The 144179-nt window shown below is 41.0% G+C and overlaps 2 protein-coding genes across 6 annotated transcripts; both read right to left on the bottom strand.

Moving 5' to 3' along the window:
- Nucleotides 1-60017: 60017 nt before the first annotated feature.
- ATE1 (arginyltransferase 1) lies at nucleotides 60018-125167 on the bottom strand. Of its 5 annotated transcripts, none has more exons than XM_054277025.1 (12): nucleotides 125088-125167; nucleotides 123879-123942; nucleotides 123466-123528; nucleotides 122866-122969; nucleotides 121838-122110; nucleotides 119177-119406; nucleotides 117387-117515; nucleotides 106791-106823; nucleotides 101279-101460; nucleotides 98372-98471; nucleotides 74156-74276; nucleotides 60018-60801 (listed from the first exon to the last, which is right to left on the bottom strand). In XM_054277025.1, the coding sequence occupies exons 2-12, from the start codon at nucleotides 123938-123940 to the stop codon at nucleotides 60623-60625; spliced, it is 1476 nt and encodes a 491-aa protein (XP_054133000.1). In that variant the 5' UTR covers nucleotides 123941-123942; nucleotides 125088-125167; the 3' UTR covers nucleotides 60018-60622. The 5 variants fall into 5 exon arrangements, with proteins under 5 accessions (XP_054133000.1, XP_054133002.1, XP_054132998.1 ...); XM_054277027.1 differs by lacking the exon at nucleotides 117387-117515 and adding an exon at nucleotides 116354-116482; XM_054277023.1 differs by lacking the exon at nucleotides 125088-125167 and adding an exon at nucleotides 124801-124906.
- Nucleotides 125168-126034: 867 nt separating this feature from the next.
- Nucleotides 126035-135310, bottom strand: NSMCE4A (NSE4 homolog A, SMC5-SMC6 complex component). Its single transcript, XM_054277028.1, has 11 exons — nucleotides 134836-135310; nucleotides 133624-133704; nucleotides 132949-133079; nucleotides 131803-131951; nucleotides 130770-130869; nucleotides 129445-129535; nucleotides 128858-128952; nucleotides 128018-128066; nucleotides 127261-127352; nucleotides 126629-126720; nucleotides 126035-126129 (listed from the first exon to the last, which is right to left on the bottom strand). The coding sequence occupies exons 1-10, from the start codon at nucleotides 135035-135037 to the stop codon at nucleotides 126637-126639; spliced, it is 1074 nt and encodes a 357-aa protein (XP_054133003.1). The 5' UTR covers nucleotides 135038-135310; the 3' UTR covers nucleotides 126035-126129; nucleotides 126629-126636.
- Nucleotides 135311-144179: the final 8869 nt, after the last annotated feature.

Genomic DNA, 144179 nt, shown 5'->3' with positions numbered 1-144179 from the left:
TTAAATTAGGGAAAAAAAGGAAAGAAAATGAAAGCCCACACATTCAAGTCTTAGAGGTCTAAGGGGAGAAACTCCCTAGATCCAAATTCAACCTCACACATCACCGAGGGTTTTCTCCATGAAAGACAATGGGAATCAACAATTCTTCACTGTTATTCCAACTCTCCCATCCAAAAATTTCTCCTGCCCATGCTAGATATGATTAAATGCTTGTCTAAGATTTCTTTTTATTTTTTAAATTTTCTGTTCTTTGAAGTTCTTCCAAAGCTAAGTGTCTAAACCCAACCTTTGGCAGCTAAAATATTTACCTGGTTTCCAAAGTGTTTATGGTTCTCTTTCCAGGCATCTTCAAACTTTTTTTTAGGGTACCAAGGAGCAAATCATAGGAACCCTCTTCTGAAAATATTTTTTTTCAAAGACAGGCAAAATTGCTCTGTAGATTTTTCAGTGTCTTAGGGAAAAGTCATTTCATACAAAAGCAACCCCATTCTAAAATAAAAGCTACTGCTAAAAGAGAGGCTTCCATGAGTAGTTGTCACCAGGTATTACTTCAAGAGGCTGCTAAACTGAAAAATTGAGATAACAATTAATTATTTTAATGCAAATAGATCCAATAATTATCAATGAAAATGTGAAACAGGTGGGCTACCAAGTTCTTTTGCAGGAAAACGTGTATGGGAAGGGGGAGCTGCAGTTCCTGGCCCATCAAAGGATAGTTTTACTGGGTGTTTATCAAACAAGGAAACCTCATTTTGGTTAAGCTAGAGAAGGGGGCAAATTAAGTGCTTTTGTCTGTCAATTTTTCATCTTCCTCTGCATTATGAACAGCTGAATATTCTAGAAAATACTTCTTCAGGCAGTAAGGTTAAGTAGTTGAGAAAAAAAATCTTATTTTGACTGCTGCTTTGTCAATGTCTTGTAATGGCATTTGAGTATCAACACTCCCCTTGGATTGTTATGCCTTGTAGCCATGTAACCTTTCTGCTGCTCCTCTCATTTTGTGTGTCTTAAGGAAAATATTCCAAACAAATATTTGTTGTTTTCATTACAGTGTTGCAAGATATATTTAAACAGGAAATATGATGTGTTTTGAGCAGGGTATTACACTGGGATCCTGGACATTCAATGATTTCTGCCCTTCTCCATTGGCTTTCCTGGGAAAGGCACTTAATTTGTCTGTGTCCAAGCTCTCCAGCTATGAAATGAGAATAATAGATGCTTCCTGTCTCCCACCCTTTATCCAGTTCATCTATTTAGATGGTAAGCTCCTCATCTCTGACCATGTTTTTATGCATGGCTTAGAACAATAGGGCACTGATCTCAGCTGGAACCTCCAGGCGCTTCCATAATGCAAATATTGAATACTAAATAATCAAAATAAAAGAAAATCCTCCATTTATTATGTATTCCCTTATAAAGAATTTGTCACACACTGTCCTGGTAGAGCATCCCTGGCTCTTGGGGAGCAGTGTAATTTCTAAAAGAGTGGAAAGCAGCATCCATTGGAGAAGATCTTTTAGCAGTGAGCTCCTTTAAAGCAGACTGCAGAGAAACTCTGTGAATAAACTTCTGAGTGTTGAGCAGGGCACAGCAAAACAGAGCCAGACTTGTAAAAACGAGAAGACAAAGGCTGCAAAGAAAATTTCCCCCTCTGTTACAGAACTTGGGTATATTTTGCTTGTTGGCCCAAGCACTTCTCATTTCTGTTTCCAGCTGATCAATACTGGTTTGTTTTACTGGAGCCCTGTGTCTCGCTGGACCAGCTGTGGCTGTGGCAGCTTCCCCTGCAGTGTTACATCAGATCAGATTCCTCTCTGGTGACACCGCAGGGTTCAGCAGAGGTGCTCCAACTTCCAGGCACAGCCTGGGAGCGGGAGGTGTGAAGTCAGCCTCACACCAGGGCTCGTGTTACAGCTTAAACCCTGGAAGGAGCAGGAAAGTGGAAGGCAGGAACCCACAGTGTGGGCACTCTATTCTTTCTGGGCAGGACCCAGCTGTCCCACAGCACCAAATCCCAACAGATCCCTCCTGCTTCCCAAACCCTCTGCTGCAGTGCCAAGCTCTGTGTTTCCAGTTCTCTCTCCCACAGGCCCAGGTGCAGACACAACCAGGCACAATCACTCTGTAGCAGTTAAAAATATAAAATAAAAGTAATTCTCCTACTTTCCACCTTGGGTAATAAAGCACTAAATGCCTACAACTATTTCCCTGCCTCATTCTTCTTAACCCTCAAACATCTTTCAAGTCAGCATTCTTCAGGCAGTTAATATCCTTTCTCCTCTCCCCATCCTTTGCACATAATTTCCCTTCCCTATCTCCTACCATAGTTTTCACAGGAATTTGCTTCTTCCTTTCTGTGTCTCTCTCAGTGAAAGCCATGCCTTTTATCAGCTCCAGTCCCCACTGGATGGCCTCCTCCTCCACTTTGCCAGGTGATTGTGGTACCCACAATTTCTCTGGATTACCTTGGAGAGCAGCCAGTGATCTGCCCAAGAAAGTCTCCACATAAACAGAGATGCATCAAGGTTTAACAGCCCTCATTTGTTAACTCTGTAACCAGGTTCACAAGCTGCAGTCCCCAAAAATGGGATGGCAAGGTGATGGTCAGGCAGATAAAGTCCAAAGACAATTTGATTCAGGCATGGGGAGTTTCATAAAGCAAAGTCACAGAAAGGTTTCCCACACTCAGACCCAAAGTGTTCTTTTCCCTGCTCCCACAGACCCAGAAACACCCTTTTCTCCTTCATTCTTTTCTGTTTTAAATAAAGGGTTGCAGGGAAGCTTGCTTTGCATGAAATCCAGACTTGCATTACTGAATATTCATATGCATATGAATGAATATTCATGTATGTATAAACACACAGCCATATTTCAGGGCTTGAAGAGAAGGCCTGCTTTTGATTTAGATAGCCAAGCTGAGGTCAGATTCCATTTCTTAAAGGACAGCAAAGGTCGTGTTTGTGACTGCTGGATGAGAAAAACCCAAAACCCCTCGTGCTGCTCTCCTGATGCCAACTGAGCAGAGATCCTGCTGGAGACTCCCAGGGCTGCTGAACTCAGTGGGTCAGGAAATGTTTTGCACTGTGGGTACAAGTAAAGCGGCCAGAAACTTGATTACAGGGGAGACTTAGTTAAATATTCACTGGGATTCATTATGTGAAAACCACTAGAAAGGAACAAGTTTCTACAGGAAGGGTAGGGCTGTTTTATTCTTGCTTCTGCTGTGAAATGCTCCTGGTGGCTGCCGAGCCCAGCTGCTGTCCTCTAGTGGGAGGAATACAGCAGGTCCGTGAGGATGTGCAGCAGTGCTTTTGCTGGTTTTTAATCCTGGTCCTCCTTTAATTTCCCAAGGAGACCCTTTTAGACCCAGCCCTGTCCCACAGGTGTCCCCCATGGGGGTTTCATGACAAATAGCCTCTCCCTACCTTCCCCAGCTGGATGGGTCACAAAATTTTGCAGGTCCTTTGAAAAGGGGTCGTGATGTTGGTTGGTGACAAATGATAAATCTCAAAAATCTCTTCTAAGAAAAAGATTTTACACAGGGCTCCAAATTTTTACTGGAATATTCATCCTCCTTACCTGCAAATTAGAGCAGCAACACATCTGAAAGCAACAAATTCAATTTTGGCCACAAAGGACAAGAAAAGGGTAGTAAGGAGTGAGGAACTGGAGAAACACTGATCCCAGATTTATAGAAAGCATTAGCTCTAAAAAGAGTTTTTCATGGCATGCAAAGGGTGAAATCCTGTGTTGGCCAGCAATGTAGCTCTGCCTTAAAAACATACAAGGCAATTTCTCTCCTGTAAATTTTATTCCCTGAAGCCTTACATTCAGCAATCTACTTTCTGAGGGAAAAAAAAAAAAAAGAAAGAAAATATAGGCATCAGCAGTCCCGCCCTGCTCCACATGTAGCAACAAGCTCCTGGTTAATTCTAGAAAACAGAGAAACTGAAACATTTTAAACAGAAACTGCTGTGATCACCAGAGTACAACCAAGGGGGGTGGGGGGTGGGGGGGGGGAGGAACACGCAGTGAAAAATTGAGCTAAAAGCAAAGGAGCTGCATTTGTAATTGTATTCAACAGGAAAAACATCATTTATAGATAAGAAATAATGCAGGTTTAACCCTGTCTCTGCAAACAAACAGGCAGGAGCAACTACAAGCAATGGGTCTCTTTCCACGCCACAGGGGTGCCCAGGGGTCAAGAGAAGGGACAAAAAGGAAAAGAAGCTGAAGGAGGAAAAGAAGGTGCTCATATGGTATTCTCACTAAAACTGTCGTGGAGCCAAGACGTGATGGGGAAATACAAGGTTTCTTTGGGGGAATACAAGGTTTCTTTTCTTTCTTCATTCCTGCCTTGAATACCCCGGGTTCTGTTGGTTTAAGGGGTAAGGAGCAGATCAGGAGTGTTTTCCAGAGGCATGTGAAAAATGGGGTTTACCCCCACTTTCCTCAGGGAGCAACTGGCAAAACACCCCAGAGGAAAATCACGCTATGAGCCCATGTGCTTAGAGACAGCCAGCTGCTTTGTGCTCCAGGAAAATCTCTCTGGTCACTGGATATGTTAAATGCTGGGTTTGGTACTGAGACTTCCTTTTCTTGGATGCTGAGAAGATCACCAAACTGGCCCAGCAGAAAAAACCTTGTAATGCCCTTGCATCCAAAACTGTGGCAAATTTGCCACCCATTTGGAGCTCTTCTGTTACTAGAGAGAATGGTGGGAGAAGGGAATTAACTTCACCAGAGGGAAAATCTCTCCCAAAATCCTCATATCCATGTTAGAATCATGGAATGGTTTGAGTTGAAAGAACGTTTAAAGGTCAGCTAATCCAACTTCCCCTGCCATGGGCACCTTCCACTGTCCCAGGTTGCTCCAAACCCTGTCCAGCCTGGCCTTGGACACTTCAGGGATGGGGCAGCCACAGCTTCTGTGAGTGCTGGGTCATGTCCAGTTTTTCTCCCCCTTTCCACAGAGCTCCAGCTGCAGAATGGGACAAGTCTGATGCTGGAGGAGAGGCAGGAGCCTCCAGGCACTGCAGACCCCACTCCTGGGGGGCTGTGCTGCCTCTCCCTGTGGGATCTGTGGGCTGGGAGCTGAATCTCATCACCAGAGCAGTGAGGAGAAGCAGTGCACAGCTGTTTGCATGATACATATCTTGGGAATAAATAAACCTCATCTCCAGCACTGCTGCTTTCTAAACATCTATAGAGACGTGCATTCACTCCAAACATTCAGAAAATAAACAGAAAGGGAGCTGCTCAGTAAAGCCTCCTCCAGCCAAAACACAGTCCTGCAAAAGTGTCATCTCTCAACAGAATCCAAAATCTCATCAGACCCTGAAATTTGTCTTTTTAAGAAATGCTCTGTCTCCATTTTCTGGTGCAGAGACACCTCAGAGGCTCTAGGCTTAGGTTTCCTAAGCCTGATGAATGTTTTTCCACAAATACTGGGAGGCAGAAGGAGGTAAAGAATAGTTAAATGCAACACAATTGAAAATTAGCTCAAAATGCCTCAAGCTGCAATTCAGATGGATTACAAGATAACCTCAGTAGTTTCAAGAATGTAACAAGAACAGCCCTAAATCAACATAAATACTTGCTCAACCATTTTCATCTCAGGATTAATGTCAGATTTTTTTTTTTTTATTATTTTTTTTGCTTTTCTCTTGTGGCATTAAAACCATTTTCCAGCTTTTATTTTTTGGCAAAGCATTTGTAGTTACTGGGAAAGGGGGATGAGAATGGTGATGAGCAGGGGCAGTGGGGTCTGTACCTCCTCTGGAGAGTGGGAATGGAGCTGGGCAGGTGAGGTCTGGTGCTGGTGGGTGCGCCTGGGGCATTTGCTGGGGTTTGCAGGGGAGACAGGCAGATGCCTCCTGCCAAACCCTCTTTGTTTTTACCTGCTGTGTTTTGTCACAAGGCAGCTGTGACCATTTTCACTGCTTTCTTGAAGGTTTTTGTTTAAGTCCTGGTAGGCCATGCCCACACTACATTACCACTCAGCAGCACTGACAGCCTCAGAAGCCCTTTATTCTGGGGTAACTTCTGGAGATTTCTTTATATCAGAGAAAAAAAGTCCCCAGACAGCCACCTGTGGCCTCTGGGATAAATTTGTGCTTTATGGTCGCCTGCAAGCTGGCCTGGAGACACACCCTTGCTTGCTGGAGTACAGATAAGCTTCCAAGGACTTCAAAGGGATTGCTGAAGCAGACTGCAGTGGATTTCTGCAGAAATGTAATGCACAGCATGTGTCTGAGGGGATGGAGAAGAGCTGGGGTGGTTTAGATTAGATAGCACTGTTTGGCTTTCGAGGGACTTGAGGAAGTGAAAGACACGTAATTGTCTTTTAGAGTGTAATATTTGACTTCAGTTCACCCCACATTGCAGAAGAGCCTGTAGATAAGCAGCAGAAATTATTTCCTTGTGTGGACTGGGTACCACTTCCATATGACAAATCTCCCTTTGAGCAGTTTTCCATCCAGGATGTCATTGTGCTGGGGTAAGGCTCAGTTATATACCTGTCCAGTCCTAGAAATTCATAATTGAATTTATTACTGCTACAGAGCACCCCAGGGCCACATCTTCTTTTATTCTTTCTAGAATTACAGAGTTCTAAAGTATTTGGGTTGGAAGGGACATTAAAAATAATTTCATTCCACTAGACCAGGTTGCTCCAACCCCAATCAACCTGGCCTTTAACACTTTCAGGGATGGGGCAGCTTCTCTGGGCTACCTGTGCCAGTGTTTCACACACTCATTGTAAAAAAAATTCCTTATATCAACCTTTTTTTAGTTTGAAACCACCCTCCCCTTGTCTGATCACAACCAGCCCTGCTAAAAAGCTCATCCCCACCCATTCTGGGCCATTGCTCATTGCCTCATCTACTGCAAGTTTTCTGATGCTCTTTATTTTTATTCATTGTTTGGTTCCAGCTCTGCTCTGTGAATACACATGGACAGGATTTTGCATATTTGTCTGGAGAATGTAGTCTGCTCTCAATGTTTTTTCTTTCTATTTAAAGTCAATAATATCTTTCAAGAGTTAAACAGTAGGATGAGTTTCTTCCCCTGAAGGAAGGTACACCCAAATAACTAATAGCCAACCTTTACTGAGCTCCTCCTTAGGTGAATATTCCCTATTTGATATCAAGATTTATTTTCCTTGAAGAAATGTGCCAGACCGTGCCAACAACGTGAAAAATCACTGTGAATTTTTCAGCAGGAACATTTGCTCTGGAGTGAATATGAGGTTGAAGAGCAGAGCCAGAGTCAAGGCTGGGACTGAAGATTAACTGTTTGTTCCATTAAATAATTTACTGGCCAAACACAAAGCAGTGTAAAGTGTGTGTGTCTCAGGCCAAGAAAGAAACATCTGCCCAGCAAAATTTACCTGCATGTAGTCCTCAATTGCAGGCTTTGAAATTCCTTGTATAAATCTCATCTCCTCGCCTATCCAGAGGGTTTTATTCCCACTCTCCCGGTGAGCTGCAATCTCCAAATGCCACCCTGTGCATCTCTGCTGATGAAAGCCACAAAGGCAGAAGAAAATAAGAACTTTCACAGCTGCCAGCTCACAACCCACCAGAGCTTTTCAGGTCTGTGCCTCATCACCAATAAAGAGAACCTCTGTTAGAAAGATTTTTCTGTCTATTTTCAGTAAACATAGGGAGATAAACATATGCAGTTTTCCCCAAAACACTCTCCAGCAAAGTACTGGTTTTGCTTCAAAAAGTAAAATTCTTGCTGGTAAATAAATTTGTTTCTCCAAAGTGAGCAACTTTCTAAATGAAAGCATGAATTTTTCTGTTCATTTCAATAACTACTGGGCAGTAAGGTTGAAAAAGCAATAATTTGTGAAGCTGTGTTGTACACAATGAAGAATAATTTAGCACTGGCAAAAGGATGGATCCTGGCTTTAGCATGCTGACAAATGAAAGAATAATTTTCCAGTATTTTATCCCTTGGACATTGCCTGCTTTTCACATGAGGTAAATTGCTATTTCAGTTCTCCTCTAACCCTGTTTTGCTCACAGGTTAAAAAATAACAACATTTATTAGGATGAGCTCCTAAAGCACAAGAGAGGGAATCTGACTGATGTAATTTTGGGGACATGGTCTGAGGGTTCATCAAACCTACTGCTGAATAAATCTAAGTGTAAAATCATGGCCAATACTGGAGTCACTGCATCTATGTCCCCAAAAAACTCTTTCTTGTTTACCTACTAACTCCAGAGTATTAAGAGAAGACTCATTATTCACAGACAACATAATTAAGTTTGGCATTCCCTGTAGACATTCATTCACCACTATCACAGAGACAGAGAAAAGTCAAGCAGACCTCACATACAAGCCTTTATCTTCATTTTCCTTCAAGGTCCTTGTACAGAAACAGCTGAAATGAGCACAAGGGTTCATCTAGATCATGAGCACTGGATTAATTTAGTTGATTTATACAGTGCTGGATGAATTTGTAGGGTGCTCTTGGGTTGGAGGGGTGATTTCTATGGGATTGTATCAAAGGTCCTCTTCTTGTTTGCCTTTTTTCCCCCTTCTCATCACAAGCCTGTTGCTGACTGTTCAGCACTGCTGTGGTGAGAGCCTTGGCAACTCCTGCCAGCCCAGGTGTTTGAAACTTTTCCATGCCCATACCCTCCCCAGCTCATCTGCAAAGGGTCAGGAGCCACTTGGGCAGGTAGCAGTGGTTTGGATGCCACTGCAGTTCAGCCCCAGCTCCTCCACAAGAGGCCAGGAGGAGGAGGAGGAGGAGAAATCCTGCTCCAGCCAGGGAGGTCTGTGCCCTGCCCACCATAGGGGCTTTTGTAAAATTCCCCTCTATGCTGAGGAAAGAGAAGAAAAATATACTTAGCAACTCCAAAAGTCACTACCACCACTGTATTTTGCATTCCTTAAATATCTAAGCACACAAGGATTGTTTTTGCAGGAAAATGAGTAGAAAGAGGGCTGCTGTGCAGTTCATTGCTTGGCCTGGGGTATTTCCTGGTGAATTATCCCTTAGCACTGGTGTTCCATCAGGCAAGCAGTAACCCATTCCCCAGGACAAGAAAACAGATCAGAAGGCTTTCTAAAGGTGAGACAATTCCCTTTAAGCCAAGTCATATTTAATGTCAGGGAGAAGTTATTGGAGGAATAGATACAGAAGTAAAAGCACATCACAGAAAAATTCAGAAAATGCCATTTGTTCTCACTTTTCCCCCACTTCTTGATGCAGGAAAGATTGAGTTAAGACTTAAAGCATGAAGGTAAGCAATGCTTTAGTACAGTGTTTAAAACATTTTATTTCACCCAAGTGGAGACTTGCAGCATCTCGTCTGAACTCCTGCATTGCCTGGGTCAGGTACTTGCTACCAGAACCTCCAGCTTTAAGACCATAACTTCTGGTTGAACCAGATTGTTTAGAAAAAAAAAATAACCCCATCTTAATTTAAGTTTTCAAAGAGAGAATTCGTCATATCCCTAGGCAAATTGTTTCAGATATTAAATTCTCCTGTGGCCAAGAATGCACACCTTATTACTGGTCTGAATTCTTCAGCTTCAGCTTTCAGCCACAAAACCTCATTATAATTTTGCTTCATTAAAGAGCCCTTTCCCCACACCAGAATCCTTTGGCACTAATGGTTTGTCACACAGAGAAGCATGGGGTGATGCACATACTGTCAGGGAGAGACTGCATGCAGTAGCCAGAAAACTGCAAATTTGCTACATTTACAGGAATTTCTTGAGTAATCTAAATCAATGCCAGTTATCCAGTCTTTTATTTAGGCCATTTAAACATTTGAAAAAAAATAAAACATGGTCAGTTGTGCTTTCAGCCTGCACCGACAGCAGGGACAGCACTGCATCAAACAGCATTAAAATTAGATATTTATGGAAAGGTTTAGGTATCAATATTTTTCACCCAGAGGATGGTTGAGCACTGGAACAGGAGCAGTGGTCAGAGCACCAAGCCTGACAGAGCTCAGGAAGTGTTTGGACAATATTCCTGGCCACAGGATGGGATAGCTGGGATGTCCTGCACAGGGCCAGGAGCTGGATTTGTTGGTCCTGATGGATCCCTTCCAACTCAGCACACTCTGTGACTTCATGAAATGACAATACCAACACAAACCTGAAGCACCATGGCTGTGCTGTCCCCACAACCCCAATGTACAAAAAGCCCTGAACTGAGGAGTCACAAACCAGCAGGAGCACGCACCACCAGTGGGCCGCTCCTGTGCCTGTCTGCACCTCACAGCTCAGGGAATTTCTGTTGTGTTTGGCACAGAAGATTTGAAAGCAAACAATGCAGCACCTGATTGTTATTTTCCACTGGCCTTTGGGAGGCTCCAGAAGGAGCAGTGGGGTGAGGCCAAGCTGTGCCGGGAGTGCCGCCATGGCTGCGGCGTGTTGCAGCTTGACGGCTCTGGCGCGTGGGCCCTGCTCCTCCTCATGGGCTGGCTGGCAGCTCCAAGCCATGGCAGAGCACAAAGTTAACTCCATGGCTGCCTCCTGGAGTACCACACAGGCTGGAAGGAGGATCTGCACCACAATGGTGCCGCTGCCTCACGCCTTCCTCTGGTGAGGGCCCTCAGCGGGCTGTGGTGTGCTGATGGTCACTTCACTGGGTGAAGGAGGACACAGGTGAAAGAGCAAAACCCTTGAGAACAGCATGGGGTCTGGTGTTCCACATGGTGTTTGTTCCACATGAACGTGTTTGGAGGCAATGGTTTCTGCTGTGGTCAGTGGTGGAAGGATGAGATGACCTGCACCACAATGGTGCCACTGCCTTGCTCCTTCCTTTGCTGAGGCCCAAACAGGCCTCAGCGGGCTATGGTGAGCTGATGGTCACTTCACTGGGTGGAGGACACAGGAGAAAGAGCAAAGCCCCTGGGAACAGCATGGGCTCTGGTTTTCCACATGGTGGTTGTTCCACACAAATGTGTTTGGAAGTGATGATTTCTGCTGTGGTCAGTGGTGGTGGCATTGCAGCTGCCATCGGCGTTCCCAGAGGAAGATCTGCTCCGAAGCAGGGCCGCCTCCTCAGTGCTGAGGCCACATCTTCAAGGAATTAAACTGCACTGGCAAACAGCAGCTGTGTGACAACACACCCAATCTATATCTTCACAGATGGTTCAGTCAATGAGGCACTGGGGGCTCTTGGTGATAAACATCCCATTACCTATGATTCTTATAAACCCAGCATTTTTGTAGAAGGCACAATTCATTTTTTCACTCAACTTATTATTAAGATGTGTTTTGGCTCAGAGACAACCCCAGCTTCAAGAGTCCTGCTGGTTTTGTTTTTTTTTTTGGGTTTTTTTTTCATTTTACAAAGGCATGTAATGACAAGACAGAATGGCTTCAAATTGACAGAGGGCAGGTTTAAATGAGATATTAGGAAGAAATTATTTACTGCGAGGTTGGTGAAACCTTGGCACAGGGTGCCCAGAGAAGCTGTGGCTGCCCCATCCCTGTGAGTTCCAGACCAAGCTGGACAGGGCTTGGAGTAACCTGGGACAGTGGAAATGTCCCTTCCCAGGGCAGAAGGTAGAACGGGATGAGCTTCCAACCCAAATCATTCTGTGGTTCTATTACAAGTACCTTTTAAAGAAATGTGCTTTTTGGTCTTCACCCAGCTTTTGAGCAGAGCAAGGGGCAGAGCCCAGCATTTCCAGCAGAAAGCCAGAAGGGAATTCTTAGAGAAACTGGAAGTGTCATCTCAAACTGACAGGACATCAAGATAGAGAGAGTGGAACAGGAGAGTTCCCAGACACTGAGTGTTGGGTTATTAGATAATTAGCTTAATAGTAATATTAAGTATTAGATCAATATTAGACATTTTCATTAATATTCTTGGCACAGGAAATAGGAGCATGTTGAATTTTGATGATAGCATAAGACTAGCAAGGACTGCCAAACACGGGAAGATGGGAATGTCTGTTCAGGGAGAATGGGATCAGATCAGACAAGAATAAAAAGAAAGACTGAATTCACTGGTGCAATGAATGGAGTTGTGCTGCTCAGGATTAACAGTGACAGTTATGCCAAACTTTACCAGCTGGCAATGACAAGAAAACATAGAACACATGGAAGTTAGAAAGTTTTGAGCTATTGAGAGAGATTCTGGAGTAAATTTCTAGATAGTAGTGAGGGTAAAGTCCTTCCTAACCTTAGGCTGACATTTAATAACACAAGGTTATGATGAGCTGATGATGGGGTTCAGCATCTCAGGTATGAGCAGGAACTTCAAATTGAAGCTGCTTATGTCTGCTCTACACATCAGTGGGTGCTTTGCTAATTAAACCCTTTTTGTGATTACTATCTCCACCTCCATTTACATTTTTTAGGGTCACCACTATAATCAAGCTGAACACCATGTCTCCATATATACATTTCTTTACAAAATATTCATTCAGAAATGTTCAAAGCAGGCCTGGCTCCAGACTGAGGCCTTTTCTTACCTGACAGCAGAGATCTTGCTCACCCTCAGCAAGTGACTGAGGAAACATTTGTCTACAAACAGGTAATTTGGGGTGATGATAGCCTTTGTGTATACAAAACACTGCTGCATTAAACACATCACACACTTCACAGGGAAAAGGCAAAGTACATCAGGTCAGCAGCTTCTGAAGTTTCTGCAGCACAGCTGGATGAAAGTAAGAGCCACCCTTAACAAGGGGGGTGATACTGAGCCAACCAAAGAACACTAAGAGTAGAGCTGGGGTGTAGGTAAAGACAGGAATATGCTCAATTCTAAGCAATTTGCGCTCAGTACATGAAGGCTCTATTTCTCCTCTGAGCAGTAAGATGTTTCCAGCAAAACCTGGGTTAGAAATAGAGATATTTGCAATGCTTTTATTACCATTATAGTTCATCCAAGATGATGTGTCTGGTTTGAAAGTTGCAAAAAAACATATTCTTGTTAAAAATGCTGCCAAGAGGCTAAATGAAAACAGCCCACTGCTGAATCCCATGTTTGCAGCATTACCAGTGGGTTTTTTCAAGGGTGTTTATATAGACAAAGTTTCATTTAACAAGGCAAAAGCCGGAGCTCTCACATACTCCATTATTTCTCTGCAGGTCCTTCTCACCAGGGTTAAGTCTTTACACTACTTCCAAGCAAAGCAGCCAAGAAAAAGAAGAAACAAACGCTACTACTACTGAGCACAGAGGCCTCCTTTGCAAGAAATGTGATTTATGGAATGAAGTTCCTGGCATGTCTGCCGCCGGCTGTCACAACGTGTGCCTAAAATCCAGGGCTGAAATATGATCCCCGCTCCTTCCAAGATGCATTGTGGCTTCTAGCAAGTTCTTCTGGAAGCACAGGCAGCTCTTTGCTCAGGAGCTGGGCTCCTCCTGTATGTTGTCTCTCCGAGAGCTCTTTGGCGGTGAGGACCCTCCTAATTCCCTACGAAGCTGGTGTTGGTGAGCCCTGCTTTGCTGAAAGTTCTGGAAACTGTTCCATGTAGTTTGGAGAACTGATGCACTTGGAGACACACAGAGCAAAGCTCATCCTGGTATCCAGAAGAGGTCTGTGTTTGTCCTGGCTTTAGCTCTCCCAATTGTGTATCACAGAAACCCAATCTCTGTGAGCTGAACCATGGTGGAGACCTCTTTCCTCATGGTCACAAAATGGCAAGGAAGCAACAGCAGCTTGGGAGCTGTCTGGCCTTTGCTGGCCCTGTTGAGGTTGAAGGTATTTTCATTTTCTTTCTTTGGGTTTTCCTTTTCTTCTACATGAAAGAAATGCCTTTCCACCATTAAGCCTTTCCTCAGCTGTGTTTCAAACCCAGAAAATATTTTACCTCTAGCAAATTTTACCCCCTCATCATTTTTCTGCTGTCTTCAAACCAGTGAGACAGCAGCATTTTTACCACCATGATCTGCCTCCACTTGCAGCAAGAGAAACCCCTCCACTGTAAGACCCTTTTTTGCCAGCCTTTTCCCAGCCCTTGCTCAGGTGATCCCATGGGAGACATCCCTCTCTGGGACTGGAACTGCTGAGAGTGGAGGTCACCAGCTCCTGCTGGACTTCATTAGTGAAAACACACCGTGGTTTTGGATAAAACCCGTGATTTTGGATAAAACTCAGCGTATCAGTTACACTCAGTTACACAGAGGAGTTACTAATGTTCATTATCTGCTGATGAACAGGTATTTTTTAAGAGTGGGAGCAAACAAACCCACAAAACTTTCTGCAAAACAAAAGAGCCAACAGAACGAGTCAAACCAAGCCTGCCTGACCGTTGACTCTGTGCTTGCTTCAGCAGGTTTGGCTCTGGCCCCACTCGAGCCACACAGTTTTGAAATCCATGCGTTTCTTCGTTCTCATCTTTCAGCTTTGCAGTAGACATTTTTTTCCCCCCACAAACGTCTCTGAGGCCGTGTGGGATGTGGTCCAGCTCCCATTAAGGTCAGTGGGAGTGCTGCCACTGCCTCCCTGTGGGTCTCAGCCCTATCCCATTGTATTACATTTCTAACTGCAATTGGATACAGATTATTTCAATTTTTTTCCTCTCCTAGTGCCCACAATGGGCAAAGTATTTTCCAAACAGAAAAGGTCCCACTGCATGTCTCTAAATCTCTAGAGGTACTGGAAAAATTCTTCTAATTAAATACATTTGACATGTGAGATCATAACTGTTCTCTAATAATTTCTTTTAAAGACTTCTCTCTCATGGAACTTTTCTTAACTCTACAATAGCAGGGATTAAATCCTGATTCTGCTGAAGTTCATGGGAGTTTTTCCTATTAGCTTTGTTGGAACTATATTGTCTTGCTTCATCTCCATCTTTAACACTACTGTGCCACTGCTGAAAATGTTCTGACAGGAACCATTACAGAAATGTCTAGTTTGGGTGACTGGGTTAATCATCAAAAAAAAAAGAAAAAAAATCAAGTTTTCCCCAGAGAACAAAACAATAAATAGTAGGATGTTAGTTACACTGTCTGATGTGAAGTGTTAAGGAAAACATTGACTACCAGGTGCCAACCTTGACCTTTATATGAAGATTTGGAGATAGAAAGTTTAAAGACACCATGGATATCCCAAAGTAGGGGTTTCATGAAGGAAACAAATTTATTGAAGAATTCACTCTCTTCTCCATACAAGCTGACCAGGGGGCAGTTTGGAACTGTTTGGGACTCAGTCTAGTTAGGAAGATTCAAGTGATACCTGCTAGCAACCAGGAAAAAAACTGACAGCGACTAATTTGGGGAAAGGTATGGATTTGTTGTTATTCTGCACGCATTGCAGTGCCACAGATGAATCTCCTCACACAGCAGTGCTGCTTTGTCACCAATCAGCTCCTCCTCATCTGGAGTTTTTACAGACTGACAGAGCCTGCTCTGCTTGCAAGGGCTGACCCTAAAATCAGGTTGTGATTGATGGCAGGTCCCTGCTGCCAGAGCAGCCTCTCCAAGTCACCAATGGCACGCTGGCCTCAAGTTTACACATGGGCTCACTCAGTATTTACTGAGGTCAAGCAGGCTGCTTGCAAGCTGTATTTACCAGAAAAATATCCATGTTTGGGTGGCATGAACCCAAAGGAGGAACTCTGAAACTGCTTCCTGCTGCTGCTGCTGGAAAAGGGCAGAGCCTGGATGCCTCCTGCTCGGACACATCTTGTGGGAAGGAGCCCTAGCAGGGTTCCAGCAGAGCCACCGTGAAGGTGTGTGGGAGAGGCTGCTTCTGCACACTGATTTCTGGTCACACTCACTGCCATTTATATCATCTTGTAGATTAATTAATTGCTGTGGCAAAATGAGGAACAAAAAGGTTTGGGCATACTTAGAGAGACATAAAGAATGCCATTAATTAAAAGAGATGCCTGGAGCTTGCTCAGCAATATCTAAAGTGATGAACATGACTGGGGATCAGTCTCTTCTCCCAAGTAACAAACAACAGGACAAGAAGAAATGGCCTCAAGTTGTACCAGAGGAGTTCAGATATCAGGAAAAGTTTATTCTCTAAAGGATGGTCAAGCATTGGCACAGGCTGCCTAGGGCAGTGGTGGAGTCATCATCCCTGGAAGATTTAAACATCTGGATGTGGCACTTGAGGAAATGGGTTAGTGGTGGGTGAGCATTGGCCATGCTCAGCTAATGTCAGGCTCACTGGAGGCTTTTTCCAATCTTAATGATGCTTTCATTCTGGGATTATCTGATGATGATACTGATGGCAAGCCATCAGCCAAATCAGACATCTCCAGGGAATCTGAGAGGGAGAAACACAGTTTGTCTATTTCTTTAACATTTTTAAGCCTGGAGAACAGTACTTTGAACACCCACAGTGGTTTTATCTGTAGCTCTCAGGACAAATGCCATTGTTCTTGACCTGAAAAGCAAACCTGGAGCCTGAACTCAGCAGAGCTTTTGTTGTGCATAGTTATTGAACACACATGTAAGTCCCATTGAAACTAATAACCTCAAAGATATACTCAATTTATTTGTTCAATAGGGATCAGGGATGTACTTGAAATATTTCCAGAATTTGAGGAACTAAGCTAAAAATCACAGATCTGTCTTCTGTTCTCATGACTAACACACTCATTAAGAAAATTCTTCACTTTTTCTGTATCATCTTTTTATTATAAAGGCTCCCCACAACAGCTGTAGACAAAATTCCTCTCCTGTTTAAGGGCACATAATCCTCAGCATGGGCAATATAAACAGGTTCAGCCACATAAAACAAATATGGATTTTGCTGGTACTTTCTCCATATCTAAGAAAACCTACACTAGTTTTTGTTTTGTTTTGTTTTTTCTTCTTTTAAATATCAAAAACATTTGGCTGCATAAGCAGCCAAGAGTGGTTATATATTTTGTAAGTATATTAAAAGTCAGAATAGTTGCTCATGAACATACTGAATGGATTTTACTTGTTTCTCATAAGGGAGCCCAGGCTGGCATTGCTTTAGACATTTTAGTGCAGAAGAAATGTCAAGCATGCACTCATCCCCTGACTGAAGTTCAAATCAAACAAACCAGGCTAGACAAGCTAATAACAAGCTTTGTTCACTCCAGAATGGCAGCTATGGAAATATGCCTCATTTTATATATTATTACATGCTCAAGCTGAAGAGGCCACTGAAAAATCAACCAGTATTGTTTTTCTTCTTTAAATGACCAGTTCCAAGCTACTTATCTAACCAAGAATAATAATGAAAAAAAAAAATCATGTTGTACTTTCAGCATGGATATCTTCATAATTCAGTTATCCTTCTCATAACTTATGATTCATGTATGTAGACTTTTTTTACTATTAGAACCTGGGAACATGTATGGAAACCAACATTACCAAATCTTGAAAGTCAATTAGAGCCACTTTTGGGGGGTTAATTTATAAAGGCAATATGACATGCCTTGTTTGCAACTCTAGTGTCAAAATAAAGAGCAAGAACAATTTATAGCTTGCTTCTTATATAAAAATTAACATTTAAACTTGAATTATTTCACAGCTATATTTCAGAGATGGTCTGAAGATGAGAGAACACTGAGAATGCTGCTGCTCAGTCGTCAGGGTTTGCAATTTCCCTTTCCAGGAAGCAAAAGCCCCTTTTCAGCTGGTGTCTGACAGCTTTGCAGGGTTCCTGACTGAAGATGGGAGGAAGGCACATTCCCATCCATGTACATCCTCTGCTCTACATGAAATAAACTGGAAACAGCTCTGGCATGGCTGGAGAAGCCTCCAGAACTGCTCTCACAAAACCAGCAACCCAGTGCCTTGAAGAAGTACATACATCAACCTCTTTTCTTCTAAATTCCTACGCCTACCTTCCAAATATTTACCCTAGCAAACATTGCCCAGCCTATGGATTCCAGCTGCAATCAGCATCCTGCCTCCCTTTGCCTGGATGGTTTGGAGGCCTTTCCAAAAGCCCCTGGATGCCCAAAACATCAGACCTGCTTTCCTCCACAACAGCTTCTTATCACAGCAACACAAAAGGTCACAGCAACAAGCCTGCAGCCTCTCTCAGCAAAGGGAATAAACGTGCAAACAAAGCCATTAGCAGTTTCCAAAATAAAGCCCTTTTCTCAGTCACCAGGAGCACAGAGTGCCACATATGCACTGCACAGAAATGCCTGCTCACGTGGCAGCTGAGCAGCTGTGGGGAGCTGGGAGCCAAAGCAAAGCTCACCCTCTGACCGCAGAAATGCCGCCCTAATTAATTATTTTGATTCTCTGTGCTTAAAAGCATTAAAGATAAGCACAGGGAGATCAAGAGGAGGGCTTTCACCTGCCAGCCCACTTTGTTGCCCTCTCCAGTTAATACCCAAGCACAACAGGTGTCACTTTAAAAAAATGGAAAAATTTAAATAGCTGTCCTGGAGGACATACACAGAAATTACCAGGGAGCCATCTGTGCCACAAAACTTTCAGCAGAAACACAGCAGCCAGACAAAAAGAAAATCGACAGCAATAAAAGCAAATATTCCGAGGTAAGAAATGGCAAAAATGTTTGGGTCAGCACTAATAAAGATTTTTCCTGGTTATTATTTTCCTTATCAGCCTGGCAGGGACAATTTACCCTTCTTACACTCCCCCAGTGCTCCAGGGCAGGAGACCCTCTCTCCCCTCTGGCATCCCTGTGGAACTCACTCTGGCTGCCCAGGAACGTCTCATTTATCTGTCCTCTGTCCCAAAGTTTGTTTTCCTGCTGCTATGGTTCTCCCGTTGCTGGAATAAACACGAGCTGGAGTCTCCTGCATGACTCAGGCTCCATTTGCTTTGGTGGGAACTCCTTGGCACATCTGGGACACTCAAACCAGGTCCTCCAAAACTCCAATCTTCTCAAACCTGGCCTCGAAATTTCCCATGGATTTTGCAGCATGAAACCAAACCTCACCATCCTCATTGTCTCCCACTTAATTTCTTACCTTCAGATTACAGGGCTCATGAAGCAGAAAACACATCTTCTGGTTAAAAAAGCTTCTGCTATCTTCTGGTCAGAAGCAAACAAATAAAGCCATATAAGGCTCAGTTTGAAACGAGCATTCAAACAGCTGAGGGGGAATTAAATAATTGATAGTGGCAGGTATTAATGGGGCAAACAAATTTAGAGGCTGCAATTATACCCAGGTTGTAGTTGTTTGAAATGTTAACTGTTTGATGAGACTTAACACCCAGCTAATGAGCTTTTAAAAGTAATTCCCACATGCAGCCACCTTCCTTTGCTCACAGAAGGGAAGCAGGGTGTCTGGCAATTGCCACGGCCATCAATCCAGGGCTAGCAGCTAATCCTGTTTTATTACCATCATTAGCCAAATACACGGAGCATCCACAGAGCAGCTGCCTGCTCTTTCTCTCTTCCTCTCCCTGCTCTGCAGTGTCTGCATCCTCACACACGGGATAATGCTGTCAGTCCACCCAGGTTGCTTTCTCCAGGTGCTGTTTTCCACCCTGTTATCCATCCCACAGGAAAGGTGTTGAGGTTACACAGCTGGGTGTCTGCCTCCTGTTCCTCACAAACACCTCCTCCACCTGGAGCTCCAGGAGGGGCTTCCCCACAGCTTATTTAGCTCTGAAAACTGAAATGCTTTTCCTGAAATGCCTGGATGTGGCAACTCTTCCCCAAAAACTGTTTATCCAGCAACTCCGACCTGGGCTCGCTCAGCCATCCTCACTACTGTCCTTACACTTTGCCCTCCCCCAAATTCTCTGTGATTCCATTAAACTTGCACTAAAAGGGTCTAAAATCAAAAAGTGCTTATAAAAATAAAATCCTTACAAAGTTTAAAATACAAAAGACTAACAGAACCAAGAAGAGAGCAGGTACAGAGTCTACACTCAGGGGGAGTCCGTGGGGATTTGGAACACCTGAGAGGTGAAAATGTGCAAAGATCTAGGCCAGGAAGCAAAACTGGGGAGAGTAATCCATGAACATTCAGTTTAGGTTATTTCAGGGGGAGGTGAGGTGAATAAATGAAAACCATCCTTAGAGCCTTGCATGAAATAGTTTGCAGGTTTTATTTATTCAACTTTAGCTGGTCCTTGGACTTTTTTTTCCAAAAGGCATTTGTCCATTCATTAAAAAGGTGGCTAAAGAATATTCTTTGGTACTGGAGTTATGCTACCTGCATGGCAAGGAGCAGGCAGGCTTCCTTCCAGCCTGCAGCAAGAAACAAAGACCCAGCTCACACCTGCATCTCATGCCAAAGAAAGTAAACAAATGCACTGTGAGTTATGGGACCTTCATTCTCTCAGCTGCCTTTGCTTGTTTGCTTGCCCAGCTCCATTTCTTCATGGCAATGGGCCATTTACAGAAAAAAAAAAAATCTTTATCTGCTATTTACACTCAGATTTTGGTTTTACAAAGTATATCACAGAGAGCACAAACCAACACCTTCAAGCCCAGGTGCCTACTGCTGGGTTTCTCATTGTGTGCTCTGGAGAGCTATCCAATTCCTCAGAGTGTAAATCCTCATCAGACCGTTTATTATACAGGTGTGAGTTACCTTTCCTCCATTCTGCATGCTTTAGGCCAGGCATTCAGTTTTTGATACTTTCAAAGCCTGCCCAAGATGAGTCACCCTGCAAATTTCTGGGTGTATTGATCCCAGTTAACTGCCCAGGGATCAAATACATCCAGAAATTTTCTGGCTGTATTGTGCTGGTGCTGGTGTGGCAGGAATTCCACCATGCTGGTGCTGCCTGACAGCCAGCAATATCAGTAGATGAAAGGAGCAGAGTGGTCTTCCACCAGACTGCAGGGGACAGAAAAAGGGAGCAGAAAATGCCATAAAATAACCTTATCACCATCATATTCTAACATGGCTGGCTAAAAGCACTTTTTTCCTGCATTCTTCACCCAGCATCAAATGACAGAACCAATAATGTTATCATGTGCCAGCCTGCATAAGCCAAGCCTTGCTAATCTCTCCTCACTGATTCTCTCTGCACAGTCCCAAAGGGCTGAATTGTCCCTTTGTCACCTCAGGCACAGTCACCAGCCCTGGTACAACCCCACTCCCCCTCTCCAGAGCCCCCATTGTCCCTGGTTGTTTACTGTAGGTGCATTTGCTGTGGGACAGCTGGTGGCTTGTGGCACTGGGCATTGTCCTGCTGCCCAGCAGGGCACCAAACAAAGCTCAGCAGTGTCTGTGTGCACCACCAGCTCGATGGGGAGGGACAAGAGAAAGGAGGCTGCTGAAGCCGTGGTTTATCTTGCATTTCCTTCATGATATCATAACCTTGGAGAGGAAGGAGCTGTGTCAGTGTAAGAAATGCAGCTGCCTGCATCCTGCACTCCCCCAGCCACAAGAGATAAAGGGATGTTCAGCCAGCCAGCAGTACTGGGCTCTGTTTGCAATATGTATTTATTATATATATTCTCATATCACACAGTGTAATGCAGTGATCCCAGGCCAAAAGCCTAATTCAAAACAACCAGAAGGTGGGGGGCTCAAATTAAAAGAGAGTGGTGGGAAGAGTTTTCAGGCACTCAGCAGTGGCCTTGGTGCTGGTTGAACCCCAGTTTCCCCATGAGGGTCTGTGATAAGGGACCAAGCACTTTGGAAATGTCCTACCAAGCTTTCCTGCTTGGTGGAAAGGTTTTCTGCAGTGTTTATTCTCCATTATGTAGAGAGGAGGAGACCAAGAGGCAAGGAAAGCCAGAGTATTTGGGGTTGTCAGGAATGGGAGAAAGCAAAAGCAAATTAATAAACTGCTTTACTTTTAGATATATAAGACAACTTTACAGACAGAAAGCCACAGGCACAGCCCTGAGAAGCAGCAAAAGAAAACTTCCCATTACCAGAGCAGGAGAAAGATAATATTAGGCAGAAAGGAAGAAACTGATAGATGAAAAGGTTGAAGAACTGGGTCGTCTCATCAGTAAGGCAAATCCATACCTTTAGTTAACTGCATTTATGCAGTCTGTAGCAGTTTGTAATTATGTTTTGTAATTGTTTTATTCCTGACAGGTGGCATGATTGAAAAGCACGTAAGAGTGGCTGAGTCAGATCCATCCCACATCCCACAGGAGCAGCAGTGGATTCCTGGTCCTCCCAGCTCCTACCAACTGCCTGGGAGCTTTCTCAGCAGCTTTTTTCACCTGAGTCATTGCATTTCACAACAAGTGATGATGAATCCAGCCTTCATTCATTTTCTTAGTTAATTTAAAAAAATAATTTCTATTTCTGCCCTTTGCAATATCCTGTGGAAGTGAGTCCCACCAGTAATTTTGTGGTAGGCAAAAATAATTTTTTCCTTTACTTGCCTCATGTGCTGCTTGATCTTTGTACTACTTATGTTTGTTTTTATTGTAACAGTCAATAACTGTGCTCTAATTGCATTTGCCTTATGGGCCTGATCAGGTTTTCCTCTCTCCTCCGGATCAGTAGGAGGACTGTTCAGCAAACAGCTTTGGAAAGAGGATATTTCCTCAAGGAGCAGGCAGCAAGGAAGAGGGCAGAAAAAAGAGACATTAAGAGCAACATAACGGAAAGAGCAAGACTCTGGGAACTGAAAAGGTGTGAGGCACGGCTTGGGGTTGAGTGATTGATGGGAGGTCTTAAAGCAAAGCCCAGAATGTGATGAGTTTCATTTTCATAAAAAACACTGCAGTCATTATGTGTGGCCAGGAGGCTGCAAGGCACTAAATATTGCTGATGTTTAAGAGCTTCTCTTTAAGAGTTCAGGCCTTAAAATATCACGTGTGGGCAGCAGCAAGCAGTTATTTGTGGTGAGTGGTTACCAATGGACAGAGAGCCCAGCTCATTGCAACTTTATTTTCTTCCTTTGTACTGCTCTTCCCCAAAATGTGCCAAATAAAACACGTCCTCCCTAACAGACCCGCTATTATTTTATGGTCTCACCATGCTGGGTTAGAAATTGCAGTGTCATGAAAACATCCTTTAAATAAATAATAAAACAGGATATTCCTAAGACAGGGTCTTGCATATTGAAGGAGCCTGCACAGCCTCACAAAACCCCCACCACAGCCACTGCTGGGGGAGGTAACAGCCCTCAGCAACGTTGCTCAGTGGTTCAGGCCAGCAAATGTGGAATAAATATTACATGGTCTTTAACAAGGCATTTTCCAACCTAAATGATTCTGTGAAATACAAATTCCTCTCCCTTTCCAAGCTCTGCTTTCATCTGCAATAAAGAGCTTTTCCCTGTGAACACCCCAGCACCCCATGAGAACACACAATGTGCCTTCTGCACCATGGTTTGCTTATCACCCTGGGTGTGCTTTTGTAGAAGGAAAATTTCTGCCCCACAGGTTTTACAATCTGAATTGCAACGAGGCAAGGTAATGAAAGCAAAAGGATGGAAAGAAGAAAATGAATCTCAAGACATAGAAATACAAATGTGATCATGTCAAATGAACACACGATGCAGGTTCCAGAGTGAAGGGGAAGATGGAGAGGAGAACCAGAAGGATACCAAGACGGAGTCATGAGAAGAGATTTACAGAATTTTTCCAGAGGAGGAAAAAGACTTTGTTTCCTGACTCATTTGAATGTATCAGACAAAAAACAAAAAAAAAAAAAAAACCACCAAAACCAAACCCAACAAAAAACCCCCAAACAAACAAACAAACCAAAAAAAGCAAACTCAATGCCCAGTTATATAAAAAAAATTCTAAATTTTTAGACTGGGCACAGCATTAATCGTGATCTAGACTGAGAACTGCTGCTGAGAGCACAGCCCCAGAGCAAAATCCATCTCCCCTCTTGTGCCTGACTGTAGGTGATGCTTTCCTGGCATGGGTTGGCTTCTCTGGGGAAGAATCCTGCCCCCAGCCATGGCTGGTGTGTTGGGGCATTGGGATCACCCCCAGATAATATTAATTTCCAGCTGGTAATCAGTCAGATCACCAGGATCAGTCCCACAGGACAGGGGAGAGCACAGCCAAAGCCTGATGAAGCATCAGTTTCTTCTGTGCAGAGATTTCATTTATTTTTTAATAAGACAGCACCTGTGAGAGTCACGTACTTCAAAGTAAGTCAAATCCTTTTGCTCCATTGCACTTCATCCTGTGAGTTAAATCCATCATTCTGTGACTGAAGTAGATCTGATATGATGAGATCCAGCAGTAAACACAAATATCAGTGACTTCTTCAAGGTCCCAGCAAAATCCCAGCAAAAATATACCTTCTCCTTCCATACTTATTACATACACTTAGGAAAGAAATGAAAAAAAAAATTTATTTTTTCATTTTACTTCTCTGATTTTTCTTTGAGATGTGCAGTGACATTTCAGGTAAGGCAGCAGACCAGAGCACCATTTTCCCCATCATTATGCATAGAACAGGGGCTGCAGTTTTAAAATTTATTTGTTTCTTTACCAGTGACAACAAGAGCAAGCAGACCATGCCATAAAGCTCCTCCATGTCTTCTTCCAAATTCTGCTGCAGCACAAATGCCAGTAAAAACAACAATTTTCTGCTGGGCTGTGTGGAGCAATATTCCCCTGGAAGCAGTGTTGAGGCTCTGGCTGCCCACAGGCACAGCCCCAAGCCATGGATGCTGCATACAAAATTTTCCTGAAGTTTGGATTTGGAAAATAAAAATATATTTTAAAGAATCCTCACTAAATGAAGTCTCATTTTTGGAAGTGTGTGGATTTGGGGGTTTTGTGTAGTGATAATAACCACAATAAGAGTAATAATAATTTCATTTGGAGCAGCGTATCAGAGCAGTTAATTTAGGAAAGCAGCTTGTGATAAATGGGAAAGCTCCAGGGAGCACTTGGAGACCCCAAAGGAATGACCAGGAGATAAGGAGCACAGGAATCTGCTCACCCAGGATGAGCGCAGAGGACCCAAAGCCTTTTAATGCTCTGCCCATATTCAGTGGTGGGAAAAGCTGAACACATCCAGACCTTTAATTACCTAACTGTTCTCTTGGATTAGGCAGAGGTGGTGTTGGTGCTGCAGCAGATGGGATCTGCAGATCCCAGCTCACATCTGATTACAGGCTCAAATCTGTGGGTGCAAAATTAAAGGCTGAATTCCAACCAACTTTTAAAAGTTGCCTTTCAAGTGGTGAAACCAGAGCCTCCACCCATTCCCCAGCTGCCTGTGATTTATCTGGGCTGAAAGCTTGCCCAGCATCATTGGCAGGTAAAGAGGCCCTCAAGCCTGGTATTCGGGGCTAGAGAGAGTTAAGGGTACTTTTCCATGTAAAGTGGGTTTGGGAAAGGAATGCCTTGAATTTTGATGATATTGGCCTGGTTCTCAGCTCCAGGGCCGTAATGCAAAGCAGCACTACTGCATTCCACTAGCTGTGCTGAGGAGCAAGGATTAACCACAAGTGAGCAGTGAAGGCAAGTGATTAAACAGCAGGGCTGCCCTGCCTGTCCCTCCCCAGCGAGGGTGAACAATGATGCAGCAAATAACAGGAAGGTTGCAACAGTCAGGCAGAAGCTGAAAGGTTTTTTTTTTTTTAAAAAATGATGAAATCACTTTTTCTTCCTGGCTTGGGAGACTCAGACAAAAACTGTTTCCTTCACATTGGATGAGCTCTGCAGGGTTGTGTCCATAGCAGGTATTTTCAGTGCTGAACTCCTGTTAACCTGCCTTTCCAAAACTGGGCCAGGACAACACCCACCTATCCTAATCCTAATTCTGAGCTCCTTGCAGTGAGGAGCAGAAATCAGGATGGCTTTGGACAACATCCTGGGAAGGCTGGGCACAGCTGAGGGTTGGCAGAGGAGACAGCTTCTGGGCAGAAAGTTGTGAGGAGCTTTGCTCAGTGCTGTGCAGAGCTCAGTCTTTCCATTCAGAGATCCAGGCCTGAATGCAGTGCCCAAATCCTCCCTCACCCTGCAGAGAGCCACATGCTTGTTTTCTTGGGAGGGGATAGCACCAGAGGCTCTGGAATGGCAGTGGTTCCTTAGCTCAGATATTGTCTCATGGCAGGGCTGGAGGAAGGTAGAAGCTCTCTCTAACCAACTCCAAGGCCACATCCAGGTTTTAAAACATAAGTGAGACCTAGAGGGAAGCCTGCCCCAGTCCCACATAATATTCTTGTGACTCTCAGCAGCTCTGCTGCTGCTCTCCCCTCCTCAGCTGGCACTCACCAGTGCTGTCAGCTTGTTCACCATGTAAGGGGAAACCAAACTAGATCAAACTATTCATTCTGCCAAAAGGAGAGGAAACATCTCCCATCCCTTTGCCAGCAGCCAGCCATGCAGCTCAGCCAGACTTCTCCCACCAGCAGCCTCCAGTGCAGCAAATCCAGCTCTGCCTCAGCCCTGTAATTCCATGGGAATGGGGCTGCTCCCTGTGTGCTCTCCCAAGGAGATTGGGAGCACCTGGCAGAGTGCCTGCAGCCATGTAGGGGACAAAGTCCTGTGCAAGGCCTGCTCCATTGCTGAGGACTGTCTGAGATGCTGCTGAAAATCCCAAGGTAGTATTTGGCTCCACAGACTTGAAAAAGAGCAATGAAATCTGGGTGCCATAGAGCCAGCACAGTCAAAAAATGCCTCATGTTTGGGGAGCAAAGGACTGGCCCCGTCACTGCCCTCCCTGTGGAGAGATTCACCTGCTCACTCCATAAATGCTTTCCAACCCTCTGACATCACCAATGAAGTCCTCAAGTATTCATAGAACCAGAGTAGTTTGTACTGGAAGGAAATTAAAGTTCCCACACAGTTCCAGACCCCTGCCATGAGCAGTCACCTTTGTCTCCAAGTGACAAACACCAGCAGACGAGACTTTTCCCTTTTCTCTTTCTCCTGTTGACATCACCACTTCAGATAAAGGTCTTTTGGGAACTAGCTTCTTTTTAGAATTTAACCCTGATGACTCTTCAATCCTCAGGAGCTTGAGATAGTCCCTGGAAAGCCTCACCCTCAAATCCTGCATTTTGATAATATTATTCTCTTACATCCATGCTCCTTCAGTTTTCTAGGTAGACTCTTGACAGTAGGCTGGGAATGCATCATCAGAGCTGGAGAGGAGAAGGTGATGACTGAGGCTGTGGGGAGAGAACCACGTCAGGACAGGAATCAGGAATTGGGAGGAGGAGTGGTCCCTCTGAGTCACTGCTTCCCCTGGCAGGATGGATTTATCCCAAATCAGGCCCCAAAGACAACGCTGCAGCCTCTCCTCCTTCTGTGCCCAAGCCCTGTGCCACATCCATCACCTTTGCTTGTAGCCCAAAGGGAAGGAGGTGTCCTGGTGGCCACACTGGGGTGGCACTGGGCTGGCCCATGGCTGATGATTTCACTGGCCATATCCTCGATAGCCATTATGATTTGGATGACAATTCTCATTTCAAACCCCTAATTTTAATTACATTTAATGACAAGCTTCTTCTTCCTCCCTGGTTACTCACGGTGAACCGAAGAGCCAAATTTCAAAATTAACTCTGGTTTCCAAATTGCCTTTCACACTTGCTGTTAATACCATTAGTACTTCACGTTATTCCCATAGATACATGACCAGGCAAACATACACAGTCCCTGCCCTGCAGAAATTTTGGTAGAACTTGAGATGTGACAGGGAACAAGCCCTGACAGCGCGGGGGCTGGAGTGAATGAGGTAATGAGTCTGCAGGCACGTGCACAGCACCGTGCTGCCTTTCTGCTGGGAGATTAAACCATTTATTTCTTTGTTGTTGTTGTCATTTATTTAATTATTAAGCTCAGAAAAATTTCTATCAGTCCTCGCGGGGTCTGGAACCACGGTTTTGATTCAGGTCTATTGCTTGTGTCTAAACTAAAAATGGAAAGCAGATGGTGGGTTATTGGATGGCTGCAGCAGAAGCTGACAATCTGCTCTGTCCCTGCGTCGGCAGGGGAGTGAGTGCTGCAATATGTGGAATCCATCCCTAGCTGTGTGTCACAGGTGTTGATCCAGTGTCTCTGCACAGAAAGGAAGCAGCCAGACGTATGTCCTCCAGCCAGACTGGCTCTGAAGGTTACTTACAAAGGAAAAGAAGATAAAAGGGTTCAGTTCGTGTCCATCCTGAATCTTCACCAAACCTAAAACCCCTCTGTGCAGCCAGAATCAAAACCTGCTCTGTCTGCAGGAAATGGAAGCCGAGGTATTTAACATTTAAAAACTCAATAAATTAGAGTATTATCAAATCCTCTGTTTTGCTGTAACTGTGTTATCAACAGAGCCAAGGAGAAGGCTGGTGATAAAAGACATTGGCTGAATGAAGAAACCAGTCTTTCAAGGAGCAGCAAATAAATCAGGTTAACACCCAGGGAAGGGCAGTATTGGACAATGCTTGTGAGAGGAGGTGGATACAGCTCAGGTGTGCTTCTGCAGTGAAGGACAAGGAGAGGCTGAGCTATGAGGTTTTTTTTTTTTTACATGGATATGCAGTATCTCCCTAAACAGCTTAGGGAACAAAATATAGTGCCAAAATTATTTGTGAAATCATCCAGGCCACAGAAAATCAATATTTTACACTTTTGTTAAATACATGTTGTATCCACGACTCACCTTGGCAGCATTCATGCCTTGGGCTCCCTTTCAGACCAAACACTCTTTTTGAAATCTCCATATCCCAAGTTCTCATGGTGAGAATTTCACAAGTGCTTGGGATGTGACATAAATCCCTGGGAAACCTTCCCCAGCCAGGCAGGGGCATTTCCTGGGCCAAGCAGAAGCCGCTGCACACTCTCAGGGTGATGCTGCCCATTTGGGCTTATTTTGCTGAAACCTTTGGAACAAGGGAAAGGAATTGTGATGCTGGTGAGGATCTGGTAAGACCAAAGTTCAAAATTTATCTGTGCCCCATTGAGACACTGCACAAGACATTTAATTCTGCTTTTCAGGTCCTCTCTGTAAAGGAGGAGCAGTGGGATTCTTTCTCTCAAATGGAGGGAGATGCAACAGCCAGGCACTAATGGGGACAATGATTGCTACAGAGAAGTGCTTTAAGTTGAGGTCCTTTAAAATTTTCTTACCAAATGAAGGCTGTGATATACTTAAGGCTTGAGGAAATTTAATGTAATATCTTCTAGAACTGCCTGTAGAGAGGGGTAGGACAGTTTCTCACCCATTGCTCTCATCAGGGTAGTGCCTGCACCATGGATGCTGCAGAGCAGCAAAAGCTGCACATCCCTGTTCTCTGCAGAGTGGAATTAAAAGACATTTCCTGCACTTCAGGAATCGTGAACTTCAGCAGGCACTCCCTGCACTCTCAGCCTGCTGAATACCTGCCAGAGAAAGAAGCCTATCATTTCTGTAACAGCATGCATCTTTTGTTTGCCATGGTATTTTACAGGGGGAGCATTGAATCTGCTTTAGTAAAAAATTAACATGTGGAGATTCTCAGTTTTGAAAGAGCAGGTGATGTGTTTGGCAAAGGACAGATCCATGACAAAGAATTTAATAAAAGAGGGAGAGAGGATAGCTCATGGGACCATTACTCTAAACTTCCAACTGCAGTGTGAAATGGTGCTTACCAATAGCAAATGGTGGAGTACTGCTCAATGTTAATATCCTCTGCATCACACCATTGTCCTCCTATTTACATATATATTAAAATGACCACCACTTCCCTGTTTGTGCTTTCTGGCTGGAAACGTTCTGGGGAAACAAGATTATTAATGGAAAATTCATAAAACCAAGAAATCACATGGAAATATAGGAGGGCATTTTTAAAACGTGAATTCCTGACTCACGAGCATTCCCATTTCCTCAGGAATTCTGCTCCCAAGGGTGACCAGTGTTGGGTGTTCACACAAATACACAATGTATCCATAGATCCATTGCCTGGCAGCACACAGGAGCCTGCAGGGAAGGGGGGTTTGAAAGTGTAAGATTGCTGTAATAAATAAACAGCCAGCCTATCTTAAGGATTTATCTTCCTTTATATATTCTTGCAAAAGTTATGATATATTTAATTTGCCTGTGGATAACACACATGGCAACTGAAAAGTTCAGTTTTGAATTTCATTTTGTACTTGCTCTGGACATGTAAGTACCTTGGCCTTTGTAGCCACAGATTGTCTGGGACAACCCAAGAATCAGATCAGCCTCTTCCATCCCAAGTACAGACTGCAATACAAAAAGAAGTAATTTTATCACTCCTTTTGCAGCTTCTTTCTGCTTTCAAAGGTTAGACTGGAGCAAACCTTGTGTATTTAGGAGCCTTGAAAGCACCCAGGACATGCAATAAAGATTGTTTATAAACCAAATTCATCCTGGCATCTCCTACAAGTCAGGAGATTTTCTTGGTGGACCCCTTTGGCTCCAGGTGCTGCAGCCACTGCCAGGTGCTGAAATGTGTCAAACCCACTCACTCTCATCCATCTCCCATGTACTCTTCCAACAGGACACTGGTCCAGTGGGCACCCTCCAAAGAAGCTGCTCATTGTCAGGGGAACCACAGCAGAATCGCACTCTTGCTGTCTGAAGGACAGCTGAAAGCAGAGAAGTCAAGGTCAAGACTTTCCTTATCAAAGGAAAAGGTGAGAATGACATTTTCTCTCTCCCCTTTAACTGGTTTAAGGCTGGAACAAATTAACTTGGGCTACAAAATTGTTCCTAAGCCTTGGAGACCATCGGGAAGGAGAAGGAACATGTTCTGTCATCTGAAAAACCAAATGAAGTGAAATGCTAAAACCACAAGATTTGTTTACTACAGGAAGCACTTACATTTCCAGACCTGAGAGCAGTTTCTTCACAGCCCTGATTAAAATTACTCATCAAATCATTACACAGATTCAACTTCATTTCATACCATGAGCAATTATGCAGCTTGGGTGGAGTGGAAAATATCCAGCGTGTTATTAGTTGTGTTCAGCAGAGGCATGTGGTAAAATGTCTCCATTTTCCTGTCTCAGAGCTGTGTGCCAATGCAGACTTTTACCAAGAAAAGCAAAGGTGAGCGGGGATGAATAGGAGCTGGAAAAGCTCAGACTTTAAAACAGCAACACAGGAATGAACAGCACTGAAACAAAGAGTTTTTCAAGGACAACTTTTGCTCCTTGTTCCTCCTATAAACCCATTTCAGAACCAAACAGATAGAGAAAATAAGTTGTGTGGTGCATGATATGAATAGTTTCTTACAGAACAAACAGGTCTTTCTTCACAAATTCTCTTGGATGTTAGAGACAGGGTTTAGGTAAACCCTCCTGTCCTCAGCTGCTGCCCATGCCATGATGTGACAACCCCATTTGAAAGAAAAATCATGCATTTTGACTTTCAATAAGCTATTTATGTGTCCTCCTCTAGCAAAGTAACAAGATTAGGTTCCTTACTTTTAGTGGTGCTAAAGAAAGCTTGACAGGCAGCTCATTTAGGAAAGAGAAACACAGAAAACAGATCCAGTGCAAACTCAGGCATGGCCGGGACCTGACTGATCTGGTGCTGCTTGTTTTAGTAGCACAGCTTGGGCTAGGGCGCTGTTTTTCAAGTAACTATTGAAACGAGGCACTATTTTTCTAATCCAAGTGGATTAACATTTCACCTAAGGCATAAAGGCTTATTGTCAAAAATCCATCACAAAATTACACCAATTATAAATGAGAAATGCACTTGGAGAAAATGAACTTATTTTAGGCAGGAGGGGGAATATTTACTAGGGCACCACAGCTGAAAAAACCTCATGCTGACAAAGCATGTTAAAGATTTCATGTAGAACTCTTATCATAGCCAGCTCGTGTTTGCACAGCCTTTCAGTCAAATGGGTTTCACTAAAGGATATTTGAACAAGAAAAGAACCCTTGAATCAGGCAGACACCACAGATGAAAGCCTCACAATTTTGACAAAGCTCACACACACAAGCTTAAAACAAAAGCATGAAACTCCTCCAGCTTTATAGCCAACTTTATTCCTTTCATAGCACTGGCTTTCAAATACTTTGTGAAAAAAATGTTGTCATAACAATAAAGCGTGAATAGGCAAATCCATGTATTCCCAGTTGTTGTCCCAAGCAAACAAGAAAAACATTTCACACTTCACGATTAATACAATGTCCCTTTGTCCCAACACATGAAAGAGCTATTTAAAACAAATAAATAAAGAGATAGCTACATTTTCATGGAAGTCTGGATTTTTTTTTTTTAATATTCAATGTATTTTCACATTTTGTTTTGCAATTGAATCCTTTCCACCAGCTCCAAACACACAATACCACCAGAAAATGCCAGAGGAGCTATAGAAGAGCAATATGTTGTGTCCTGCAGTTGCCTGTCATCAACTGAGAATATATTAAGGTAATTAAAAACCCTGCTAGGAAACCCTGGGGCCTCTGCCCTCGAGTGGTGAAGACTGGTGCCAATGCATTGGCAGAATAAAACCCAGAATTTGCCCCAGGATGTCAATCTGTAAATAGTTATTGATATATGGCTTTATTGACAAACTGGTTCAGACAGGAACAGCTTCAGTCTCTTCCAGCTGGGCATTCCTGGGGTACCCACCAGCACAGCACCACCCTAAGCAGCACTTTAAAAACTAACTTATGGCTTCAGCTGGGAGTTTGGAAGACCAAGGGTGACTGACAGCCCTGAAATCCTTCCATCATTTCATGCTGTGAACACCTGAAATGCCACTTTCTGTGCATGGAGTGCTGCTGGTGGTGAATTCCCTGGAAAAGCTCAGCTCCTCTGCCCAGGAAGAGCTGAAAACCCATCAGGCAGAAGTTTGGGAAGCTGACGGTCCCAGTGCCAGCGAGGACAGACAGAACCTGGCTGGTTGCACAGGTGTTAGGCTTTTCTTCTTTTCACAGATATTTAAATACAAGTTTTAGTGTTCAGTTAATAAATACACACTGTTCTTTTGTTGTTACTCTGCAGCTAAGCCAAACATTGGAAGGTGGATTAAAATAAAGGGATTCTGCATTTTTCTCCTACCTCTCCCTTTCTTTTGTGTCTTTGCAAAGCAAATAGCATTTTATAGAGTCACAGTGTAGCTCACCTGGGTCACAACCAGAGCAGCCAGCTCTGTGCACAGAACACAGCTCAATGCAGGATGTGTGCATTTCTCTGAATGCTGTCTTGTTTCCTGATTTTTAACATTTTAAGTATTCAGGTTTTCTTCCTAAGCTCACTCAGAATTTTGAAATAAAGGTGATCCATGAGTACTGAGGAAACCTGTTTGATTTACTACTCATTGTTCTCATTACCTGCCCCTGTGGTCCTTACTTATATGCTCTACTTTCATGCTTTATGCTGCTCAAAGTAGCCAAAAATTACTATTGTGAAACTACACAAGCAGGCAAAGATGATGAATATTGATGAAAGTTTAGTCTGTATCAATTCTTCATTTCTCATCCATTAATTTCTTGCTCAATACAGCCATTTTCTTCCTGGCATATTACTCTAACTTTGCTGTGTGGTTAATGGCACATTAAGTCTCACAAGAATCCAGACTTTCCTTCTTGCTCCAACATAATATATTGTATAATAACATAATATTTCAGATAACTTAAGATTGCCCAGAGAAACTACCCCATCTCTGGAGATGTCCCAGGCCAGGCTGGGTAGGACTTGGAGCATCCTGGGATAATTGAAGGTGTCCCTGCCCATGGCAGAGGTGGAACAAGGTGACCTTTAAAAGTCCTTTCCAACCCAAACCATCCTGTGATTCCATGATAACAAACTCCATGAAGCAGTAGAGCTACAGCTTTTGGGGCCATAAGATTTTATTAATATTCAACACAGATTTCCCCCCCACCAATTCTGAACACTGTCCCACATTCCCCACGGCATTCAGCTTTCCAGAGCTGGAGAATGACAAATTTGTGGGGAGAAGGTAGAAACTGAATTTTGAGTCTAAAACTCAGGGTCTGAGCTAGAGGGCTCTGCAGGAGGCAAAGCAAGGATGGAATGGCTGTGGAAGCACAGAAGGATCCAGGTGGAGCAGTTTAGAAGCTGGAATATGTCAGGACCCAGGACACCCCTCTGGCTGTCCTGAGCAGCCCAGACCCTGCCAGGGGGCTCACAGACCCTGGCACAGAGCCCAAGATGCCCCTGTGGGTTTGATTATGACCCATGGAGCAAGTCACCAACCTTACATGAAGATCTGCAAGCCATGCAGTTTAAGTAGAATGATAATGAATTTATCACAGGATGACAAAGTAGATTTTGGGGTTTTTAGAATGGGGGTTCAGGGCGCAAGATGGAGGGATCCGGGTGTGTCCAGCCTTTCTCCTTCTTCTTCTTGGCCTCCATCTCCTGCTGTGATGTTGGCACTTTTTGATTGGTTTAGAGTAGAAGCTCACTGTCTAACATAGGTGATAGGTATTGGAAAGTAATTGTAAATATTGTACATGTAGTTTTTAGTATAAAGACATAACACCGCCCCAGGGAGGCAGAGTGCCTGGAACTGCCCTGCTGGATGGACCTCCCTAGGGCAGGAGAAAATTTTTTATAGATAAGATACAATAAACAACTTTGAGACCAAGAAATTAAGAGTTCTGACTCCTTCTTCAAGCGCTGGGCTGGGAAAAGAGACTTTCCAGCTTCTCTCGGGGTCACTGACAAGCTAGAGACCCCGACAGAATGAGCTGGCACTTTCTGCCCTGCCTGAGTCACATCTCAGGGCTCTCCTGTCCCTCCTGTTTGAGACAGAAAGAGCAGAATTTCCCAGTTCTCTCCTCAAGGAGCTGCTTATAGGGCTGCAGGCAATTCCTCCATCCCCACTGCCATGCCCTCCTGCCCAGGCTGAAGCCTCTATGAGTTAATTAAGCCTCAGCCAGGGGGGATGTGGAGCCCTCAGAGCCCCAGCACCCCAGAGCCCAGCCCCCATATGGGCAGCAGTGAAAGCCCAGCGCTCAATGAAGACACTGGGAGTTCTTAAGACATCTTTTGAAAGAGATTAAACAGAGCCACGTTGGATTAGAAAGATGATGCCTGACACATTTAGTTTCCGTTACCTTTTGTGTGCCCGCTCAGCGCGCAGACCTGCCCCAAACACCGCATTATAATGCAGATTTCCCCGAATCTCTCTGGGATTTCACAGAATCCCTAAGACCTTCCCAGCAGGAAGCTCCATTCTTGCTCTCCCCTACACATATCCTGCGTAAGCTGTGCCTAAGGGCCATCTAGAGGATGCTGAGCGACCAGAAAGAGAAGGGGTCAGGGGTTTGTGGTGAGAAAAAGAATTTTAATCTCGGGTGCCAGAAAGTGGGAGTGAGCCAAAGCGCCTCAGCATTCCTCAGTTTTCCCTATTCCTCCATCTGCTGAAGTATGTTGTGGAGTAAATTAGGAAAATTCCCAGGCTGGGTTGTGTGATTAGGAGAAATTATTTGTTGCCAGAGGAATCACTTCATCTAAAAGTGACAAAGAATAGATAAGACTGAGCAAAATAACCCAATAAAATACTACGATGAAGCTCCCCTCAGTGAAAATATTTCAATATACTTCTTTTCTGCAGTGCAAGGAAAAGAAGGCTCTGGTGATATTTACAAGAGAAATATGTATTTAATAGCTCTCATGCACTTCCTTGAAGGAAACCACTCAAAAATCTGAACCCTGTCTTTTAAAAACGGGGGAAGGGGAAAGAAGCAATCACGCAAACCATTTATCTCACATGTGCTGCAGAGAAGGAGCAGTTTCTGCCCTCAGCCCACGACCACAGAGTTATTTTGAGGGAGGTCTGCTATTCAAGCCGTGCTGCTCTCTTATTTTTACTGGCAATGGGAGGCAGGAGGTTGTGTGTGGAAGGGAAAGGTTTTTGTGCCTCTGCTGGAAGTGCCAGCAGAGGAGACACGGCCGCCACGCAGGCTCCAGCCCCACTCCCACCAGCCAGGCTCACATCCAGCCCTGGCCCAAGCAGCTGATCAAACTCCATTTTCTTCAACCAATACTTGAAAATATTATAAATTTAAAGTCAACCAGCTGGCGAAATCCAAGCTTAGCCCTCAACATCTCCACATTTTCTCCCCCAAGCGCTCCACCCAGAGGGAGTCTAAGCCTGGTGGGAGATGCTCCACAACTTTCCTGCTGAGTGAGCCAAAGCAAACAGGGAAAGGGGAGCTTTCAGAGCCCTCCCCACGAGCCTTGCGTAAGGCAAACAGAAACAGGTCTTTCTACACACCTAAAAATCTTGCTTTTCAGACTTTCTGCTATTCTTTCTTGCCCTTGATTCATTTCACGCTCCAAGTGATGCTGGCAGGCAGAAATGTTAGTTTAGCTGTCATACCCTGCAGGAAAAAATAAAAAGAAAGAGGCAGAGTGGTTCGTTTTCTCTACTCAAGACACATAAAACTTGCCACAGACAAAGCTTTAAAAATAAAGGAGAGGACAAAGCTTTATTCATGGATTCATATTTATTCACTGCCATTAACTGAATTCAGTGAGAAGCAGAGAAGTTCATTTTCTAGAGCAAACCCTTCAAAGCCTGGGCAAAATCTGACAGGACAAAACAATCTCAGATTTCAGTAGCTTTGTAAGGGACACCATTGCATCTTCATTTGTTGATCCTACTCCTTTTGTGCACCTTCACACACACATTCTGTGCTCCTCCTTGGCTACTTGGCTTTAGAGGCTCTCGATCTACTGAAACCTCAAATAAAACAAACAGAATTTAGGTGTAGTCTAAGATAAACATAAATCTCTCAGAGAAGGTGGGGTTTGCATGCTGAGAAACAAAACATGCTGTGTCTCATCCTTCTCGGCTCCCTTTAATAGGATGCTAATAAAATATAAAGAGATGGGAGGCAGAGAATTGAAGGGTATTTCTGGTGAGCCAAAGAGAGAGCAGAAGACATCTCTTACTGCATCTCAAACCTCATGATCATGACCATTCCTGGAAGAAGATCTGGCACTGCAGTTCCTTGTACTGCCTTCCCATGCCCTCATAAGGTTCATGAAGCTTCCTTGATGAAAAAGCATCATGAATTCACTTTATAATTGATACTAATATAGGTCCTGTGTAGAGATTTTCCTTTGATGTGTGTTTTTTTCTGGGTGACTGGTCTTTGTGAATAACTCTTGAGCAATGTTGCCCTCCAAATGCGGATTTTGGTTTTTAAGCTACAGTACATTGCAAATTAACCCAGTGGAATTCACAAGGGGCTTACAGGAGATGTCAGAAGCAGAGCTATTGTATCTGGGCTGATTTATGACCATCTTTAAGGCTCCACCTTGGCTGCACTTAGCTCAGGGAAACCTGCTGTAGCAGGGAATCAGACAAAGATGGGAACAGAAACCAAAAAAACAAGAGTTGAGACCTAACCTTGTTTGATACATTTTACTCCCCACAAAATCAAATAACAAAATGTGCATATGTGGAGGATCCTTTTACTTGTAATTGCTTTGCAGGGTCAGCAGCACCATCTGGGACTGATAGTGAGTAAAAGCTTTTGAGGATAACAAATTTTGCACTAAGCAGACACTGCCAAAAGATACAAGAATTGGTATTTCAACCCCTCCAAGTGCTCAGTGGGATGGACAAATTATCTGTATGAAAATAGCACCTGAACCATAAGTCACTTTTTCCATCAATATCCACAAGACCTTTCCAAGAGAAATCAAAACAAGCATCAACCTGTGACCTGCATGAAGGACCACTTGGCAAAGCAGAGGGTGGAGGACTCAGTAAGGGGATCCTAATTCCCTGTGAAGGCCAACACCACATCTCCCCTCCTATATTTAATTGAATCAGCTTTGTTTTCCATGAGAGGTTTCACACTGACTCCTCATGGAAGGCTCCATGTTCCTGAGCCCACACTCCAGGGCACGGTGGAGCTGTGCCAGGAGAGAGCAGCAGAGAGAGGGGGAATTGAATAATGCCTTCCTGGGACAAAGGCCAAGATTGATTCCTTACCCTGGCCAAAAGGCAGGAAGGAAACTCACTGTTACCCCAGTGGGCATGGGCACCCCTGGGGATGTGGCACTTCTGCCTCTGAGGGGACCAAACCAGGATGCCACAGTGTGCCACACAAATTCCAGCTCACTTGCTCAGGGATGCATGTAAGTGCTGGTCAATTCACAGAGTTTTCTCCTAAAAAAAAATACAGTAATGTTCATCTAAACCCTGATTTAATTTCAAATCCAAGCAATGTAGCGGGAGAACAAAGGGCACCTTCATGGTCCAAGTACTGGGCAAACTCTCCCAGATCAATGGTTCAAGGAAGAATTAATTCCCTTTCTCTATCTATAGCCCCACAGAGGACACCTATGGGAGCTCAAATTGGAGGGAAGTGTTGCATTATGTGTGTATTTTTAAGGGACATTTGTTTGCTGCCATGCTGCTCCTTTAAGGCACCATGGATGAAAGAAATACAAAGAAAGCTTTAGTCCAAATGGACTCTTGAGTTCACAGAATGTGTCATATGTACATTACTATTTTAAGGCTTATGTTTTTCCTTAAATAAATTGCCCTGTGGGAAAAGCTGGCTGCAAGTCAACAGCACAGAAACCTAATTTTAACTCCAATGAATACAACTATTTACAAGGCCCCCTTTCTGCAAAGGAAAAGCCCTGCCACTGCTGGCAGTTTTGATGTGATATGAACACATATTTCTAAGACATTCAAATGGACTGGGCTTAACAAAATACAGTGTTTTTACTCATGCATCTTTAATGTTCAAACTGTTCTTGGCAGCTCCCAGTCAGAAGCACTGTCATTCAGAAGAAGAGAATGACAGACATTAATATGGAAACATTCAAGCTCTTAACTGAGCCGGAACAGTAATTATGCCATCCAATTTTATTTTTGAAGAGTATTGACCTTGGTCTGCACGAGCAGAAAAAGATCCAAAAGACAAAGATATAAAGAAGTGTTTAGAGGAAGAGAAATAGAGGTTTTCTGGGCCTTGCAGAGCATCAGAACCCTTGTTTGAAACTAAAAATATCATTTCAGGGGCTACCAGGGGATTCATGGCATGACACAACAGTGAATCAAGTCTTTACTACAGGAAACACCAAAGCTCTGCAAACACTGTGCTGACACATCAAGGAAACAGCCATCCAGAGGGGAATTCAGCACTGCACAACCTACACCAGGCTTCCCCTAAATATAAATAAATTATAGCAACATGTGCTGCCTACGCTGCTCCCAGATGCTGGAAGTGCAAAGAGCAAGAATGAGGAGCAAGGCTGGCAGGGAAAATCTGTTCTGAAATTCCACATTCAGTGAGTGCGAAGGGGGAACAGCTTTTAGTGAAACAGCTCACAGCACTCTGAGAGATGGGGAACAGCAACAGGGAATGCTGGAGCTGAAAATCCAAATTTTCACAGTCACAGGTAGAAGGAAGGGCCATAACCCCTTGCAGACAATGAAACTGTGCTTTATTACAGCTATAAAAGGGTGCAAGTCTTTTTTCTGAGACAATAAACAGATGGTTGTCTTATGCTCAGAGGCAAATGGGATCAGGTTCTTTAGTGCAGCCATTGGATGCTGATGATATGATAAATTATGGTGTATTTGCAGGAGGGTTTGGCCAGCCAGGGCTGAATCCCAGTGAAGCAGAACCTTCTGCAGCATCAGTGTCCATCACACTCTCCTTAACAAGAGGAGGGGGGACAAGGGGCAGGGGCATCCAACATGCAAAAGTAGCAAGGAAAAAATATCAAAAAACACCAGAAAGATTATTGAAATTTGACTTTGATCACCTTTATGATCTCCACTACATTGCCTGTTCACAGTCCATGAAGTATCTCAGCTCACCCCTGCAACCCAGCTCTGAATGACAGCTAGTGGCTTTTTTAGTCAGTACCAAGGGGGAAAAATGCCTGAATTGGGCATTTGCAAACATTCTGCTCTGTCTGTGGCTCTAGTGACTGACACTCACTTATAAACCATGAGGATAAACCCACAAGGTAAAACAAATGGAATTTTCCCTCTGTGGGTGCATCTGCTACTGCATATGTGTGTGTGCTCACAGTGATGCAGCAGAAATCTCTGTCAGGATCTGAATTATGTTTCCAAGTTGCAGCACACATTAATTTGTCAGGATTTGGAAGCAGGCACTCGTCTTGTCTAGACTAGACTATCGTAACTCCCTGACAAATGGCATTTTTTCCAGCTGCTTAAACAGCCTCCACAAAAGTCCTGTCTCCTTGTGCTGAGAGAAACTTGAAAACACTTCTGTCTCTCCCCATTTTCTTCACCTTTAATCTTGCAGTTTACAGACAGCCACTTGAAATTGCATATGTGTACAAGAGAATCACCAGGAGCCCTAAAACTGGATATCTTTGTGCCTGCAGCACAGAAACAGCAGCATTTCCCTGGAGGACACCATTCATGCATTTAACATGATTAAGGATTTCCAGGATTGCAGCCTGAAGATGCAGCTTGTGCACAGACTTGTTTTTAAACCCATACACCCAAAGAGACTCAGGAACTGTTGCTCAGGGAGGCTGTTGTGGCACAGCAAGGCTGAGTGAGAAGAATAATAAAATCAAAGAAGGGACAGAGTCAAAACTGAGACTTACTGACCTAAAATTTTTGGGAGCCCCAGCCATAGCATGGTGCAAGTTATCACTTTTTGGATCTACTCAGCTACTCCTGCTCTTTGCCAGCTCCCTGGGGAGTTGGTGGCATCCTCCAGGCAAAGCATTTCCAAGGCATCCTGGGCAGGGTTTGGATGCAGGATGTGAGCAGAAGTCAATTTTCATGTCTGGAAGTCTCTCTGGAAAGGTTTCAAGTCACTGCCTTTTTTTACCCCAGACTGTCCTATCTTGGCAACCTCCAGGGAGTTTGAATAAATTCCTCATCATTTATTAATTCAAATGCATTCTTCACCTTGATGTGCAGCCCCAGTGAAGGCTTCTCTGAATTCCTAACTTCCTTTGAAGACATATCTCTGTAATCAGCCTAAAAAGTTTCCTGACTCCTCCACGAGATGACAAACTTCTTAAATCAGCATTTCTGTCTGAGATCTCCATTGCAGCAAAGCTGGAAGGGAAAAGTCTTTGCAAGCACTCCGGGAGCTTCCCATGCTATAGGAATGCAGTCACCCTTTTTTTTTTAATAGAAAAACCATACCAGAAACAAACAAAACAGAGCTTCATCTTCTAGTAGGTGTTTAAAAGTACAAAAAGAAATACAGACAGAAAAGGGGGTGAAGAGGAAGAAACAACATAGAATTTTGAGAGTTTGAAGTTTCAGGGTGGCGAGCATTACTGCCTTTTGATGAAAGAAAACAAGTTTATTTGTCTGTAAGATGGTACTCAACAATGCTACAGCAGTTTTTCACAAAAGTTTTTTCCCCCAAAATCCCAGTTCTTAATATGATTTGGATTTGCTTTGTTCATCAAGTAATTCTTTATTGCTGTCAAAGAGCAGATTCTGCAGGAGCTGGAGGGAAGCAGTATTTCTAGGGAATGGGCATCTAGCACCCTGCATAAAGCACCACTAAAGTTGCAGTGCTGTGCAGAGCATCATAAAAATGTTTGTTTGGAAAGGACCTAAAAGATCACCCATTTTTCTGGGGATGGAAGGGCAAAAATCCCATGTCAGAGACAGTGTATCTGCCTTTCCTGCTCCTGAAAAACACTGTGCTCCAGACAGGAAAGATTCTGCAGACAGGCACAGAGGAAAAAAAAGGGGAAAAGAAGGGGAAAAGAAGGGAAAAAGGGAAAAAGGGAAAAAGGGAAAAAGGGAAAAAGGGAAAAAGGGAAAAAGGGAAAAAGGGAAAAAGGGAAAAAGGGAAAAAGGGAAAAAGGGAAAAAGGGAAAAAGGGAAAAGAAATAAAAGGAAGAGGGAAAAAAGGAAAAGGGAAAAAAAGGAAAGATTTTAAGAATGGAGCTTTAACACCTGCTTGTCTGTGCCAGTTTCCTTTTTCCCCATCTCCCCTTGCCTGCATTTGGACACTTCTATTCTCCTCCTTGGCTCCTTGGCACGCATCCCGAGATAGGCAGGATGGGGACGGTAATTGGGGATATCCCTCTTTTGATGTGCTGGCAATTAAATCCCCCATGAATAGCGGAGAGGAGGAGGCACGGGTGTCCCTTGAAGGGGGTGCGGTGCCATTGCCGTGTGAAATGCAGAGGGCACAGCCCCAGCCCTTTGTGCGGCTCAGGAGCCCATGGGGGGAGGATGCTCAGCAGGTCATGAGAAAACCCTCAGTGTGCTCCTGCACATTGCAAATGCTGGGTCTGCAGGGACTCGGGACGTGGCTGCACCGGGGCAGAATGTCGCAGCTGGCCATTGGTCTCGGTGCAGGGAAGGCTCAGACCCTCAATATGAGTGTTCAGCAAGTTCCGTTTATTGAAGAGACCATCAGACACTTATACAGCAAGTAATAAACTCGTGAATATTCTGTAATTTGCACCGCCCATTGGCCACACTACAACGTCAGCTCTTCCCCATTCCTTAGGGGTTACATCTCTCTTTTCTCATGTCTCTTTCACTATTTGTTATCATACTACAGCTAAGCCCAAAGACATGCTATCTTGCAGGTGCAAGACTTAGAATTAGCCACAGCCTTGTACTTTTCCAATTCTTAGCTAGTCTCCCAACAGGAGAAGCCCCAGCCGGAATTTGGGGCAGAACAGCTCTGTGCTGCCATCAGGGCTGATTAAACTGTTATTTCTATCCATCAGCTCGCTGACTCCTTTGCACTCATTATTCAATCACCATCCCGACAGGTTTTGGCTTACTTTTAAAGCAGCAGTTAAGAACATACCCTGAAACAATGTGTTCAATTAACTGAAAGAACGCATTCACTCTAAAATTCACTCTTTTTTTTACATCCAGTCTTATTAACACGTCCAAGAAGAAAACAAACTACCTGTGATTCTCCCCACCTTCAAAAGCTGTAATACAAAGGATTAGAGGAGTGTTAGCAAATCCTGATGCTTTCTTAAATATAACAGAGGTTTACAGAACTAAGGAAGACATAGGGCCAACTTCCACATTGAAGGAATGGGAGGGAAATGGGAGAGAAATAGAGCAAGGAATATGGGTAGGGAAATGCAGAGGATTGTTAGCCAGTTTCCACAAGGTGGTCTCTAAGTGTCCATCCAAACCCAGAGCTGCTCTTTGGGTGTTCATCAGAACCCAGAGCTACTCCAAGGGGACAGTCACAGCTGCCAAACCCCTGAGGTGGCTTTAAGTCAACACCAAGCAAAGCTGCTTGTATAGAAAGAGACAATTCACTTAGCAGGCAAAGGGGAAAAAAAAGTATTTGTTCAATTCTATAAGGATTGCAGCGTTTGGGCTTTTAAAGGTACATTAGCACTCTTATAGGAACAAGTGTTTACTTTTGCTGTCCACCTCATTTTCTCCATTACTGAAGATCCCCAGAGTCTTATCTAGACCCCAGTGGGTTTATACATTAACTCTCAACATTTCATTTTAAGGCAGAGTTTTAAGAAGCCTCTCCACTCCTTGTATACCAAACCCAGGGCCATGAAGGAATGTGTGAAAAAACTTTGCTTCACAAAGACAACATATTCCTGCTTCCTGACCTATGAATTTGAACAAAATCCCATGTTGCATTTTGCTATAGTAAATTCTTTAAACTGTTGGGAAAAGGACCACTTTCTTTGAAGCATTGCTTTTCCAATGCTACCCAGGTTTTTAAAGTCAAAAGCAGCCAAGTGCTACTTTCCAAAGCAGTTGCAATGCAAAATTTATGTTAGAACTGTCATTCAGGATCAGCACAACCTAAATTAAAATCAATGCAATCAGACTACTTGATTCATATGCTATTGAACACCAGAAATGTAACATTCAATAATTTCATGTATGTACCATGACATTCAAATAAAGCACATTGTCCATGAGACCAGTGTCTAGAAAAATCACTGCAAATCCCAGTATTTGGTAACCTATTATTCCCATTTCATATTTCCTTCCTTCCCTTAAATCATTTACAAGTAGTCCAATAGTCAACAAACAGGAAATTTACAGATTACAAAACCAACCTGCTATTCTGCATAACATGTTATCCATCAACCTGTTTAAAAACAGCAGGAAAATAATTCCTTATGACCTCATTTTCTATATCCAAAGTGACAGGCTTGTTGGCCTATGCCCTACAACCTACCTAAATTTTTCCTCTCAAGTATTGCCAAGGAGGTGTTCATACTTTTCCAAAAGTGAACATCTCAAGCCTCTGACTGCAAGGCTTCATGCTCTGGTTAAATAAAATTAGAAATCCAGCCTAAAAGAAATCAAACACGTCACAGACATCTAGACATGATATTCCATTACCGAAATTACTTGGAAATGCTGCAGTTTGATGCTGTGGTTTCCTTCATTTGATTTAAAATTACCTTAAGGATGTTAATCATCTCACAGCAGTAAATCCAGAGGGTTTCCAGAAAAGCTGGAACTCTTTGTCCACGCTGATTTGGAACTCCAGGGGATTAGGAGGAAAATAGGAAGGAAAATGAAGGAGAATCATTTAAACCAGTCTTTGAAGGTCACAATGCCTCAGAATCTGTAATTAACACCTCCAGTGGGAATCAGCAGTGAGGATTCACCTGGGCATGGTTCAGGCTGCTTTACCTGGATTCAGGTGTGGTATTTATTGACTCAGAGCATCACCTGAGGGCTACAGCTGAGCCTGCCCCCCCAAAAGGGGCTCACAAGCCTCAGGTGAAGCAGAGTGCCTGCCCTTGATGGGGGTGAAGCATCTCCCATGGCTGAGCTGGGCACAGTGATCATGGAGTGGGCAAAATCCTCAGGTGCTGCTCCTGGTCACACTGGATGGAGCAGGACATCCCTGTGGAATGATGGAGCAGGAGATCCCACTGGAATGATGGAGCAGGACATCCCACAGGACTGACGGAGCAGGACATCCCCCTGGAATGCTGGAGCAGGACATCCCATGGGGCTGATGGAGGAGGACATCCCTGTGGATTGATGGAGCAGGAGATCCCTCTGGAATGATGGAGCAGGACATCCCTGTGGATTGATGGAGCAGGAGATCCCTCTGGACCCCAGTGCACCATAACCCCCTCCCCAGCAGCTGAGGTGCTGCAGCTCATTCCTCACACACTTTTATCCCACAGCAAAGGCAAACAATAAGATTTGCTGAAACACCTCAGTGCAGACCAGGCTGGGATGAATTGCACCGTTCCAGCAGCAGAGGTGAGCTTGTTCCCAAATCCCTGCTGACCCAGGGACATTGGATGGTGTGCTGGAGCCCTGGCTCCCTGTGAGCCAGCCTGTATGGTCTGTGAGTGTGGGACTTCCCTGTCACATCTGTCCCACATCTGGGGGGTCACAGCCACACAGGAGTGGCAAAGGCTCCCACTATTGCATCTCCTAAAGAAAACAAGTTTGGACTCAGCCACGTGGACTCAGACTGCCAAGGAACTGGAGTTTCCTGAGTAGAAACACTTGTGCAAGCAGTGGAAGCAAGAACTGAGTCTGACTTCACAGCTCACCAGGAGAGAAATAAAGAGGAGAAAAGGAAAGTAAAATTTCTTCCTATCTCACAAGGGAAAAGGGAAAAGAAGTGGATGATGTGCTACTGCCAGGGTTAATGAGCTCTAGCTCATGGCATGAGGGGCAGGAGAGAAAAACCCAGAGTTAGAAGACACAGAGTGAGCTGTGGCTCCAGAGGGAGTGGAGCTGCCCCATGGGAGCAAGGCCCACTGAGAAAACTGCCCAGCACAGCCAGCTCTCCAGGAGAGAATAAATAACTAAAAAAATTAAAAATAGTCACTTTCAATCCACTTCCAAGAATTGGATTGAAAGAAGTCCCTTTAAAACTCAGTTAAAGAAGTCCCTTTAAAACTCAGTTAAATCAAGTGCATCTCCTCCTTGGCTCGTAAGTTCTGGGCAATGAAAACAGCGTTGTCATGTAAAATGGACTGTGTTTACATCTACATAACAGTGGTGTTTTACATACAAAACGTCAAGAAAAACACAAGAAGTGAGAAAAGGATATTGTCCACACTCTACCAATAGCAGGTGGCCACCTGACATTTCTGGAAATACATTTAATTGCACCTAATGCATTAAAAAGGCCTCGAGCTTGTTGTGTTTGTGACTGGGCCTCCCCTATAGAGGCATAAACCTCCCCAGTTTGCAGCCATTCAGCAGAAAAGAGCCACAGCACAGCTAAACTGGCTTGTGCTCATTCCTGCCGACCTCACAGGGAGAATAAATACATTGAACATCAAGAGGAGTCCAGGTATTACTCCAAGCAGGCTCTATATAATTACTAAAAATAGATGCTATGGAAAATCCCTGTGCTTGAAGGCCCTGCAGCTTTGGGCCACATTCCAGAGGCTGTCACAGCTGACAATGTGCACGTTTGTTCAGCAGCACAGGCCACACTGAGCTGATTGGGGACATTGTAATGTATGTTTTACTAATGAATTTACTGCTGGCCCTGCCAAATCAGCGAGTTTATTTGGGCACATTCCTGCAGATTGCACATCCACTTGGAGCAGAAAGGGAATTCTTCACTTCTGCGGCGCTGTGGAATAAAGGGGATGTGTTCTCCCCGTCAAGGAGCACGTTTGGCACGCTGAACAAGGCTCTTGAAGGCTTTGAGGAGGGCCCACTGCAGCATGATCAGAGTCTCTTGCATTTTGGAATGGACTCCTTGGGGGAGAAATTTTATACAACAGAATTTTTTCTGTTGTATATCCTAGATAATCTCTGGGGGGAATAATAGAAAAAAATCTTTTTTGCTCACAAGAAAATGTGTTTGGAGCCCAGTGTTGTGTTGTGTCCATTAAGGAGGCAGGAAAGAGGGTTCTTTTCATGCTCCTGCCCATCACTGCCCTCTTCTTCCAGCTGTGGATAAAAGGTGATTGTGTCACTGAGGCTGCATTGGGAGCTCTGTACTGGGGCTCTCCCACCTTCATCCCTTTCCAAACCCCTCTCCATCTCCTCTGATGGCCGCAGCCTGGCATTGAACAAAGCAGGGAAGCTCCCATTGCTCCTCTCACCTGTGCTACAGACAGGAAAATCCAGAAGCATCTGTGTGAGCAGGGATGAGCAGAGCAGGGATCTGCATTTACAGCGCTGCTGCATTCCCTCTCAGGGCTCCCAGAGCCCAGCCAAGAGAGAAAACACAAATATGATCAGGCTGGGAGAGAAGTCCGCATTTCCAAGCGAAAACTTGTCCTGTAGGCACAGTGCAAGCAGGGGAGAAAATCTCATTTCATACAATTTGTCACTCTCCTTTGATTAAGTCTTAAGTTTTCCACATTTTCCACCCTCTGTGCTTCTCCATCCCCGTCTCCCCTTCCACAATCCCCAGATTGTGCTTTTAAACAACAATACCCCATCTGAAAGGCTATTATGCAGATCCATGAATACATAATTCAAAAATCCAGCTACCACAACAGCCTCCCTTAACTTTTTTAACCCCATTGTGGGCCGGGTGGCGACGCTCAGCTGCGGCAGCCCGACGGGGAAACGCGACACACGCAGGTTTTCCCACAGCCTTTCACCCCTTCCCCAGGCTAATCCCATTGAGAGCACAATCCAGCCGCAGCACAATGCAGGGATCCCCACTGAGGGCTGGGGACTGGCCACAGCTCAGCCAGCCCGTGCCAGGGGGATGCCCTGCCATGGTTTGGGGTTTGGGGGGGCAGGAAGAGCCCCTGAGCTGGGATCCGAGTCTGGCCGAGGATGGTGGAGGCTCTGAGTGAGTTTGGATGGGAGAAAGGTTCATTTGTGACTGCAGAAATGTCTGCTGTGAAATGAAAGACCAGAAAAACCCTACTGAGTAAATGTCCCAGTGCTCACGGTGGTTTGTTTCTGCCTGATATTTCCCAATAAATGTCCCAGTGTGCACAATGGTTTGTTTCTGCCCGTTGTCTTCCTCCTGCCTTTTTAGAGAACACTGAAAAACAAGGGTTTATAATCAGCACCCTCACACCTCCAAACCAAAAGCAGTTCCCCATGCCAGGGGGATGCCCTGACGTGGTTTGGGGTTTGGGGTTTTTGGGGGCAGGAAGAGCCCCTGAGCAGGGATCCAAGTCTGGCTGAGGATGGTGGAGTTGCTGCATGAGTTTGGATGGGAGAAAGGTTCATTTGTGACTGCAAAAATGTCTGCTGTGAAGTGAAACACCAGAAAAACCTTACTGAGTAAATATCCCAGTGCTCACAGGGGTTTGTTTCTGCCCGTTGTCTTCCTTCTGTCTTTTTAGAGAACTCTGAAAAGCAAGGCTTTATAATCAGCATCCACACACCTGCAAACCAGAAGCAGTTCTTGCAGGGTAGCTGAGTGTATTTTGTATTTTGTCACCCAGCTGGAATCTGGCTCTGCACAAATCTGCCCCCCTGTTAACTCTCCCAACAACCCAAACACATCCTCAGTGTCTGTGGAACAGCCCCTCTCATTTAGCCCCTAAATGACAATTTCTGATGAATGCAAGCCCAGTTTAGTGTGCTCAGTATTTTGCAGGGGTTTCCCAGGCAGCTCCATTCTCTGGAGAGCAAACAGTCATCCCAAGGTAATTCTGGCATTTAAATTAAACCACACAGTAGCTGTGAGCCTTTTTTGCCCATTTCCAGACAACTGCAGTCAAAGGCAGCACAGCCACTCTGTGCCCTGTAAAGATCCCACACAAGAGAATGGGATAACCAACTCTTCAGCCAGTGGATTAACAGATTGTGAAAAGCCCGTCTCTAAAATTCACCACAAGCATTTCTAATGATCCATGGACTGATTTTTATTAAGTTTCCCACAAAGGTGAATTAGTGTCTTTCACTATGGCAACAGCAATAAAAGGATGTAGAATGAATCCTAAAAGTCCTGGCTGCTGGGGAAATTGGTTGACATTCTGCAAAGCTATTCAAGCAGGAAAGGGTTTCAGTGTGTGCTCTTCCCCCAGGTTGGTGGCTCCCATCATGTGCCAGCCCTGGGATGGGACAGGAAGAGTCCATCTTGGAAACTCAGTCACAGAACTGCAGAATAATTGAGGTGGGAAAGCAGGACTTTCAGAGGTCCAGCTCCCTGTAATCCAAACATTCCCACTCAACTGTGTTTTTCATTCATAAAAATTCTCTTGCAATTTCTCCTCAAGCTTCACCTTATCTGTCATTTTCTTGGTAGAGCAAAAAAAGCTTGGGCTTTACCCCACCCTGCAGCACCCACAGTGGTTCTTTGCACTTACAATCCCTTAATGGAATCACGGAATCACTAAGGCTGGAAAAGCTCTCTAAGATCATCAAGTCCACCCATCAACCCAGCACTGCCAAGTCCACCACTGTCCCATGTCCCCAGGTGCCACATCCACATGGTTTTACAATCCCTCCAGGGATGGGGATTCCACCACTGCCCTGGGCAGTTGTGCCAGGCCTGGAAAAACCTTTCCATGAAGAAATTTGTCTCAAAATCCACCCTGAGCCTGCCCAGGCCCAGCCTGAGGCCGTTCCCTCTGCTCCTGTCCCTGTTCCCTGGGATAAGATCCCAAATCCCCCCCGGCTGTGCCCTCCTGGCAGGAGCTGTGCAGAGCCACAAGGGCCCCTGAGCCTCCTTTGCTCCAGGTGAGCCCTGCCCAGCTCCTCAGGGATTCTCCAGGCCCTTCCCAGCTCCCTCAGGAATTCTCCAGGCCCTTCCCAGCTCCATTCCCTTCCCTGGACACGCTCCAGCCCCTCCATGTCTTTGCCTGAGGTTGTCAGAGTTCCTGGTGGGGCTGATTGAATATCGTCCCCTGGTTTTTTCAGGAGGAGGAATGGTGCATCCGAGGGATTAAGGGGCTCAGCACATTCCTGGTGTCAGGCTTGGCCTGAACACAGCAAAATGGAGAATCACAGGAGCTCTGGGGAGCCCTCACTGCCAAAGGGGAACACGAGCTGCTCCGTCAGAGCAAGGGGAATCCAAGCTGCTCCATCAGAGCAAGCACCAGCAGCAAGGAGGGACCAAAGCAGGGAGAAGGAGCTGCAAGGAGTGCTTGAGGTCACAGCCTGAGAGCCCTAATCAATAAAAATAAATGGTAATCCTCCCCCAAGGAAATGTTCTGTACCTTTCAATCTTGTTTTGTCTGGAGTTGATCTAAGCAGAGGGGAAAGGCATTGACTCCTGTGACTTCTATTTACTGAAATGCTCTGTGCACTGACTGTCTTAGCCCATCTTATGTTCCTTGAAATTCCTCCAGTTTGATAAATGATTTGTGAAGTGGGCCGGCATCACTTCTTCCTTCTGCAGCACTATCAACAGAATTTGCTCTTAAAGCACAGATCCCCCCAACAGGGGGAAGGAAACCTTCCAGGATAGCAGCTGCACACTGCATATGTGCCGTGTTTATGGAAAGAGTAAACACGGAAAACAGACGCATTTGGTTTTAATTCACTTTGACTGACCCAAGGAGTCCTCCCCAGAGATAATACTCAGGTCAGCACATAAATTTTCAAGTAAGTGTGCATGATTTTCGCTGCATGTTCAAAAAGCCAGGAAGATGTGTGGGGAAGGATTTCTGAGTACAGACACTGACACCCAAAACTGGTTTTATTTGTGGGCTAATTCACTGTCAGGACCCAGGACACCCCTCTGGTTGTCCTGAGCAGCCCAGACCCCTGCCAGGAGTCTCAGAGACTCTGGTATAGAGCCCAAAATGCCTGTGATTTTGATTATGACCCATGGAGCAAGTTACCAACCCTAGATGAAGATCTGCAAGCCATGACAAATTAAGTAGAATGATAGTGAAGTTATCATGAGGTGAAAAAGTAGATTTTGGGGTTTTTAGAATGGGGGTTCAGGGAGGCAAGATGGAGGGGTCTGGGGGTGTCCAGCCTTTCTCCTTCTTCTTCTTTGCCTCCATCTTCTGCTGTGATGTTGGCACTGTTAGATTGGTTTAGAGTAGAAGCTCACTGTCTAACATAGGTGATAGGTATTGGAAAGTAATTGTAAATATTGTACATGTAGTTTTTAGTATAAAGACATAACACTGCCCTGGGGGCAGGCAGAGTGTCTCTGTCTGAGCAGAGCAGACCTTGGCCGGACAGGAGAAATAATTTTATAGATAAGGTACAATAATCAACCTTGAGACCGAGAAATGAAGAGTTCTGACTCTTTCTTCAAGCACTGGGCAGGGAAAAGAGACTTTGCAACTTTTCTTGGGGTCACTGTGAGCAGCAGAGGCCCCAACAATTCACCAGCCATGGCAGCAGCTCTGGCCATGGCACAGCCCAGCCCGTGTGGAACCTGCTCCTGCAGGCAGAGGCACCTCGTGCCACCAGAGGCAAGAGCCAGGGGCTCAGACACAACACCTGGAATAATCTCCTGCCCTGCACAGAGCCCCAGTGCAGCCAAGAGATGAAATCACAGGCTCAGGTATCATTCAACGCCGCTATCGCAACCTGAGCCGCGATTGCAGCTTCTGGGAAAGCGCTCCCACTTCTCCCACCCAGCCAACTTCCAGGTACATTGGAGGCACTCTGTCACAGAAGAGCAAATTTTATATTAGTTTTATTTTATATTAGTCCTTTGTAGAAACAAAAATCTGGAAGCAGGTGCCAGAACACAGTCCTTTTAATTATAACCAAATTGTTGAGATGTTTTACGTCCTCTGCTGCAAGGCTGGACCTCACTGTGGTGTCCTGGCTCTCCTGGAGTCCACCTCATCAAAACATTCCTTGTGGGCTTTGCCTTAAACATCTGTTTATGTGTTCTGCTGAGCCCAAGCCCTGCAAGACAACTGCTCCTTTTCTTGATGATGGTGGCAGTTTCAGTGCTTTTAAAAAGACACTTAAGTGGCCCCTAATTGTTTGAAATTTGAAAATCTCAAATTCACTTCTAACAGAGATGTAGCTGGAAGCACAGGAGGACAGCCCTCATGGCCACCAATTTATCCTAATTCTCCAAATTCAAGCCAACTGCTCTCAGGATTATTCCACTGTGGAGGTGATATTGATGAAACTCAGCCAAATATGAGGGCAAAATCCCTTTTTTCAATTAGACATTTTTTTTTCACATCTCCAAAACAGAGTTCCACCATGCGACAGCATCTTGAATTAATTGAGCCATGGGCAATCCTGATTCTTTTTTGTGTACTATGAAATGTAGGAAACACAGATGCTGCCTGTTTAAACTGTCAAACAAATTTCCTGATGGTAGCTCTCGTGTCTGCTGCAGACTTGTTGCTTTAAAAAATGTTGTGGATGCAAAGTCGGAACATGTGTGCAAAATATTCCAAGCTACAAACATTAGAATCATCAGAAACTTGGTGAAGGTTTGGACCAACTCTAACAGATTCAGATTTTACCATTTTCTGTTTAAACACAGCCACACTTGACTGTGAAAAACCTCCTCACCCAAAACTTGCACAGAACTGCAGGCAGCTAAGCAAATGGTTGGCACATAAAAAGCTCTCCATTTTTCTTAGCTCAATTCAACAAAAACAATACTGCAGGTAATTTATGGCCCTCCCTTACCTCTACAATCCTTGAAAAACAGGAGGATTAACTCGGTGAGAGCGTTGTGAAATCTCAGGTAATGTATCTAACGGCCAGATACCATCTCTCCACACACATTTCCATAGGTGGAATTGCTGAGCAGCGTGCCAAGCATGAGATCCTGCTGGACCTGACACACCAAAGGGAGCAGGGCAGGTGTGCAGCAGGAAAAGGGACAAAGCCACAGGTGAAAACCCTCAGAAAAGGGTGAAATCATGATAGATGTGGTTATTTTACCAAGCTTGTGATGTCAGAGGTAACACAATTAAGACAAACTTATATTGAGCTTATAAATTTATGTTCCACTCTATTTCAACATTTTTTTGGAGGACAAGTGTTTACAGCTTGGCTATAGGACATGGCTGTGTCTCGATCCAGAGGATTTTTATTTCCAGTAAAAACAAGATGTATAGACAATTATTAGCTGTATTTTTAGTACCACCAGAAGGTTCAGGAGATTGTAAACCTGATTTTACTTACTATAAAATACAATAATGAACATTGGTACAGAGAGGTTTGGGAGGAATCCCAGATGTTGGCTGGAAGAGGAACAGGGGAACCGCTTTCTTCTTATGTCAGAGTCAAACTTCTTATTAAATATCCAACTATTAATGTCAGAATTGACCTTTTTATTGAATTCCCAGCTATTTCTACACATCACCAGTGACTGCAGGACTTCCAATGAGGATGAACTGCTGGCTTTTAAAGCCACAATGTCACTTCTGCTTGATGCAGAGTAATAAAAAATGAACATGCTCAGTGGAGCCCATTCATGAGGAGCCTGGTGAAGGCCAGATCTGGGTGAATTTGGCTTCCCTGACCTCACTTTTGGGAAAAGTGGAGTCACTTCTAAAGGCCTCAACAAATACAGAAGGGGAGGAAAGCACTCCCATATTACAGCGACCTGAGGAGGTCGCTTGGGGAGAGAAGGACGAGAATCTTGTTTCTTGATCAGAAGGCTGAATTTATTGATATATGTTATATAATACATTATACTAAATAGAATAAAGAGAGAAGTTGCAGAGGTTTGCTAAGCTAAGAATAGAATAGAAAGAATCTATAACAAAGTTGTGTCTAGGGACTCTGTCCCCAGCTTGCTCCTGTGATTGGCTTTTAATTATAAACACATGGAACAGGAACTAATCACAGGTGCATCTTATTGTATTTTACAGCAGCTGATAATCATTGTTTACATTCTCTTTCTGGGGCCTTAGCTTCCCAGAAGATGAACAAATTTGAAAGAAAGAATTTCTGTGAAAAAATGTCTGCGACACTCCCACTCAGCAGCCTGGATTTTAATCTCTTACCTGGCACAGGGTGACACTCAGGGAGAGGGGCTCAGTGATGTTGGAAAGTTCAAAACACTTTGGAGAACCAGCAAATTGCAAACCAAGGTGCCCATGGGGAGAGCCATGACATTGAGAAGCTGCAGCTCCGAGGCACTTTTGGATCAATGTGCAGAGTGCTGCTCGTGGGGCTCAACGGAACAATCACAGCCCTCCTGCTGCTTGCCTGCGGTTTGTCCCACAATCAATAGAATTGTCCCCTGCAAATGTCACCGTGCTCCTGCTCTGCCAGGTCACTCTGCAAGGCAAGGAAAGCACACAGCACCGGGCTGAACGTGCTCCTGAGCTCCTGGCACTGACCAGTGTCTGCCTTCCTAAGGGGTCTGAAGGACTGGGAGATGTGCACAAGAAAAACTGAGGGCACAACAGCAAAGAGGAAACGCAAAGGGAGTGTGGATGGAGAAGCAGCTGTTTAAAAGCATCAGAATATTCAGGCATACAAAATGCATTCCTCTCTGCATCTGGGAGGTGTGTTTTGACAACTCCTTTGGACTGATTTGGTTTTCTAAAGAGAGTTCTGTCTTTTCAGGAATGTCCATTTTTAATTTTAGCAAATCTCATCTTTCTATTTAATTGTTCTATTGTTCTAATTTTTCGATTTAATTGTTCTGCTTTTCCTCCACAGTGTAAACACTAACTATTCTTATTTTACAATACAAGGCAACCAAAGAAAAATATAGATTTAATGTATTAAAATCTGACCAAAAGAAGATGCAGAAGCCCCAATACTGCACTGGATTCCTGGAATATCTCCATCCCATTAAACTGGAAGAACACAGGATGAAAACTTCCTGGACACAGGAGGTTTGAGGGGATCACCTGGGCTGATTTGAGGTGAGGGGTGTCAGGAATGACCCAAGCCCAGGTTGGATTGAGCAGCCTGGTCTCATGGCAGATGTCCCTGTCCAGGAAAAGCAGTTTTACATTCCCTTTAGCACAGCCAGCTCAGGAAGGAGAATGCTCAGCACATCTGGGATTTTATGGACTGCAAAAATGTCAGGGATGAGGACAATCTCAATTTGAGGACACACAGAGCAGCTGCTGCAGCCAGGCCTCCTCCAGGTTTCTGGGTGCTACAATACTGTATCTGGATGAAAAATAATAATTAATTTAAAATTGGCAGCCTTGCTTTTTCAGCTGATGTGTCTTTGCTTTCACCTTGAGCAACAGGGACAAATGTAGTCACAAAACAAATGGATTGCAGTGCCCTTCATGCAATGAGGTGTTGCAGTCTCCTGAGCTCTGACTTCACTATTAGAAACCTTATTTTGACATCATTTAACTCCCTGCAGAGGTGAGAAGGAAATCCTGCTATCAAAATAAGGTTAAGAATGAAAGAGGAATATGGATGGAGCAGAAGAATAATGCACATTAGACATTGTGAATGGTTTGGGTGGAACATGGAAATAAACAGCACCAAAAGCATTTGGGGCAGGTAAATTTGCCAACTGATCCCTCTGTAATTGTCCTATGGATCTTGTTTTCAGTAATTTACTGGTACTAGAACATATCTAACAAATTCAGCATTAAAAAATCCAGATCATTTGTCGTGAAACAGCTTTTAATCCAAATTTTTAATATTTTTATACTTCATTTAACTAAAACACCACTGAACTTCATCAGCCCCACCTAAAAATTATTTTTTTTTTCTGATGGACCCCAATTTAAAGCAGAGGAAAAAAATTAAACTCAGAGTGAGATGTTAATAGGAGAGACTCGGAAAATTTGGGTACTCAGACAAAAAGTAAGTTTAATGCTGCAATGACCTGCACAGGCTGGAAATGCCATCTGGTGGTTGCAGGTTCAGAGCAGCTAAGGAGAGAAAAATTCTGTTTGCTGGGACAGCGAGGGTTGGATCTCCACCATATTTTACTGAAGTGTGGTAAATAAACAGCAAAGAGTGATCTGTGTTAAACAGAAAAATCAGTCAGAATAGTGATTGTAATTTTGAAAAACTTCAACATTTATTTGCCAATGTAAAACACTGAAGCAATTATTGCTTCGATTACAGGAGCAGCTGGCACTAGGGCAAAAAAGTGGATCAGTGGGACAATATTTAAGAAAGGTCAATGAATTATCTTAAACCCACGAATTTTGGAAAGGTAATTGGGATTTGTTAATTTAGAAAAAACTCAGCAGGGTGAGCTGGCACCATCAGGAAGGTTTGGTGCTGCTGCAAAGAGGAACCTCAGGGGTGGCTCTGCAAGGACAACACCAACCAAAGCAGGGTCACTGCATCCTATGGATGAAAATTAGATAGAGGATATTAAAACTGGCAATATTTCAGTATTTGTTGTACAGAATTGGTCCCAGGAGCTGTGTGAGAGATGAATGCTCACAGTGAGGGATCCTCTCGGGGTGGTGGATGTGTCCTTGCTCTGCCCCAGCCTGGAGCAGACGGGGGAGAAGCAACAAACACGTCTTGAAAGCCCCATCCAGCCCCCATTCCCTGCTCCTGTGCAGACATGGAGTGAGAATTCCAAGGGAATTCACGTGATTTCATCCCTTAACTTGCTGCCACAAATGCAGTGCATTTATTAATTTATTTTCCTGTTCCACAATGCCCCATTGATTCTTCCTGGGCAATGACAATCAGATGTCACAGACAAAGGGAAATGAATGAAATCTGACACATTTATTTAAGCCTGCAGCGGACTAAATTATAAATAAATCCTGCTTTTTCTGCAGCACAAAGGTTGCAGACTGACTGTCCCTGTGGACCCTGCTCTCTTCTCACTGCTTAACAGACTTTCCAACACTTTCTTTTGTCCTGATAGCAATCTCTCAGCAGGGCTTTTGGCAGACACATGTATTATGTGTCAAAACTGAAGTGGAAATAACTGATGGGAAGTACAAAAATCTGATGGGAATAGTTCTAATAAGGAAATGAATAAACATCAAAACAGTAAAACATAACCAGAAAGAATCCAGCCAGAAAGCTTCTGAGCTGCTACTTGTCTGAGATCAGCAGCAAGGGCATTTTCAGAGTTCAGATTGTTCTGTATTAGTACAGAGAGCATTAATATATGCTGAACTCAGGCTTACATGTTAACTTAATTAATTTCCATTCTTATTTTAATGCTGTTAGAAAACAAAGCTCTCACTTTGAGATGAGCTTTAACTGTACTACAAAATGTATATAGTAGATTAATTTCTAGAACACTTTTAGAAACCCACTGACCACAATTAGCTACATTTAGGATGAGTTACTATTGTACATCTGCTCCTACCATCCATCACTGTGACTAACTTAAAAAAACTGAAATAATTTGGAAAATGCAAAGGTAATTCAGCATTTTACACTCAGTGTGACTGAAGGTGCAGCTCTATAAATATATTGGTAGAAGATGTGGCTACAAAATGCTTTGGGAAATGTTGGTGATTCTCTGACAAGTGAAGATTTCTGCCCTGAAAATTGCCTCCAGCCTTCCAAACGCAGAGAGACATTGAGGCTTGGGTGGAGATTCTGAGGAGAGCACAAAATCGTGTCTGGGGGATTATCTGGGAGAACCAGGATGAGAAGGAACTCAGAAACATTGGCTGATGAGGCTGGAGCCTCAGAGTGATCACCTGGCAAAGAAATCCACAGAATCTGAAAAAGACTGAGGGATGTGGAGCCCACAGGAGCGATGGAGCAGAAAAAGTGCCACCAACATTTCAAGCCGTGCTGGTGCTGGGCTGTGAGAAAAGCCTCCTTCAGGGATGCAGAATTAGCTGGAATTCTGCCTCATGCAGTCACAAATGATGCAATGTTTGTTACATTAATGTTAATGTTTAGTTATCTTTATGCACACAACCCAAATTTCTGTGTTGCTGGTTTGACTCCATAATTCAGGGACAGGTTTTTGTTCAACCAAGCTGAACTCAAATAAATCGCTGGTCCTCTCTAGTCTCCATTTGTGAAAAGTCTCTTTATTTTATTTTATTCTACTCAGAAAAGAAGCATCAATTATATTTCATGCGGTCTCTTCATTAATCTGGCTGGCTGGAACTGAAACTTCATTCCAAAACAGGTCATGTGTTTTGGACATGATTTTAAACTTGCAAGTTCTCTCTTCTAAAGGCTGCTACCCTTTGATGGATTCTTTGATTTTGCTGTTCACTGGACACTTGGTCAACCTCCAGGATAATGAAATTCCTACAAACTAATGCAGAAATTACATTCAGAGCTGTTATTTCTTATAATAATTCACAGAGACTGGAAATAACTTTATTTTCCACACTTGCAAGTCAAACAGGCCTGCTAAAAAGCAATTACAAACTCAACATGCAGGTTTTGAATTTACTGACACGTGTTGATGCTGGACATGTGTAAGTTTCCCATTTCTTTCCAACTAAAACAAAAAATGACATTTTTTAGCACTGGTCACAACTCTGCATTTTCTTACCACCATTTTATGCTCATTTATCAACAGATGACAGAACAAGGCAACCTTACATTGGAGATGGACTCTCACAAACCAGCTACAGACAAAAAAAACCTTTTATAAAATAGTTTGTGCTAAGTTAAATATCTCTAAATTCAGTAATTGTCAATTACAATATATTAAATAATATTGTAATAGTGGTGAATTTTCAGCTCCACTGAAGTCACAGGCAAAATTTACAGAACTTCATCCTCAGCCTCCGTCTCCCTTCCAAAAACAGGGATAGAAACATCAGTCCTCAAAAATACTGCCCCAGCTTCCTTCTAAAATAACACTAAAGTGAGTCAGATCTCAGCAAACCACAGGAGATGAACTCAGTTTGGAGTTAATCTCGGTGCTGCCTGGTTTTGCTGTTTAATACAAATCCATATTTGAGTAGAGCAGGAGCCCAGTGTGCCGTGGTGCTGCAGTCCCAGGGGGCTCACAAGGTCAAAGCACCATTTCAGACTCACAGGAAATGCTCATTTACCCCCAGCGCCCACACCAAGGACAACCTCAAGCTGTGCTCAGGTTTTAGGCTGATACTTCTCTCCCTTTCCTTTAACTGCAGTCCTTACGAGCTCCCCAAGAGAAACAGCATCAGATAGAAGTCTAATCCAAGGCATATCAGTGACAAATATGGGCACAAAGAGATGGAACCCTCAGTGGGGACGCTAAGTCTGCTCCCTTGAAACTGAACTGAAATTTTAACTTCTCCAGGAGCTCATCATTAAATGGCTTTGATAACCTTTAAGATTTTGCAATTCATAGTGAAACTCCTCAGTGCTTTTTAACCGGTTTTGTATCACATAAAAAGGTTTTCTCGTTTATTTTGGTTGCAAGCCATATGGGTATCACCACTTTCCAGCACACTGTGTAGGCAGAAAGTGTTACACTGTTTAACAGAGTGGTAAAAGCATTTTCTCCACAGAAAGGAATTCTTCATAATGATCTTCATGAGGATTATTCAGTGCTTCTCCCCATGGCAGGAGGCTGAGGTAAGGCATGGACAAACCAGAAGGAACAGTGCAAAGAAACCTCTCAGTACCAGGCCACAGATAAACACACAGCAGATATGATGCTGACGTGAATGACCATTCTGGGAGCAGATCAATACTGCACAGCCCAATTAATAAAACATAAAATGACTTTTTAAAGTTGCTATTGAAGCTGGACTATCAATAATATTGCAATATACACTAATTTCATATCAAACAGATATGAAAAACAAAGTTAAACCTGCATTGCACTTGATTCCCCAATTCTTACATCTGCTCCACATAAAAATTAATGATTAATAATAGTGGCCAAGTGTTTAAAATTAAATCAATGAATCCACGAATGACAGGAGATGTAACCCTCACAGGGTAAAACTGAATTTGTTTCCTTTCTGGGGGAAAACCACCCACACATCCTTGAATAAGAATCTTTGTTCAAAGGCTAACAGGAAACTCCAAGTGGATTCAAGGTAAATACCAGCCCCTGTAATCCAAGAAGATAAGAAGCACAAATGCATTGGTAATGTTACAATGTTGTAATACATTACTGAATTATACAACAGTGTTATTTCCCCAAATTCCTCCAACTTATATGACTTAATGGGGACACAGACAACGCTCATATATGAGATAATAAAGTGCTTTCATAAAGGATCACAACTTCCTGTGTTTCCAACAGAAGTATTTACTAAAATGTTATTAAAAGTGTTAACCCATGAGCTGCTGCACCAGAAACAAAACAGTCAGTAAAAAAGCTGGAATATGGTATTTAATTCCTGTACAATTCTACAGAAAAAAAAGCACCTGCAACAAAACCCAGCAGTGGTACCTTATGTCTTGTTGTTGTTAGCATAGTTCTGAAATGTGCACTGAGAGCTGCAGGATAAACCTCCCGAGCTCTATTTCACATTAGCCACGTGCATTGAAATACCCACTCTTGTTAGACAAAGGATAAGGCTTATACCAAAAACCACTGTGCCACTTGGCTGCATATCTTTGGTATATTTATAGTGCAACTATTCTGCTTCTTCTCTGAAGGGAAAAGTTTTCCAAAGCACTGCATCCCCTGCCACTGAGAACCTACCACGAACTCCTACACTCACTGGGACCTCTGACACTGACTTACTGCTTTAAACAAATGAAGAATGTGCAGTGAAAATAATTCCTTCCCGTTTTTTAAACACACTGCTGAAATAAAATGGTATCATGCTGGAAAGTAATAGCACATTTCAGTCCTCTTGCAAGATTTTAGGAGCATACAAATGTGAGCACAAATTTCACAGCAATTTTTAACAACAGATACCCAAGGTGCTATTTGAAAACATCTGTAACTTAATGATTCTTGATCTAGATTTAGCCAACCTTCATCTCTACAAAAAAACAACAAAAAAAGACACCTGTTCTTCATTTTGCTTAGATACTTAGAATTATTCATAATGCATAGAAAGGCTAGAACTACTTAATTAAAATATACTGCAAGCGTGTTTTTCTAAACTTATATTGCTAAAGCCTTGCTGTAAGATTTACTGGAGCTGGCCTTTACACACAGCACCATGTATTGACACAAGCCTGGCTATATACCTGTGTTTCAGCCTGTCTGAGTGGGCACACCAGCACACGACTATGGTACACATCACCCAGGGGCAGTGCAATGAAATGTGGAGCCACTGAAATGCCATCTCGTGGGGCCTCAGCTCCTGAACAGCAGCATTCTCTCTGAGCAGGTCTGTCCCACCAGGCTGGCATATTGCTGGACACTGGCTTCATCACTGGGCCCCTTCCTCCTCTTCTTGTACACGCTGTAAGGCATCACGGTTCTCTTGTGCAGCACCCTCACCCTGCCCAGCTCCTTCAGGCGACCTTCATCGACTGCAGAGGCAACCAGAACACACAAAATGTTATTTACAGCACCTTAATTTATGCCCCTAACTTCAATATGCATAATGAGAGCTGCATGAAGGAAGAAAAGTCATCTGCAGATAGATGGAAGCTGAGGTGAGCTGCAGAGAGTTCTTGGATCGTGGCTGGCACCAGACCCAGCCTGCAAAGGAACTGTGGCTGCAGAGTGTGGAGAGGCAAATCCTGCATCACATGTTTATCATGGTGATGGATGGCATTTCTGAAAACACCTCTTCTGCTGTATTTAAAAATCCACATTCATTTAGTGCTCCTAAATGCCAGAAGTCAAACTCCATCCGGGAAAAACTCAAACAGAATTGACCAGGGGAGACTTGTCATTACAGAACCCCCTGCAAAAGCCACCACACCAGCTGGGACAAAGGTACTAAAACCAGCAGGAAACCTCAGGCTGCTTCCTTAGGTAAGCATCAGGCAATAAACCACATTCCCAGGGGAAACTCCCTGCCCTCCAGCCCCAATCTGCTTTTCCCTCAGTTATACTGATTGTGAGTTTCATTCTAGGGGTTACATGTCCTTACCTAAATCTGATCCCTGAGCTCTGCGGATCAACAGGGTGAGCAGTGCAAGCACTCCCTGGGTGGGTACGACACAATTCCTTTTCAAAGATACACACACCACAATTAAACCTTATTTCCTTCACATACAGACCCCTTGTGCCTTAATTTATCCAGAATCATACACATAAGAGTGTCATTGAACAAGTTAAAACTTCCTTATTTTTATTAATCTCATTGATGCTCCTACTGCTGAACAATAATATCACATAGCTGCTGTGTGTCAGAAAAATGTGCACTACAGTGCTAGAAAAGTCTTTAAAGAAACTTACAGAACGTGCCACACATCTGAGGCCACTGCTGGATAAATTAGTAAAATTATTACAAAATAATAGGAAAAGGAATCTTGGACTTTTCTGAACTTTAGGTTCAAAAAGTCACCAAGAGGAGTCAACCTAGAATCTGAAACTTCAGTTTGAGAATCAGTTTAAGCATCTCCAGTAATAACAGAGATGATTACTGGAATATCAGTGTTTTGGGACATCAACTATGCAAAGACTTCCTTTTAGACCTTCTTTCTGCTTTTATGTTTTAAAGGAGGCCATGAAACTCTTTTCTGTGCAAGACACTCTGAAGAACCTGCCCCTGTTCATCCACAGAAATGGTCTGTAAACTTTTTTCCTGCTGATTGCCTGAATTTAGTATGTGAAACTTAATGAAGGCTGCTTTACCAAGTTTGGAATGACTTCATTACTTTTATCTGTGTTTTGATTCCTGACATGAAAGCACAATGTGTTTCTTAAGACTTAACTGGGAAAACATGGTTTGAAGGAAGAAAATCTGAGTAGCACTTGCTAAGATTGTGCTCCCCACTAATTATTGTTGGCAATTGCTTTAGATAAACACCAAGTCAAAAACACTTTATGGCTTTCTCTCCCTCTTTGAAATCCATCAGGTTTTTGATGTGTGGCCAACACCTCCCTGATATCCCAATGGGTTGGCTGGTTTTCCCACCAGCCCTTCTGCCTCTTCTGTTACATCCTCCTTGCTGAGAGTTCACCAAGGAAAAAATCTGCAAGTTTAGCTTCTGGAGGTGACACAAGTGTAAAGGTATTTTAACTTCTTCGATTGGAAAGTTCCTATTTACTGCAGCTCTAGACTGACTCCCAGTCTGTGCCCTGGGATGGATTTAGGCCAAGCTGAGCCCTCACAGCTCTGTGCCAAAAGCACTTTAGAGCTGGTCCATACTCACTGATACTCACTGATTTCAAACACTCCCAAAGCCTGATACTGTGGGTGAGTTCATCTCTGGCTTGCAGTGCTGCTGGCCCCACATTTGATTTCTTTGAGAGACTAAAGCTACTGTACCTTGGTTTCACTTCCTGCCTCAGCTGAACTCTCTTCTTGTTCAGCATTTGTGCCCTTCCTCCCCTTTTACTCCTTGCAAAGAAAAATAACATTCCAAATTTCTAGAATGATTACCTGTTCTTCCACTGACTCCCCTCAAAATCAAAGCTTTAATGACAAAAATAACCTTCTGTAAAAGTACTTAATGTATGTAACTTAAACTCCATCTGTAAAAGAAATCTTTTACTGAGATGTTAAGTAAAATAATCTCAAGTACATAGTTAAGCTTTTAGAGATGGCAAATAGGAACTTGTGTCACCATTATAACAAATCTGAAAGTCAAAACTCAGACACCTTTCAGTTGCTGCTGGTCTGGAGGCAACATCACGGAAATTCAGGAAACTATTCCCTTTAAACACAATTTAAATATAAGCAGAATAAATTTAAAGTAATTTAATGGAAAATAAAAGCAGATTGGGCTCTGGTACACTTTAACAAAGAAGAAAAGAAAATAAGAAAAATTAAGTATCTGCTCCTGCTGAGTGGCACATGGTAAAATCTGCTTCCTATTCAAGATGATGCCAATTGAACTCAAGCAGGCCTTCTCTGTGTGGCTGATGCTGGGATACAGCAGCAATCACAATTCAAAATGAGACCAAATGCTTTATTGTAAAAAGCTCCTTGCTGAAAATAAGAAAAAAACCCCATCCCTTTAAGCTTTAGTGAAGAAATTTTATTTAGTGACTTACATTTCCCTGACTGATCAGATAGTGGAACAGTATATTAGAGCAATTATAGTCATTTCTGTAATTACTGAATCCAGTACTGTTACCACTAAAAAGTTTTTTAGAAGTGCTTATTTTTCCTCCTCACGCTTTCTCATTTTTCACCCTCTGAGCTGTTGATTTATTATAGTCTACAGAAGAGACACTGTTATTTGACACAAAAAATACACAAGGTTTCATCCCTTAATTCAGTTACATCTATCAGCAAAGTCTGGATGCTAGATACACAAAATACAGAGCAATCAATTATGCAGATTGAAACTGCAGATTTAGGGAACTGGGCAACTGCAGCTGCCAACTGAAAATAGAAATATTATCCTGTAAGTCTCAGAGTTAAAAATACAGGTGAATTCGTAGTGAATAAATTACCTGTCACTTCTTTCTTTTCTCCTCTATACTCGTAAAGCAGCAAATTACTTATGCTGCAGTTGCCTACTGAAATTTGAATATAGGAGAGATTTCACTTCTAATTCAAACTTGCCACTGTGACCCCGTAAAGACTGCAGAGAGGTGTTAAAATGTTCTGTTCCCAGCCCCAAACCACTGCTAAATGGAATCCACACATGGAGGGTTTCCTCTCTGAGAACACAAAGGGTATCAGGCACTAAATGCCAGCAGAGAACAAAGCAGGGAGCAGGAGTGACCCAGAGCCTCCCATGCCATGGGGTGTCTGGGCAGGCTCTGGGCTGAGCTCCTGGCCCAGCTCACACATGCACCCTCACCTAAAGGTAAAATGGTAAAAATTTGCTTTCTATTCATTCAAGAAGGGAATTTGCTTTCTATTCTAAAGGGCAGCCTCAGCCTGCACTCATCCACACTCCAGGGATGAGGAGGAACATGAGCAGCAGGAAGCCGAACAAACTCCTGGACAGGCCAGTCCTTATTTCATTGCACAACCCAAATCAACTTCCCCTTAAACTGCAAGCTCCATCCCAAGCCAAAACACCATTTTCAAAGGCTGATAAGCATTCCTGCTGAAATACCAGCATGAAATAAGGAGGAGTGATTTCACCTTTTTTATTCACAGTAATAGAAAGCTGGACAGCAATGTGCTCTTTAAAGAAATCCAGAATTTCATGGTCTTTTCCTTACAGCTCAGGGGTGGATTAGCATTTTTCTAACGTTATTTGGGGAAGCCCACATCCAAATATTTTTATTCTTCACATGCATTAAGCTTTATTATTACTCCCTAATAGAAGCTGAAGTGAAAACCAGCTCCATCTGCTCAGAAATCTGGGTAAGCACGTGCAAAGCTGGACAAGGGAGACTCGGAGTGCAGAGTGAGCTCTGCAGGAGCCTGAGAGCCAACACCACGCTGAAAAAAGGGTGATGGCTCAAAGTTTCTGCAGAAATTATTACTAAAACAGCTTTTTTGGTGGTGGCTGAGCTGGGCCAAGCTGGTTTTGATCAACAGTGATGTGGAAGGGCAGCCTGAGCTGCAGCATCCTGTGCTGCTCCTCTTTAGAGCCTTCCTCCCCTTGGACAGACTCCTCACAAAAATGACATTGTTTAATTTCTCTGGGGTATAATCTAGAGATGGAAGCAATCTAACTTTCCTTTAACGTGCTTTTTTTCCACTTACAGGAAAACAAGTGAAGAAATAATTAAAAGCGAAGTGACAAATGTATTGACTTTCTCATTTTCTAAATAGGAGAAAGGACAACTGCCAATTTCCAAGCAACCCCCATTTGTCACAGGAAAATATTTCCTATATCTTCTGTACAGAATGGACTCAGAATTAGCAAGAAGCCTGAGGACTGACATTTCTAACTCACAAAAAGAAATGTGATACTCCTGCTAAATTTTGAAATTATTCTGTTCCTGATTGTAAGTTTAATTTTCTTTAAATACTCCTTCAACTCCCTGGAATCATTGAACTATTTGACCATCATCACTTTGTTATTCTGCATCCATACTACACAGAGAACCTGGATTTTTTCCCCCACCACAGCAGGATGAAACAGTGAAAGAAAGAAAGGAAAAGGTAAATAATCAACCTAATTCAAAAATTAAAATATTTACATCAGTGTCATTAACTGAAACCTGTGATTCACTTTAAAAGTAGACAATGAAGAAAACTCACACTATAAATTAAATTTCCATTTTGCTTAAAAATGGAATCTCAAAAGAATTATTTTACCTCTAAGCCTGAAATCCACAGAACAAAAATTCTTAAGATAAACACTTGACGACTGCTGCATTTTCAGCCCATGGATATGCTGGGGTTTTGATTTTGTTTCATGTTGCTTGTGGTTTTTAATTTTCAATTTTGAAGCACTTAGGATTTGCATAGTTTTTAAAGATGAACAAAATGTGCCCATTTTTACAATCAAAGAAAAAAAATATTAAAATTCAATTTACAGGGAGATTAAAAGTTTCATGATACTCAAGCTTTCAAACTAGGTGTAAAAATGGCAAAAAGAAGCACCATCCCTTGCTGGTTACACTTTGGTGATGTTAATTTGTATGAGGAACACTACAGCCTTGTTGAATTTTTTTTTAAAGAAAAGCTACATCTGGTTTACATGACCTTGTCACAGTTAATGATCAATGATTTTAAAACAAAGAAACTGCAAAAGGAAGAAACACATTAACTTTTCAAATTTTATGACTGAAACATAGGAGATATTAATTACTGGAAATCAAAAATTATTCTACCACAATCAGAAGCCAAATCTTTCTGACCTTTGAATTTAAGCTCCTTTCTTACCCAATTTAAAGCATAATTTCTTTTGTTCAACAGCAAAGTATAGGATGTCATCCTCAAAACCAAAAAGGCCAATCAGCAATACACATTAATAGTCATATTTATATAAAACAGTGAGCTGAAATGTGCTTTTTCTCATATTGCTTCTTTCAAAGTATACTCATACATTAAGGAATATTAAAGACCCCTATGCCTTGGGGTACAAAAATACTAACTCAAACCAAAATAAGAGTACAGTTAAAATGAAGCATAAACAACAACACACAAAAAAAAAAAAAAAAAAAAAAAAAAAAAAATCCACTGAAAAGAATTCTTAATTAAAACCAGAAAGCACAAGTCACAAAGGAAGTACAGTAAAATGCTCAGGATATTCTCAATCAGCCAAATCTTTGCAGTTACTCTAAGAACAAATAGGAACTTTTGAGAGCACTGATCAAAAAGAACATGTTTGTAAAGTGTGGCAGGCCCTGGCACAGGTGCCCAGAGCAGCTGTGGCTGCCCCTGGATCCCTGGCAGTGCCCAAGGCCAGGCTGGACATTGGGGTTGGAGCACCTGGGACAGTGGGAGGTGTCCCTGCCATGGCTGGGGTGGCACTGGGTGGGATTTAAAGTCCCTTCCAACCCGAACCATTCCATGACACCATTCTTCTATGAAAAGCCAGTACAAAAGACAAAAGTTTGAGATAATGCTTTAAGGAGTTACAGCTCCAAAAGAATGGGAAGAAAATAGGGGAAAAAAATCTGAAGGAGCAAGAGACTTAAATACTATTTATTAAAATATCTGAACGGCATAGAAGTGAACGTGGCAGAAAGCAGCCAGAGGATTTTTCAAAAAGGAGGGCAGAGTCCTCATTAAGACTGACATGTGAGGAGGAGAAAAACCAGAGACAAGAGTCAAGCTGAGAATTACAAACGCAAACATTACCATGAAATAGGAAAAAATTGAAGCAATTGGCAGTAGCTTATCAGCTAAATAAATCAAATTACAGCAATCAATTTGCTGGCTAAATTAATTAAAACATGGAATCAATTAGGTTCCACGTGAGGAGCTGGGATGATGTCACCAGAGCAGGGAGTGAACGAGGACCATTCCAGAAGGTCTGACCCTGGCACAGGTTTCCCTGGTGGATGCTGGAGTGTGGCTCAGCACATGCCTGTGGTGTCCCTTCCATGGCTGCTCTGTGCCTGGGCCTAATTACAGCTGTTAACTTTTATCACATTTGGAAACCAGTCCCACACGCTCATTGTCCTCAGCACGAAATAAATCTGCACGACCGCTCTGCTTGTCCCACGTTATTGAACTTTTAATTTCTGCTCTTGTGCTCCTAACACCTTCTGCATATGGAAAATGATTCCTACAGGATTTGGCAGTCCTTGCCCTTCCCCACATTTCCCTGAATCTTCACCAAAAAGAAAAAAAAAAAAGCTAAAGCAGAATTATTCTGCTGGAAAATCAAATACCACAATGTTCAAAAGGTGTAAGAGTATCTTGAGCATAAATCCATCTAAGAATCATCTCTTCAACACAAAGAGAAGTGAAGTATGCCAAGATATCTTTATTTTTCAAGGAAAGCCCTCAAAAAAAAAAAATCCAAAATACATCCATTTGTTTCACAATCTCTGTGATGGTCATTGTGGATTAACACATTTTTGAGAATTTCGCAGTCCAAGCCAAAGGTTTCATGCACCACACCAGAAGTCAGACAATTGTGCTGCTCAAAGGGCACTGCTTTAGTCTGTACATATATGTTAAAAGCAGATATATTCAGAATATCAATCAATACAAACTTTTAAATAACAAATATTTATTAAAGTTTGCATTTTCTAACCCACACACTGACTCATGTCATGGCAGTTGCTTAGGACCCACAAATTAAGAGAGTAACATTTCCTTTGTATTACAGAAGCATTGCATATGAGGCTAAAACCCCACGCCAGTCATTTCAATTTAATCCAAACGCAGTAAAAAGTGAGGGGAAAATGTGCCTGGCTACACCTTATTGGCATTATCTTCATTGTTTAAACATCCACTACACTCAAGGATCACAAGGATTTAGAAAGATGCATTCTGATGGCTCTAAGTGCTCATGAACTTAATCAGAAACAGAGAGAAACTTGTAAGATGTGTCTGTTCTAGAGAAGCTGCTAGAAAGAACTGGGATGTCTGTCCTTTTTCTTGCAGAATTCAATTTATTTTTCTTACAGAATTCAAACTTATTACCTATAGCTGTGATAATAGTGGAAAGTTACTTCTTTAGAAGACTTTAGTTCGTGATCCATCAGAGTTTATTTAAACTGTTTCCCAACTCTCTGAAGTACACAACACTATCTTAAAAAAAATAAATTATAAGCAGCAGTTGTTGAAGAGCAAAGCAGCAATTTCTCCCAAATCAGATGATTGCAGAGCTCTGAACAATTGGTTTAATGTTTTCCATCTGTGACGGTTTTTGCGACCACATTTTCATCATATCGAGAAGTTCAGTGCATTTATCCTTGTAAACATTAATCTGCATCACACCACCCCTATAAACATTAACACATCCTGGCCTTTGCATTAATCCCTCTGCCTACACCCAAATCCCTCTGCCTCCATCCATCCTACAGAGATTCAGCCCTTTGCCAGGGGCCTGAACTCTGAGACGTGACCAAATGGCAACCACAGGACACAAATATGTGATCGTGGCTTTTCTGTTCAAAGCAGGAGGGGAACAACACCACTATCACACTAACATACTAGATTTTAAACATATATTGTAAAATAAAACAGTCTCTGTACTGGATGGGAAAAAAAAATTAATAAAATACTTGTGTTCAAATACACAGTAAGTATAAAACCTGTTTGAAATACTCTTTGGTCACAAAGTGCACTAAAAATTGTACAGTAAATGTTTTAAAAACACAACACTAGAAATTATAGTTATTGAAATAGTTGTGACATATTATTTTTCTAGTGGAAGCATTATGCACAAAAACATACATTTAAAATAAACAGTTTTGTATAACTCCACATGCCTGTACATTTCTGGTTTTATTTAAGTTTTATTTACTAGAACTAATAACACTCAGTTGCTTGAAAGAAGCAGTAAGATACATAATGCAATCACTACTAAGAGGATCCAGAAGTTGTTAAGTACTGGGATTTTTATTTGCATTTTACTACTGTAGTATTTTACTTTGCATTTCACTATTTTGCATTTTACTATGAGCAGGACAGATAAATATACATATAAAGATGTATTTCTAAAACCCAGTTTTTTCAGCTACAAGCTTTTAAAATCTGGTAAAAACACGTAATAAATGTTATAATACAGAGAAAGACTGGAAACCTGAAGTAATTTTCTTAGTTCAATAATTCAGAAATGAATGATCTGCTATGAACTCAGGAGTTATTACATGGAATGAACTTTTTATAGTGATCCTTGTGAGTGTGAAGTGAGGATTTTCTGACCTCTCCATAGCCTCGTGTGGTGTTCCAGGACTTAGTGTTGGCTTGGGTTTAAGTTTTGTTTTATTCTCGTGGTTAAGGCTTGCATGTGGACACAAGGCAGTTTCAAAGGCTTTCTGGATGTCAACATCTGTCCCTTGTGCAGCCCCAGCCTGAGCACTGGAAAGCAGAGAACAGACAAATCCTCACCTCTGGATCCCACTGCCCATCATCCCTTTGGCTCACACCAGCTGGACACAGCCTAAAGCCTGAGCTCTGCTAAGGATTTCCACTCTGCTGGGAGGAAAAAGGTCCTCAGTGCTGTGAGGAGGTGGCAGATGCAAAGCCTGGTGTGCAGCAAAGAGCGGAAGGTGGTTGGCTTTGTAATCTCTTTAAACCTCTTTAGATGGTGTATCCAAATAACAGCCTCCCTTCACACCTCTACAAGTATCTGGTAACATGCTCAAGTTTGAATCCTACCATCACTTATTTCTTGCTCTTGTCAAACCCTTCTTCTCATTGTTCTACCTCTATGAACTACTGCAAAATTCCTCCCATCCTCTATCCATGTCTCTGCCAGCTCCCACACCCCAATCACATCAGAAATCCTCACTCCCAAAGCTTCCCTCACTCTGCTTCACTCCATCTTCATCCCTAGCACCTGCAGGCAGCAATCCGCCTGCAGTTCCACCTCTGACTGTAGGATCCTGATATTCCAGACAAATTTATGTTTTCAAGGAAACTGCTATGTGTCTCCATATTCTTAATTTCTTCTACAACTCTCACACTGCAAAAGATTTCTCCATAAGCTCTGAAAGACAACTAAGAAACTTCCTTAGATCTCTCTCTTTGAAACTCTCCTTCACTGTGATGTTTACACAAGTTCAGTTCAGTTTAATACTATTTAGTCTATTAATAGACTATAATTTAGTCTACTATATAACTGACCAGGAAACCCAGAAGTGCCTCTCTCTGCCTTTATCCCACCCTTCTGCATGCATCATGGTTTGTGTTAACCATACCCTCTGGAGCAAAGAGTGTCTTGTCCCCATGAACACACAAAGGCAGAGGAGCCTGTGTTAAGCATTTGTTAAGTGCAATGTTTTTTTTTCTAATGTGCTGAAGAAAATACTTTCATTTTAATTAATGTATTCCATTCGGTGCCATATTGATTTCACTCTATTATTAGATCTGCAGGAAGTTGAACAGATGTGTATTAGCTTAGCCAATTTATCAACTTCAGCAAACAAAATGGTTAAGACAGAAAAAGCACCAAAGTCCTTTTGAAGTGCAGCTCTCAAAGCTCTGCTCACACAGTTTCTGCAGACACAGGAAGGTGGGAAGCAGCTCCCACCACTGGGATTGCTGTGGGCCATGCCTAAAAATTTGGATAAAGCTTTTTCACCTGGGTAACAGCCCCATGTTCACCCTGGCTTCACCAAGTACACCCCACATTCTGTGACACAGTCATGTAACTACAAAGGCTTTGAAGCCACCACTCTCAGACTGGGATTGTATCTGCCCTCATCTGAAGTTGCTTTTTAAACATCTTGACAGTCCAGCACTGATGGGAAGAAAGATTTGAAGTTTCCCACTAATTTAATTACTATCCCAAAAGTAGATATTTTACTCCATGAAGATATTTTTTTGCTCCCAGGAGCAACAAACTGAAAATCTCAATAGATATTAGAGAGAGAACATGACACTGAGTTAGTCTAGAAAACGGAAACTGAAAGGACAAAAATACTGCCAGGATACCAAATAAATGATTTCTAGATCTTTCCACTGAGCTCTTATTTCATGGGCAAAGCTGTTAGGGAAGACACAATGAGGTAAAACCCTGAGGAGCAGTTTTGGGAGGAACTCAGTGGGTGTGGCAGGCAGACCATGGCCAGGAATATTTCAGCAAATGCTATCATGTGAATGACTTCTGCTCATCAGTTTGATTTGTTATCAAAGTCACTGACTGCAGAGCAATCTTTTAATTAATTCTTCTTTCTTTAGCTTATCCTCATCTGCACTTACAGCTGATGGCCATTAAATGAAGTTCAGCACAATCTCAATTTCCAGATTGCACCAGTATCCAAACCCTCCATCAGTGCACCACCTCACCAAATACTCACTTAGTCCTAAATAAATGCCTGGCTACTCGTTATTAATATCAGAATGTTCATGAATCTCTCTCATTCATAAGATGATGCCAGGTCTTCGAAATTTTTCAAAATGAACAGAACAAAAATGAAGAATCTGTTCCAAGGCATGAATGATATAAATTGACACTTTCTTATGCTTTAAAATAAAAAGCCACTTTTCATGAGTATCTTTTTATTTTTATTCCAGAAAAGTAAAAGCAGATCTTATTGAAGAAGGAGCTCTGCAATGTAATGTGTATAGATACTCAAAAATCCTTTTTATATTACAGAGGCTTGAAAGATCAAAACATGTAAGACACTCTACTGCATGTGCAGTTGGTAAATTTATGATGTAAATTGTAATGATTTTTTTTAAAGGAGAGAAAACATATTCAAAAATTCATGGAAATGATGAACACATTAATTATGTCTCATACAAATTATTGTGAGACAATATTTTCCAAATTTTCTGCCATTACAGACAGCAAGAGAAGATGGCCATTGCCAGTGACAACTTCACTGCCCCAAGCAGCAATGAAAATCACACTATTTCTTCCAGTTGTTTACTGGTTCTGGTTATTGCCCTGGGTTTCAGGGCTGGAAGTCCCACTCCTGATAAATCATGGCCCACTTAACAAACACAATTACAGCCAGTGCCACAGAAAGCTGATTCAAGGGGAATAAAGCACACGACCATTTGTACTGCTCTTTTTAAAATTCACTGTAACTTCATTAAACTGGTATTAGTGACTGCTGGAGAGAGTAAAGAATGAGGATTTCACTGGTGAGAAATGGCTTCCTCTGAGCAGCAACCCAAACCCCCAAAGCCCACGAGCTCCCAGCAGGCCCAGAGCATCTCAACGTGCTGCTATGTTTTAATTTCCTTAAACCACAGGACACAAGTCCCAGCTCCAGCAGCGTCTGCAGTGAGATATTCTGGGCTGATAATGATGCAGAGCTTTGTTTCCCGTGGTTTCCAAACGCCTGCTATGCCACAGGGATTTCACACCATGCACAAGATGCTGCCCCTCTGCTGGCACAGGGTTATAAACACCTTCAGAGGCACCAGTTCAGCACTCTCTCCTTTCTGAACACCACAAGTATCCCAAACATCACTGGTCTCCAAAATCATTCCCTTCTTCCTCCTAATTTTGTAATTTTTTTTCCCAATTTCCCCTCACCAATCTAACAATGATGGATTTATTAGAACCCAGCTATTGCAGTTATTATCATTATTATTGTTATTATTATTATTAATGTTTCCATTGAGCAACCAAGTAACAGGCAGAGGGTGAGGAAAAGCAAGGAACTCAACAGCAATTCCAGAACTTTACAGTCCTGCTTAAGCATTCATTTCAAATTCCTTTAATTTATCTACATTCTGCCCTTTGAGGAGTTAACTGCCATGGGAATCCTACTAAACTACAGTAAAAAGTAAAAGGATCAAACTGTAAAAAAAAAGGTAAAAAGAGTAAAAACATGTAAAAAGAAAGAAGTAGCTGCTGAAGAATGCTGAGACTCAGGTAAATCTGTGTTTGGTGTCTAGAAACAAACCACAGTGCTTTTAACCTGAATAACGCCACACATCTCTGAATAATATCACAGCCACACTCAATTGTTACTCAAAAGAGAAAGAAAACTTCAAAAAGAGGACGTTCAACAAGTTGCAATTAATAACAAAAGTTATTCTCTTTCCCCCAAGCACCACACCAAGCATGGTCTAACACAGCTCCCTTGGGGCCTGCCATTGGCCCAGAGAGTCAGTAACTAAAGCAAATAATGTATTTTTTTCATTTGATTGCCTTGTTTTCCAGTAGCATCACTGTATTGTGCTCTGGTCAGCAACAATTTCAAACAGTCAGTGCTGGTAAATAATTAAGTACCTGTTTTACACAATGTGTAAAAACTATATCACATTACATCATGATGTTTAAGGTACTTCAGCTGTTTATTGTGTTCTTCATATCCACATCAATTGAACTGAATGTTTAATTGATTGTGAAACTAAATCTGCCACTCTGTTTCTTAACAAAAGCACCTGATGCCTTTAAGCCTCTCCAGCCTTTCCACTTCCCTGTATTGATCCCAATTTAATTCCTTTATGCATTCATCCAACAGGAATGCAAGTGAGGAACAATTATTTTATTGGTTTGTTCATGCCCAGAATAACAAATACAATTTGAAAATAATCTGAAAGGCAGCAATATGTGTTAATTTTGAACTACTTACAGCCTACAGGACAAAATATACTTAAAATGTGCATTGCTTAAAAGATAAATGTTTGCTGCGGGAGCTGTGAATTGTACACTTTTTATCCTTTACAGGTGAGATTCCCATGCTGTTTCAGCAGCAGATGATTCTGATTTATTAGAAGCAGACAGACAAATCAGAGCTATTTCATTTTTGCAGCCTCACCTGCTTTTCCATCCTGGTTGAAGCGGGAGTACTTGGAGTGCTCGAGCAGGGGCAGGCATTGCTCAATGGGCGTCCACACGTAGGTCTCAGGGCACAGCAGGTCAGAGGGCCTGTACTGACCCTGCCAAGGGGGAAGAAATGGAAAAAAAAGAAACCAAAAAGAGAGCAGTCATATCAGCTGCACGAGAACTTTGGCTACAACCCGGTTTTCCAAAGAGCAAGAATAGTTTTTAATCTAATCTACACCAAATGAGTGTTCAGTGAAATCACAGGCTTTAGTCATTTCAGCACCATCTCAGGAGCACAAACTCAACCTTGGCACGTGATGAAAATGTAAAATTAACATAACACACTTCCATGATATCCAAGATGAACTAGGAAAGTTTTGGCTTTGCTTACTGGAACTCTGTGTTTAAGTTATTCTCTGGAGTTCTGCTGAGCTGGGGCCAGCACTAAAAAACTCAGCACCTCCACAAGCAGCTCATCTCAAGTGTTGGTAATTCTAGCAAATAATGGAGACCAAAAAGAAAAAAAATCTAATAGAAAAACCCCACTGAACAGTAAGCAGGACTCTGTTTTTATTACATTAGTGATGGAGCATTTATTTCATTGCTGATTGAATAGTAACACTTTAATTCACAGAGCTTTTCCTGGATTAGCTTACAGGTAATGATTAGTGAAATTTGACTATTTTTTAGTTGATTTATTAAGAAGATATTCTTTACAGACATTCCCAGAAACTAAACAGCCTTAATTATTTTCCCTCCAGCTACACAGAAAATCACCACCTCAGCAATAATAACCTCCCCTAATCAGATCTTCATTTGATTTAAAATAAGATTATTCAGTGGCCTATAACTTAAGTCAAAATTCTATCTTTGAGGCATTACTCATGCAATCCAAACACTCTCAACATTCACAGCCATATGGTGGCAACAGAAAATTAATTTTTCACTTGCAAACTTATTACACATCTCAGCTTGAAAAACAGCCATACAGTAAAGAGCATGAAAGGGTTTAAATATACAAATTAAAAATTAAAAGACTGGGCATTATCTGAAGTCACCCTGCAGTTGATGCTATTAAGAGTCCTTCACATCAATTACATTAAATGGATAATTAATATTATCATCTTGAGATGAAGCTGATTTAAAAGAAAGTCTATCATGAAGCTGAGCAAGGTTTTGCAAGGGACAACACAAAGCTCCTGTGCTGCAGCCTGGAGGTGAAGAATTCCTTTAGGGACACCCTTAGGCAGTAAAACCCAGTTCTTGAGAATCAGAATTACCAGAAATTCCCAGTTCTTTTTGTTCAACTCTTCATGATACTTAAATAAAAATTTAAGTATCTTATACTTAAATAACTTTTTAAAAATATTTCCCACCAGCAGTAAACCGTTGAGTATGAAATACAAGAACTATCTGTGATAAAAAATCATCAGTGCTTGTGCAAAAAAGATAAAAATAGCCAAGTTTCATGCAGAGCCTTGTCAAATACCTGAGGTAGATTTCTGAAAAGATCTGTCTGACTGATTATCTCATTTGCAAAACATCCAGGACTGACTTGTAACTACTACTGTTGGTTTTGTTGGGTTTTTTTTTAATTAAAGGCAAATTTTTATATTAAATTAAAACAATATTCCTCCAATTCCATTCAGAAACTTAAACCTCAAGGCCCAGAAAATCCTCTTAAGCCAGAGAATGGAAGTGACATTTTGAAATAAACCACTTTGAAATGTTATGCTCTCTAAACAGAAATAGTTGAAAGCTGTGTGAAGGTAGTGCTTAAAGAACTTTTAATCATCATTACCCAGATGAAACAGTTTAAGAACTTGGGGAAAAAATATGCCTTTTCAGTCATATTTTTAAAAAATTAGAACATAATTACTTGTTGATTTAAAGACATTTTCTCAACTGGCCAAGAAGGCAGAAATAGCCAAGGAACTGTCTTTCAGAGCTGTTGCTTGAACACAGAAAATACAAGTGGCAAATTAATCTTTCCTAGTAGCATGGATTTAACTCATGGCTCTAAGAAAAGACAGCCCAGGCACTCAGTTTCCCTTGAAGATCCTGCTCCCACTTCTTGAAATTTATCACATTTGTGAATCCCACACATGAAAGTCACTGTGCAGCCCTATTCCAAATTTCCCACTTCCTTCTGTAACATTACAGAATTCTAAAATTAACTGCATTGCAGCATTACTGGTTTGGTTATAATTCAAAAAAACCTTCTTTAGCACAGAACCAGGAAAAATTGATTATCCAACCCACCGTTGTAGATTCAATATTTATTTTGGCCATCAAAACACCATAATTTGGACAGGAAAGGGAAAAAATAGTTCTGAGGTGACTTCCTTTAGATGTTTTCTTACCCCAAAATTTAGGAGCCTGTTAATGAAGTTCCCTGGATGCACAGGAGGCTGTGGGGATGACACATCAGCGACCCAGGACACGCAGTGGAACCAGAGGCAAAAATGAAAGAAGCCCTTGGTTCTCTTTGATATCCTCCCTCCCCAGAGGTGATTCCAAACACACCAGAAGAAGAGAGTTCTCCTGTAAAGATGTTTTATTTCCTGTGCTGCTCAAACCCACATCCCATGAGTCACCCCCAGAGGAAGGGGAACCCAGGACGTGCCCAGGTGAGTTCCCAATGAAATTTTCTCTGTGTCTGTATTGAGGGAATTAAAAAGGGAACCCACAGGACTTCATTACATCAAATAAAATTATTTCTGAGGGCTTTTGCCTCCCCCACCCTTTCCATAAGGGCTTAATCTCAATTTACTCTTCTACTAAGAGTAAAATAACTTACTCTCAATTTACTTACTTTCTTCAGAATACTTAAAACTTCATATTCGCTTATATTTAAAACCAAGATATTTATTTATTTGAAAATAAACCACTTCAAACAAATCCACTTCCTACCTTTTCCTCTCTCTCTTTATTCCTGGACTGCAAAACCACCCAAACCTGAGAACCCACACAGATTCTGCCTCATGTACATGAGCATCCGCACTTCAAGAAAAATGTTCCAATTTCATTACTCATTCTAAAATGATTACATCATCTAAATAAATTGCCTCTGAGCATACTATTTATATTCCTTCTTATTCTTAATATTGATTTGCAGCATACACCCAACATAAATCCAAAACAGAAAGGGGATCTCCTGAAAGGAAGTGCTGCAAAGGGATTTATCACACTAGAACTTAATCACATTTGCAAAACTGATTTTGAAAATCATTTCTCTTTGGCTTCAGATTAAATCAGCATTCATTTCAGAAGTTTGAATGAGAGTTCACAACTGAAAACATTTTGCTTTCTTTTATCTCATTATATACAAGCTCTAACATAGCAGAACTGTTTAAGTTGTCCAGACCATCTTGGGAATATTTAACTACAAAACTTTCAACAAAAAGTATCATCTTACAGACCATCCCCAAGCACTTGTTTCAGGTTTCCCCAACCCAATACCACCTGCAGATGAAATGAACTCTGTCAATACAAAACAACTGCAGATACTTCTCTCTCTGCAACTACATTTTGCCAAGAAATACCCAAAATTTGCTTTTTTGGAATATTTTTTTTAATTTAAAAACCCCTGATCTAGTGGAAGGTGATGGGAGTGGATGATCTCCAAGGTCCTTTCCAATCCAAACCATTCTGTGCTGTCTCCATCAGACTGAAGGGAATTAAATTCTTTACAGCCCTATGAGGTGAGGTATTCCATACCTTTAACCATCCTGGTTAACCTGTCCTTTCCCCAATTTTGCTTTTTTTTTCCTTTGAAACGGGGCAAAGAGCCACAGGGGAAAACCTTTTAAATTGCATTGTTCAAGGAGTATAACAACCCAATGCATAACAAAGGTACAAATTAGATTAAAGGTACAAATTAGATTAAAGGCACAAAAAGATTAGATAAATATACAAAAAGATAAATATCTGACTAATCTATCAAATGGCTTGGCTAAAAAGCAATTCTGAAAATTAGTATGGGTAAGAAATTCCTGAGCACACAGTTCCTTCAAGTGAACTCATTGGAACAGAAATGTGACTGGTTTTTAGTAAAAAATACCTGCAAGATGTTTTATTATCACTAGTATTTGTAGCCTTTTTCTTCCAATATAATATAAAAGGGAGAACCTTCAAGGTGCTTTCCCTAATACAATTAGACATGCTGCATTTTAATTGGAAGCTTCTGGAAATAAATTTTAGAGAGAGACTGCCAAGCCTAAATTAATACTTCACACCATGATGGCTTTTGTTTTACAGTTTTCAAATTACAATCAGCCAGAACTTCTCTGAACTTTTGTTCCACAGGAAGGGCAAACGTTTTAATGAGCCTTTAGTCTGGAGATTACTTTTTAAATATTTTGCAAAATCTGAGGGATTTGGTAAGCACTTGAGATGAAAAACGCCAGCAGAGTTTGTTTTTGTAGTCTAAGTAAAACTTAAAATGTAAAATTACCAAGAAAGACAAGAGTCTCAAAAATGAAGGTCAAGCACCAGTAGCACTGAGAAAACAAAACAGGAAGGTTAAACTCACATTTAATTCTTTTACCAGGTACAGTTTACATCTGTATTCTGTCTTTTCACAATAAAGCCATTGATCTTTTATTAAAAGTGAATTAAGACTCCATTTCCAGCCAGCTGCCTAAGAAGAACTGCTCTGGCTACACAAACAAAGCAACCCCAAATGACCAACAGCGACCCCTCAGGGCTGGGCAGCGCTGCCCACCATGGGTTATGGAATTCAGCTTTTCCCTGAAAACCAAACCCTATGGCAGAGTTCTGCAGAGCCCCCTGCTCCCTGATTTCATTCCACAACCAGAAATGGAGTTTCTGGATGCCCAGGAGAGCCCTTGGCTGGTTACCTGACCTGCTGTGCTCTCCCAGCCTGGACAGAAGCTGCACATCCCAACCCCTCTGTGCTTCCAGCCTCTCTCACATGGCAGCCAGCTGGGTGAGCCCTAAAAGACTTCTGAAAAACAACAAAATCCTTGTCCCAAAACTACCCCCACAAATTCACTCCTCATAGTCACTGTTTTAAACATCTTTTTAAACAAACAAAAACCCCATAAGCAATAGGCACAGAATGAGGCAAGCAGCTCTGTTTATCCAGAAGAGATGGTTGGAGACTTCACCTTTATCATCAAAAAGCATTCAGCTTACAAGAAAATCTACCCCAAAGAGGAGTTACATCATTGGGTAACTGAATTAACAAGTTGGATCTCACCAGGCTGCCTCAAACTGCAGGGCCAGCATCAAACAAGCAGATTTTGTCCAAGCTGCAAACTTTGAAATAATTATGGACTGCACATTTTTAGGATCCCAGAGCTGCATTCCTGAGAGCTTAGCCACCTTTCTGTTTCATTAAAGAATAATGTGTTGTAATCCCTAAAAGATGTTACAAATAATAGCCAGAATTTATTTTGCAGCTCACGGAACTCAAGTGCCAGTCCTTGCTCTTCAGAAAGATGTGTTCATTCTCATGGAGTTACATCATCACAAAATCTGTGTAATGGGAATTTTACAGGCAGCCTGGGAGCTGTAAGGTGCTTCCCAAAGCACCTCAAACATAGAAACTCAGAGCAAACACCCAACCTTCTCACATATTCTTTGGAATATAAAATTCCAGTGTAAACCTCCAAATTCCTGTAAGTGAAATGCAAATATTATTTGATGTTGTATTTCCAACAGAAATATGGAATCATAGAATGGTTTGGGCTGGAAAGGACCTTTAAAGCCATCTACTTCAAACATTTATCTAGATCAATTAATTACATCATTATTACTTTTAATTGTCTTTCTAAATGTTCCTCAGTGATGTTTAAACTGTCAAAAGCAAATTTGTAAATAATTTGCCAACTTGCACCTCTTTTTTGCTTATTTCCCAAGTCCATGTAATGTATTAAGAGTAATAACTGATGATAAACCCAAAGTGAAAATAGTTCTGACATTTGTTTCTACATGTCAAACAAAATAGCTTCCTACAATTATTGACTATATATTCATACTTGGCTGTACTTCACTAAATATATTAAAAAAAAAAGCTTTTCAGAAGATTTTCATAGTGTCCCCCAGGTAAACAGAATATTTCAGGTAAGTGTAAAACAGATTAAGATAATGAGTGAAAGTCAAAAAGGAAGGCAGCCAAGTTTCACATTCAGCATCCTACAATTATCATGTAATTATCTGGCTATTAACTACTTACATGTTCTTAACCCACCACAAAAGTGGAATTAAATTAAGTTTATCTAAAATTTCACTGAGATTGAAGGTAAATCTCAGCACTTTATTTGCCTAAGGTACTCTGCAAAGAAGTACTTTTAAAGAAACGCTCCCCTTCCCCTCAAAACACCTTCTTTTAGTGTTTCTTTGTTTTCCCAACATGAGCTACTCCTGAGTTGTTTGGATTTTGCTATCTTCACAGCTTAGTGTACACTCCAAATAGCTGCTTTCCCCTTGTCCTTTCCTAGAAATTATCTGAAATATTGAACATTTTAAGCTGAAATATTAACATTTTAAGACACCAACAGGTGTCTGAAAAGGCTCATGGGCTGCCAGAGAAAAAACTGCTTTCCACTGAGGCAAAAAGGGAACATTTGGGACAGGTTTTGATGTTTTTTTTTTCCTTTTCCCCTTTAGTCTCCAAGTCTGTGCAGCTCTTCTTCCTCCTTTTTTATGCCAATATTCTTTCCCTGCGCTCGCTGAGTAGAACAGGCCAAGGGAGCTCCAAGTTACAACCTGCAGCACACCAATATTCAAACACTCCATCCACAGCATCCAAGGAGCCAACAAAGTGCTGCCTGAGATAAACCACAGCCATGCCCCCACTCCAGCAGCTCTCCTCTCTAACACCACTGCATTCATCAATGAGATAATTCTGGTTTCAAGCTGTAAAGTGAGCAGTAATTAGCATGGCTGAGAGCTTTAGAGAGGGCTGCTGCATCCTCTCTGCCTTATCAGCTTGGGATGCAACTGGCCAGAGCTGGAGATAAGACACAGCTCTGGGCATCCTCTCACAGCCACTTTCCGGCCCTGCTCTCTCCTCCAAGACTTCTTGCTAACAGTTTGTCCTTTGTCATTGATAAAGAACAGTAAAGTGAGAGTTTTGTCTTTGTTCTAAGCAACTAAAGCCACTCTCTTAAAAGTCACAGCATCAAAGCCACTGGGTCTGGAATAAATCTAGTGATAAGGCTTGCACAAAAGAGGGAAAAAATCTGTATGATCAGGAATTACAGCATAAAAATTTGATGACTACACAGACACACACATACTTACATGAATATTTATGAAAATTTAATTTAAAGATTTGTGGTTGTCAATCTTTTATATTCCTGTTCTTTGCACTTGGGGATTTACTCAAACCTGTGGGTGTCCAGAGACACGACATTCTTTAACTCAGACACAGGACATTAAATATCTGTGCCTCCTCCCACTCCATTCCTCTTGCTCTCAGTAAGAAAGATGGATAGATATATTCACACAAATTTTACATTTGTGATTCTTAATACTTCACTAGCAGTCACAATTCAGATTAAACCCATCAGGCTGAATTTGCCCTGGAGATGGTGTTTCACACTGCAGAGCCAACAGTACAAACATTACAAAATGGTTCCTTCAAGACCAATAAAGTGCATTATTTACCAAGGGCTCCTGACCTTTGATGGCAGCAACAGCAAATTTGTGGATTTTGAGCTGCCCCAGGATGACTGCTTATGTAAAGCTGAAATAGTAATACTCAAATCACAGATAAACTTGAAGACAACTCTTGAAAATGAGAAACAAAGATAAATACTACAAGTTTGGAGCTTACATAAAGTTATGGCCACTTTAAAAGCATATTTTCTAAATTATTGTACATCACCAAACTATGATAAGTCTATTTTGCACTATTTACATTTCCTAAAGTGCCTTTTTTTTCCTTGTTTACATCTCCTAATCTGTGCTGTACACAATGCAATAGTATTTTATTAAAACAAGACTACTGAAACAAAGTTTAGCTTTCAATGTTGTTGCATAAGCCTTTCTTTTTTGTGTACATCAAACACAAAAAAAGTTGCATACCTCTGGTACTTACAGAAAAATTCTACTGGATGGAATTCCAGAGACTGCCACCAGAATATTAAGAACATTAGAATATTAAGAATATTATTAAGAAGGTGAAAATTTTCCATAGCTTTAAATATTGCCATGTTATCTCTCTCATGCATTAATATTTAGTACCAGTGACACTAAACTGGCAGAACAGCAACATCCACATGAGACTGAGATTCCAAGGAATGTTTCTAATTCAAGGTGGATTTGTGCACATTTAAGACTGAGATTCCCTATGAACTGCAAAGGTTGTGTGTTCAAAACATTTTACAGGAAAAATGACTTTGTGACTGTAAATAAAATACATAAAATCAGCTAACATTTACTGGAAATTGCAATCTAAAATTCAGTTGGGAATAAGCTAATTAAAGACAGTACCACACAGATTGTTCTGGAGCTGGAAGCCAGAATCTGTCTTATCTGTAGAGAGGCTACTCAAGAATGCTAAAAAAAAGCAGCACAGTTTGAGAAACTTCAGTGAAAAACAGTAATAAAGAAGAGTTAAGCTTGTACATTTGAAGGCTATTAGCTTCCTTGAATTTTAGCCAACTTTTGCAACAACTTGATATTCTTAAAGTATATTACAGAAAAAAAATGTAACATTAATTGCCTTTTTACTACAAAAAAATCAAAGTGTTTGAGGGAATAAAAATCATATGATTACTGACCTTGTTTACTTTGAATCTGCAGCAGACATTCTTAAGGAGACCCTAGCATTAAACTTGGAAAGGGAGATTAAAAAGAACTATGACAAAAAGATAAAATCCGAGTGGGGGCCTCAAGAAGAATGCTCCATTAGAGACACACCAACTCTGTTGACTTAGGTCTATCACAAAAGGGGCTTATTTTGGCAGCTGGAAGAAGAAAAAGAATTAAAAAAAAAACCCCAAAAAAACCAGAAAAAGCAATGAGTGCTTCAATCATGTGGATCCCATATCCTTCTCTTGAAGGGCTGCCATAAACTGACAGTATTTCTAGAGTTCATTAAATTAAATGTATGAAATTAAGTGTTAAAGTTTGTTTTCTTATATTTAATGTAAGGTGAAATAATCACAGGAAAAATATGCACAACCTAATAGATCATACCCATGCTTCACCCTTAGAGGCACAGAATTGTCACACTGATATCAAATAGCTTTAAACATTCATTAATTCATTAAACATTCATCATTAATGCCTCACTAGCTGGAGTCACATCTGCAAGAACAGCTTTTATCTGTAGCTTATGGACATTTGCCACAGGAAAACTAAATTAATTCCCTGTCAAAGGGGCTTCTGCTATGTAGCTATCAAAGTAAAAACACCACACACCACGTTTACTTAACAGAAAACACAGATAAACAAAATTAAATTTAGAGAATTTAAATGAAAGTGAGCATGTTTTAGTTTTTTTTCTGTACAACTACGCAAGAGGAAGCAGAAAATTGAAATTCAACAGAATTTTAGAGTACAAGCATCATAGAAATGAGTGTGAGGGGTGCACAATCTTTTATTTTTGTTTGTAGAAACACTGGCTATGGTTATGAGGTGCCAAACAGTGAACCAAGGTAAATTAGTTTCTTATTCTTCTTTGAAAATGACAAGAAATTATTTTGTGACATAAAACTCACTTCAACCCCAACCTGACTTCCCTCACCCTTTTAAGCAACAATTCTAAAGGACAATACAAGAGGAAAGCAGGTATATTCTATCTATTATAGAATACAGGTATATTATATCTGTTATTATTATTATCAGCTCTATTATATCTATTATATCTACAATATCTATCTATTATTTTTCAGGTACATATGAAGTCTCCATTCACTCACTTTATCCATGCACAACTCCTGCATTCCTCTTGCAATTCCATTCCCAGCTCCTGGATAAAACTGTCCAGGACTGTGCACCAACAGGGCACATGGAAACCTGCTCTTCTTCCTACCCAGTTTCTCTGGATTTTTGACCTTTTTGACTCTTCTTTTCCTGCATGTCTGCCCCCAGAGGTGCTGAGTTCTGTGCTTACTTCCAAGCTCTTTTTCCCCATTTTCCAAGCTTTCCCCATCTTCCCTTTGTCTCTCCAATGACTCTGCAGGGAGTTTTGCCTGGAGTCCCAAACCTTCCAAAACTGAACCCTTTATCCCACTCAGAGCCCCTTTTCCAGCTCAGCCCTAGGGATCAGTTCTCCCACACCACCCACACCACTGGAACACCACTCCTGTCCTGGACTTCCCCAAAGTCCTGCTTCAGCCTCCAACAGGGCTTTAAAAAAACCCAGCCAAAAAAGAGAACTTGCCAAAAATCCATCCAGACTCTGAGGGCAAGCAAATAAGACCTTCCCAAGGAAGTCTGGGTGAGGGTAGCTTTATACTGAATAAATAATTTCATGCTTCTCATGCCCAGCTACCGGCTCAGCCTGTGGAATATTTCAAGACATAATAAATAACAGACTAATTGACAGCTTTGCAAATTGTGAAACACTGATATTCACAAGTTGAAATATACTCCTAATTAAGAATTCAGATGCATGATGTCGGCTTTAGATTAAGATATGTTATGTGGGGTTTTCAAACTTTACACAATTAGATCACGTTGAAAAACAAGGTCACTTTTATAATTTGTCAGTCCAGTTTTTTTCATTTCTAGCTGTTTTCATACATCTAAATACAAGAAATTATATTCTGAAGCCAGTAATTCAGAAAAGTATGAGATTTTTAACTTCAATGCTTTCTACCAATACATGGTACACTAGACAAGTTTTTTAAGCCCAGCAATGAAAAACTGAGTAAAAGTCAAGTAATTTATCTTTAGTCATTCAACACTGAAATGCACACAGCCTGTCCCTGAAGAAACAACCTCAAAACCAGTGGCATATACAGGCAAATAGATATTAACAGTAACTTTAGGATAGGAGAAAAAGAGTAAAGTTGTAGGACAAAGGGAGACAGCAGCACAGAAAAGTTCATTAGTGAAATCTTAATTTTTGCAGGATCCTGACAAAATAATAATGTGAAATTCATAGTAATGTACCCCCAATGCACACACAAACATATTATTCAGACTAAAAAGCTGAAAGAGGAAAATAGGCAATGATAAATCTCAGTCTTTCAGTGTCTACAGTTTGTATTACAAGGATAGAGTAATGCATCTCTGCCAAAAAATCTAAACCCACTTGTCTCCCTTACATCTGCAGATTAAATACTGAATAAATAAATACAGAGGCTCACTTTACCAGCGTTCCAAGCATGTGTTAGAACTTAAACCTTAACAGCAACCAAAGCAACAGCTATCTGCACAAAAGATCAATGAGTATCTGCACAAAAATTCCAGACAATCAAAACACGTGTGCTTTAAAAGAAGTTTCTCCTATTGTCCCTAAAAATGTTTATTTTCATAGTAGGTTTTCATTCATGAAACAAGCACTCTAATTTTAGGTCCGTGTTGTTTGTGGAGGGTTTGTTAAACAAGCCTGCTTTGTTTGCTGGGAGAGGGGAATAAACAGAGCCTGTGTTCTCCCAGAGCCCCTCCTCAGCAGGAGAGCATCCCACCACCTTGGGACCATCCTGGCACGTGCAGCTCCAGCCACAGGGCTCAGCTGAAGCCATCCCTGCACCAGGTCAGAACAAAAACCCTGGGGTGCCACACCATGACAGTTCTGGCACCCCAATAGAGATAGCTGGTGGTGTCCCAGCCTGGAAAACAGGGAGTGAAGTGGGGCCACATCCACCTCCAGCCCAACCAGCTCTGAGAGGCAACAGCCCCAAAATCCACACTGCCACCCCAGCCCCTGCCAGCTGCCATCGTCCTGCAGTCACAGAGCCAAGGAATGCCTTGGCTTGGAAGGGACCTCAGAGCTCATCCCACCCCCCTGCCATGGGCAGGGACACCTTCCACTATCCAAAACCTTGTCCAACCTGGCCTGGAACTCCCAGGGATGGGGCAGCCACAGCTTCTCTGGGCAATCTCACAGTAAAGAATTTCTTCCCAATATTCCATCTCTCCCTGCCATCTGTCAGTGGGAAGCCATTCCCCCTGGTGCTGTCTCTCCATCCCTTGTTCCAAGTCTCTCTTCAGCTCTCCTGGAGCCCCTTCAAGCACTGAAAAAGGCTCTGAGGTGCCCCCAGAGCCCTGGACATATTTGCCTCTCTCTTCTCTTCTCTTCTCTTCTCTTCTCTTCTCTTCTCTTCTCTTCTCTTCTCTTCTCTTCTCTTTTCTCTTCTCTTCTCTTCTCTCTTCTCTTCTCTTTTCTCTTCTCTTCTCCTCTCCCTCTCCCTCTCCCTCTCCCTCTCCCTCGCCTCTCCTCAAAACCAGGCTGTAGCTACATTAATTGTCAGAAAAAATACTCAAGTGAGAGAGCTCCAGGGCTTCAATGCATTCATTCCCTCTGAGACCATGCTAGATATAAGAACCTGATGAAAGAATCCAAGAATAGGGACACTAAACAAATGGAGGGATAAGACACAAAACATGGCTAGATGGAGATGTACTGAATTTTTGTTAAGCTGTTTTGCAGGAAATAATAACTGCCTGAGGACACAATACAGTAAAAATAATTGTATCCTTTCAACATGTTCTTTTTGACATGGACTTGTTTTCAAACTCCTCCTTATGTTATTAAACTCTGTCTCCATAATTATAAACAAAACATAAAACTTGTAATCCTAGAATTCTTGTCAAGTAAGTTCATTTTTATCACACAAGTTGAACGAAATGAAATTATATGGGAGGTTTTGCAGCAGTCACTCCTCGTGCAGCTTTGCATCCATTAAGGTTGTGGCCCTGTAAAAGTGCCCAACACATCTCAGCTGGGCAGAACACGTTCCCCATTATGCCTCCATCTGAATTATTGCCATTTAAGGTACACAAATGTCTCCTTGCATGTTTAGGAAAACAGACTGTTTAACATTATGTATCCCCAAAGTCTTTGAGCTGAAACATCAACACTTCCGTTTTCTCTTAATGCCAGATGTTTGAAAACTTTGCTTTATAAACACCTGAAAACTTTGCTTTATAAACACCTTCACGTTAAAAAACAAGTTTGGAGGCAAATGGGCTGGAATTAGCAACTATACTATAGGCTGTGTAAGCCCTGATCATTCCAAAACCTGGTAATTCAAGGGTGTTTACATCCACCAATGCAGGATTAGGGGAGTATTAAGTTAGAACTGTACTTACAGAGGTCAAGCACTTTGTTGCCATTCTAACAGTTTACAATCCCTGCTTTTCAGAGATAAAAATAACTCAAAATTGCCCAGGCAATCACCCTGCTTTATTTTAAAATCAATAAGCTGCACCCTGTACTCACATGCATGCATATCTGGAAAGAAGAAAGCAGCTTCATGCACTCCCCTGCACTTTTAACACACTTCTAAAATAGACAGCAAAGTGCTATAAACACTTGTATGCTTAGCATACATTAGGCCAATATTTGTTGGCACAATAGAAGTTTAAATGATTAAAACTTTAATCAGTTTGAGTCAAGTAAGTTGAATGGAGATCTGCACATCTAAAGGACAGCAGCCAAAAATGGTCCTAAATATTTCTGCCTCAAAACATACTGTAACATTTCTCCACCTTCCTCCCTTTTCCCTGAATGGAAGATAGTTAAAAGCAATGAACAAGCCACACAATGCCAACTGGTAAAGACTAAAATGAAAAGAACATAAGAAAAAAAATCATTGAATAAATCATGGATACACTGCCCATACTATCACTAAGCACCCCTTGAGAACACTAGCCCTAATAGCTTAAATAAATAAATAAAATCAATAACCAGGGGAACAAAAAGCTCATCTTGTCTTCTATCCATTCACAGAACAAGAGTGCATTTGTGTTGGGACAAAGATAGATTTTGGGTGCTATGTACTTTTGCTCCACAGACCCATTCTTCTTCAATTAATGAACAATGGAGTCATTTTCACAGCCTTTTGTGTCATCCCATCTCAGTGTTATTTGTGAAAACGTTTTCATTCTGAACAAGACAAGGGGAGGAAGCAAACAGTATCTGTTAAAAAGGATGATCTACTCCCCTGAAACCTTTCTAATAAGAATCCCCAAATTGTCCAACACATCTAACACTGCAAATAACTGCTCTGAACAGTTTCAGCCATTCCTTTCAGAACAGTTCCACTCTTCAGCTGAGAACAACTAAACAAAATAAAGATTTTGGCAGTGGTTAATTCCCATAGGACAAGCAGAAACCTCGGGGCAGTGTCTGAAAACACCAAGGAGGGCTTTGGGGTTCTTGATTTTTGTTTATTTGTTGGGGTTTTTTTTAATTTGCACTGATAAAGACAAAAACTCATCAAGCTCCCAGCTCTCCACAATAAGGCAACCTTTGAAAGCCTTTGGGAACTGATTTTATTAGGATGAGAAAAAACTTTAAAGAAGCTGTAACAAAAATATTTAACTTCTCCACTGACACTCCTGCTTGGGGCCCTGCTCTGTGCAGCCTCTTGGAGCCCTCAAGGATTTTTGGGGAAACTCAGCACCACCCAAGAGCCTGCCAAGCTCCACAAACTTCAACTACTGTCTCTAATACCAATTCAAAAGAGCAGAGATTTGTTTTTAAATTACTTGCATCTAAGTAACAGTGGTGGCTACCACAGGATGACATGAAATAATCTGCTCCCCTACCAGGGATATGCTGGTGGTGTGAAAACACAATTAATTACCATCATCTGCAACCCAGTACTATCATAGCCTTGCTCTAGATTTTAGTCCTCATTTTTTACTTTGAGCTGTCACTTCAGGTATTTACTGTAATACTATAAATAATAATTTACTGCTATAAGGGAGATACAATTCATCCAGCAGATCTCCATAAGCACTGGAAGGAAAAACCATAAAACCCTATATGCCCTGTCAACTCATTTAATGCAATATTCTCTCCTGAAAGAAGAAAAATGCAAGTTTTAACGCAGACTTAGCTAAAGCAGAATGGACAGCAGAGAAATTCAACAGCATAAACACATTTTCTTTCGCAGTCATGTAGTCACGAACCCTGACACTAAAAATACCTCAGCCCATATCCCAATTTAGCCCATTCTGAAAACTTTGTAGTTGCACAATTCCCTTTTCTTCTCCTCCTTTCCACCCTTTCTCCTTGCCTCCAGAGGTTGCTATCATCTTCAGCACAATGAAGGCAGTAACTTATATTATATAAACAAATGCTACGAGCTGACCTCAGCAGCTGAGGGACTAATTTTAGCCACCATTCTCTAGGACAAAAATACAATGGTTGATGAAAATCTTCTAGGCTGCATAAAAAAATTACAAAAAGCTTAAAAAATGAGAGTTGGAGAAGGAATTGAGGGGTTTTTTTGGTGGATGGTTGATTGGGATTTTTAGAGAAGACTATGAAGACACATGTTGGTAGCCATCAGGTTTAAAACTAAGGGTGTTGCAAAAAACCCTATAAAATTAACTACAACAACAACAAATAAATAATAATCTTGTTCTTTAGGAAAAAAAGCTTAGGTGAGACATTAAGAAAAAGAGTTTCTGTGCGATGACCACTAAAGAACAAGAAAAGATAAGAACATGTTATATGTTATATATTATATATTATTATATATGTTTTACATATTATATATGTTATATATTGTTATATACTCACAGCAAGGCAGAGATGTGCTGGAGTGTATCAAGGGAGGCCCTTGGCTCACATCCTACAGGTTTTAAAAGTAAATACAAATATAACTGAACCTGTATTGCAGTAAAGGGATGGACTACACAATCCATGATTCCACTTTTCCCTCCTGGATCCACATCATTCACCTCTATAGGATTTTGGGACTTAAATATTCCCATCCAAGTACTGATGTTGTACTTTTTACAAACTAGGCTGTGTTTAACATCAGGGTTGAGGATAAATAATAGAACCTCATTAATATACTCTGTTCATTAATTATACTGTTACTTGGAGACTCTGTACAGTCAGCAGCTAAACCAACTCAGAGAAAGAAAATAATCATTCATAATAATGAATTGTCATCTAGAATACATGCAACACTTCAGAGGAGTGTACTGTGATACCTTTGTAAAATTAATAAGGTCTTAGTAAAACCAGGCCTCATTAAAGTATCTCCCATTAAACCTTTCCTGGAAAATTGGAGAGAAAACATCTCTTGTGTAGATTAACTGGCTTGTCAGCCAGCTCCTACTGTAAAGGCCACAAGTGAAATATGGCAGAGCCAGGAAAAGCGGGAGCTCCAGGCTTTCAGACCAAATAAATTCCACTTGACAATATTGCCTAATTAGAGCTAAGATAATCAGCAAAACAACAAAAATAAGAGCAGCCGGATTTGGAGTTAAATGAGAGATCCAACACTCCAAGTGCTGCCATCTTCAATAAATGTGGTGCACAGATAAAATTAACCAGTTTCAAGGACTCATACTTTGGTGACAGATTGACTTTTCTGTAGGACACAAGAATTTTAATATTTTGTCCAACATCTGAGCTGGCCTGGCTGTGAACAGCTTTACACAGGGACTGTGTCAGGAAAGTGAAGAGAATTATCTCCATAAATATGTTTTCACCTTTTTCATCACAGCATTGCAGTGTCCATTACTGAATATTGAAATTACCTCACTTTTGGGAATTCTCACAAAGAGACAATTACAAAGACAAAATTCAGAATACGGGGTGTTAAATAGTGTTTGAGGACCATCCAAAATTATTAAATCAACAAAACTGAAGCTGATGAAGCAGCACCTCATCAATTCATTTGCTTGATAGAAACCTCAAAAATACTCTTAACTCCATGCATTCTTACAGTTACTAGCAAGGACTAATGGGTTTGTAGAACTATAATTGGCAAAATCTGAAATGGGAATGTTGACCTCATTTCTCACATGAAGGAAAAAACTGAAGACGTATAAATTGTAAAATACATTATTCTCCCTTTAAAAAATAAATTAAAGACCAAAAAACAAAAAACCAAAAGCACAAGAAAGCCACCCAAACAAAGTCCCCAGCTCTTTTGTCTCTGCATTTCACAATTTACAGTTCTCACTTTAACTGCCAGTGGTTGCTATGGAGTCCCCAAATGAGCCTTCAACTAAGATTTAGTGTAAGTCAGAAATGAGCAGGGAATTTATGACTGTGCTGAGTCATGAATTAGACATGATGAATTTCCACCAGCTACCATCATTCAGAGGATGGTTTGTCTCAGGTTTATTAACATGATCCTGAATAAATCTTCTTAGCAGCTCCCTTTGACAGAGACAGGGAAGTTACCACTAGTAAATCTGAAAACATCCACAAGCACAGAACTGACCAACAATTTAGCTGTGCCTCTTACTCCTGGGTTTTTAAGGCAGGATTTTAGCTCACTTAAATCTTACACAAATTAGCAAAATCACAGTTATTAAGAAAAAATTACAGTGAAGTTGTCCCAAATTAACAGAATTCCTGTAACAAGTAGAATGTGTAGAGCACATCCCTGTTAATATGCAAATGTAGGTAGTTAATGCCACATTAATCACATTTCTATGTTTTTTCTTCACAACATTTGAACTGGGAATCCTGAATATACAGAATATGGTTGGATTTTTTATGGACCACATGAAAATAACTTGATCCAAACCAAGTTTATTTTCTCAAGGTGCAATAATGAGAAAGAGACTTGTTGATATCAGAGGTCAGCTGAGACCTACAGAACAAACACATCTGCCCTGATAAAAACCTAGAAATAATAGTCCAACATGAACATCCATATTCCTTTCACTTCATTTCTGCTACAAACTTCATCTTAAACTCCAGAAACAAATAAAAAGAAACATGGATTTCTAACATTAGGAATATAAACATTTCTAACATTAGAAAAATAAATCCCCAGGGACATGGTCAATTCTCTCCCAAGGGAGTTCAGACTGACAAAAAAAGTTAAGAAATAAAGTTAAGACAAAAGACAAGCTGGGGTCTGTGTCTGTTTCTAGAAGAAAAATGGGATTGCAGAAAAATGCTGTGTAAAATTCAGCACAGCCTCAGCACCCGGACTGATGAACAACTGTAATAATTTACCAATTATACACAGAAAAAAACCAACAGCTTGGGAAAAAAATAAAGAAGCAATTGAGTAATTGCATTCATTATCTTTACCTGCTATGAAAACATGGAAATATACACAGACACTGATATTCTGCTTTACATAATTACATTTTCAGTAGAAATCCCCTGTCAGCATTCACTTATGGCTGTTGCTAACCAGAATGGAGAATCTCTTTATTTCTGCTTGCTGATGCTCATAACAATGTGGTTTTCACAACCTCTTTTCTTCAAGTGTCTTGAAGAAAAAAACAAACCTCAAACACTTTGTAAGAAGCTGTTAAAAGTAAAGGAGAAAAGATTTTAAATATTAATCACTAGCATAACAACAAGAACTAAAGAACTAATAATTTTTCATCCATGGTGTTTTTATTCTGTCCCACATTCTCACAGTTGTTTATTCCAACATGCTAAGTTCCATTTATTTGGTGCAGGCTTTCAGATAAGGAAAGGTGAAAGGAAAGAGCTTTTATGGAAGGAAGAAAAAGGAAAAAAGATTTTAAGGGACTCTGCGATCCTGAAAAGAGCACCTGTCTTCTCACAGCCAAAAACCACACATTCCTCCTAGTCAAACATATGTGATAAAGTACACGTAGAGTGATAAGGACTTTTTGCACCAGATAAACCTTGAAGGAACATTAAAGCAGCTTGATTTTCACATTTAACACATGTACATCAAGTCAATCAATAATGCAAAATCCTTTTGGAAGTTTTGCTCACTCTAAAAGACTTCTCAAAATCCCTTTGGGTTTTAATGCCCAAACTGCAGCAGGATTCAGGAGTCTCTCTTCAGGCACTGACCCAGCCCATCAGAAGGAGCAGTTGCGTAAAGCCAGAGCTCTGAAGAAATCAATGTTCAATTTTAGCTGCTGATGTAGAGGAGGATCCCAGGGAAGTCCAGGGAGAAAACAGAAGGAAGGAGTAGGATAAAAATGATGTTTAAAAGACACACAAAAGCAGGAATTACCTCCTCACTTGTGCAGCTCATTATTCTCAGCAGTTCACTACTCTATCTTTTTGTCTTTACTATTTGCTATTTGTTTTTAATGGTCCTGCCAAAAAAACCCCAAAACCACTGTGTTGCCAAAACTTTTATTGCTTTCTTAAATAATGGTTTTACAATGCAGGTACTTCACTTCTTTATTAGCAAATGGTGCTGCAAGCAACAACTTGGCACTCTATAACAAGCACTGACTCTTCAGGATATTTAGCCGACTCTTTATGACCTGTTTACATAGAAAAGTTGTTTTGTGCTAATTGCAATGCAGATTTATTCCTACAAACTTACAAAATTAATCCTGAAAAAACCATTAGTTTCAGGGCAACTCCATTCTTCCAAAGTACCCCAAGCTAATCATATTTTTCCCATTTTAAGGTAAATAGTAAGACCAATGAGAAAAGGAGACTAAAAAGAATAAAATAATAAAGATGATAATAAGAATAAAAAGATAACACATGAAGGTATGAAAGGACCAACTCTTTTTGTGTGGAACTAATGACATATTTAGCAAAGCTTTTTGCTGGTCACTGGCACAACCATAACAAGCATCCCAGAGGATCACATTAAATCTCCTTCCCTCACAAATTTCACTTTGCACAGCAAATCTGAGCTTACTGAAAACATTAACTAAATTCCACAGTGAGACATGGTGAAAGAGTCTGGGCAGGGGAAGATGAACCAGGCTCCCGTGGATCTCATGGATGTGGACATGCAGGACACCCCTGGATGCATTTCACTGCTGCACGAGGAGTGATGCTGAAATTCCTGAAAGCAGCCAAAGAAATTGGCTCTCAAGTGCCATAAAATTCCAGGGGCACCACTCACAACCACAATCAGTCTGAGGTATTTAGTTTAAGAATGATTAATCACAGTTGAATCAGCCTTTTGTTTCTTTTCTGACATTTCAGAGCCCTTTCTAGTATTCCATCTATCTGAAGTCTGGCCATGACTTGATACCAAAGGAGACTGTTTGAAATAATTCCATTTACTTTGGCCTGCATACAAGTCTGGATAAAGGTTTCAGTCAAAACACCTCTTCACATCATAGAATGGCCTTAAAATGGCACACAGAGATAACAGAGCACAAAGACATTAAATCTGCTGTGCACTTCCAAGTGCTCTGAGAGTTATTTACCAGCACCAGTGGGGTGGCCTCCAGGGGAAGCACATCCTTGACCCAAACAAGGAATGATCCATGCTCCAACTTTCTATCTTTCTACATTATTCAAATATAAAAATGGTCAGGTGCAAGTGTTCAGCAAATTGCTATCAATGTTCAGTACTCTGAAATTGTATCACCCAAAAGCAATGATTTAAAGGGAAAATGCACTATATTCACAAGAACTATGCATATCCCAACTCTGAGAAAGACTCACAAAACCCAGAACTAAGGAAACTCACATAGAAAATGTCACCAAATCCTTCCCAGCACAAGAACTTAGAGGAGAAAGGGATTTAAGGTCAACTGAGGCCAAATGGCTAATGCAAGGCAGCAAATACACTTATTATTTATACCAGAAACACAACCTCAAAATCCATTTAACATCACCCACCATGAGACTCAAAATCAGTGTGAAAGGACTGCAATGGAAAAAAGAGAAAGGACCTTAAAGAGTTCAGAAGTGATTGGAAAATGTGAATTTAGTAACATAGAGCCACAGTGTGACATTTTTTACTTGAAGGATGCAGCATAAAACAGACAGAATATCAATCCAGGAAGAAAATCCAAGGTCCTCTTAAGCATTTCTCTGACATGGCTGTTTGCTAAAGGTGCTTCTTTTATTTCTGTAATTTCATAAATATGCTTGCAAATTATTGCATTTAACTGAAAACATTAACAACCACACAGACAGGACTTAAACACATGAGAAGCAACCCTGAGACCAACCTCATTTTCAAGTAAAATACCTTATGCTTAAAACTTCATCACACACTCCAAAACGCATTAGGAAAAAGACTTTGCATCTTATGACTCTCGGAAAATTTTCCAGGAGCCTATTTTCCAATGTGAGAACCACCACATCTAACAGAGCCTGAGAAGGTTTCCCACAAGGTTGTGAATTTCTTCAGAGAACCATTTAAATCTTGTATTACCCTAACCTGCACAGAAAAAATGGAACAAAGCCATTGCTTAAGGTTTTTCACTGGATTTTTCCATATTAACATAACAGGACTACAGGAATCCTTTTGTCTCAATTTAATGTAGATTTTATTTTACTAGTTTGTAAATATTAACCCATACATGGGAACAAATCAGAGAGGGGCTGGGAACTAAAAGATATCCTAATTTTGCAATGGAATCCCTTCCCCTATCTTAAAAGAAATTTCACTGGGACTCCACTGTTCCAAAATCACATTGCAATCAATGTTGGCTGCTGGGGAACAAAAGCAATGGGAACAGTGAGTCAAAAGGGAGCTTTATTTGAAAAATCTCTGTAATTATGTCTGATCCATGGGTTAGTTGATACTCTAACCATTCATCTTCCTGCCTGAGAATCCAGAACTCTCCAACTCTGTCACTGTGCCAGAGGAACCCCAGCTCTGGGATCTGCTTCCAGGACTTTCAGGCCTCCAATCTTCCACTGGATTACCCCATATTCATACCAAATTGTACCAGTTGTGGGAAGAGAACCCTGCAGAGGAAATGGTCACACACTGACCCCAATAATATCCCCCAAATCTTTGCCTTCACTGTAAATAAATTCTGTGTTCACATAAGATACTTCTCATACAGAGAATTGTTCCTGTGGTCAGCCTCCCTTTCTGAAGGTCCCAAAACAAAGAATTTGCAAATAAAATTACAAGAAAAAGGGTAGAAACCCAGTGGATGGCTTTCCAGCTCCTTCTCTTTCTTTACCTGAAAGAACACCAGTTTAACATCAGTCCCCCACAGCCTGTCACTCTTCCACAGCAGCATCATTAAGGGAAGGGAGCCTCTAAATTCTCTATTAAACTGCAATAAAGCCAAGTCTTTAACATGAAATGCCTCCAAGTCAACCAGGCATTACTGAAATTACTTAATCTGCACAATCAGAACTTCCCCACCCTACCTCAGCACTCCCAATCACTTACAGGAGCAGCAGCATTATCCAGATGCATTTCAGAGCTTAGCCCGATAATTTGGTTCTGGTGTTCTGTTTCAGTGAGGGGGAAAGTGGAACTACAGAATTAATGTCAACCTGATTTTCAATTTCATTACTTTTGTCTACTTCACAAACAAATGCATCCAGGAAAGGAAATATAAAATAGAACAAAGGCCCTTGCAATTCATTTATTGGATTATTGCTGTCCCAGCAGAGAACATTTTGTGTGTTTTAATCACACAGGTACAGGTTTTTCTTCTTATCCTCCCCAGTCCCTGCTCCAGCTTTAATTACCAAACACATTGACTTGTGTAGGTTTCTGGAAGACTAAAATGTATATTCTACCAAATCACAGTCATATCAAATAGTCATTAATTCTAAGCAAGGGAAGAAAAGGAGCTTTTGTGAAGGAAACAAAAAGTAAAGTACTCCCACTACAATTTAATCAATTTCCATTATTTAAGAATGAAATCTAGAAGCATTGTGGGAGTGTTGCATTCTTGATGCAATCATTTTCAAATTGCAGCACAGACTCAACAAAACATTGTAATAAATAATACAAATGTAGAGTGGCTCCTTTAATGCAGTGCCTGATGTATGAGTTTCATTAATCTATGTACACAAAGTTCATTTTTTTAGCAAAGCACTATAAGCAGCTGAACCCAAAAGTTTCTTAGTCATGGTATCTTTCAGAAATGGGATTTTTTTTGGCCATTATTGCCAGATTTGTTTGTTAAGTGCCCTGGTAAACAACATCCACTCATTTTACAAGTCTTGCAGGTTGTACAAGAGACAAGGGATGTTAAATTGCAGTGTCTCAACATAAACAAATCACCCCAAACTTCTAAATATCTCCAAAGAGTAGAGGAAGTAATCAAAACCTTTAGTTCAAGCTGGTGATGTGACAGCCTCTAAGATGATTCAGATGAGAGAGGGCAGATTTTTCCAACTCACCCGTCTTTTTCCATCAAAATTAATATTCTCTTTGTTTGGCCAGCAGATGGACATAAAAATTCAAATTGGCAAAAGGGACACACACACAAATACATCATCTACCAAAACAACAGGGATTTCCTATTTTCAGAAAACAATTCTCATGGTCACCTGTAGTGCAGGTCCTAATCCAGCTGAAATTCCTTCACACCGTCACTTTAATGAGCCTCACAATTTCTGGCCATTTGAAAACACTGCAGATTTTTAGCACATTTTGAGAGGGGAAAAAAAGGAAATCAAAACACTTTGCTTCTTTCTCTAGATTTTGTGAACCTTTTATCTTTCCAGATTATTAACAGATAAAAATGGTTATGTGTAAGTGTTCAGCAAATTGCCATCGATGTTCAGTACTCTGAAATTGTATCATATTAATATCCAAAAGCAATGATGCATTTAAAGAGAAAAGGTGCCACATTCCCAAGATCTAAAACCACAAGAGAGACACTCTTAGGCACTGAGGTCTGAACAAAGGTGAAGGCACTAGGAATTACAAGGCAGCCAGAGTGGTTTCTCTAAATGTTCTTGGGTTTTCCTGATCCTCTGCTCAAAATGTGCTCTGCCTCAGAATCTCTGCTCACCAAACTTCTCACTGGTTTCATGGGCAGAGGCTCTAACAAAAATTAAAGAGTAAAACCCAGCCAAGCCCAAGAAGACATCTTATCACTGCCTGGAGTCACTAAGCAACAGGTACAAATATGCCAGCCTCAAAAAGGGAGAATTTTAGTGTACTGAAAGAGACCCTGTAAACATGAGATAGCCAGGTAACCAAATGACAAACATTATCTGACAGCCTTGAAAACCTCTCTTAAGCCAAGATGTAATAAATAGCACATGCAACTAAATTGGACAAAAAAATCCCTAAGCCAAGTTAAATAATAACCAGCATTCAAATTTAACCATATAAAGTCTACATTAAAATGCAAAGTGACAATTACAAAATATTATATTACTATGAACACTGTCAAAAGCTTTGAGTAACAGCACACAAAGGAAATAAGTGAAAACACACTTTACCTTGTATCTCATTTTGGGGCATGAATGAATGTAGAAACCCATATAATAAAAACAGAGATCAGGAGCTTTTACACAAAGCTGTCTGGTAAAAGCAATTTCCCTGGGAGGGGAAAGAAAAGACTAATTACATTTGAATACAATTATTAAAGCTATTTTACTTCTTCATATTGAAATATTTTACAGCTATCTGGCTCTTAATCTAGGACTTATAAAAGGACTAGACTTCTACAAAATAAAAATTAGCATCATAAACTCCAAACTAATGTTTTTAAAAATCCCAAACATAATTAACTGAAAATTATTACTTGGAACCTAACAAACAAATCATCAAAATGCACAACACCATGTCAGGCTTAAAAATACTTTATTTTTTTTTGTTTTGGTCCGCCAACTGTCTGATTTGAAATCTAAATAGAAATTACCAAGACCCTTTGCTTAATATGTTTCTTATCAATATTTGTGTACATTGGAATTCTACAGAAACCTACTGGTATTCTGGAATTCTACTGGTTAACAAGGCTCAGGAAAACATCAGGGTATTTTTGAAAAATAAGCTTCAAGGATAAGTCTCTTGTTTGTTCTATCATTTATGCTCCAGCAATTTGCATGTAAAAACATCCATATTTGTGCAACAAAAGGTATTTTCACCCATCCCATGTTTGTTAGTATGATTTTCTCATTTATCCTGAGAGAAAAATATCAATGTATTCCAAAAAAAGTTTGCTTTTTATTTTACTGGCACAAGGAAAGCATTGTTACCACAAAGGCTCAGACAGTGCTTCCTCTATAAATGATCATTTTTGCAGAATTTCTATCTGTGCATATCACCCCTGTAACAAACTGGATAAAAAATGGATGCTGGTTTTACTTTCTGTGTCAAAGGGGTAAGATGATGTCCCTGCTCACTGCAGGGGAGCTGGAATAGATGAACTTTAAAAGCTCTCTTCCAACACAAACTATTCTCTGATCCAAGACATGAGTGCATTCATAGAGGAAGCATCTACAAACACTGGAGGCAATTTATCCCTTAAAATTAAATTACTGTTACTCAGTATTTCTTGATTTTTTTTTTTCCCTGTGGCAAGACTGGCATTTCCAAGCAGTTTCTCCTCCCCTTGCTCTCTACTTACATGCCTACATATTTCCAATGATGCTCAAATCCCATCCTTTCTACAACTCAGCAGCAACAATTCTCAGAGTGCCATGAAGTGGAAGTGACAGCAATGCAGTCCAACCTCCTTGGAATAAAATTGGCAACAGCTTTGAAGGTATCAGATTCCTTTGCAACTTCCTAAGTCCTCCCTAACTCAACCTTTTTCTTCCCCTTTCTGAAAGAAGAACGAGGCTGGCTCCCTCCAGGACTGTTGGGAACTCATTTTTATTGCCTTAAATGCTGCAGAATTTACAAGCTGCTTTTTCACAAGCTGAGCCATGCACTCATGGTGCAGCTACAAACCTTTAAATTTATTATGTAAAAAATTTAAAATCATTCAAAGAATTCGTAAGCATGGATTATGTCAGTCTATTATTACATAAAGTAATGTGATATTACAAATACTAGAAAATAATTCTTAGGAGGACTTAGTATTTTATATGTTCATCTTGCAAGGAAAATATTAGTCTAATTTCAAGTATCTGATATTTGTAATGGAATAGTTCTAAAAATCTAAACCATTAAAAGAAAAACAGATCAATTCTAAGTCATAGGAGTTCCAATGTTTTTCCACATTTGTTAATTCTGATTAATTCTATAAAATTATCAGGTCCTAATCAAAATCCAATCAAATTCAGATTAGACCTTTGAGATATTAAATTACATGTGGTTTATTAATTATAGAAAAGGTTTATGAACTAATTGTGGTAAGAAGCTTCCTGAAAGTGCTGTTTGTGCTTAGCATAGCTCAAGGTGTGCCATTTACCCACCCTGGAGGGTGACCCTGAACAAGAGAGAGAAGGAGCCCTTGGAGAAAGGGGAAAGCTGGATCTCCCAATTCCAGGGCTCCTTTTGCACCTGACATTGTGCAGTGCAAATCCCCACAGGTGAAAAGATTCATGCTACAGCTTCTCACACTCAGACTTGTACACAGACATGTCTGGCACGAGGCTCAAACCCAGCTGCTCATGAGAACACCACATTTGTCTGTGGCCAACTTCTTTCATATAAACACAGAAGCAGAAAAGGTAAGGGAAAAATAGAGTTACACAAGTATTTCCACTCGTTTAGGGTGGATATTTTTCACTTATAGTAACAATGGAATCATAAAATTGCCCGTGGAAGAAAAGCAGTAACTTGCAATTTCACATACAAGTTTTGTTCACAGTGAAAAGCAATACCCATAGTTCCTACTGTTTTGCAAGACCATGCTGGATAGTTAATTTAAGGCTTTAAAATTCATAGGATTACTCTCTCCATCAGGCTTTCTGAAGAGAAAGATAATGAGATTAACATACCTGAAAAATATACATAGTGCTAGTACAGCAGGAGAGCACTAATTCAGTAGACAACACTTTTTAGGTACTCTGTTATTTATGATCTCTATGTGCATAAAACTATAAAAGTGATTAATTTCATTTGGTAACTGGGCTTAGAAAAAGGTCAAAGGAAAAATTATTTCTGTTCAGAAAAAAAAAGGGCTTTTCCTGCTGAAACCAAGCAATATTAAATTATTTTCAGTGGCAATAAAAATGAGGCACTTTGTTTTCTTAACCTGTAAAAGTATTTAGCTAACTAGAAGGATACATCCCTAGTCAAGGATGACAATTAAAAATTTACCTGGAAGGCAACCAACCCCACAACTATTTTGCTAAAGGTAGTGTTACTAGTATCTATTCAGACTAAAAATAAAACTCCAAGTTTAGAAACAAGTATTAATCCCATCCAAGCAGATAAGGAAAACGTTCTCTTACCGTAATGCAGAGTAGACTCCCAAAGATAAGAAAGAGAAGTCTGGGTCGTAGTACAGATAGACTGAGGACACACAGTAGGGCAGGATATCAATGACACCAACAGCAATGATCTTCCCATCCAGCCAGTACTGCTGGTGGAAGGAGCCATAGCCACATTCTGGTCCGTTTGGGGCATGCTCTGCCTAAGAACAAGAGAGGGATTAATTTAGTATGAAAACAGTCCTAAAGAGAATTTCAACTGTAAAAATTTTTGCTGGCCACCTGTATTTAGAAAAAAAAAAGGAAAAAAGGCATTTGAAAAGCAGGAAAACAATGTTATTACTGCAACTTTTGTGCCCTTTGCTGTTCTCACAGTGAGTATAAGCCAGATATAACACATCCTAACATGAATCTGAAACAGCCTCTGCCATCCAGCACTTGTGGTACTGACAGGACAAACCAATGTGCTTCTTTAAGTTATTAATAGAATTATTACATGCCAACTTGGTGCTTCCAACACTCCCTGTCACAGCAAGGACCTCCAAGTTCTCCACGTCCCCAAGCACTGGAAACACTTTCAGCATGGAAATTTATTTCCTCAGAGTGGCAACTGAATTTATTTCAGATGACCATTTATAAAAAAACCTGAGCAGCCCACTCTTTATGAGATGTTTACTCTCTATAACAAAACACCTTTTATCCAAGAACCTGAAACTGTGGGGCAACAAAATCTGTGGAACCTCTTCTTTGTCAGCCCACATCAGCACAAATCCTGCAAGAGCACCAAGGGACTGCTATTGTGTGCTGTGGTTTTGGATGTGCACTGAAGTTTGACTCTGGATGGGGTAAAGCACCTCGAGCCAGAAACTGATGCTTGAAGTTAAGAAGAAAATGATCTCCCTAATTTAAACTGTATTACACAAGCAACTCTGGCATGCCATTTTCTCCCACGTCAAGTTTACTTTAATCCTGAATTCCACTGTGCTCAACTTAATTATCCATCTAGTCATGTTTTTCACTGCATTGCCAGGTCTTCAGAAAGCTGCTTCTCACTCAATAAATCTGACAATATTGCCTGCTATTTCCAACTGTTTTGCATTACATCAGCAGAAGGTGGGTTTAATCAAGTATTTTGATACAGTAGCCCTGATTGAAGAGATGATAGGCAGGAGAAGTTACTCTAATTGCTACCACATGTGTCAAAAGAAATCAATCACGTGAGCAAAAATCATTTCAACTGCTTTACCCAACCAGCAAGCCCCGAAATAAAGGCCACAAAACAATATGTTTGAATTTTTATATAGTTATATACCATCAAACTAAGTGTGGAGCTATGAATACTCTAAAAGTGAAATGATGAAAACCTTTAAGAGCTCCATCTGCAGTATGTGAGAACATTAAACCCAGATAAAGCATATTAAACTCAGCTTTTCTTGCTCAGGTAAAGCCCACTTATCCAGCAGTTATGATTTCATTCAGTAGCATCAGCTTTTCAGCAGAGCCAAATGAAATCACATGGTCAATGGTAAGATTTTCAAGCAAAAGATGTTCTCTAAGGATTTCTCAACACAGTTCCCTTCTCAGAATGCAGTCAGTGACAGAAAAATGAAACATCTCAAAGCCACAGGGAGATGTGGCTAGTAATAGAACACAGACTTGCATAAGTAAGCTTCAGTTAAAACAGATTTTCTTTCTTGGTCAAAAATTCATCATATAGGATTTAATGAATGTTAAAGAAGATAGTCTAAGCCACCATGGAAAAGATTTTCACTAAAGCAAAGTATTCTGAACTTAAACAAATGTCTCTGTGTGACCCCAAAGCTCCAAAGAGCAGCACATGGATTTGGTCACTGGACCTCTGCAAACTGAGCCTTAGCATCAGTTAAAACTTTTGGTAAAGCACAATCTGCAGTTATTTCACTAATGCAATTATAGTGAAATGTCAGGAACATAAGAGAGTCTATGTTCTGGAACAAACATAATGAGCACAGCACCGATTTCAGGCAAAACAGACAGGGATCTCTGTTACATTAAGCAAATAACATTTTAAAAAGAGTAAGGTTTCCCTCCACCTTCAAAAATTCTCATACAATGTAATCCTTTGTAATGCTTGTCAGTATTCCATTTGCTCCCATTCCTCAATGAATACTTGGCTCCTTTAACTCGATTTCCTGTGCACCATCCAGGCAATTTGACCTGAACCAGGTCTAGAATAGGAAACATTTTCCTGAAGCAGGCTACCCCATTTCACACCACTGCCATCTCCACTGGGACTGCGTCTGTCGAGGGTGATGGAAAATACACCAGTGACATCAGGGGAGCAAGCCCCACCAGAAAGGGCTTATCTTATCTACCCAAAATTATACACCTGCCCTGGAATCAATCCAGAAGGACCAAAGTATTTAAAATTAACAGTTTATAGTCCTACTTCAATATAACGAATTATTATAATCTGATGATACTGAAAAAATCCAGGACAAAATGGAAACCACAATTTTCTCTCCAGTGTTTACACAGTCATGCAGAGAAAAATACAACTTATTCCATGTTCATTCTACCTGTCTTCATATCCTGCTAGCTAATGATTCCATGAACACATTTGATTGCTCACATTTTATAACCCATTATTAAAATTTAAATATTTAACAGAACTGTCATTATATATTGCCCAATTAGTACCTCAGTGTAGTAACTGCTCATAATTGAACTTCAATGATGGTGAGAGCACTAGAATTTCTTCAAAGAACATTGGTAATTCTTTTACTTTAATATTAACAGGTATTTTGCTTATTATAATAATTATAAAAACATCTGTATTATAATTATTATTTTTATTATAATCTAATTATTATTATTGGATTATTGTTGTTATTATTATTATTATTATTATTATTATTATTATTATTATTACTATTACTATTACTACTATTATTATTTACCAAAAATGTGTCCTGCCTGTACAATGCATGATTATTTTTCTCTGGGAGGCTTCATGGAATTTCTTATTTTCTACTTTTCCATTTTACCTTCTGCTGTGCATGGAGGGAAGAGGAAGATATTAAATTTATGCTATCAAAGAAAAAAAAAAAGCCAGGAAACCCTTGAGTTCTCTGCTCCAGTGCAAATTATTTGCCAAATAAGCAAAGTGATTAATTCCAGCAGTTCCTTTCCCAATGGCACACACACAAACCTGCCATATGGTGGATTTCTATGTCTTGGTTAGCAACACATTTCTTTTCCTACTTCCATTAGGGATTGGTAGGACACTCCTTACAGAGCCACATTCTGTGCCTGACTGGAAAAGTCCAGAATTTGAGCTACACTGCATCAAATTTGAGTCAAAAATCACTTTCTAAGAAGGTGATCCTGGGAATTACAGGCTTGTAATGCTCTCACCTATTAGTTCTCCTGAAAATTAAAACATATCAATAAACAAAACAATGCAAATCAGAGGCTGATGTGCTTTTTGAAGAGGAAAGACTGAGATTCACAAACATCTTTCAGTTCTTCAGAATCCAAAAGCATCTCAGCATGGTTAATGAGAACAAATGATCATTTGCATAACAGAAACCAGATCACTTTCCATCCTGCTGGATCTATCACATTCTCCAGTGAGGACTGAATGATGCTGCAGCAAACCAAGATCATGATTCTGAAGTATTCAGGATGGTTAAAAAAGTGCTGAATGTAAATAGCTCCAGAAAGATCCTGTAATACTGAGTGATCAAAAAGGCAGAGGAGATACCAAATGTTCATAAACCCCTCCATATGCTGGAAAACATATTGCTATAGGCACACCCAAAACAATGGGCATAAACCAGCAGCTCTCTCAAAGAGATGATTTTGACAACAGTTTCAGAAAATTGTCACTTTAATGCTTAACATCAGTCAAGATGAAAACCAAAAAATCCAAGCAGCAATTAGAGAATATTTTGAGAATAAAACAAAATTATCCCTGAACTGCCTAACACCATGGTCCATCCAAGGGCTGAGGCTTTTTCCAGCTGCTATTTCAGGACAAGATGGAGCAATGGGGCAGAGCAAACATGAGATGACCATCAGTGATGCTGACACAACTCATCCCTGACATCCCCCTTGCTCAATGAGCACCAAAAACAAGGTGAATCAACCCTGAACTGTGTGGATTTCCCCTGGAACTTTCTCCCAGGAATCCCCCACCCTGGCAAGAGCAGAGTCCCAGCCCACAGAGTCCTGCAGGCTGTTCCCCTGTGCTGAACCATGACCACCATTCCATATCTGCCTGTGGGAACTGCTAAAACGCAGTTAAAATGGTTAAATGCAGCCTCTAAAATCAAAGGATAAATTAAAAATCACCTCAAACAATTCACTTTACATTATGCTGTTTACTGCTAGAAAACTGCCTCGTTTTCTGCTACTTCATACTGTATCTTTTCTTTAAAGCATTCATTTTTTCTGCCAGAGCCCCTAGCCAAAACAGAAACTAAACTGGATAATAAAATGAGGAAATAAAAAAGACAGGAAGAGTTTGGGTGTTCATACTATTTGCAGCTAACGATAACATTAAAAACTCCAAAAATTACAAATTGAAAACATGTAAGGTTTAAATTTTATTTTAAATTATTTTTGTTCAAAGGAGTAAACAGACTACACACTGCTACATTTGCTTGTGGCAACTGTTTCAGAATAAAGAATTTCAAGAATCCCTTGGCCTCTGATACATAACCCCTTTTATTTAACTTCATCTAATTGAAGACATCTGTAGTGGTGCCACACAAAATTTAATTCAAGCTTGGAAATGTCAATAAAAAGTGTCTGTAAGAAACAATATGGGTATAAAGCTGGCAGGGTAGTGTGCATCAACATCTACGTAGCCATACAAAATTAAGAATATAATGGCAGTCTGCTGCACGAGTTGACGAGGTGATAAAAGCCCTTTTCCTATAAAGTCTAATGAGCTCTATTACTCTTCAGCTTTCAGGAATGCAAAGGCCAGTGGGCTCAGCAGAGAAAAGCAACAAACTCTGCACACATGGATTCACTCAAAGCGCGACAGATCAAATTACCAGTGTAATTACTAGAACCTGACAATTTCATTACAGTCACGCCGTCCTGAGCTCTTTGAGACTGACAAGAGAGACACTGCAAGGATTCCATGGCAGTTTGCTCACTTGAAATGAAGGAACAGCATCTCTTCTCAACTTCTACCTCAAACTGTAGTCAAATGCAAGTTTAGCAAGTTATTTAGTAATTAATTTTTTCTTTCACAGAAATAAATAAAAAACCATGAAAGACACGGCCTTTTGTGCTTCAATTTTTAAATGCAGTGCTATGAAATTCAGTGGGAGCTTATTACCCAGCAAAGGAGTCCTCAGGCTCCTTTGGAAGCACAGCAGAACCTTCCTTACCAGACAGGAATTCTGTGCCAGCCACCTCCACCACCTGTAACCACGGCAGGCTGTCTACAGAGAGCACAGAGGACACTCATACATTCATTAAACAAAATAAATTAAATACATTCATTTCCAAACTCCCATCCTGAGTGAACACATACCTCCAGAGGGGAATCACAGAGGAATCGTGTGAACTGCACCGAGGTGGGTTCAGCAGTGCCCAAGAACATGCAAAGCACAAAAAGAAAGGAAAACCATCAGCAACGCATTAGGGTACATTAATATTTAAATATACTCTTTCAAATACATATATTTGAAAAGCATCATCAGACTTTGCTTATGGAAATTTCATTTAAACCCTTAAACTCTCACATTCTGTTTAGAAGTACAAATAGATATAATAATTAACTATGCAAAGTACTTTATTTTCTATAAAACAGGAGGTGGTTTTTAAAAATGTGATGTGAGAGAATTGTCCCCCTGTAACACAGCTCTGTTTCTGTGTCCTTTATTTTAATTACACATTACCCTCCTCTGGGACTCATTGCAACAGGGAGTCTTTTCCCACTGTTGCACTGATACCTTCCCTATCACCATACCCTCATACCTCTTAACAGAAATTAATTAATTTACTTTCGAAATTAAAAGCAAGCTCATTTTAATTTTAAAGAAGAGGAAGGGCAAAGAAAAGAAAGAAAATCAACCTCCTGAAAGTGCAAGCATTTCAAACCTGGATTTTTGCCTCAACACAAAATGATGTGCTGCTGATAATTACCCAAAAAGGCAATGTTTTAATGATCTGGAGCTTGTCCAAGATTCTTAGAGTAATAAAATACAATACTTATTCACTTACTATCATTTACTTATTTGATACAAACACTTCCTTATTGGTGGAGTCCACATTAAAGAGGTTGCAGAGTTCTGGTATGTATTTAACTCCAAACATTCCCTTGTTAAATAACTGCTGTAATATACAGCTTAATCCCCCCTCTTGTAATGGCTGGGTGATTTAATAAATCAGCAGTTCCCACACTGCAAATAACAGTAAATAGGAATTTTTAATTAAAATTTAGATAAAAAGAATACATATGGACACCTACAAAAACCTGACTGTTGTCAAGATTTTGTTGTCAAGAATTCCATTAAGTTCTGAGATTATTGCTGCCTCATCTTGCTGATCTATGGATTGATGGGAAACCTCTGGACACAGAAACTATGGAAGAACACTGAATTTCCATATTGTGATGGTGAAGGCAGGGGATTGTACATTTCCTATTTCAGATCTAGTCACTATCACTCTAAATTACTTACAGTTTGGAAGAACAAATTACTGTGGTATCTTAATTAAATTGTAGAATTATTTTGGTTTGGTGGATAAGGGAAAAAACACCAATAATATTTAAAGAAAAAAATATAATTAAAATTTTGAATTATTTTATTATGAGTTATTTTCCTGAAGCAAAAATACAGTTACAAATTCCTACACTATGAGTGCATCCATCCCTACAGCCAGTGGTTTTAGAAAGTGCAGGTTTCAAAAAAAAATAAACCATGTGTAATTCATTTTCATGTCAGAAGACCCCCAATAGTTCTGAATCTGTAACTTTAGCTGTAGAGTGCAAACTAAACCCTATGGTGAGAAATCTGAGCCCACAACACTTTTCAAATGGTTTTATCAATTCTCCAGGCACTGCTGCCCAGTCCCTTGCCTCTGAGGGTGAAGGGGAACTTTTGAAGTTTAATAACTTCTGCTGTTACAGCTGCTGGAAAAAATCCTCTGAACTGCACCTGAATTTGTATCACAACGTTAAGGGAAAAAAACCCCAAGTCTTGTTATAAATTATTTCACTTGATGATACCTGGTGAAGTTCAGAGGTTAGATAATTTTAATTTTCTTAAACTAATCTATACATTTATGTAAAAAAGAAAACATTAGATTCAGCTTCTAAATTAACAAACTCATCTAACACTGCAAGATAATTATGAACACAATTAAAATTTATTCAATAAAGCATGAAATAAATACAGCCAAAAGCTGATGTTGTATGTAAAATAACTCAGTGTGTCACACAAACACAATTCAAATTCCTTTCACAAAGCCATGCTTTTCTAATTTTAATTTCTAACTGATTTACATAACTTTTAAAAGCTTTATAATATATAAGAAATCCACATCATTTTTACTTTGGTGCAAGCTAATTACAGCTGCCAGAAGGAATCAACTCAACAACAGGGAGAAAGTTTAAACATAATTATTAAAACTAAGAAGAAACACATCAGTGAGAATGAAACCAAAGGGAGGAAAAAAAGGCAGAAAAATAAAAAGCAGGTTGGGTTCAGCCCAAAGCTTCTTGCTGGAGTAGAGCACGTGCACAGCTTTAAAAAGAGGCAATAAAGCAGAGTGTTAACACCTGCTCCCTTTACACAGGGGGAAGAGATTCAGGAGCTAAACTGGAATGGGTTTCACCTGGCAGCTCAGGATTTCTGCAGGGAAAGGTCCTGATGTCACAGGAGGACACCACGTCCTCCTCAGGAACCTTCCAGGTGCCAGCAGCAGGAGCTGCACAATTATCTGAGATATTCCACAAAACGCATTCATTTATCATCCCCCCTCTGACAGTGTAAAGGGTGTGCTCATATCTGCAATTCACTGCCAAGGAAAGCTGAGTGCTTGCCCTTTTTTTTGGGATGCAGAAGGATAAGCAATGAATACAGGATGTGGGCCTTCCTTCTTTTTGTTTTTTAAAATCGAATTTCTGAATAGGATTAAAATAAACCAAGGATTTTGGTCACTTTTTTTTTTTTGCTTTGTTTTTCACAGAGGTGCAAGGCTCATAAGAAACTAAAAAATAAAGATGGCAAGTCATAAAACCTGCAAATCCAGTGCATCACTTCTGTGCTTCCATATTTTAATTGAAATAATCTTCCTTACGCAAAACAGATCAGAATCAGTCTTAATCATAAAGTTGTGCAGTGAAAAAGTAAAAAACAAGTCAGTGTTTCAGTAAGTTGCTAACAACCCTGTCCCACAGAAAACAACAAACCAGACAATAAAAACAAACTCACTAGGAAAATGCAATGAAATTGAGATGAAAAATGAAGTAAATTTTTAAACTTTCTGTAGAAATCTGGAAAATGGGACAAAATATAGCATTTTTAGAGGAAAAGATGGTACAAACCACCCTTGAACCAGACAATAAATTAGAGTTCAGCAGAGGAATCAAAGACTTATCCCAGGGCTGGCTCTATTTAGCATTTTCAACAACTGCTTACAAAAATACAGACATGCAAAAACAACAGAGTTTCAGAGATATTCACAGACCTACAGGTGAAGAAAGAGCCTTCAAAACTAGGAAGAAGGATTTAAAATTTACAATGGAAAAAAGGATTTAAAGTTTAAATGCATGTCTCAAATGTAGTTTTCAATGCAAGGATGGGACTAATGAAATATTGTACATTTATTTCAGTTCCAATTCCTTTATGGAGTGATAAAAGTCACTATGGCTTTCTTTCTTGCTCAGAAAAAACCTCCTCTCATATACTGAAGGTTTATCAGAATTATAGTAAAGATTATTTAATTTGATATGGATTTACCTAGAAAACACAGTGGCAAAATGAAAATATAAACTGAGATGCAGAAAGAATCTGAACTGAAATGATATAACTGTGGACAAGTTATTTGTGTGGCTGTCTGAATTATTTTGCTTTTATAGATACTTCATGATAAAATCCATGAACCCACAGCACTGCAGTCACAAGGGCCACACAAATAAAAAGAAGAGTTTGGGCTGATATAGAAATACTCATTCAAAGTCCTAAAGTCAGAGCTACCAGGATGTGAAATCCAAGTTCACTGCAGTGAGATGTTCTGCCATGGCTTCCAGGAGCTGAATAAAAATGTACAGAAGGCTAAAAATAACCACAAAGGCTATTGATTTTTCAGCATTTTCTCACTGAAATATAAGAGAGGAAAGTAGGTTAGGGAGACCTAAAAGTTTCCAACTGGCTGCTGACACCAGTTTGGAGCTGATCAGAACGTGCTCCTTGGCATTTCTCAGTTTTTTCTATTGGTTCAAGTGGATTCCTGGGAAGCAATTTAGAAAAAAAAAAAATAAAGGAGGAGGGTGAAAGAAAAACCCCACTCCACGTATTTCAGTAATTTTTTGCACCTTTTCAAACAGTGTATCTTTTGTGTGTCCTGAAATTCTTTTCTTCCAAGACAAATATTTAGCTAAGCACAAAGCAAAGAGAAAGTCCAGCTACTTTCACAGAGGGAACAGACAGATACTGTTTTTCTACAAGTTTGTCATTATGGAACCCTTGTGAAAAGTTAAATAAAACGTTTGCTTCAGGAGCAATAGCAATAAACTGTTCACTCTTGCTCTCTCTGGAAACTACTGTAGAATTTTTATGATCTTTTATGGAAATGTTTTCTAACTTGTGTAGCTGCCACATAAGCTTGTTTCACTTCAGCTGGGTTTCCTAAAGACAAAGACTTAAAAAGACTTGAGGTCAGAAATGTGATGCCTCTGATGAGATGATACTTCATTAAGAACTGCTAAAGACACCTCTGTTCTATCCAAATTAGCCATTGATTATTGCATTGGGATCAAAAATTTCCTCCTTGGCATGAAAAGGCTAAAAAATATTTTGGTTGTATTTGTTTCATGTAAAATCTTTGATGCAGATCTCCACAGTTCCACATCTGAACCTATCATTTCATTTATCACATCTCTTCATTTGAAACAGGTGGCAAAATGTTCAGAAATATCTATCTGAAATGATCTAAATGTTCAGAAATATCTATCTGAAATGATCTAAATGTTCAGAAATACCTATCTGAAATGATCTAAATGTTCTGAAATGATCAAAATGTACTGAAATACCTATCTGAAATGATCTAAATGTTCAGAAATACCTATCTGAAATGATCTAAATGTTCAGAAATATCTATCTGAAATGATCTAAATGTTCTGAAATGATCAAAATGTACTGAAATATCTATCTGAAATGATCTAAATGTTCTGAAATATCTATCTGAAATGATCTAAATTTCTGAAATATCTATCTGAAATGATCTAAATGTTCTGAAATATCTATCTGAAATGATCTAAATGTTCAGAAATACCTATCTGAAATGATCTAAATGTTCTGAAATGATCTAAATGTACTGAAATACCTATCTGAAATGATCTAAATGTTCAGAAATACCTATCTGAAATGACCTGAATGTTCTGAAATACCTATCTGAAATGATCTAAATGTTCTGAAATACCTATGTGAAATGATCTAAATGTTCAGAAATACCTATCTCCAGGTATTTTATAAATGATCCTGAAGCTGGAGTAGAGTTGGATCACAGCATTTTCCAGGTGATTTGTACTCTGCATGGCCCTCCCTGCATTTCCTACCCAGAAACAGGATTTTTTGGTGCTGAGCAAGAGTAAAACATTTGCAGGTAATAAGGCCCGCTCTTAGCAAAGCACAGACAAGCCATTACACAGCTTCCATAAATCCAGTGGAATTGGATCACCCAAAGAGCCAAATCTTGGGATTATACAAGACACAAGTCCATTCTTCTTATTCTCAGACCATCCTTCCATATATTAATCTACACAATTTCCCCAGAAATATAACTAAAAGCTATTAAAAGTTACTCAGTAAACTCCAAATCCATATTTATCTATTTCTCTGCGCATGAATTATTACAACAAAGCTGTATTAGCATTTACTGTTTTTCTTATGGAAAATGGAAAAAAAAAGGTGGACAAACCCTCACCCACATGATTTTTTGCATAATTATTTTACTCTTGATATGCTGATCAGCTCTATAATTTATGCTCCAACTGATCTTTCACTGATGCCACAGGGTCCCAAGGTTATTTCAATATAAGGATGCTCAGCCTACTCTCATCTCTCTGCTCATTAGAGGTCTCCATTTCTCAGTTTTTCTAAGCTTTCATGATTTCAATTTCTTTTCCTTACAGCTTGACCCACTTCACAAAATAAATATAACCAGCCAGGAAATAACCCAAACAAATAAATCCTTGCAATTGATTACATTGTGGGGGTTTTGTATGTTACAGACACAGCTCCTCATGCTAAGCATGATTACATCTTCCACTGCTTTAAAAACACCCCAACAAACAAGAAAACATTGAAAATAAAATAAAATAAAAAAAGACAGTCTTATTATACTGGGAATGGGACCATCATTTTGAACCTGAGATAAAGAGCCACATCAGGCATTTTCACAAAGGGTCAGGGGAACTGCAAAGAATGGGGCAAACACTAATCCAGATTATTTCAATACCTTCCCAAAATGAGCAGCTCAGAACTTGGCTAATTCAAGAGCAGCCTTAGATAAACTTCTCCAATAGGCAGGGATACACCTATATTCCTAATTTCCATTATTTTATCTGAACTCCTTCATTGCTATTTATACTTTAACTTCACAATCTGTTCAGGCTCCCCCTAATTAATCTCATTTTCTCCAACAACTATAATAAAAATACATATATTCCTCAAACAGTGGATGCCCATGCATTTACACAGTAGCTGAATAAAGTTTTGTGCTCCCACAGAGGAAAACTGAAAAATCAATTTTTCCTCAGCCCTATTTAAGAGCAAGGACTATAAAGAAACCTTCAGTATGAAAACTGCCTGCTATGTTTTTCCTCAGGACACCAATTCCATACAATACAAACATGCTGACAGAAACATTCTTCAGTGCCAACAAGTTTGTGTAACATCAGGAACTGACTCCACTCCAAAGCACAGACACAGCCAGGTCAGTTTTGAAGTTGAATTCCTGCAGGAAGTGATCAGAAGTTCTTGAGAGGGGTGAGAGGATTTCCAGGATAAATTCAACTTGTACCAGACCAACTAAGAAAAAAAAATGGCATAATGAATATTTTAAAAGACTACGCAGAAAATAATTGTGGCTTTTATGCCAAGATAAAAACCAATTTAAATTTTTTTTCTCTTGCAAGCTAAATTGGTTTTAATTCCAGGAGCAAGGGAATACTTTAAACTGCTCCTAGAATATTAACCTATTTGGCAGAGAGACAATCTATTTCTACCTTACCCAATCCTCTCCTTGCCAGTGAAAGAGGAACAGAAGATTTTGGTGATGCTTCCATAGAAAGCAAAGTTTCATCACAAGTCTGGAACTTGGGAAAAGTGGATTTCACAAGTTTCCACCTTGCTTTTTATTAGCAGAGAAATCACTGCCTCACTCAGTAATCAGTACTGCATCTCCAAAGTGTGCTGCAGGATTCTCCCCAGCAAAATCTCCAATTATTTTCACGAACACACTGTAATTGGTGCTGTGCAGTCTCCAGCAGGGAAATAGAAGAAGGAAAGGAGGAAAAGGCAAAATTTAAAGAGATTCAGCATCATGAAGGGCACCAAAACACCAATTATCACTGGGCTCAAACTGGCATTAACCAGAGAGTGCCCCCAAGTTGAATTCCACAATTCCCTGCCCTGACAATCCTCTACTCTCCCTCCTCACATAAACTCCTGATGGAAAGCTGAATTTACATTACTGAGGTGCAAAAAGGCCTTCTCCACACTCACTGAGCAATAATCAGCTTCATTGTTCACATATCTTTTGTTACTATTTGTGAACATTTTTATAGTTTTTCCCATTAGTGTTATTCTCAAATAACCACCAAAATTCTAAATTGCTTCTCAGAATTGCTTTTTAATATAATAAGGTTAATATTAAACTAGCCTAGCAACAGATAGTGCATTGTAATGCCAACAATCTAAGAACATATTCCCAAAAGAAGTTGTCAATATGTCTCATAACAATCTTTGTATGATTCTGAATTTAAATATAGGCAGGTTTCTAAATATGAAGTGTTAATATAAAGCTAAAGACTCTTTCTAAACTAGAAACTTTCCAAACACAAAAGTGTGCAGGACTCTCCCTAAAAAAACCCCCAACAACCTCACACTGTATTCTGCACAAATTAAAAGTGCAAAAATCCTGGAAATTTGCCAGTTCAAAGCGCAAGCAGACTGCTTACTATCCTGATAAAAGGTCCTGTGTATAGGAGAGAATTTTATTCCCTCTGCTTAAAAAACTCCTTGGTTCCATAATGTCTGTAGTATATATTAAAAAGTCTGAAAAAGAGGAAGCAGAAAAAGTTTTGAGGTCTTACAAGCAGCATTTCCACCCTTCCTCTCAATAACTTGGATCACTTTTACCCTACTTGGTACCTTAGAAGTGACTCAGAAAACTCTTCCCACACAAATTCAATATTAAAAAAAAAGGACTCTAAACTACATGAAAACACATTTTTGTGTAAAACATTCTTCAGTTTACTTCCTGCAGAGATCAAATACACAAAATGTTGATTGAAGGGAGAGTGTTAGTTCCTAATTGTGAATAAAAAAATCCTTCTTGGCCAGGCAGTCTCATGGACATAAATATGATGTACCAAGGGTGAAAAAGAACCTAAATTCAAACCCATCAGCATCAGACCAAGTTTTTACATTCAGTAGATGCTTCAGAGAAGGTTTTTATGTTTCCCCTGGAATTATCTAAGCCTGCACAAACATAAGGCCAAAGAGAGGAGATAAAGGCAAAGCAGGGAAACCCCTACGGCAAGTAATAAGGAAAGAGAGGATAAAAACCTGTTAAACTATTAGCAGTGAGCAGAAATCCATCTCCTTCCAACAGCAATTCCCAGGACAGCCTTTACACCTTCAGCTGGTGGAAACCTGACTGTCCCTAACACACCTTTCCATGCTGAAATGCTTCCACCATAGCAGAAAATTCAAGTCTCTAATCTGCCCAGGTAATGCTGGGTACAAATCCAGTAAATAGCTCAGTCTCTCTTGGCATGCCTCCAACTTTTACATTTTTATAATTAAACCCACTTAGGCCAGCAATTATAAAAAGGGTAGAGAGTACTACTTACTGTTATGAGAGCTATTATTTTACTAAACAAAGTGAAATGGATTTTATGGCTTTCCAGAGTAGCATTACAGACATCTCACAAAAAAATAAAAACCCAGCTCTCCTTACACTCTTGAACTAAAGCCAAAAATTATGATGTGGTTTTACAATTCTACCTGGAAAGCAGCCCCAGTTTACAAGGTTTCACTTCTGCAGACAGTTCACTCTCAGGAACAGAAAATCCTGACTAGCTGACCAATAATAAAGCTGCACATCTGCAGTAGATAGAAGAGAGAGATCTGAGGTAGCATTTTCATTAATTCAATGCCAATGAGGAGGTTGTGCCACCTGCCAGAGAAATGGAGAACTGCTGCTTGTTCAGAACCCCACGAGTATTTTTAATTATTTTTCATTTATTACATTAGGATTGTCCTCTGTAAACACCCTTTTAGGAGCAGGGTTTATCCATATGCAACATATTCTCATCAAGCCTCAGATGACCAGCTGGTGAGGTATTTTTACACTATTCCTACTGTAAAGGTGAGTTCCAGCTAGGCAGTGTGCTTAGCAATGGAATGGGAATAAAACTGAGATTTTCAAAACCTTCACCTGTTAAATTAAGCAAAAATGCAAACAAATAGGGAGAAACATAAAAAAGGCACCAAAGAACTCTAAAGCAGGAGATGATTTTGCCATCAAAAACCCCTCAGGAATGGCAGTTTCAATGACTGAATATTTAGATCAGCATTTCCCAGCATCTAGGGGTGCATTTGAAGAAGCTGTTGGCAGAAAGGTGCATGCAGTGAACTGTACCTCGTTCTCCCCACAGTCAGAAGGTGTGTCCTTGTGTACAGACATCTGATACTTGGCAAATAAAGTGGCAGATTGGTTGAAGGATGATTTGAACTGGGGGTCCTCAAAGGAGACAGGTACTAACCTCACCTTCAGAGCAAGGGAAATAGAAGCATTCTGTTTTGAGTGCATGGCATCACATAATCTGCTTCTGAAGGTCAGGCTAGTGAAAGATCTCCTCCTATGCACTTCAAAGCCTCTGAAGTCAGTTTTCTACCTTAAAAATAATAATAAAATAACTTCCTATATTTACTGATATCTAACAAATTTTAGTTTCACTGCACAGTCTCAAGGACTTCTTAAAATATTCTATTTTTAATGGCACATCACTCATGGATTGCCCTGGTTCAACAATTACTTGTTCTTGCTACTCAGACTGTTTCTCCAAACTCATGATATATTTTTTTTCCTTCTAGAATAGAGATGTAACACATCTGACATTTCACTTTTACACTCCACCTGTTCATTGCAGGAGGCAGCAACAAATTATAAATTCAGATGGAGTGCACAGGTTACTTTTAAAGGCTTAAACTGAAACTGAGGAGAATTATTTCACTCTGGTGAACCTTAAACCAACAATTTGTGTGTGTGACAAACTTTTGCTCAAATGTTGGCCCTGATCATTGTATCCTTTTTATGGAAACACTCAAACCAAAGCCAAGGAGAGCAGTTACCAGGCTGAGTGTCCAGCTGGATTCAGTTCTTATGGGATTTGTGTTTTTAAGGTCCATCTCTATCTCCAAGAGCCTCACCCTCTCCATTTCTTACCCAACAGCATCCAGAACTTTTCTGCCTGCAACTAAAACCAAATATCTGTGGCACTCACAGAGAGGTATCAAGAGTTTGCACTTTCAGGACGTTGATTTTATTGGATACAGTATTTTACAAGCTCCTGAATATACAATGGATATAAAATCCACATTTGTTTCCCCTAGAAACAGGACACGTGAAATGGAGGGGAAGCTTTGCAGAGAATTAAATTTGGCCTCCTGACCTGATTTATGGATGGTTTATCAGGTGGGTCCTTGTGAATGACCATCTGGTAACGTTTATAGACCTGGTAAGACTCCTGAAATGTGGCTTTGAACTGTGAACTTGGTGGAGATGATCTCACCACCCTCACCTTCAGAAGAAGTTAAACACATTTATTATTAAAATATCATGCAATGACTGTACATTTATACATAACATAAACATCACAACAGAGAGAAATTTCACCCTCCTGCACAAGGGCCATCACAAATTAATTACTATTAGCCAAGAGTCTTCTAATTCTCCAGCTCAATTTATGCTACTGAAGGTTTTTAAATTGATATTGAATAACACAGAAGGTTTTCAAACTGCAAATTAACTAAAATGCCTAGAGAAGAACTACACAATTTTCAGGAAATAATACCAACAAATGGTATGGAGAACATAATTTTAAAGAGATTTTCTGTGCCACTTAAAATATTCTCTCATAGTCTCACACTACACTGAAAAATACCTGAAAGGCTTAGAAGACTCAAATCTCTGCTTTTCACCCAAAATCCATGTTTTTATGGCAGTAATCCCAAGGGGATTTCCAGGTACTTTTGAAATTGAAAAAGGAAGATGAAGTAGTGTTTCCATATTCAATTATGAGTTAACCATAACAAGGAGTTACCAGTCTTCACACCATCACCATTAAACACACAGAAATAATTTTAAAAAACAATCTATAAATTAAACATTCTTCTTAGTAAAAATGATTGCTCCCTAAGCAAAATAATGCTACAACAGGGGCAGCAGTGCATGCCTTTTCAAAAATATTTAAGGTCATATTAATTTCCAAAACTAAGTAGTTTTCAGAATGGTTCTATTTTCACAAAGAGTCAATGTTTTTTAATACTTCATTTTCTAAAAAGATGCTCAGACAAAGCCATCATGCTTCTGTTAAAGAACTCCTCAGGAAATGTGGAGTTAGGGAGACAAATCAATTTTGTGGCTTCTAGTCAGCAAATATTTTCATTTCCATTAGCATCATTGAAAATGATCAAGAAAACATTCAGTCAGCTTTCCAGCTTATGGAAAAAATAGCAGGAAAAATGGTTTTATGATTAACAAATGTTATAAAGGCCAAAAGTCTTCCAGATTACTGTCTCATAGATGTAGTGGCAACCAGTGCATTAAGCAAACTTTTTTATTCTCATTTTTGCAGCTTTCAAAGACATCAGCACACACCAATGACGTGTAAAGAGCAACTACCTTATTATCTGACTAATTTAATGAAGTTATTGCTTCTTTGTCAAGTTTCATTAGCTTAGGTAGTTTAAGTATTTATATACTACAGACCTAAATAGTGAATTTCTCTCATTATTTAACACTTGGTTAATACAAACTTTTTTCATTTTCAAGTCACTCTGTATGAAATAAATTTGCAAGTTATTTTAGTAACTGTACTGCCAGCACATTGCAGTACAAGAGTACCCTCCTGTGGTTAAAAGGAGTGGAGCTGCACCATGAGTGTGTAATTTATATAAATACATATATATACATACATATATATATATATACACACACTCCTATGATGCATATCTATATATATATCTATATATATGTATCTATATATAGTTATATATATCTATCTGTACCTACATCTATATATATATCTATATATATAAAAATAAATATACATCATTCAGTACCACATATATTTCAAGATTTAACTCCATAAAGCCATAAATACACACTTTTAGCTTTTCAAAAACTCCTTAACTGGACCTTTCCTTCATCTGCCTCCAACAACAGTGAACAAGAGATTACCTCTAATTTGTGTCGTGCATCATCAGGTAGAGGGACAAAAACAAAGTCTTCAATGTTTTTAGGCTGGTTTGTTTTAGATTTAGAGTTTTGCAAGAGGAAAGTTTGATCTCCTTGAAGTTGAGAGCCTTCTGCTGTGCCCATCTGGTTCTGCAGGAGCTTCTGGAGTTTTCTCTCTTTCCTGATGTCCTTTGCTTTCCGACACGGGGGCTTGCTCAGATCAGCCCCTTTCCCTGTGAGGGCACAGGCAGAGTTAAACACCACACCTGACAGCAAACAGCTCTCACCTCATCACTGGAAGGAAATGGTTAAAATCACCATTTACTGCAGCCTGGGCTCTGAACTCAGCATGGCCTTTCACACTTACAGCCACCAACACCTGATGCAACACTGATGCAGTGATTCTCCCACAGCTTCTTACTGCAGCACTAATCTGGAGTCACCTTGACCATTTCACCCCAAAGCCAAGGGTGTGCTTAAAAACATGAAATACAACCACAAAATCACAGAGAACTGGTCTTCTGCATTCAAAGCCCATGTATGTGTGTGTGTGGCTACAGCACAGACTCCTGTAAAGACACACACCCCAAAATAAAGCCCAGAATCCACAGGCAGGATGTAGAAATGCTGCCAATGCTATTATGGTCACGTAATGGAAAAGGCCGCAAATTTGCATATTTGCTTAAAACTATCTTCAGATTGTCTGTTTTAATCAATAAATTCACTTTTTGCAGTTTAACAGATGAGTCATTTAGAGAATTCTGTTTGTGAAGTGGTATTTGCTGAAAGGAGAAGTCAAACCCATGCACTGTTTCCCACCTTGATCCATTTGTTCCTTACTAATACAAGAACTGTGAGTTGTAAAGCAACACAGATCCAAAGGCATGAGGGAATTGCAGACACTGTGTGACCTGTCCTTAGGCAAACAAGTCAGAGGAAGAGTTTATTTAAAACGCTCATGATGTATTTGAAGAATGAGTACTTCATCTGTATCGGGATCTGTTTCATGTCTTGGATCTTCTGTAAGCTGTAACTTAGCAAGAAAAACTTCTTCAAGCAGTGACTGTGCCTACAGAGATATAAGCAAACCTTCTTTTCTATCTGAAGCTGTGCAGAAACAGACCATTATTCCTAGAGGACAATGACCTGTTTTGTTTATAAAGGAATAAAAATGCAATTAAACAATCTTATTACTGACTAAGTCTACATTTTCCAAGATGAAAACTAAACATTTTTCTATCTGGAAAATTTTAAACTAAATTTGACCTGTGACACCAGCTAGCATTAAAAAAAAAAAAATTAAATAAGCTTCTGATGCACTTATTATTCACTTCTATCTTTAAAAACAGCAGAAAGAAGCACACGAATGAATATTTCTGCTCTGTAAAATTAAACCTTTTTTTCCTGAAATGCCCTTCAATGTTATTTATCTGCATTTATTTATTAAAGTTTGATTCAAAGCTATTCTTAACCTAAGTGAAGACCTTACCTCACCTTTTCCAAAGCACTGGCAGGTTTTTACACTTCTATTCCTTACCCAAGTCTGCCATCTGCTGTCTACAGCCACTTCATTTCCTTCCAATACTAAGTTTACATAGGCCAAAGTTTTTAATTTATTATTTAAAACAGGAGAGCTTTGAAAATTTGCACAACAAAATTGATATGAACAACAAACTATATAAGGGTTGTAAAAGATCAAAATACTAAATACGGTTTTAAAATTTCTGTAGTATTTCTATGCAACTCTGCTGATTCTCTGAGCAAGTATTTCTGAAAATTTTCCTTTTATTCAGATGCAAAAATTGTTTATTAAGCTGGTGAAAATCAGATACAATAGGGATGAGTGGTTATTAAGGAAAAAACATTATTTCACTTAAAATCAGCAATGCTACAGAAAAAGACAGAAGTACTTTGTTCTCCTACATACTGGCACAACATGCAAGAGGTGAGTGAAAACAGGAATTATTAGGATGTCCCAACACAGGCAGAAACTCTAAAGCCACAAGTTTCCAGTAGGATTTTCCCTACCATATACACCACAATGAAGGAAATTCCCTTTATTTGCTAGAACAGGCTACACAAAATGAGAAACAAGATCTGTAAGACAAGGCTGCCTCACCTGTAGCCTCTGGGCCACAAAGTGTCTGTCAGCAATTCTACCTTAAATATTTTTTTCTGGTAATAATCTACCCACTCTTTACTATCTTCCTGTCAGAAATCACCCATGTCCCAAGAGAAGGCAGAATCACAGAATGGTTTGGGCTGGAAGAGACCTTTGAAAGGACACTTTCCACTGTCCCAGGCTGCTCCAAATCCCATCTAACATGGGGATGGGACAGCCCCAGCTGCTCTGGGCACCCCCAGCCTCATCATAAAAAGTTTCTAATCTAAATCTCCCCTCTTTAGCTTCAGATCTTAAAGATTCAGTCTTACTTAAGGTGAGGAAAAGAAGATAAATATAACTTTTTCATGTAACAAAATATAAATTACAATATTACAAATGACATCCAGCACCGCTCAATTTTTATGCTGTAATTCCATAAACTGGGAGGAGCAGAGGGAATAAAACCAAACAATTATTAATTTAGTAAGGAAGGTAAAAAGAAGGGATTTCAAGAAGATGTGAAATGATGAGAGCATACTCCAATGACTAGCAGAAATTACCTGGCTTGGGTGGTGCATGAACAGCTTTAGCTGAATGTGATGGTTCTGCAGGGACTGGGGTGTCCTTGTCTGCACAGATCTGAACAGAATCCGATTCCACCTTCTGCACATTCCCCTCTTCTTTTGTTTCTCCTGAGTCCTCGTCTTCATTCTCCACCCTCTCAGCCTGATCCACAGCCAAGGGAGTCAGGTCAGACTGACTGACCCGAGACTCACTTTTGTATGCAAAATCACACGTGGCCACATCCTCTATATGGGAATCCATCGGCTCTTCTGTCAAGAATTAAAACCTGCATGAGTGAATTTCTCTCTGTACAAACACAGCTCACATTTTTCACAACTAAAATTAGTACCAAACTAACTAGTTTCCAATTTTACAAGTGTTTTCCCACAGTATTTCAACAGTCTGAACACAGAGTTTCCTTTATGATCCTGAACTATGAACATCAATTCATTTATGAGAACAATTTTATTTCCTCCACTAAAACTGAACATTCAAATATTTCAAATAAATAACAATCAAATAAATAACAAATAAACTATTTCAAACAAATAACAAACAAATCTGGCATACCACACATACAAAAGAGGCAGATTATAATGATTCAGAACCAATACAAGTTTCACCAGCACAAAGAACTGCTGGATTTGATGCTGTATAAATGGAAGGTAACTGGAAAATCCCTCTCTGTTTGCTCTTCCTTTTTTGTGCCACCAGTTAGTCCTCTCCAGATTATCAGTTTCATGATAAAAGTAAAAACAGCACCTAATTCTCTGCAGCACCCAGCTAGAAAGTGAGGACATGCCCAGGAAAATGAGCTGGTATATGGAAAAAGTAAGGAAATATTTTCTCCAATAACCCCAGCCCCCTGAACAATTTGGTTTCTGGGCTACTGAAGTGCTCAAGACACAGCCCAGCCAGGGGTTTACACACAGAATTCAAAGCCCACTTGCCATCTGACCACTCAAGCAGGTATTGAAATCCTCCTTCCACACATCAGCATTGGTTTTCACTCAGTGTTTCTTACCTTCACTCGCTACCTTTGAAACATCTCCTTTGGAAATAAATTTCAACATTTTCTTCAGAACCTTCTTGTGGGACTTGGAGGCCTGAAAATGCAAAGCTTGGCACCTAAAAAAGAACAAAAAGAACTTTTTTTTTGTGAAAGACTGTTTAAGGAAAAAAAAAAAAGTTAAGCAACCACTTACAAAAATTACATTGTAATCTCGATTTATTTCTTAAGGTTCTCTATATTGAGTGGTCAAATGTTTTATCAACACTTTTGAGATAATGAAATTACATTGTCTTCTACTGAATAATATCAGTCCTCAGGGCATGCTTTTTATGTGTACCTCTAGAATTACTAAAATACAAATGTAAGCCTCTCTTATTTAGGCTGCTAAAACAGTGTTTGTGGGTTACAGATAAGGTTATTTCCTTACAGGAAAATATCCCAGAGCTGCTGAAGTCCCTATGCACAAACCCAAGAGCACATATTTACTGTTCAAAGTATCATTAAAAGTAGATTAACTCCTCAAATATGATGTATTTCAAGCAGCAAACACAAATGGTGGAACATATTTGAAGTGGTCAAATCCCTTACCAAAGTGTACTTTGAGTGTCTTACCTTATTGTGTATTGAGGACAACATGTTTGATTCATGATAGGTTTGTAGACATATTTTCCACTTCTGAAAAGAGTAATAAATATGCATTGATTTTTTTGTTGTTGTTTATATTACAAAACAAATGAAGAAGCTTTTTTATAAAAATCACATCAAAACATGTCACGATGAAATATCAAAGAGCAAGTTCTTCAGTTCTTTGCTGACTGCATTGTCCTTCTAAAATCACAGAATATTTCCCTGTTTGAAAGTCATGTTACAAAAGGTAACAGAGCACTGGACAAATAGTTCAATTACTCATGGATATGTAAGTGTATCTATAGATCTAAATTTAAATGTGGATTCTAAATTTAAATGTGGATTCTAACTGTTATATCAACTGACAACATGGCTTTGTATTTTCTTTTTCAATGTACCTTCGCCATCCTCTGTCTATGAGATCCTGGTAATCTTGAACTGTCATCGAATGTGCCCACATACCTGAAATAAACAACAGCAGCACACTTGACTGACCGTGGTTTGTCTGTAAAATACAACAAACTCTGCAGAACTGCCTGGAGCCCCTCTGCTCCGGGACAGGCTGGAGAGGAGAAGGCTCCAGGGAGAGCTCGGAGCCCTTCCAGGGCCTGAAGGGGCTCCAGGAGAGGGACCGGGACAAGGGATGGAGGGACAGGGCACGGGGAATGGCTTCTCACTGCCAGAGGGCAGGGTTAGATGGGATAATAGGAGGAAATTCGTGGCTGTGAGGGTGGAAACGCCCTGGCACAGGGTGCCCAGAGAAGGTGTGGCTGCCCCTGGATCCCTGGCAGTGCCCAAGGCCAGGTTGAACAGGGCTGGGAGCAGCCGGGACAGTGGAAGGTGTCCCTGCCATGGCAGGGGTGGCACTGGGTGGCTTTAAGGTCCCTCTCAACCCAAACCATCCTGTGATCCTGCGGCTACTGCAAATCTGAGTAGCTAATGGCCACTTATGCATAGGGATCTGACATATTCTTAAATATGGTAATTACTGATTTCAATAATCACATGAAATGTGAAAACCCTAAGCCCAACACAAATCCCGGGATGCAATTAACCATTTCTCTGACCGCACCAGCGCTAAGTTGCCCTGTGCACCTCCCACTCCCCAGAAATATACAAGGAAAACAGCACAGAACCGCTGCTCAGTTCTGTCACACTCAGTGGGGAGCACCGGGCCGTAGGAGCCGTTCCGATCTCTCGGCTCGGCTGCCGGGAGCTGCTGCCGAGCCGCCGCCTGTCTCGGCCGCCCTCCCCGGCCCCGCAGCCGCCGCTTCCCGGCCAGCCCGGGGCGGCCTCGCTGCCAGCCCGCCCCGCCCGCACCGTGCGAGATGTTGCCGGTGTCGCTCCTGCAGTAGCCGCAGCGGTAGCCATCCTCCCCGCCGAAGAACTCGACGATGCTCGGGGAGCCGCCGCCCGCCGCCATCCCCGCCCGCCTCAGGTCAGAGCCCCGGGCCGCCCGGAAGCGGCGCCCGCCGCCATCTTTGCTGCGGGCGGCGCGCGGGCGGCGCGCACAGGAAGCGGCGCGGCCGCCATGACTCGGGCGGGCAGCGCGGCGGGGCCGGAGGAGCCCCGAGCCCGGCCCGGCCGCCATCCCCAGCCCCGCTCACCCGCGGACACCTTGCCCCGCGCCGCGCCGCAGTAGCCGCAGCCGTAGCCCTCCTTGCATCCCTTGTACTCCACCACGGCGGCGGGCATGGCGCCGGCGGCCCCGCAGCCCCACAGCGCCCCTGCCCGGCCGCAGCCGCCGCGCCCGGCCCGGCCCAGCCTCCCCCGCGGGCGGATCGGAGAGCGGAGATCGCTGAGGCTTTGGCGCTCCTCAGCCGTGTCCCCCCTCACCCTCCCGGCCTGATCAGCTCCTCGCCCCAAAAACACGCTCCAACAGCCCTTCCTGGGAGATGGAGCCCTGTGTACCCTCTACAGCAGGATAAAAGGGTGGGTGAGCTCTTCCACAGAGCGGTTTCTGAGAAGGAACAAGACTTCCATACAAGTACTTTTAATAAAATAATGTTCTGGCCCTATAGAGCAAAACAAATACAGGAGGAATTTGGAATAAACGAAGGGGGAACTGCTATGTGTAATTGAGACCGGATTTCCAAACTCAAACCTTTATTTCCAGAGTAGCAAGAACAGCAGGGCAGTATCCATTCTCCTGCAGCACCCAAAATCATACAGGATAGCAAGATTGTCCCAGCAGGAATGTTTAACCATGTGAATTCCACTTGCTGCTGCTGGGGTAGGACAAGAGAGTGAAGAAGGGACAGTGTTTGCTTTTTACCTTTTTCATGAGTGACAGTAAACTTCATATGAAGTAGCAAACTGAGCCATAATACATCAAAAACTCTGTGACAAGTCTAGACTGCCTCAGGTTGCCCAGAGCAGCTGTGGCTGCCCCTGGGTCCCTCAAAGTGTCCAAGGCCAGGATGGACAGGGCTTGGAGCAACCTGGGATAGTGGCAGGTGTCCCTGCCATGGCATGGGTGACACTAAGTGGGATTTAAGGTCCCTTCTGACCCAACCCATTCCATGGTTCAAAACAAAGCAGCTCATATAAAGCATTGAGATGTTCCAGAAAAAATATATTTAATTTTACAACATATACATATAAAACAGTTGTTGGAAGAAATGTCCTGAAGTATTTTCTTTGAGGCACCTAAGGGGAAAGAAAAACAAAAAAGAGAAAGCAGTGAGATAATATGCATTAGGATCTGGAATTAACCAAACAACTGTGACAGGACTTCAGTCCAATCACTGGAAGAATTTTATGGAAGCAGAAGGGAAAGACAGCCTGGTTCCCTCTAAGTCCTTCTTCACACTACTTTATTAACAACATCAGCTGTCAGGAAGTTAAGAATCCAAACAGAAAAACTAAGCTATGATTCTTTCCAACACTGCATTCTGAGTATAAAGTTCCAAAAAATAACTCATCACTTAACCGACCATCAAACTCAAAAATAAAGGGGGTTTTTTCCCCAGTTAATCATTGCATACAAGGCTAGATGACATTTTGTTTCATGAAGAGGGCAAGAACACAGCAATTCCAGGTGTTACAGACACCCTGCTTATAGTTCTTTTGCATTTGTCACACACAGATTCCCTGAAATTCTCCCACGTGCCTGAGGAGCTTACTGAGTTGTGCTAAAAGAACTTACTTGAATAGTTACTCTGTCTCCATTTCTTCTTCAGTGCTCTGATAAAGAGGGGTAATCATAGCTTCTGTTATCTGAAATGCTTCTATGATCTCCTGGTTAGAGATGACAGCAGTGTGTCAGTCAGCAGAGATTAACTATTTCAATTTAATTACCACCAAGCATTAATAAAGTTTCTGATACTAAAGTACTATTTCAAATTACCACATTTCTGCTGCACATTCTGAGTGAGGGACAAAGGAGAAGAAGTATGTGTGCTCAAAACTACTTTTTATCTAAGATTTATTACAAACAGTGAGGAAATTACATGGGTAACTTTACCTCCAGACATAAATATTGTGTATTAGGGAAGAAACAGATCCCATATGTACCCAGGCCTTGTATAAAACAGTGAAGCCAGTGCACAGCTTCAAAGCACCTAAACTGACCAGGCTTCAGGAATCAAAGATGGCATCACAACCCAAATTCTCACTTTTCCTGCAGCTACAACCATCCCTTAGATCTGTGACTGTTCTGGCATCCACAAGGTGAAGTGCAGTGTTTCTGCACACAGAACAGCTGCCCTCCCCAGCACAGCTCTCAGAGGCTTAAATAAAAAAGAACTGATCCCAAGGATGAAGTGCTGTCCGTGGTACCTTCCATTCTCTCTGGTCCAGACTTATGATCACCTGGTTCCGTGCTGCAGCTCTGCTCTCCTCCTCCCCTCCCTCGCTGGGTTTGACAGGCTCTGATCCAAACACAGCATTCTCAGGATTTACACTTGTCAAGTCAGTTTCCACACAAAAGCTTCACAAAAATCAGATCAGTCCTACACATTCCACCCAGTTAATTTCTATCAGCAGCCTGTACCATGTACTGCTTGAGATACTTTCATAGTTATCCATCTTATAAACTTAGGACTAACTTTTTTCAGGAGGACCTAAATATTTCATTCCTTACAATATCCCACCAAAGTCTTAACCCCATTGATATCCTGTGGGAATGAAAGCCAGTCTTGTATGAAGAATGGAGAATGAATTCTTCATTCAACCTTGAATGAAGGATTTCCTTTTCCAACTGTTTTGAAGCTGCAGCACTTCCCAAGTCTGAGACAGAGAGTTCTTACACCCAAAGATGTCTTTGTTCAGCCAAGTGCAATAATGTTCATTTACTTATTAGCAAAAATATATCTTGAAAGGTAATAACCTTTGATTTCTATTAATGGAATTAATTTGTATGGTCTTTTTCATATATTAATATTTGAAAAGATTCAATCCTTTCAGCTGCCCATAAATGCTTTCATACCTTCAATTACATTCACTGCATATCCCCAGTTAAAAATATACCTAAAATTTTGTGAACATGTAATATGTAATGTTGTTACAATTAGAGTATTTTAAAGCTGTATTTTACCTATTATTGGCAATTCATCTTCATCCAGCTTTATTTTTGCAAGACCATCCTAAACAACAGTGGGATTTAAAGTTTTATGACTTAAGAGTTTTCCAGTTAGGAGAATGTACTGAAAATTCGTATTTTTACTTATTACATAATCATGAACAGGTACATATACTGATAAAGAATAGCACATAAGAAAAAACTTAATTTAATACAGCACTTATGCATAAATAAGGCAGTCCATATAGCAACAATGTGTAACTGCTGGATTATAAAAGTTATGCTTTATTAAAATCATTGTTATTCTCTAAATATACTTAAGCTAACCCTTTATAATAATGTATCTGTTCAACATGAAACTGGAATTAGTCAAAATATCCTTGGTAGTTTTCATTTTTTCCATAATTAATTTTATTTATTAGTCAAACTAAGCACAGTTTTGAAGTGTAAATTCCTGGATTCAAAAAGAATATAAAACCTTGCACTAACATAGTTTTCTACAGCCTCAGTAACTCTTCCATACTCTGTGAGAATTTTTCTACATGTGCAGAAAAAGTGAGCCAGAATCTTTTTTGATAAACATATTGACTGCAAAAATATCACTGCTGTTTTGTTGGTAAATTGACTGCAGTGCAAAAAAATAAAGTCAGTCAACTCTGTTTCCTTTTTAATTTGATTACCAAAGTAATCAAAGATTACAAATTTGATTACCAGTTCTGCTTGCAGAAAATAAATTCATATTCCTACTACTTAAATCCTAATTCTTCAATATCAAAGCCAGGAAAAAACCCAGGTCAGTACTTCTAGGTAATTCTAGTATCTAAAGGGATATTTTTAAAAGATGTCATGCCTTACCCTGGCAAGGAAGGACACATGAAACACATTTTCCACAGTCCGTGCAAACGAGTTCGGATCAATCACAAAATCAAAGAAGGAAATGGGTGTATTAGCTGGGGATGCAAAAATACCTTTGTTCAAACAAACAAATAAACAAACAGGTGGTATACACAGAGCTGGCAGATGTAAATACAAACTTAAGAGAGCCAGTGCACCTTTCAAAAGCTGAAGGGATGTTTTTCAATTTAGTTATAATCCAGAATTCCCAGCTGCCTGCAGTAACAGATTATGTTATGTACAGAGTAGATTATGTAGTGTATTATTTTCTTCCATCATTTCCCCCACACAAATCCATATATTTGACTATTTAACTGCCATCTAAAAGTGGCAGAATTTAATCAGGAGAGAGGATTTACATTTACTTTGCAGTCAAACAACAGCTGATTAGTGTTCATAAAAAATACATAGTTGGTATTTGTGCTTCACCAAAGATATCTACTTGCAGACTTCATCTCATTTTGTCTCTGCAGTTTTACCACTCCAAATTGTAGAAGACAGAGAATATTCTATTCTCCCTAGTTAATGCTGAATTTCATCATACTTACGATCATTTTCAAAATGAGTTTGCAGTATTCTCAAGATCCTCTCTACTTCTTTTTCTGTAGCTTCTTGATGAGACTGCTCCATTTCTTTTAACTGGGAAAAAGAAACAGAGATTCACCTCAAATAACTGTTGTAGAATTACCAGAATATGCAAAGGGCTTCTTTTGAACCTGTAACATAAAATTGAATTTTTCTCCCTACATGCAAACATAACAAACACACTTATGCAAACATGAGACAACTTTGAAGAGCTTTAGGTTTAATTCCCATCTGACAATGTCAATCTGAAAGGCCATGGCTTGCATGTTTTGGGCCTGTGTACATATGTACCCTTACTTTTCAATAGCTCTGAGGAGCTGGGTCACACAGTGCTACAGTCTGTCAGTTTAATGAAGATGAGCATTTAGAAGCAACCCACAAAGCCTCCAGCTCCCCTTCTTCCCAGTACAAACTGTAACAAATCCTTTCTAGCACTATTAGGATTGAGTAGGCTGCCTTTTAGAAGGCAGCAATCAACCATTTGCCTCTGTATCTTGGCATTATCACAGCCAAGGCTTCCCTGTAACAACATGGATTATATTTGCAGTTTCAGATGTGAGCCTCTTGCAGTATTCCCAGACTTTTGCTTTTCTGCTAGTGAATGACACAAACAATAAGAAAACATAAAAAAGTGGTTATGTGAGCTAATTAGCTTGCTGCTATTAACCACATTTTAGTGCAAATGCCACACCCTGTTAGACACTTTTTAAAGAAAAAAAGACACCACACTAATGTAAAGAAGTTTCGTTTTTGTTTCCTTCAAGGCAACAGAACAAGTAAGCTTATAACTTGAAAATCAGTTGGTAAACCCTACTTCTGAACATGAAATTGGTCTGTAAATCTTGCTTTACTTCCTTCCAGTCAGTGAAATACTGCAGTCCACACAAAACAAATCAGGAAACCTAATAATGGAGTGTGAATCCTTTAGTAGAGGCTCAGAAGGAAAGGGGCTGGTGTGTGTGTCTCCAACTCCAGCTGGATGGCTGTGGAGCAAACAAAGGACTGTTGGCAATAACAGCCAAGGAGTGCTGGTGATCACACACTGTGAGAAACAACAGGATATAGCTGGGGAAGGAGCCATATGAAGTAGGGCAGCACTTTTCTGGGATGAACATCCTTGTTCTGGCTTCTGGAGATAAGCACAGCACAGCACAAGCACTGAGGATCTTGGATGCTCCCCTCCCCTTAAGGGTGGGGATGTCACAAATACTACACAGTTTATAATTACAAAACCCAAAACAAACAAAGATTTTAAAGTAATTTTTAATAAAGATAACACTTAACAAACCTGAGCAGGCATTGCCCGTTCTGCTTTCCCTCTGCTGGCTTTCTTCTGCCTCTCAATCCGCTGCTTTCGTACAGGAGGCTCAGACTTGAAGGATCCCATCCTAACCAGAACACAAAGAACACACGAAGCGCTCCACTGGAGAAGGATTGTCTCCCTCGGCTGTCCCGGCGAGCTGTCCAGCACCGCTAGCAGTAGGTGGGCACTATCCCGATCTCCGTGGCTCGGGACAGCGCCTAAGGCAAACGCTCTGTGCTGTGGCAGCAGCGCTACCTTGTGGTGGGACGTGCCTGGGCTTGTGGCTACAGGCAGCAGAAATAAGAGCGCGATCTCCAGCTGTGGTGAATGCAGGTTTATCGGGTCCCAGGGGAAACCGACAGCCGAAGAGAGCAAGGGAGGGGTTGCAAAAGCTTATAAGGAGGGAGGGAACGAGTCAGTCCTTGGATGAATAAGGTTTCAGAGGGGAGTGGCATACAAAAGACTGACTTAGGGAGAACACTAATGGGGATAACTTGAGGGTGAGGGTGGAGCCCCAACCCCTGAGCCAATCACTCCATGCTCCAGTTGAAGTTTCTAGAGAGTTCTAGAGAGAAGGGTGGGAGCGCTGAGTGATGGACAGGGCACTGAGGAGGGATTTGAGAAAGAATACATTAATCTCCAAGGCAACTGGGGAGGAGTTGGGATAACTGGCAGCACAAGGGAGGGAAGGGAGAACCCTTCCCTACAGACACAGCACAACACAACAAACACATGCAAATCTGGTTTACGCTGCATGCTTAGGAATCTTTATACCGAGCAGTGGATCTCCTCAACAAAGTGCAAAGTGATGACTGATACCTAAAGCTTCATCACATTTAGAGATTTCTGCAAAGAACCAGCCCCAAAAGTTGTTCCAGTATGTTGACAGCCTCACACCTTGTCAACACTCTGCTGTGACTTCAGTTTAACTCAATTCAAGCCAGGACATCAAAGACAAGAATCAGCCAAGGCCATTACCTTGAGCTGCAGTACACACTATTTCCTTGAAGAAACTTACATGTAGTGAAAAGTAGGTGCTCTCCTGAAGTACTTGGGTGCTTCCTCCCCCATTTTCTGCCAGGCATGACTGGGTAAAAAATCACCTGGAACATCCTCAGAGTCATCAGCTTCTTCCACTTCTGTGCGATTTATACCCATGAAGGTCAGCTGCAAAAGAAAAAAGCTGCAGTAAGAAATGACTTCGAGGTAAAGCAGTAGATACATTCATGGTGACACAATTGTGGTGTTTGCCTGATAAATTAGCATTTAATACCACTGCCTAGGAACTTTGACTTTCCTGAGGACACCATGAAAACAGATAAACACTCAAATTCACCCTTGTGTTCAGCAGCCAGTGAAAGCCATAGGTAACAAAAGTGCTTGGATTCCAACACATTTTCAGTGATGTATGAAGCAGCAGAACATTACCCATATTGCATTTCAGAGCTCAGATGTCTCACAGTTTTTGAACACCACACACTCACAGGAAGCCCAGCCCCTCAAATATCACAGACCTTATCTGGCCTATCCCTGCATCCACCACTGCACACTAACCCAGGAAAAAATCTTAATTGAACTTTATGTTTTTTATAGACTTAAGCAAACACTCATGATTCCTTGTTGAGCTGCTGTAACATAAGGAAGCATTTTCAAGGAGCAAAGAAGCCAACAGCCTGATTAAAAGCTGTTCTGATCCAACTCTTCCCCCAGTACAAAGAGACAAACAGTCTGAAAGCATTCAAGTCTCCCAAAGTCCCATTTCAGTGACACAGGGCCTCAAGAACTCTATCCAAAAACATAGAAACCAGTGGACATGATAAAAGAAACTACTTAGCTACTGAGAAACTACAGAAGAATGACTGAAAAAAGAGCAGAAGACTTTCAGAGCACAAACTGACAGAACTATGATAAAGCAGCAGCAGTGCAATAATGGGGGAGATGTTTGCATTTAAAGTCAGATTTTCCCCTATTGCAAGTGCTTAATAGGTAGTTTAAGACAATTAACAACAGTCACCTGAAAGTTTATCAAAGAAATTTATAGGAAGAGCATTAAATTCCACCAGAACTGCCAAGTACTGCCTGACAATCTGAGGCTTTATGGTTCTGTAACAAACAGGACAAACCTCCAGCAGAAATGTTGGCCAATTCAGAGCCTGGAACTTACCAAGTCTTCTGCAAATGCTGTTGAATCAAATGCTGACATCTCTGAGTGTAACTCATTGGCCTTCTCCTTTCCTATATTGGATGCTATGACAAGGAACTGGGCATCCAGTGCAGCCTCTCGTGCCCGGCAAACTGGCACAGAAAGGATTTTATGGTGATTAATATGAAATTGTCACAAATAGAATTATCAGATTCAGCATAGGGACTATCCTGGCTTTAGTGCTTTGGAAATCCTTTTATTGCAATGACCTCTAACACACATAATCCTTGTAACAATGTTTATATTTATATTTATATTTTAAAAAGGGAAAGAATGACAAACCATGGAAAAGTAACAGATTATCTTGGACAACAAATCCATTTTTATTGACATGTTTTCCACCACTGCAAGTGAAAGAACCCCTCTACACTATCTTGTATGTGTATTACTGATATACACTGTTCCAGTGAATCAAAATAAAGCAAGGAGTTATTTCTAAGAGCAAATAAACTGTAATGACATTTATTTTCTCACATCAACTTACTCAACCAATCTTCAACTTAACATATCTATTTTAATTATATAAAAATTCTGATTAAGTACTTGGACCTCACTCTTGCCCTCTTTTGTTTGTAAGCCATCACTGCCTCGCACTTGGCCAAACACATCAATGAAAGATCACAGAATTTGTTTTACCTCCATCAAAAAGTCTATTGGCTTCTTCCAAAGCTTCTGTCAGCCTGTTGCTTTTTGAATTTAGCATGGATTCTCGATTTTCTGTGGGAAAAGACACAAAGGAAATCCTGAATTACTTAAACACAGAAGCACTGAGAAACACTGCACTTGTTTGATGCTGACTGGAGGCCACGTGCCCACCAAAGCTTCATCACTCCTCAACTGGGCCAAGGAGAGAAAAGAAAACAAAAAGCTCATGGGTCTAGATAAGGGAGAGATCACTCAACAGTTACCTCACTGGCAAAACAGGCTTGACTTGGGGAAATTAGTGGAATTTCCAAGAAAAAAACTAACCAGTCCCTTGGTCACTTCTATAAACAGGTTGATCACCTAAAAACTGCACTGCAGCCTCTTGTAAAACACCTGAACAAATTTATCAGGTATTTACTAAACAACTAATCCCACATGTTGCTGAACTTGGCAGTGCTACTGACACAACCACGGACACATTTTTGTAAAGAAAAAAGCACAACTCACTCAAATGCACATAGGAGAAGGACTCACACACCTGTCTGGAGAAATGCTAAAAACTACGGAGCATTTTTTGGAAGTCCCAAGAATAACTTTGTGGTCCAGGCACATAATGATACCTGCAGTTTCAAAGTAAAGCTCAGACATCACGAAAGTGAAATTAAAGCATTTTGCCGCATCTCCAAAGTTCTCCGGCACCAGCGCAGGCACCACATGTGTGTTAATGCAGTGAATCCCTCATAACCTCGCTATCGCAGGGGACGCAGGAGAGGGATTTTGCACAGGACAGGGGAGAACGGCCTCACGCTGGAAAAGGTTTAGACACAGGGGGTATCCACAGGGTGCCCGGAGCAGGTGTAGCTGCCCCAGGATCCCTGGCAGTGTCCAAGGCCAGGCTGGACAGGGCTTGGAGCAGCCTGGAACAGCAGAAGGCGTCCCTGCCACGGCTGGAACGAGAATACCAGTAAGGTCCCTTGCAGCCAATCCATGATTTGCGATTCCCTGCTTCCCTGAGAGCCAAATTGCGATCTAGGTCCAAACCCCGAGCATCGTTAGCCCGAGGAACCGGAGTTGCCAGGAACGCTCCCTCGCCCAGGCGTTTCCCCTCACGCCGAGGAGCGGCCGCCAGCTCCGCAGGTCCCCCCGGCCGCCAGCCCGGACCGCCCAGCCGCAGCCCCGGCGCTGCCCCCGCCGCCTCCTTACGCTGCACGGTGGAGATGAGCTCCCGATACTGGCTGCGGATCATCCTGTTGTGCTCCCTGTCGTCGCCCTCGCCCTCGCCGATGTTGAGCTGCCGGAGCCTCTCGCCCGCCGCCTCCGCCGTGTCCTCCTGCGCGTGCGGCCGGCGCGAGCGGCGGCGGCGCAAGTCCGGCGAGGAGTCGCCGCTGCTGCCGGTGTGCGACATGGCGGCCGCGGAGCTGTCACCGCGAACCGCGGGATGCCGCCGGGGTGACGCCGGCCCGCGTGTCCGCCGGGCTTCACGCACCGAGTCGAGCGTGCGCAATTCGCTTCAGAGGGTCTTGGTGGAGGGGTCTGCGGGCGCCGCCGGTGGTCGCTGAGCCGCTGCGCTCTGATCGCGATCTTCCATCTTGGCGCTGTTTACCGCCCCGGTTCTGCGCCGCCTGTCCCCCGGCAAACAGGGTTGGGCCTTTCTGACTCGCCGCGGGGACGGTTACCGATCCCTTGCCATTTACTTCCTTCCCCGGAGTTCCGGTCGCTGCTGCCCGGGGGCGGGCGGTGCATGAAGCCGGGCGTGGGCGGGGCCGCCGAGGCCGCTCCGCTGCGGGCGCGGCTCCAGCGGCGCCTCGGGAGGGCGCTGCGGGCGCGGAGAACCGCGGGCCGTGAGGAGGGAGGCGGGGACAGCCAACTCTGAGGGGAAGTGAGAGAGAAAGGAGCCCACTTCTGCAGGGAGCGGGTAGAAGCGAGAGGGAACGGAGGTAACTTTTGAGGAGAGAGGGGGAAAGCGAGAGAGAAAAGAACCAACTTCTGAGGGGAGCGGGGGAAAGCGATAGGGAAAGGAGCGCTGCGACTGTCCCAGCGTCTCTAATACAGGGATGGTCCGTGGAAACGCCTGCGCTAGTCGCTGAGCAGGGATCTGTGCTCTGGCAAATGAAATAAATTATAGGATCATAGAATGGTTTGGGTTGGAAGGGACTTTAAGGACCATCTGGTTAAAATCGTGGAATTATCAGGGTTGGAAGTGACCTTCAAGATTATCCAGTCCAGCTGCCAACCGGCACTGTTACTGTAACCCCTAAAGCACATCACCCAGCTCCTCCTGAACACCTGCAGGGATGGTGACTCCACCACCTCCCTGGGAACCTATTCCTAATGCCTAAGCACCTAAACAGTGAAAACAAATTTTCTGATATCTAATCAGAATATCCCTGTCTCAGTTTAAAGCCATTTCCTCTGGTTGTCGCACTGCAGGCCCAGCAGAGACTGGTCCCACCTTGCTGCACCCTTCTCCAGATCAGCGATGAAGGCCCCTGAGCATCCTTTTATTGAGCCTAAAAGCTCCCAGCTCCCTCAGCCATTCCTCAGAAGAGCTCTCTGGAAATTCTCCAGCACCTCCATGTCCTTTCTATAGTGAAGGGCCCAACACTGAATGTACCTCTTGAGGTATAATGCTGAGAACAGAAGGATCATCACTTTCCTGCAAATGGTCCCTGCAAAATGGAAATCATAACACTTAGCCCTTCATTGTTGATTAATACTATTATGTTGTTCTAATTATTGTGGTGGGGGGTTTAAGGTATTTTTGGGAGTATTTTTTTAAACATCTTCATAGATCAGCTTGACTCAGTATATAGACATGGATCTACTTCAGTTTGCCCAAACCAGTACTTCAGCTGGACTACAGACTGCAACTATGCACAAGCTACCTTTCAAAATATATGTTTAAAATATGTAATACTTCAGTTTAACATTAATAAATTATATTTGAGCTCTTGAGTCATTTTCTATTCTTTGTGTGACTTGTAGAATGCTTTCAAATTTGCATTGCAAATTCAATATGAGTAATTTGCTTTCAGATGCTGACACAGAAAGGCTCAAGAGAGGATCCAAACAAGGCCAGGGCCCACTGTACACTGCAGTACATAAACACATGGTAAAAAATATTCAGGATGCAAATACAGGCTTAGCAAATGTGAATTACCATTTTTTACTGTCTTTTCACTATGCTTAATAAAAACTCAATATTCCACAATACTGCAATACATTGCCCTGCGTTTTTGGTTTGAGTTTTGCCTGTCCAGATGAGCAGATCTGTGCTTTCCTAGCTATTACTGTGTATCTATGTCAATTGCTACTGTCAACAGTGAAAAGAGTAAGTGAAAAAAGTGTCCTACATGCAGCTGACTGCAAGATTTTCCAGTTGTCTTTACACACAAGACTATTTTTTGTCTGATCTTCATTCAGTTCTCATTCATGCATATACATAAAACCTTGTTCTCGTTGAAGTCAGAAGAGACACATAGAGGAATCCTAAAATAAACATTTCAGATGTAGCAGGAGAGTTTCATTGTGTGCAGTTTTCATCATTCCCTCTTTTGCTCCTCACAGGGAGCAGAAATGAATGTAGAGTTTCAGGCATTTAGCAGCAGATCTCCAACCAAATTTAATGTAAAATTGTATAATTTTTATATACCATGATCATACAGACACTGTATTTCAGCAAGCAAAGGTCAGTTTCCATAGTCACCAAATAAAGAGCAATAATGTGGGTTTTTTATGGTGCTAAGCAGTGAATTACAAGAGGGATTCACAGTGCACCTCAGCTTGGGAACTGCCCAGCACAATGGTGCCCTTATCTAGAGCCCCTAAAATGTGGATCCACCACTGTTTCATTTACTATCAAATCTATTCACTTGTGCAGTTCTGGAAATTGCCCCCCTGATGTGAGCATCCCTGATTTGCTAGTAGATGTTCCCAGCCATTAATGGAAAAAGATTTGCCTTTAAATTAGACCTTCTAGTCACTGCCCAAGAGTGTGGCTTATGATTTTAAAGCATAAACCTTTTTGCATTTCCCTTGAATACACCAAAATAAATGCTCCTGTTCAGGATGAAGAGGTAAAGCAAGAAATTAGTTGTCTAAAAACATGGCAGCACAGGATTGAAAACATCAGAAATAAAACATCTGAGATATTTGGCATTCAGCTGCCAGCTCTGCAAGCAAACACAGATGAAGGAAAACTCTTTAATGAGTGTAGGTAATTTGAAAAAATTGTTTTAGTAATGAAGAAGTGTGAATTAGTACACTTGGTTCTTGCAGTATCTTTTATTTCTGTATTTACAGATAATCCTGTGGGAGGTGAAAATTTGGCACCAGATATTCCCTCAGCAGTGTGGATTAGGTTACAGCCCATCACATCACCATATACATTGTGCCAGTCTAAGAAGGTATTTTCAGAGACACATGAAAGAACAATTATTAATAGAACTATAAAAAAATATAGTCCCAGTTTGGTGAGATGTCGAGGAAAAAATCCTGTAAGGATCAAACCCTCATTGGTACCAGGAACTCTTTCTTTTTATGGACTTGGAAGGTTTCACTAAGTGAAGGACTGACACCAGGTCACTACTACAACATGTGGAAGTCATGCTGCTGGAGACCAAAATGCTGAAAACCTTCCACTTTTTCCCTACAATCAAACAGCAATGTAGAAAAATAAAATAAAATAAAATAAAATAAAATAAAATAAAATAAAATAAAATAAAATAAAAATCTTTGCAAGAAGGAGTAGAAAATATATGCATATATCAGTGGTGCCTCAGAGTGGAGAATAGCCAGACTGCTGCAGCCTTGGTGGTCCATCCAGAACATCTTGAATGGAGGAATAAACAAATTAAAAGCAAATGTGGAACAATGTCAGATTTTTGCAAAAGCAGAAAGCCAATAAGTGTTATAAAGATTTTTGCACATATTTTGCATAACTGCACAGCAATTTTTTGGACATAAAAATTTTAATGTGCTAATCCTTTCTGTATTCACAGAAAAATAATAAATTCTCTTTTTCTTATAGCAATCTGTAGAAATTATCACCTCTTGGACCTTGCCAATACCATGCAAACAACTGACTTAAGCCTAAGCACTTCTGGGATAGGTTTAATCCTATGCCATCATAGCTTGTGCTGGTGTGGATATATATATATTTATGACTTTAAAGGCCTGTAATTCACAACCTATTAGGAAAGCAATGGGTTTTTTTTTTCCTTTCTGGAGCAGTGTATTCCAAGGGAGGATTTATAAAAGTACCATGTAATTGAAAACATGCCCTGCCTAAAGGACATTTCTGTGATTGGTGTGGGTTTCCCAGTGCAGTGCCATTGCTTTGGGGGTGTATGGTTGAGGCAGCTCCGTGCTGAGGTGGCAGGGGCTGGTTCCCTGAAAGGCTCTCACGCCTCACCCTGCATCTCCAACCACCCTGTGCAAAGCAGTGCTGAGGGCTCCATCTCATCCCACGAGGGAAAGGACAAAGCTGCATTGCCTCTCTCCTGCCCATGTGGGCGAGGGAAAACTGCACACAGGCCAAGGATGAAGAATGCAATGGGGGCAGAAGACTCCTTTTTCCTTCTCTCCATCCTGCCAGGTAATCTGCCAGCGTTTCTAGGCTTTCAGTGTTTATCCTGAGCTCCACAAGGATTCCAAGGAAATATGCAGAGCAGTGCTGCCTTGCCGTGGTTTCCTCAAGGCAGCTGTCACTTTCAGCAGTGCTGTTGTTATTTGCATTTGTCACGTGCTAAATTGATCCATTTTCCCAACCTTTTCTTGTGAGGCCAGGTAAAAGGGACAGCCTGATACTTGGAAGTGACAGTGCTGGAGTAAAAAGCCAGAGAGTAGGATCCCAGTTACATTGGTTTAACATGGAACTTGTCTCCCTGCATTAAAAAAAAATCCATATCCCAACAACAACAACACAGTGCCAACGTGCTGCACCCAGTGCACAGGACCTGTCCCTTGTCATTCCCATCCAGCAACTGAGAATTCCTGTGCAGAACTGATGTGTCAGAGCCCCACAGCTCCCTGGGTCAGATTCCTTACACTTCATAGCTCTCCAGCATAGTGTTCTCAAACATCAGCCAATTCACATTAATAGAACACTTTCATGTGATCCAGGGAGAAAGGGCATCCACACACCAGCCAGGAGGGAAGGAGTGCAGAAGGTTATAAAAATCAGGGACAGAGTGGTGCATTTTCATTTTTAGTCTAGAGGAAAATTGGGTAAGTAATTTTTCATTAGTTCTTTAAATTTAAAATTGTCTAGACTCAAAACAGTTTACTAATTATGTTTTAGACATTACAAAAAGGCAAAGGGAGTGTCTGACAAGTAAAAGAACTTTTTTTTCTCTGTACCAGAAAAAAAGAGTGTCTCCTTTGAGGTTCTATAGTTTCATGATCTCTTGTATAACTTGTTTTACAATCCCATACCCTATACAGTGTGTCTACAGGATGATGTTTTGTTTAGTCAGTATCTCTCTAAGACCAAGAGACTGATCATTAAATGTGCATGTCCTAAAATAGCTGTTTTAAAAACAAGTTACAACATTACAGACTGTCATAACTATTTGCAAATGCTGGAGCTGTTAAATGTGGCTCTCTTCCACTTGTTCTTCTTTTTTTGCAGAAACAGTTCTGAGGCTTTGTGTCAGAAAGGATTGCTTGTTGTTTTGAAGTTGCCATGTAACAACAAGAATGTGTGTTTCTCATGCAGAATTTCAGGGCTGAAATGAGCTGGCTGCTCACTAGACAGATTATGCAGATGTTTGATGATGTTCTGAAGTGGGAACTGTCTATGATGTTTTGTCTTTCATGCATAGCACAGTTTGTTTCAGGCTGTAAAACACAACACTGAGCAGTTGTAGGTACAATATTGCCTTTGGTGACCCAAAACTTAGGGATTTTCAGGTAGTTGAAGTCAGTTTCAGTCTTACCTACTAAGGAGAACCAATTAAAAGAAAATGAGCAAAAATTTAGTTGTTACTGTTTTTAACGTTGATGGCATGACATTGAAATCTGTTGTCAGTGTGTAAGTCCATGGCCACTTCAGTTATTTCAGGATTTTATTACTGAGCAGGGTTTATATTATCATAATGTTTTGGAAACTGTTTTTCAAGCTTAAAAAAATGGGGTTATCTTCAGGCAAAACTAACAATCTTATTGACAGGCAGAGGATGACAATGGCAGGCATGCTTCTATCTGTATTATAAAGCACATATTTCCCACAAAGTCTCTCAAAATAGAGTGCTTATAGCTTGAATTTTGTCCTCATTATCCAACTATTCAAGATCAAGCTGCTAACAGCTTAGGAGCAGACTATTTTCCCTTTACACAGCCCAAAAGATGAATTAGAAACCTGCAATAGACATATAGGAGTTAAAAAAAAATCCATCCCTTCATGTCAAAATGTTTTTCTTATAGATTCAAGTTTTAATTCAATGCTAATACTTAGAACCTATAAATCTTATTTTGTAAGGATTTTGGACAGGAAAAATGCTGGTAGTTGACCAGAAAAGGCAGATGGGCCTATGGGTGGATGACCTTAGGCTTAGTTTTAAGTAACCTGACATCTCCATCTGCATCTGCACCACATCCAGTCATTTTCCCATCTCTAAGGCAGAGTCCTGTGACAATGACAGGCCTGGCTGTCCTGGCCTAAGGGGATCAGAGGGCACTTTGCACATGCATGAATCTCCTAGTGAGTGTTTTCATCCAGCATTGTAACAATCTGTGGGAGGCAACCCAGTCTGGGGAAAAGCCAGTCTGAGCTGATGAGTTACATTGTAGTTGGGGTTTTATCAGTAAAGTTGGGGTTTTATCAGTAAAGTCCATAACAAGGGTGAAAAGAGTAACATTTTACACTACTTCTATGATCTAGGCTTAATGCTAAATGAATGGCTTAAGTGCAGTTAATTGATTCCACATTTAATTGCAGAAACTAATGGTTTGAAGAGCTGCACTGCTGACAGCCAGGATAAGAGTTGAGCCATCAGAGATTATAGATTTTATTTTTCTTGACATAATCCTTTTCTAAGTACCAAAAATCACATGGTGAAACACAGTTTGATTGAAGTTTTGTATGTTTTCATTAGAAGTTCTTTAATGCAGGATCCTATGAAAATACAGCAGTTGGTCAAGATCCATATAGAGAATATACAAGCCTCAGCAAGCTTGACAAAATACTGAACTATATCTTCTTGCCAAATTAAATTTGTCATTAAATGCTAGTTAGGACTTGACAGACTCATTTACTTCCCTGCTTTCCCAGCAAGCATAAGATCCAGCCAGCCCTCTTTATTCTTGGTCAAACCCAAGCTTCAGCCAGCTCTGAGTGCCTGCAAATGGATTCAGATATTTATATTTATTTGCTTCATGTGTAAACAATAGTGTGCTGCAGGGAGCTTTGTAGGACTTTAATGGGTCTGTGCATAAATAAAAGGTAAGAATGATTTATTTTATTACCTAGATGAAATCTGCTTTTCTGAGTATAAGTAATCAGAAAAGATTTGCTGGTTCATGGCAACCTGACTGTGTGAAAACAGTTTTTTCCTGCTACCAAAACATACTGTGGCTAATATAGTGCTAATGTTTTTGTTTTGATATGAACAGCTGTCATATTTTCTACAGGAATATTTTAGAAGGGAACATGAGCAGTAGAATTGTGAGTAAGAAAGCAGGATGATGAGATAATCTCCCTAGAAACAATGAAATAAACCAGAAAACTTTATCAGTGAACCAACATTATAGATGTTTCTGCAGAGTAGATCTGAGGAATTGACAAACTGAGACAAAGGAATTCTTTGGTAAATATTATTTCAGAACATTTTGTCCCATCTCAAAATGTGTTTCCTCCAACAGACTTGTAAAAAAATACCTCTTTTGGGGAGATGCTAAAATAGGGAAGGATTTGTTCCTCAGCTCTGTTTTCTGTGATTCTGTGAAGTGTCAGCTGCACCGTTTCTGTGCACTGAGGGCTCACTGTCAGATTTTCACAAACCCTCCAAAAAAGGCAGAGAGGATCCTACTGGATCTTCTGAAGCACCAACAATTTTTGATGTTGACAAACTGACATCGTGAGCAACTCCTGGTTGAAGGCAGAAACACAACTGCTGCAGTAAGGGAAGGGGGGGGAAAAGTACAAAGAAGCTGTTCATGAGTCTCAAAATCCCAGTTTTCACAGCACAGCTTCATAAATCTGCAGGTTTTGACCTCATCTGCCCATATTTTAATGTGTGTTTTTATTCTCCAGCACTTCAGGGGGGTGTGTGTGTTCCATTATGCAAAGCTGTCAGTTTTAACAGCAGTGGGATCTGCTGCCTGTGTTTCTGTGTGTGTTTTATATCTCCAGCACATTGACACTAGTGAAAATATAGTCATTATTAGAATCTCTTGTTGCATGTCTCCTTTTTACTTTTTTGCTGTTACTCACAGTTTCCATGCAACTTGCAACTATAAACTGAAAATTACACTCAACCACTTTCTTGATGAGAAAGACCTGATTTTAGCCACACTTTTGGAGCATTGCACAGTTTTATTGAACCCATATGAAAATCTCTGCATGATGCAAGGGGCAGGAGGTTTAAATTCATGGCCACATAAAGTGGGGCTTTTTTTCAGTTTCTTTGATAGACTCTTAAATCACACAATGCTCACACCAAGGGGTGAAATGTGTCAGAGCACTAATCATGGAAATATTCTTGAATTCTAATAAACAAGCCTTAACATTTCTTAATTGTCCTATATGCAATATTTAGTTCCTGCATGAAGACTCACCAGCCCAAAACAAATATTTCAGTCGTGGCACTGTTAAACCATTTCTACTGGTAAAAAGATTTCAAGAGTTTCAGGAATTATGCTTGAGCCTTTTGCACTAATATATTGTACTCTCATATTGCATATTACATTATTACATTATAATATTTTACTCTTATATTACATATTATCATTTTGTGGCAAGTTCTCTTCTTACATATGAAGTATGAAGAGTTTTGAAGAGTCAATCTATGGGTTATCACACTTTTCAGAGAAGAATATTAATCCTTTCTAGATGCACAGGAGTTGACCAAGTAATCTTTAAGAGTTTTCTCAAACAAGGGCAAAAGACTCACATTTGAGTACTAGAAGAAACCTAAATCTTTATTCATATGAACTTTAAACTGGACAAACAATTGTAGGCCTTATTTTGTGCTCATTCCACTGGCTTGAAATATGTTTAATATCCATATTTTGGTACTGGTGACTGGTACTTTGTTGCCTGCGTGCTGTCATGGTTTCCTATTTAAAGCAGAATTTTTATATATTCAAGGTTATAATCCCTGCTTAGAAGTGCCAGTGTAGTGCATAATTATGTATAACAACTATTTTGTGAGCCTGGTCTCCAGGGAACCCTCCCCAAACCAAACCTGAGATTGAGTTAAGGTACTGTAAAGCCTGCAACTGGCATATTCCTTAATGATGATGAAATGCCAATGAGAAAATACACCTGTAAATTAAGAGTGAACTTCTGAAACTGGATATTGTGGAAAACGAGTGGAAAATGAGAG

Source organism: Melozone crissalis, unplaced genomic scaffold (genome assembly GCF_028551555.1).
Source record: "Melozone crissalis strain CALT ecotype California unplaced genomic scaffold, PUWL_Pcris_2 ptg000019l_1, whole genome shotgun sequence".
Taxonomy (NCBI): Eukaryota; Metazoa; Chordata; class Aves; order Passeriformes; family Passerellidae; genus Melozone; species Melozone crissalis.
The sequence above is the reverse complement of the archived record's forward strand: the minus strand, read 5'-3'. Positions and strand labels throughout refer to the sequence as shown.

Bases quoted from the DNA above. Each gene is read 5' to 3' on its own strand.
- ATE1 (XM_054277023.1), bottom strand. From the start codon at position 124,903: ATGGCGGCGGGCGGCGGCTCCCCGAGCATCGTCGAGTTCTTCGGCGGG. The intron at 123,529-123,878 runs GTACATTGAAAA...TACTCTTTTCAG, and splicing joins ATAGACAGAGGATGGCGAAG to AAGTGGAAAATATGTCTACA. The intron at 101,461-106,790 runs GTATGTGTTCAC...TCTTGTTCTTAG, and splicing joins TCTGTGATTCCCCTCTGGAG to GCAGAGCATGCCCCAAACGG.
- NSMCE4A (XM_054277028.1), bottom strand. From the start codon at position 135,037: ATGTCGCACACCGGCAGCAGCGGCGACTCCTCGCCGGACTTGCGCCGC. The intron at 130,870-131,802 runs GTAAGTTTCTTC...TGTTCTGGTTAG, and splicing joins GCACCTACTTTTCACTACAT to GATGGGATCCTTCAAGTCTG. The intron at 128,953-129,444 runs GTAAGTATGATG...TTGCATCCCCAG, and splicing joins AACTCATTTTGAAAATGATC to CTAATACACCCATTTCCTTC.